Raw genomic sequence first — 144,179 nt, 5'->3', positions numbered from 1 at the left:
AGTAATTAATCTTTCCAACTGTTTATTTATTTTTCCTAGTTTTGCTGTTGGCCATTCCCTCTTTTCAAAGAGTGCTATTTTGCTGACAGATGCAAGTTGTTTGAAAGGTCATAATTATCTGAAATTTCTTCACATCATAGCATAGCAAAACCAAGGAAGAATGAGTGGTATTATGATGTATGTTGAAAACATATTTATTGTGCAATTTTATATACTTATCAAAAGACAAAAGTTATAATATCTTACACAAAACCTGTGTACAGAATACATTAATTCTCTTAATAACATGTACTGTTTAAATGTTTAAACACCCAACTTCCTGGCTTCCTAAGACACAGTACTGTAATAATCTGTGGCAACAATAAAATAATAATATTCATTAAAAGCTGAGATGATGTGATAATTCGGTAAATAAAGAAGAGAAGTTTGCCTTTAACAAGAATTAGACATTTTGCACACATTCTGTGATGGGCATAAAGATTAAGATGTGCAAAAACAGGAAGGCGACATTTAAAAAAAAATCTACCTGATGTAATGATTAGGCATCTTTTCATGCACCCATGCACTTTCAGCAGACACCAGCACAGTGCCTTCAGAAAGTATTCCTCTCCCTTTCTCACATTTTATCCCTATACACCTTAAAACTTAAATGAATGGAAATATATGTGTATCCCTTCAATAACAGATTTATAATGCCAAAATACTTTTTATTTAAGGACAAGCTTTTTAAAATGGAAGGCTAACATTTCTCAGTTATGAAAGTATTCACCCCGCAAAATCATCACCTTGCCTTCAGCAGCGATTATAGCTCTGAGTCTTCACGTGAATATAGTTCTATAAAGATTAGACAGAATGAAGTCAGAATTGAAACAGACCTCTTTACTCAATTGTGAGCACAAAAATCGCATGTTCACAGTGAGGAAGCGCAGGTATGATGAGTCTTACAGCCTCTACAGATGATACGTGGCACTTGCCCTCAGGAAGCTAATCTTTAGCCGAGCTCTCCGTTGGGCGCATCCTCCCGCTTGTTCGCTGCTGTGTCCTACTCCAAGAACTCTCAGCCTTTCTGTGTCGTCTTTTAGGACCTTGTTCCTTCACGCCATAAACACATCTCTATCATGACACCCTTAATTCGTCACGCTTGCATTTCTATCTGATTCATCATCCAAACCAATCACTTCCCATAGCTACTGATTTAGTTGTGACTCTCTTTAGATGCTGTGTTGTTTGTGTGAAACTGCCTTTTCAGCCCGTTTCTTTCCTTTTTCTCCTTTTATGGGTTTTGCATAGGCGTTTTCGGGACAAGCCTCTCACTGTCAGCACTCTTCTCCTTCATAGATATCTCAGATGGTGGCTGTTTATGTTGCTCTGCATCATCTCTTTCTCTCCAACCAGTTCTGCAATCTGTTACATTTCTATGGCCTCGGTTCAAAATCAGGCTTCGGCCTAACAATAGAAATAAATCTCATTTAAGTAACCTTACGCACTTCAAACTCATGTTTGTGGTTTTATTTCAAATCCAATGTGCTGAAATACAGAGCAAAAACTACAAAAATTCTCTCACAGTCCAAAAATGTTGCTTTTAACTGTGTATTTGTGCATGAGTAACAGTGGCACCACACACACACACACACACACACACACACACACACAATTTCATGCAGTATCCCAAGAGGTGTGATTCATAGCACAGGCACTGTGGCTGCATTATGTAACTTGAATGTAGATTTGGATATAATTTGAATGTAGTATTTAATTTGACCTTGCAACACATATCATAAGTATATATGCACCAACCCCCCCCCGCCCCCCCCATCCTCCATGACCTGTATTACTGTCAGTTTTTCTCACTTCCTTCTTTCTGACCCTGCTTTGCTGAAATTATTGAGGCAAGCTTTAGGAGCATAGTTGTTTCATCACTCCATTTCAACACACCAAAGGACCCACAGCTCTGGAGAAGACGCAGAGGTAAAATTTAATTTTTATTCTATTGATTATTATTCCTGCAGGATTACATTTTTACCAGCTATTATAAAGTGTTATCGAATAGCAAAAAAAACATTTGGTGTATGAGAAACAAAATGTATTATTATGTTTGTTCTTTGGTTAATTTTTTGGCTTTTGGATTGGTTTTGGTGATTGCCAGTTCATGTACGTGACACTGAATTGTATGTGTACACGCACATACACATATATAAAATAATAAATATCCAGTAATGACTTTAAATAACGGTGTAATGGGATTTTTGACAATGTATTACATTACAGGCCTGGTGCCCATTTTTGGTTAGATAATGTAATAAGATCAAACAATTAAAACAATAAAGATCAAAGCAATGTAATAGCTCACTGAAACGTCTCTGTACTCCACTTCTTTGAGTTCTGGGGTACTCTTTATTGCACTTTGTAGTACTGTGGTACCTTGTGCATGTTTGACCTGTAATTCTTTACATGCGTTATGGTGTGCTTTGTGACACTTGGTGGCCTTTTTATGGCACTGTGGTGTGCTTTGTGATACTTTGGGACACTTTGGTGTGAATTGTAATGATAATTTTGGTATGTTTGTGTATTCTGGGGTACTTTTTGGTACTTAGCAATACTTTTTAACATACTTTGTGGCACAGTGTGGTACTTTAATATACTTTGCAGAACTTTGGAGTACTTCTGCAGTACATCGTTGTTATGGGGCTTTACAAAGCATCATATATAATTAAAAAGGAGGTAATTAATTTACAAATTAATTCATTTTCACAGGATTTTATAATTTTACAATTAAACATGAAGGGGGAGAGGAGGAATAGTCAAAGGGGGGCAAATGCTTTTTATAGCTGCAGTAATATATTTTCCATCAGGTAACAACAATACCCAAGATAAGTAACAGCTGTGAATACTTTTCCCTGAAATGTTAGTCCAGAAGTAAATGTACTTCTGGACTGTCATAAATTTTTTGCAGGCTAGTAGGAGGGCACCTTAAATTTTGTACTATCCCTACTGGAACAAAATGCAATAATGTTTATCACATGTTTAAGGTCTTCTGTACAAGAAATGGGAACAGCATCCCCTTCTTCACACCCCTTCTTTACACCCTTTAGTATTCTTATACACCCCATCAACAACAATCAATCCAGGTTACATCTGCCTTTGACATGTTGTATTGTAAAACGTTATTACATTATGGACAAAATGCAATTACATTACAACTTCAAGATTTATTATGTTATTGGATTTGTATTACAGTATGGCTTTATTACATTTAATTTCTATTACATTATGGACAAATCTGATTAATTATAACATTTTGGGCCTTTACATGTGCTCTCTGTGTATAAAGACTAAGCTAAGGTCTCTCTAGGGTAGTACACTAATGATTGAAGCATGGATTTGAGGTGTCTTTGGCCAAAAAAAAACAAAAAAAAAACACAGTGGCTCTCCAGGACAAATGTGGCCAATCCTTTGTGAAACAATCTCAAATGGGAAATGATGAATTATAGCGAAACTCTGATCTCCTGAAACAGGCTGATGATCTCTTGAAACATCACAGAAAATTTAGCTCTCACCTTCCACGTGTTCAATCTAAACAGCCCCATGACCAACATATTGTTACATGTGAATAACAGGCTATTCATTTTCCAAATGGCTGCATTAATTGTATTTAACATATTTAATTACATTTTTATCATCTCCTACATGCCAGATACCATACATACCACACTATTTTCTAACCGTTTAGTCGAAGTCAGGATTGCAGTAGCAACAGGGCAAGCACAGCAGCCCAGACGTCCCTCTCCCCAGCGACTTCCTCCAACTCATCCTGGAGATCCCAAGGCGATCCCAGGCCAGCCAGGAGATATAATCTCTTCAGTGTGTCCTAGGTCTGCCCCTGGTTCTCCTCCCAGGTGTAGGTGCCTGTAATGACTCCAAAGGGACTTCGACTAGGGCAGTTGCTCCTCCCTCACTTGAAGGGGACAAGCCATCTTTCTCTGCGGGAGGACCATGACCACAGACTCGGAGGTGCTGATCCTCATTACAATAGAATCACACTCAGCTGCAAACCGTTGTAGCATGCATCAGAGGACACAGTAAGATGAGGCCAAAAGGACGACATCATACACAAACAGCAGAGATGCCACCCTTACGTCCCCAGACGGGACACACTCCAGACCTTGGCTTTGCCTTGAAATCCTATCCATGAATACCAAGAAAAGGAGGTGAGACAAAGCGCACCCTTGGAAGAGTCTGACACCCACATTGAAGGAGCCTGACTTAATGTCAAGAATGTGAACACAGCTCTCGTTTCGAGTGTACAAGGACCAAATGGCTTGCAGTAGTGTCCCAGGCACCCCATACTCCCACAGCACCTCCCTCAAGATACCCTGAGGAACGTGGTCATATATCTTATCCAAATTCACAAAACACATATAGACTGGATAAGCAAATTCCCATATCCCCCTTAAACATCTGCGTGGGGTTGAGAAGTTGGTCCGCTGTTCCATGACCTGGACAAAACCCGCATTGTTCCTCTTGAATCTGAGGTTGGACTACCGGTCATAATCTTTCCAGAACCTTTGCATAACCTTTCTCCTGGCATAAATGACTCCTTTCTTAACGATGGGAACCGCCACCCTGGTCTTCTATTCCAAATGCACTGTTCCTGACCTCCACGTGGCATTGAAAATTCATGTCAGTCGCAACACTCCAACAACACACAGAGCCTTCAACATTTCCCCCTGGTGCTCTGCCAGTGAGGAGCCCTCCAACCACTCCAGTGGTTCAGCTACAGAAATGGGCTCTGATCCCTCAGATTGTTCAAACTCTGCCACCTAAACAGAGGGCGTGTCTGTTAGATTTAGGAGTTCCTCAAAGTGTTCCTTTCACCTTTTGAAAATATCCCCAGTCAAGCTCTGAGTTTCATTGCCCTGGCTAAGAACAGGCTGGATGGTTCCCTCCTTTCCCCTCTCCTTTTTTGCCTGCTAGCACCTGTCTGCTAAATCATGAGTCCTCCAAACCAGCCAGACCCAGAACACCTCATCAGCTTGACAGCCTCCCTATCCGCTGGAGTCCACCAATGGGTCCTTGGGTTACTGCCAGGACATTGACTGACTAGCTTTTAACCACAGCCCCTAGCAGCTGGTTCCATAAGACAGGTTTCGAACAGGGTCCGTTCAGACTTCATGTCCCAAACCTCCTCTGGGATATGAGAGAAGAAAGATAAAGGATACATTTATTTTTTCCACCTGCTATAATCTCTTGATCCAGTTTTATGTGGTGTAATCTGATTGTTGGGTTGGAACATTCTGTTAATCTGTTTCACAGTTGTAAAATTGCACTACGTAGCTTCGGGGAGGGGGGGGGGTTGCTGAGGGACAAGAGGTGGAGGGAGGACAGTGAGAAACTGAAAGACAGAGGGCAAGAGATGACAGTGAGCAATGGAGAGAGAGAGGAGGAAAGAAGAGGATAGAACATCAGAAACCAAGAGGGCAGTGAGAGAGCACGGAAGAGAGAGGGTGGGGGGGAGAGAGAGGGAGGAAGGAAGTGACTTGGTACAAGCAAATGATTCTGAAAAACAGAAGTGATTGAGAGATGATAAGAGAAAGGGAGGTCAAGTCAAGTGAAAAGGAGAGGGAGGAAAGAATGAGAGTGCTCATGCATATTTGGGTTTTATCGGCAGTTGTAGCCACTTGCAGCGGCGATGAATCTTTAATGCATTGCACCACACCCAGTTAAGCATCATCAAATAGTATCTGGTTTGTGGTTTTATCTTAATGTGGTTTTTAACTTTTGTGGTTTTATCTTAATGGTATGCTTTACAATTTTTGACATATTGTGGCCTAAAGGGTAAAATAATCCCTCTAAACATGAAAAACCCATAATTAAGAAAAACTAACAGCTTGTTAAAATTCTGCGATTGCAATTGTGGTAGGAACCAAAACCAGCATCCCCAGGACCGAGTTTCAAAACCACTGTTCTTAAGGGTAACACTAAAGTTCTCTACAACTTTTTGTCACTCTGGAGAAGAGCCTCTGATAAATGACTATAATGTAATGCATCATTCCTGAGACTAACGCTGATGTTCTGGATAAAGTTGCTCTAGATAAAAGCTTCCACTAAGTCTACTCATGGAATGTAATATAATGAATTGCATTGACCTGAACTAAAATGAACCAAGAGGCAGTGGTGAAGACTGACACACAGGCATAAAAAAAAAGGCATTAAACGATATTTCTGTAATCTGAAAGAGCAGCCACAACGAGGAATAATTTCACAATAAAGGACGTAATCATGCATCTGTGCACTTGCAATCTCTTCTAGTGATTTTAGTTAACAACCAGTAAAAGGAAAGGCACATTTATGTTTGCCTTTGTAAGCAAGTAAGAACATGAAAGTTTGGGATTTTTGTCAAAGACTGTACAATTAAAAGTAAAGTCACGTATTTCTTTGCTCTCTCTCTGCTCCGCTCTTCTTCTCTGAATGTGACACTACGGCCCTTGTAGAAGATGTCATTCGACGACTTTTTCAACTCCAACTGCACAGATGACTTTGATGACGACTGCTCAACTGATCCCTGGTCAGACTTAGACGGCCCCACGCAGCTAGGACCCCCCCAGTTGGCCGCCCTGGTGTGTTATGGCCTGGTGTTCCTGCTGGGCGCCCCCGGTAATGCTGTGGTCGCATGGGTGACGGCGTTCCGAATGCCGCGCTCAGTGAACTCGCAGTGGTTCCGGCACCTGGCCCTGGCGGACCTGCTGTGCTGCCTGTCGCTGCCCCTGCTGATGGTTCCGCTGGCCCAGGACCAGCACTGGCCCTATGGCCAGGTGGGCTGCAAGCTTCTTCCTGCCGTGTTCAACCTGACCATGTACTGCAGCGTCCTGCTGCTGGTGGTCATCAGCCTGGACCGCTGGCTGCTGGTCACCCGGCCCGTGTGGTGCCAGAACCGACGGACCCCCAGGCACGCCAGGTGGGTGTGCCTGGGGGCGTGGGCCCTGGCGCTGGTCCTGAGCTTGCCCCACGTATTCTACATGCAGAAAGTAAGCATGGGAAGCGAAAAGGTAGTGTGCTCGCCCAGCCTCAGCAGACAGGCCTCCTTGGTGGTGAATATCGTGCAATTCTTGCTGGGGTTCCTCCTGCCCTTCCTGATCATCGTGGCGTGCCACTGGGTGGTGTACGCCCGAACGGCGCAGGGGCCGAGCCGGGGGCGGGGGGGCGGCGCCCGTTCCCGGCGCACGCGGCGGGTGATCGGCGCCGTGGTGGTCAGCTTCTTCCTGTGCTGGCTCCCACTGCACGTGACAGACTTCCTGCTCCGAGTCACGCCCCACGAAAAGCCGTGGATTTCATCCCTGCGGCTGGCCGGCGTCCTGACGCTCTGCCTGGCCTACTTCAACAGCTGCCTCAACCCGCTGCTCTACGTGTGCCTGGGCCGCAGCTTCAAGGACAGCATGAGGCAGTCCTTCCGCGGCATGCTCAGCTTCATGGCCGAGGAACCCAGCCGCAGCGGGCCCAGCTTCTCCGTCACCAAGAGCACCAGCGACAACATCCAGGAGAAAACTATGTAAGGGCTGGAGGTGTGGCTGTTGAAATTAAGGGGCGAGGCTGGGATGAGGAGGTGGCGAGGCCATATGACCTGTCAGTCATTTTCACAGCTACAACTAGACTACCAGTTTTTTTTAGAATGAAAATTAGAAAACAAACAACAGTAGCAGTATCCTGACGCTAGCTCCTTTCATCACATTCCCAGGCTGCGCTACATCCCACCATTATAAGTGACAAGTCATTTTTAGCAGATACCTTAGTTTGGCATATAACAGGTAATTATCATTATTATTAATCATTTCTATCCAAGAACAAATGTTAATGAACAAATTGAATTTTGTCTCATGTACAGTACAACCATTTAATGCTTATACTGCTTATATAGTAGAAAAGAACTTAAGGAGCTGGCAGGTTTTTGTTTGTAAAAAGCATTTCATTGATATGAATAAAGTTTTTTATAAACTTGACTGGCAAATGGGAAAGTGTAACTTTCTCTGCCTTGACTTCACAAGTACTTCTCTTTATTGCTGTAATCCTTTCGCAATAACGAAATAACCCTTTTCCAGGTACATTTGTTCACAGACAGACAGACAAATAAACTAACTACAGAATAGCTGCCGGGCCCACAGGGGCCATGACTTGCTGTAAACCTGGCTTTAGCACATGGAGACAGACTAAATGATTTGTGTTACTGATGTTTGTGCCATTTAAACGTATATTTAGGTACAATTTTCACTGCATTCTCTCCTGATTAAAAGGCAACTTAAGCAGAATTTGGTTAAATGCTTAGACAGAAAAGGCCAATACACAAATGTAACCGCATTATACATACAAACCATCTCATACAAACCATACTTTTGCACTCGCTAGAAGATATTGAATTTTCATATTCCATTCCTTGCACAAAACGGACATTTTGTTCTAATCAGTGTATCTGCTGTTTGTTGTCCTCGTGGTCTCTTAACTTTTGCTAAATGTCTGGAAAGGCCTTTCTGACCCTACAGCTACATCCAGCAGGTGGCAGTGTTTGTTCAATAAAGATGCGGTGGGAGCGGACTGTAAATTGAAAAAAAGGAAGCTGTTTGTAGGTCAACAACATAAAGAAAGTTTAAATACATGGTAGAATCTTGAGCGTGTTCCTATCAAGCAGAATACACCATTTTAACACCCCTAAACTACAAGAAAAATTAAGTTTTTAATTGAGAAATATTGGCTGGATTCAATTCACTTTTGTCCTAAACTCGCAAATTAAAAGTAATAATTATTATTTTTCTTTTCGAAGAAACACAATTTGTCCAGTTCATCACTTAAACTCGCTTGTCAAATTGTAAAGAAAAGGTTTAACATTTGTGTTTACTGCCCTGTGTCAATATAGGTTTTTTGTGATTGCAGGAGAATATGATTGACAGATTAGTGCTTTGGTGCCTTTATTTCAACCTGTTGTCTCTGAAAACATTTTAAAAGGGAGACCTCATCAAAGGTTATTTTAAGCAGTTTTAAGAGGCACAAAACAAACAAATGCAATGAGAGATACATTGGTTAGAGGGAATCCTGAGGTAAAAATCCTCTCTTGCCTCAGGAACTGACGTTCCCTTTGACATCACATTCTGGCACTTCCGCACTCTGTGATATTCTGAAATCTTTGACATTCCTGGACCACCATCACCACACCCTCTGGAATTTCAGAAATACCATGCTCTCTGACATTCGGGAGTCAGTAAGCATTCTGATATTTGAGAATGGCCACGCCTCTGACATCGCATTGGCTTTGACTGAACGGGGATTCTGGCACAGGTCTGCCCACAGCAGGGGATCTCCCCCCCACCCACCCAAACACCTCTGATTGCCTTCAGCACATACCATTTTGCACACCACAGGCACCGCTTTCACCACATGGCTGATCTGAAGCCTCCTGCTTTCAAACTGCCTTTTCTACATGACATTCATTCACATCTATATTATATCGTTTGTTCAGCAGTTCAGCAAAGCAATGCATATCCATTTAAAACCTGTCCCAGACACGCAAAACACATTATCTAGTGGGAGTGTACAAGGATATTATCAAACCACATTTTTTGGTAAAACTGTTTTTATCACAGTAAAAATGTGACACATGAACTCCACATAAAACCATGGCCACTGCAAATGGCATGCATTGTTTGTGATAGTCGGTGGGGGGTATGGGGGATAAGTTCTGCACCAGTCACATTCAAGTACTGGTAAAGTATATCGCTCAAACAAATGGTGCACTGAAATGGAAATTTCTGGCATGCATCCATTAGGAAAAAAGCACTAAGAATTCCTTTGCATCAGCATAAATGGAGTGTGAAGAGAGAGAGAGAGAGAGAGAGAGAGAGAGAGGGAGAGGGAGAGAAAAAGAGAGAGAAATTAATTTGCAAAACTCTTTGAAAGTCAATTCTCACATTTGTAACCTGCATCTGTAATATTGTACATTGAAAAGTCATTGCAATTTGAACACGAAATTTGTTCCTGAGTGAGGAAATGGAAATGAACAAAGATAAATTTTATTTCTTCAAAATTGGGACAGAGAGAGAGGGGAGGAGGAGAGGAGGGGGAGCAGGACAGAGAGAAGGACAGAGGGAGAGACAGGGAGAGCTTGTGTGCATGTTGGGGTAGGGGGCGGGGCATAGGGGGTGGTTGAAATATGAAGGTAACGACTCATCTCCCGAGACTGGCATTAGCTCCTCCAGACGAGAGTGAAGAACAGGGAAGACTGATACAGAAAGAGAATGCGCTCAGTCTGTACAGACAGGAGCTCAAACCAAACTCAACAACATCATTTCCTCCTTGCTCCGATTCCCTTCCCCCCTACATCTCTCAATCACCCCTCCCCACTTCCCCCTCTGCTCTAATCAAAGCCAGATGTCGGAGGGAAGGGCTATACAATCCTTTCTCTATTTTTCCCCTCATTCTGCTCTTTCTCCATTTGTCAGTCTGTTTCTCTGTTTCTCTGCGTTTCTGGATTTCTTGGTTTTAATTTACCCCCGTGCTCCCCCCTACCCCCCAATTTCTCAACAGGAAATACTCCAGGTTCCTGGTCTCTATAACTGTGTCCAGATGGAGTGGGTAGTGGGGGGGGGGGTGCTACAGAAAACTCTTTCTTCTGCCGGAGAACGGCCACCCTGCTGCTTTAGCTTTCGAACACCATCACCACAGTTCAGCCGTTCTGTGCAAACGTCTGTACAGAGCATATTTATGAGTGGCTCAAAGAGAAGTGAACATTCGGCGTTCTGTTTTGAAAAGTTGAAGAGAAAATGAAAACCTTCATCTTCTCTTCTCCCTTTTGCTCATGCGTGTTTGAATGCTTGTAAGCGTTGTGGGCATACGCGTTTCTTTGAATGCATGCAAGTGTGTACACTGTGCTTGAGCACATACGCATGTGTACAATGCCTGTGTGTGAAAGTGCACGCATGTGTATATTTATGTGCGTTTGTGGTTGTATGTACGAGTGCACATACACATGAGTGAATGGGTTTATGTGCGAGTGTGCCTGTGTGTATATGTGTGTGTGCACATGCATGTGTAAATCGAGGAGTGTGTGTATGTGTGTTTGTGTATGTGTGTGTGTGCATGTGTGTAGGACAGGGTTAGTGTGCTCTCACTCAGTGGCCTTTTCCAGGCTCAAAAAAGATGCACTTTATTTAAACTGCTGGTCCTGGATCAGTTCCAGCTTTGTTCACATTAACTCTTGGGGATCAGGATTGAGGCTGGCCTCCCTGGTCTGGGATCAGCTGTCAGTGGCACAGAGACTGCAGAGTGTCTGGGAGGGCCATGTGGGAGGTTGCTTGTGCCTCGTTAAGGCCCAGCTGGGGATAATTATCTCATTAGCTCTCTGGGGGGCACGGATTGTTTACACCAGAGAGATGCTTGGGGCCCTTCAGAGGCACGCCAGGCTGGTTCTGAGTGCCAACGCAGGGAGTTGCCACCCCCTGCCCTTATCTCCCAGCATGCCACAGTTCTGGGCATGACCCTGGGTGGGGCTGTCTGCCTACCTGTGCCTGTGCGTTGCTGGGCAGCAGGGGTTTAGGGGGTCAAATCCCACTTCAGGTCAGTCAATTCAGAAAACAATGTGAAATTCAATTAATTACTTGAAATGCCCTTGAAGAGCATGACAAGCATATTTCAGTTAATTAATTTAATTTCTAAGCGTTTCCTGAATAGAGTGAATGGAAATTCATTTGACCATCCACACCCCCCTCACGCCCCGCACCCCAGCCCCTTACTGGATTAGCCCTTCACATGGTTTCGGACACTGGACACACACCAGGTTTCTATTAAAGCTCAGCAGCTCAGTTTGGTGCTGATGGGCATACATTCCAAACATGGTATTGTCCAGGCAACAGTTGCTATCTCAAACCCCTCATCTTGTCACCCCCTTGGCAGGACAGTGCTGTTGTGGTGTTACCCACCCCCACCGCCAAGTTATCCCAAATTATAGCTCAGTCCAGCTGACTCACACAGGTTGAGGTAACATCTCTTTATTTACAGGCTACATTCATTCACAAATACAAGGCCACAGGCAGGTACGCACAGGGATCTACGGGTGTGGCGACACACCGGAACGCATGGGCCACTCGGCCCATTGCATGCTGGGAGGAGGTCAAACGCAGAACGTTCTCTCTGGAGTGCTGGCATTACGGCCACAGTCGTGACTGAGCTGGGGCCACAAACTCTCCACAGGTCTTCAGTGATATTAAAGCACAAATGTGCTGGGGGTTATTTTTTCAAATTAATGTGAATTCAGGGCTGGTCTATTGATGGTACTGTGGGGGTGAGCACCTTTAGGGAGCCTGATGCACAAGCCGACCAGCTAGCCAATCTGTGCAACAGTAGTACATGAACATTGCTAGACACGCTAGTAAATTGAAAGTCCAGCTTGAAAAACTAATGTTTCCCCTTGACTTATGTCCTCTGAATCTTAAACTTTTTAAATTACTGGGCAGTATCCTATGGGTTTTTCATGAGGTTCCATCACTAGAATTTGTCTTGCAAGGACAGGTTTGAGGACATTGGGAACCCCAGTACATTGGGAACCCCAAATAATGGCGTAAGTTTGACATTATGCGACTTCAGAAGAAGGGGTAGTTCAGATTAAATTTCTGGCCTGCTCCCCCATTAGAGGATTCAATCTGAAGTAAGGATGGGCAGAGGATGATGGGAGTTGTAGGCACAATGGCCTTCAGGATGTGGGAGTCAGAGCTTCAGACTGTAGTCATGACTTTGAGGGAACCGGTCCGGAACCTCAGAATCTTCTTCTTCAGGGCGTGGGAGGCTTTGATCTTCACAAAGGCCTTGGGCTGGGTGGGGCCGCCGGGCGGGGCCGGGGGCGTAGCGGTGGTGAGCTGTGGCGGTAGCTGCTGGGGCCAGACCAACCCGCCGCTCTCGTCGGAGTCGGTGGAGAGGGAGCTGGAGCCCGGAGAGTCGCCCTCACTGAGGCTGCTCTCTGACTCGCCTACGGGAGGAACGGCGTAGGCCTCCTCCGCCCTGCAGGGGGCCGCCAGCTCCGGGCCCTCGCCATGGCGGTAAGTGTGCGCATGCGGGGCATAGGGGTAGGGGTACGGCGGCGGGGGAGGGCGGGGCTTCCTCTGGCGTCGACAGGCTTGTTCTCCCGGCGGCTCCCCCTCGTCCTGGCTCAGCTCCTGGGTGGAGCGCCAGCGGCGGTATCCCAGACTCCCCGGCTGTGGCTTCCGGGGCCGAGCCTGGGAGCCCCGCCCCCCGTCCCGCTCCACTGTGTTGTACTTGCGCTCCCCGCCTCGCTGCCCCAGGAGGCTGTTCTCCGACTGCGAGCGGCCCGCCCGCCGGCCCGCCTTCCTGGGGGCGGGGCTCTCCGCTTCGCTGCCCCGGCACTTCCTGGGAGGTGCCCGGGACCTGCCAGCGAGAAGGGCTCGCTCTGGGGAGTAGGGAGTCCGGTGAGGCTTGGCAGGGCCCGGGGGCCGGTGGGCGGAGCGGAGGAGGTGGGCGGGAGGGGCGCGGCTGGGCTGGGCGGGGATGTAGTGGGCGCTCACCAGCTGTTCTCCAGGCGACGGGGTGCGAGGCGAGTCGTGGAGGCGCTGGGGTGAATCGGGCTCGCTGCTGCTGGGGTCCAGCCCCCTGCAGGGGTAGTCCGGAGCAGCAGGTCTGGGGAGGGGGAACCTAGGGGGCAGGCAGTCCTCCACCACGGGCCCCCCACCCCTCTCCTCCTCCAGGCCCTGGAAGGTCCAGGACTGGCCGTCCGTTGCGGGCAGGCTGGGTGATGCGTTGCGGTTTTCGGGGCCGTAGGGCCCCTCCTTGCGTCGCAGGCTGCTCTGCCGGGCCACGCCGCGGGTCTCGGGCCCCAGGGTGGTGCGGGGTTTGCTAGGCCGTGGGGGGAGGATGCGGCGCTGTATCAGGCCCAGGATGTAGCTCTCCACCCGCAGGGCCTCCTGGAAGTCCTCCGCTGTGGGGTCCTCGTCCAGCCCGGCGGAGGGGTACCCAGAGCCCCAGGGGCAGGGGCCCTCCTCCCCCGCCCCCTCCGCAATGCCCTCCAGAGATGGATACGGGGCGGAGAAGGAGCGGGGCACCATGGGGCGGGGGCAGGGATCCAGCAGCCCATCGCGCTTGGCCATGAAGATGTCGCCTGTGGAGTGTAAACATGGCTCAGATGAGCTGGGAAACGCCCTCAGAGCTAAGACAACACCACAGTCCCTCAGACATACAGCAACACGAGGATATAGCTCACACACACATGCACACAGACCCCCAGACACACAGAAACACACAGATATAACACACCCACACACACGGACCCACAGAAATACACAAAAACACACAGATATAACACACACACACACAGTCCCTCAGACATACAGCAACACGAGGATATAGCTCACACACACATGCACACAGACCCCCAGACATACAGAAACACACAGATATAACACACCCACACACACGGACCCACAGAAATTCACAAAAACACACAGATATAACACACACACACACACAGTCCCTCAGACATACAGCAACACGAGGATATAGCTCACACACACGCACAGACCCCAGACATCAGAAACACCAGATATAACACACCCACACACACAGACCCACAGAAATTCACAAAAACACACAGATATAACACACACACACACACAGACCCCCAGACATACAGAAACACACAGATATAACACACCCACACACACAGACCCACAGAAATTCACAAAAACACACAGATATAACACACACACACACAGACCCCCAGACATACAGTAACACACAGATATAACACACCCACACCGACCCCCAGACATACAGTAACACACAGATATAACGCACCCACACAGACCCTCAGACATAAGAGCACACTGAGAGACACACTGTAACAGCACACTGGTCGTGTTTATGTGTGTGTGTGTGTGTGTGTGTGTATGTGTGTGTGTGCGTGTGGTACAAAAAGCATTTCTGTCTTTTGGTGGATGTGCCACAGTATGTGTACAGTGTGGTCTTGTCTCTGTCCAGGTTAAAGAATTTTTATGACTAACCAGAGGGCTCAGGCCTATTCAGGTCAGGACCCATCGCTTTCACCGATTGGTCGGATAGGTCTCCTGTGTGTGGGGCCCTGAGAACCACGGTCTGACTGTGTCAAGAGGTGACTGACGTGTGAGAATCCCGATGATGGTGCTGAGATTTTTTTTTTGTGGGGGGGGGGGTTACTCACCAACAGACTTGGGTCTCTCTCCCACGCTGGCCACCCTCCCCTCCCCCAAGCAGCTGGAGGAGAGCTCCCCGTACATGGAGGGGTCGGACACACCTCCCAGAGACTGGCCCTCGCTCAGCTCGTAAAATCCTGGGGAGACCGCAACGACTCCAGCGTTACACTGCCATCATGTATACATACAGTGTCACAAAGATTTCATCTCCTTATTTCATGAAAAAAAATTACTGAAATTTTATGCTTTCAACATTTAACTATCCACTGCTGTGAAATTAATTCACTGAAACCCCTCTGAAACTATTTCAAAAACTGTTCATACAGTTCTGAAACGTACAGACTCCAGGTACAAAGCTATCTTGATTGTATCAAGTTTTAAAACATCTAATGTTTCCCAATTTTGGAAAAAATGTATTAAAAAAATTTAAAAACCATGGCAATTTTTAGGTTTTCTGACACATTTAAGTGCAACAGTTTAGCAGGCAACGTACTCAATTTTTATGCAAGAGACAGCGATCCTATGAAATAGCATATTTTAGTGTTGGTTTGCCATAACCCATAATTGTGCATGTGAATATGAGCATGTGTGTCCCGCAGTCACCCTGATGTCATATCCTAGTTCAGGTCTAAGGAGGCCGATTCAGTTTCGCTGCGGACCAAGGCCTACATCATCATCACCTTCTTTGCTGATCTTATATTCGTATGCCATCGATCAGTGAACATTTGAAACATGATCAGTGAAACTAGGATTCAGCTGAATGACTGGAGGACTGTATGAAAGAGACACCAAAGGTAGCAGTAACTGTCCAAAGGAGGAGCTGGTTTGGGTCAAGGGGCAAAGGTCATAGGCCAGGGTTCAGGGGGATTGAAGCTGGGGCAGATAGCCGGGACAGTACCTGAGCTCGACCGGCTGTCTCCCATGTCGCCCTGGGGCTCGGGACACCCCGTCTCCATGTCCACTCTCAGGTCCCCCACCAGCTGCGCCAGTGCTGCCATCAGCCCCCAGGGGGCGCACTGCAGGCTGTTCTGTAACACAGGCACAAGGACAGTCACAGGCAGGAAGACACACACAGTGACACACAGACACACACACACACACACACACACACATGGTGACACACATGCACAGTGACACACACACAGCCACACACACACATGGTTACACACACGCACAGTGACACACACACACAGAGCCATACACACACATAGTGACACACAAGCCCAGTGACACACACACCAACCTACGAGCACGCACAGCCATGTACACATATGATGACACACATGCACAGTGATACATGCACTGGAACACACACACAGACATACATGCACACAGTGAAACACACACGCACACACACACACAGGGACACATATGCAGTCACTCATTTTCACAGACTACCATTCATGCACTCAAACACTGCTGCAACTGGGAAGTCAATGAGTCCAAAAACCAGCCATTCAGTTTTCATTACTCTCTCTCTCTCTCTCACACACACACACACACACACTCACACAGAATCTAACCCTCTCAAACTACAGTGACTGAACACAGCTGATATGTCAATCATCTCATTTCTAATTGCAACCGCATGGATTCATGCAAATCCACCAGTGTAACTATTAGCAATTACTTTCTTATAGGAGTTCTCACAATGTTCCAGAATCACTAGGCTTCCTGTAAAACACCAAGCCTGACAAAAAGTGACTTACAGATCCTATATATTATTGTGATTTTCTGAATTTTCAGTTGTCTAAAACACATATTGCCAATGGTGGCATTAATGAAAAAAACAAGTTGTTTTAACTTAAGGCAAATGAAATTAAATTGGAAATATTGCATGATAAAGAAGCAGCTATAGAGGGAAATGTTCCTACTTCTAAACTTTAGAGTCCAGAAAGCACAAGGACTCCACAGACAGACAGCAAGAACAACCACACATGCAGAAATCGTTCCAAAGACTTGCTGCAAAAATGCACTTTGATGAATGCTCTAGGCAAGACAGGCGGTGAGCTATAAATACCTTATCACTGACACTGCTGATTTCTGAGCAGCTCATTGTTCATTCAATATAATAGCGCATATCTCGCGATGGTATTTGACCTCTTGTTGTTATTTCAGATCCTTCTGACTTGAAACTCAGCGGGTCGGAACGAGGAATCGAAGTACAGAACTGTAAAGATCTCTCCCAGAACGAAATACACACGGCCCACAGCCCGCGTGTGCTCAGATCGCAAATTCAGTCACGCGAAAACGGCCCGCACGCGCACCCAGCTGGGACCGCTAAGTCGGAAGTTAATGGCGACTGAATAATTCAGAGGGGGACCGATGCGCGGGATTGATGCTGCGATGTTCTTTCATGTTTACACGCGCGCTGTACGCTCACGGGTCACTGGCAAAGGCGCACACACGGGGCTCAATCACGCGGCCAAAGGCGGCCGATTTCCCAGCGCGGGGTTTCCGCTGAGCAACATGCAGATGAATGAGCCCCAGTGACCTTATAAATCAGGGGTGTATTCATAAACCATTAATGCCATTTTAGGTTTGCAACCAGTAAATCTCACAGTGCAAACTCAGGTGGCATCAGCCATGCAGAATAATATTCTCAGCAGTTAATTCATGAAGCACTATAACTGCGTTATGACGTATTCATAAAGCCCTGCCAAGAAAGGTCTAAAATTTTTACAGTACGTAATGAACAAACATTCAAAATTCCAAACCCATTTTCATTGGCTTGAGGAAAGCAAAGTTGATGTGTGTTTTGGAATGTCCTGTTGTTTTGACCATCTGTCTCGTAAGGGTCAGATAACACATGATAGAAGACAGCTTGCCTCCAGGGTAATGCTTGTATCTACCCTAAGCTGAACTCTCGGCCCAGAGTGAGTGACATGTGTGACAAGTGCTCTGGTACTGATATGGTGGAAAGGAGCCAGCATTTCCACTCCTCACCTATCCTCGTAAAAACCAACCCCCCACCCCACCCCACCTGGCCCGGGCCCTGCCCCTGCCTCAGCCCCACCCTCCGCGGCGAGCGGGCCCAGCTTCATGCACTCACCTTCATGCAGTCACTCCCTCTCCACCTGGAAAATCCATAAGCAGAGCTACAGAGAGCAAGCAGGCAGCGTGTGCAGTTAGAAGTGGTGAAAGTAGGCCGGTGCCATGGGGAGGGGAGGGGAGGGGAGGGGGGGCGGGGGTGAAAACACAGCAGGGGTCTGACAGCCTGCATAAAGAACAAGGGCCAACAAGCAGCCTGACAGCTCATAGTGCCCTAACCTAGTTTCCTCTCCAATCTCCCACTCCCATCTCCTAACTCTCTTCCCGCTCCCTAATGGTTAAAGGCCCAGGGTTATCTCTCCCATGCAGTTAAAACTTCCCTCTCCAGTAAAGGTTCCCTCTCCTAACTCACCGTTTCTTTTCCAATTAAAGGTTCCTTCCCTTATTTCCTAGGTCCCTCTTGAGTTAAAGGCTCCCATTCCCAGTTCAGACCCTATCTTTCTATTTTTCATGCTAGAAAAGGGGGAAGGGTAGGTGTGAAGAGAGGGCAGGGTTAAAGGTTAAAGGTTAAAGGTTAAGATAGGAGCATGCAGGATATGGGGCCTGTGTGCTGTCTGCCCTTGTCAGCTGATCCCTAAAACTAACTGTCATGGGGGGTTATGGAAACTGATCCTAGTTTAGTGCTGCCAGACAAACATTATATAGGCAAGGGTCTGGCACACGCTCCCCATAGACAAACTGAACTGATCTCAGACCACCCATCTGGATAGGAGGAACCGAGGTCACCACGGCTCATTTCCACATAGATGCCTGTTTTGCTGACTTTTCCACCCTACAGGTGGAAATGGTCATTGTGGTCACCTGTTCGCAGAGGGAGGCAGAGTGTTTTTTTCCCCCCACTAAGACCACAATCTGTTACATTCACGGCGTGAAAACACACATCCATATTATGCTGCAACAACCAGGTGTTTCACCATTTTGAGTCCAGATCAGGAAGAGGTTCAACTGGAGATGAGAACCCAAATACCTGGACATATATTGAAAATTGTGGAGAAAGAAAACAGCTTCACCAAAAACAGGCATTTTCCTGTTACTTTGTGTTGTACTTTACACTGGAGTCCTGAGACAGGACAGCATGCAGGTAAGAAAACAAACAAGAGCATCTTGCAAATATGGTCAACTCCATACAACCACTGCACAGACCTTCTTGACTATAATTGGTCATCCAGTCTGTTTTCACAGTGGGCATGGGTGGGTCTTTAACAGTACTTTCATTGCTGGAGGTAGATCAAGGCAGTGAGCCTGCGTTCTCATCATCCAAAGCCCAGGGCCATAGATCAGACCCTTCTGTTTCAAAATGAAATCAGCTGAAAAGCCGGTTAGCTAAGCCCTGTGATGTACCCTTGAATTGGCATGGCAACATGGCGGCTTGGGCGGAGGCAGCAAAAGACCATGAGAGAGAAAGGGAGAGAGAGAGAGAGAGAGAGAGAGCAACTGAAATTAATCAATCTGAGAAACAATTTGACAAAGTCAATTATTCAGTCTCCCTGTAAGACGGGTGCACAAACACACACACACACACACACACACACACACACACAGAGCTGATCCTTCAGAGAAACCCAACAGTCTTAACGATTTCACAGTTCCCAGATAGGATTACTGAACAATTAAACCTTTTGTTGTGAGAAATTACTGAATTGTGGACCCTGGCACACGTATCAGGAATGCTTTTATGAGCTAATACAAAAGCTGTGCTGTTATGCATAGTGCTCTTACCTCTTTTTTCCCAGAGGAGGCAGCTATGCCTGTACATACTGGCCTGGCAAACAGGCTGACTGCTCTAAATAGAGCTTTCGGCTTTGATCTAGTAGGGGTGAGGTCCTACCTCAGGCCCCTCTGGACCCTAACCTCAATGCACACACGCGACCGACAGTCCTCTGTGTTTACACAACACAGCCAGGCGCGAAACTCCAGGAGGCGGCAGTCTCCCACTCTCCCTCCTACAGGGTGCCCCCCCCCCCTAATATCCCCACCCCCTCCCCCAGTAAACTGACAGAGAGGTGACACACGGTCAGACAGCTGCTGGGGGTCTGGGAGAGAGAGAGAGAGAAAGAGAGAGAGAGAGAGAGAGAGAGAGAGAAAGGGAGGGTGACAGAGAGAGAGAGAGAGAGAGAGAGAGAGAGAGTTCAACTTTTGATTTTCCTTTGTTACCTCCACCATTACATACAAACCAGCACTTTCTAGAACACTGCCCTTGCTTCCTTCAGACCAACTTCTGCTAAAAAATAAACAAAAATAAATAGCAAAAGAGAGAAATCTGTTTCACATCTACAACCTGCTTTTGTAACAGGCTACTATACATTGTAAAGTCATTATAATTTGAATAAGAAATTAAGAAAAGTTCCTGAGTGAGCAAATTAATAAAAATAGATTTTATTTAATTAAAAATAGATACATTATTTGATTGAGAGTGAGGGGAAGTAGTTTAGAGCATCCTTTGTGAATAAATTAGATGCATATACACTAATTCTCTCTAACATACACACATAATCACATAAACACACATACATGTACACAAAGGTTCCAGCTTTCTCATGCATGTGCACACACAATGCACACACAGAATCACAAAAAAGCAAAAGAGAGAGTTCCACTTTTACACACTAATGCTAGAACAGTGGCAGACACAACAAGCACGTTGTCAAACTCGCATGCGTACGCCAACACCACAGACGAAAAGAACACAGTCGGACTTGAAAGATCAAAGATGAAATATTCTGCCCCATCACACTCACTCACTCCCTTACACTCTCACACACACACTTACACTGATAAACCCACATATACAAGCATGCACATACACACACACAAATGCATTCACACAGATAAACCCACACATCAATATAAGCACACAAATAGACACACTCAAACATACTTGTGTAGACATACAGCAATACCAAAAACATTGAAATGTGCGTGCAGATATACATGCAAACACACTCAAACACTCATACCCCCCCCCCCCCTCGCTCTCTTGCTCTCTCGCTCTCTTCCCCCCTCATGGTGTGGGGTCTGGGCCAGTGAACACGCGCAGCTCGCAGTGCTTTCTCAGCTGCTGGGCGTCCTCAGCCGTCAGTCAACACAACTGGGCTGTGTTGTGGACAGACTGATTGCCTGGTCACATGACGCAGGGGCAGAAGGACAGCCCCTCTTGGGGGGCCACGCAGGTTATGGGGGATGGGGGGGGGGGGGGGGGGGGCTGGGGTGGGAAGACTGTACTCTGAAGGAAAAGATCTTATTCCAGCCCCTTCATCCTCTCTATGCAACCCCCCAGCAATATGGCTTTCAATTGAAATTGTGGTGAAATGGGATTACTGGAGACTTAGTCCTGATCCATAGTATTTAGCTTTTAGCTCTCACACCCCGCAAGCCTGGCAATCAGTAAGCCTGCTTCTGCTGGAGGGGTTGCCAGATCTCATTCATAAGCACCACGCGCATCGCTGGAGAGGGCGTTCAGTATTACTTGGGCTGAAATCGAAGGCACGTGCACGGTTGAGTTGTGTGTGACAGAGAGAGATCGAAAAAGAAAGTGGATTTTTTTTCTTCTTTTAAATAGGTATTGATCCAATTCCCTAGTTCATTTCTTAATGAATCCCCCAAGAACGCAGCTGCATACTAAAATGAACTGGAGTAAACCCAGAGCGTTGCAAATATCCATCATTCAACTGACACATCTTTCAATGAACCCTTGGGACTACATCCTTTTCAGAAGTATCGCTTCAATGGCGATGTTGCTTTGCACGATGTTGTCATTTTTCTCACAGAAAATAAATAACAGAGAAATAGAAATGTTACGGCGACCATCGCATCGAAGTCAATTTATTCCGCCGCTGTCGACGGGTGACGTAGCTACTCGCTGGTGGTTTCAAACTGCCCAAGACACGCGCTGTGCCCCAAGGCAGTTGCCGGGGTGGACTCGAGCTCATTGGTATTCAGCTCCACCCGCGGCTATTGTGTACACCGCGGTGGAGAGAGACGCTGGGGGAGGAGGGGGAGGCGGAGGAGAAAGAGGTGCTCATTTAATTTCGCTCACCCCTTTAAACAGACCCTCCATTGAAACTGGGGACCGTGTGCAAGTCAAGCGTCCCGTCTCTTTACAGGCAGTGGAGTCTGGCAAAGAGAGAGGGTGCTTATTAAGCAACACAACGGCAGTTGTCGAAAGCTTAAGGGCATATGCACTAGTACAAAGCAAGTTAATGCAATATGGGTTAGTTTCTGGACAGAGCGTGGAGAATTATATAGTAATAACATGAAAAACTACTCTGTAGAATTCATTCATATCTACTCCTACATTTCGTTGATAGCCCATGGCCTTGAGCCGGATGGACAGCAGTATAGCTATAAATCTGCTGTCCCGTGCTCACGCCCCCTTGATCCCCGTGCGAAACAATTTTCTGAGATTTACGCCCATAGGCTACATCACCAAAAGAAGATAAACGCTAAATCTATTCAATGATCAAGGGCACCGAACACTTTGATATCAAATGAGCCCGTGTTATGAAACACTGGAACACAGAAAAGCATTGAGCAACTACCCACACCAGAACTTAGCTGCTGAATAAATCATTGTTTTTTTTTTCTTTTCTTTTCTTACTGAGTGCTCATACCAGATGCCATCAAACAGCCAAAAGGGACTGTTTATATTTGGTCATATAAAAGTTTACATTAGGCTGAGGGATCAAATTAACGTAGGCTACAGTTCAACCAAAACCCATCAAAAACGCCCAAAACTAACAAGCGATTACAATAATCATTATGAGAAAGATTTTGTTGGCAGAATATAGGCGAGTAAAAACTTTATCGGAAAAAGAATGCTCTTGTTTCAGAAAATACAACAAAACTAGAGAATGCAAACTAAAAAATAGATATGAGGAGAACAATGGAACATAACGGCGTTAAATGTTATGGAAACGATGAGTGTTCCTCCCCCTCTCTCTCTCCCGCAGCACATAAATCACAACCCGTGGAACGGACACGATCCCATCCTTGTGTAGACAAAAGGATCATTAATCAGATGAAGTTATTTCGGTTGAAGATAGGGGTAATCGTTCCGCTTCGGCGTCACTGGACAATAGGGATACCACCACCAAATCCCCAGTGTTTGCCTTAAATGGTCACGGTTCCACAAAGCAGTGCCCGCGGCACCTTTTCTCGTCTCGGTACGAGCATACACTCCGTTATTTTGAATTTATGGTTTGTACATGTTAATCATGTTGTAATGTTATTACTTCGGCACGTCGCCGACTTTAACTGGCTATAGTCTACAAACTGCAAGTCGATAAACGACTTTCCCACAGTCGTGCATTCCCCATACCCTTACACATGAACTAGCCTGTATGCTCAGTATCTGCACACTTAAGCGCCGTCAAACAAACATTTATGATATATGTTTTATTGCTGCCACCATTCAAACGCGTTCTTACCAGCTGGCGTCTCAAAGTCAAGTCGTCTTGCACGCGGCTAGGGCCCATGGGGGCGGAGAGGGGTGGCTGGAGGTCACCCCAGGCGGGGTGCCCCGGGACGGTGTCCCCAAGAGACAAAGCGCTAAGAACCAGACACTCCTGCCTCTGCTTGAGCAACTCCAGCTCGCAAAGTCCGGCGAGACTCGCCTCCAGGCGTTCCTTGTTCCGACTGCGCTCGGCAGTCATAGGAAAGGAGAACGCGCGGTGCATGGTTCCCTCTTTGCACCCTTCTTTTGAAATAGAATCCCACTCTGTCACACTTTCTCCACTTCAGCTTTCAACCCGGTTGCAAGTATGTTTTTTTATTTCCCCTTTACTTTTTCAACATAAGCTTGCTATTATTGTAGCATTCACTGAAGTGCGTGCATTCCTGTGAAGATAATTTTCAGAATAACGGTACAGTTGTTGGAGTCCGAACATCGCGGCTCCTCTCCCCATCCCTCTCTCTCTTTCACTGCTTAGTTTCCATATCGCAGCTGTCAACTACTCATTACTGTATTCCACAGTTCTCTTTGCCGATTGGCTCTCAATTTTCAGACGCTATTAATATTTATTATATCGCCCGCCTTCTGAAATCAACTCCTGCTTCTATTGGACACTAGCCATCGGGAGTCTTTGCACGGTTTATTCTCCCCGCATTCGAATTTGCTGCAAGTCTGGCTGCCCCACCCCTTCACAGCCATTCTGGCCTCTACACGGGTACGAGTCGGATTTAAATTTCGTTCGGAGATGACATCGCTTCATAAAACGCAGTTTTGAATGAACGTGAAATTAATGAATGAGACGACCGTGCATAAAAAGGATACAGCGTCGCAACACAATTACGCCGCGTGCCTGTCACCAGATCAACGTAATGGCATAAAGATGTCCAAAAGCCATTATGGCCGATAGAAGCCCAACAATGTCGGCAGTAGAATAGCTTACTGAAAAGATTACCAGACCTACTTCAATTGCAGTAATAGCCCTTTGTGAATGGCATAATTTCGTTAATTCCTCTGCTAGGCTGTCTCCACACTCAGTTCGTCCAGCAGCCGCAGCTCGTGCGCTTATCATGAATCCGTGAATTCAGAATTAGGGGAATCACAATATACAGTACATTTACTGTTTCGGTTCTACACTGGATTAATAACAAAGGAACGAGAGAATGTAAGATGAACTTTATAAATGCAATAACATAAAAATGTATGATATGCTAGTCTAATTTTACTTTATTCTCACACTGACCAGCCACCATGAGTAAATACACATTACTTTATACAATAGGTTTTAACCATATGTGATGTCATCATCAGAGTTCAATGCAGAGCTACAATTACAAGTGTAAAATAAATAATGTGACGAAAACGAAAATTTCCAACAGTGAATAACTAAACGAATTTATAAACACATAGATATACTTTCATAATTTCAACAAAAACGTCGGACGCATTTATTCGCTTTAATTTTTTTGCAGTTGTTTCACGGAACGATAGAAATAATAGAAAAAAAGAAAATTGAATAGAAAAAGTGTTTGTAAAAAAAAAGCAAAAAAAAAAAAAAAAAGCCATAGACTTTGGGGACTTGTAAATTGGTCGGTCAAGTGACAGGAGCTGAATATTTATGTTTAACTTCTGGTTAAATGTGTTTGTGACCCGCATGTACGAATTCCAGGTGTGTGCATCTTACCAAGGTATTGTTTGTGCCCCTTGAATATACTGAATACATGTATATATACAATAATGTGGATGAGGACGGCTATACATTGCGGAAGACTGCAGCCACTGTTTCACAGACCTATAAACATGGAAATGATTGTTAAATCTTAACATTTATACAAGAACTCCACGTTGAAAGCAAATGGTTCTCTGATCCCGAGGCAACTGGTCCTCTTGTGGGAGATTGTGCTACTTACCCCGGTTAGAACAACAGAATAACTCACCTCACACTGCACCTGTGGTGTAGCGACCGATAAAAATATCTGCCAGAATAAGGACAAACCCGAAGCATGGTCGTTTTCATCAGTACAGACAGGTACAGAATAAAAATCATGACCTCAGTGTTGGCTTTTCGGAAACAATATTCAATTGGATATGCTGCATTTATTGTCTAGGCTATTCGTAATTGACACTGAGCTTGGGAGGTAAGTATACCAAAAAAAAGAAAAACGTATTGCGTTTATCAGTGCATGCATTAATCTTTATTTGTATCAATTAATTTTGGAGAAACTGAAATACCCCAACGGTCCAATGTCTCCTTTGAAACGGCATAAGTAATAGCTATGCTACAAAATAACCACGTTCCTCTTGCTACTTTGATTCACCCACCGTTAAGCGAATGCTATTCTCCTTCAGACTACAACAGAGCATTTCAAATACCTACTGTTTATTCAAACAGGAAACATTTCAGCAATCACTTAAATATTTTAGAGGGCCGTGTACACACGGGTTGTCAAGATAACCTATGAAGGATAAATTAATGTTTCAGAAATAAATCATCATGGGACTGTTCAAATGTTTACCAGCAATTACGTGAATTAAATATATTATCGCAGTGGTGCAAGGGCGCCCTCTAGAGAAGAGTTGATGTCCAGACGACTTAGAAACCCTTGATTGGGTTTATCATAGCACACAAAGAGATCAATACGTGGGGGGCGTTAATAATAATAATAATAATGTGAAAATGTAGCCTAATACAGTGTTAAATTTGAAATAATGTTGAAACTTTTTGTATTCCAAACATCATTCTTACCTGCAGTCCAGTGCATCCCAGGTATTCCAGACGATTTAAGAAATTCTGTTCACCTGCACTTGCTCCAGACTGCTGCAAAACAGGACAGGTCTACAGCTTTCAGGTTTGGTCTGCAGGGGTGGAATGACTCCCACTTGACTCTGAGCATCAAGCCTTTATAAAGCCTTCACCAAATACAGTGAATATTTTATTGAATCATCTCAACAAATGCAAAGAGCAACTTGCTGGTACACATAATTGATTGGACGTAAAAATAACAGATGTCATGAGAAATTTTAATACTGAAGTGTTCTATTAACATGCTGTTAAAATACTCTGCATGTCAGAATAAATCAATGTGTCTCACCAGGACTAGGGTTGGGCTCAGCTATCCAAGAGGACAGAGGTCAGGACATTATAATTCAGTATATGAATAAAGAACAGCCTTTTCATATGCAGAATGTAAACGACCCAAAGTCACCCTTAGCATGAGCTTTGGGGAAAAAAGACCATCGCCACAAAGACAAAATGAGACTAAAAGACTTCACCAGGAATCCTGAGTTTGTTCAATCCATTTTATTCACACCTCTCTTTTTTACCGCACACAACCCTGAAAGCAGAATGTTTCTGTCTCTGGTTGATATTCAGTGGAGCAAAACCTGTGCACAGCACAGATTTATTCTCTTCTCGACATGATTCCATTTATGTTCTCAGCATATACATACAGTGTATGCATGTATCTGATTTATAACTATGTCTCTATAGATCAAGCTGGTACCAACAAAAAAAAAAAAGTTTTGTTCTGCACACAAACCAGTTAATGTTGCCATGTCAGAAATGTATGTATGTGCATATGTGTGTTTGTATGAGAGTATGCAAGTGCTTGTAGGTATAGGCGTTTGTGTATGTGTGTGCATGTGTCTAAAAGCAGATGAGGATGTGTGTGTTTGGGTATGCTGGGAAAGATGGAATGATGGTGTCAACAGAGTGTTTCATATAAGACAGCACCTGGAATCGTAGGTTACCATGGAAATGCATCTGAAACAGAGAAGCTCCGGAATATCTCCAATGTACACAATAATCAAACTGACCAGTCAGCTTTGTCTTTTCCAAAATGTTGTAAATTAGGATTTACACAATCTGAGTCGCAATTTATTTAACAATCAAATCAAAATGTCTGCAAATGTTCAGAAAATGGCTTGAAAATGTATTCTGAAAATAAACAATATTTAAAGTGAATAAATAGCCCTTCCAGAACATTTGCTCTCCTGTCCAGTCACCAGACTGATCACATTAGTTATTCTTTAGTGAAATTAAATTTGCCAATTTCGCGCTACCTTTTTCTAATTAAGTGGCCAACATTTAAACATTTGTTCGGCCAGGATTATAAGGTGGTTCATTTGACTTTTTGCTGCCACAAACACTCAATTACTCCTTGCAATACCGAATGCCTTACAGACAGTAGCAGAAATGAACAAAAAAGGTAAAATAAAATAAATTTGTTTTCATTATCTGAGTTCAGATGGTATATTATAGACAAGAACAATGAACTGGTTTTAAAGCATTTCATCAATCACACTTTCATATATATATATATATATATATAAATATATATGTAAATATATTTATAGTTTTATGTGTTGTATAGTCTTGGTGTATCATAAAGTGTACTGAACATAAACGTGATTGCAAAAGTGATAATTTCTATAAAACAGAAACATTTCCAACCAGTGCTATTCAGAACTTCAGATTCAAAGGATAATCAAGGGGATACAGATTTCATGTCCCACTGTCTCTTTTGAAAAGCAGAAAGGTCAACACAATTTCTCTTGCAAAGTCTGCACACCGCACACCGCAAACCCCATTCTGTTTCACGTCAAAGCAAGCGTAGAACTGATCCACTCCATGCCCCCCGCTACCGACACACCACTGCCCCCCCCCCAATCTCTGAGCGCCATGGTCTGAACTGCGGCCCTCTGCATGTCGCCTGGTACGCACTGATCGGCAGGCAGGCATCATGACGCAATAAGTTGCACTTACTCAGCAGGTACCCAGCACTCTCAGGCATTCGTCACACTCTTTCATTATTACAGTGTAATTACCTTGGGACCATAACATCAGATGCTCATTATGAATCATGTCAGTGCTTGAGAAAATTGAGTTATATTAATACAGAGGCATGGGCTGCTTTTAATACAGCACCCCTCTACATTTCATTTGTAACGGATTCACGGAATAACAGTTTCTGATTAGAGAGAGAACTCCCAATACCATCATGCCTACACATCCCTAAGGGTTCAACACTGGCCATTGTGACTACTGATTGCTACCATTATTATAAAAAAAAGCTTAATACTTATTTATGTTCCTGTGCTATTTTAAATAAAATTAATATTGTAATCGGAGATTCCTCAATACTATCTGGATACTCAAGGTAAATGCATTAAAATTAATATGAAATACACGTCTGAACGCACAGGTGTTTGAGGTGAGAGTCGTCATGGTCTTATCATTAATCATCAATACCAGGCCATTAATTAGGCATATTCACCGTATCGATTTGTTCTTTGTTCTATTCCGCGCGTCGGCTTCTAACTGCGGTTCTACCTCTAGGGTGCAATGTTACATTCTGTGGCGGATGCTCATGCGCCGACTCGTTTTTGAACTACGCAGCAACAGGATTTACAAATTCCCCGATGTCACCGTTTCCGCCGTTACTTAGTCATAAATCGCTAACAGCCAGCAGAGTGCACAGCCATTCGGTAAGGAGGGCAATACCGTACTCATTAAAACGCCCGCGGCCTCCTCGTTTAACGGCGCATACTGTACATCTCAGCGCTCCCTCTTTCTTCCTCCCGAAGGTGGATAAAGTGCACTCGTTTAATCTTTCTTCGTGCTCGTGGTTACATTCGTGGCCGCCGAGTTGCCTCTTTTACGGAGAAGCGTTGTTGACAGGAGATTGACGGGATGGCCAGATTAAAAGCGTCAGCAACCATGAAGTCAACTCGGTGAAAAATCTTTGGGGTGGGATGAGAGGGGGGCAGACAGAAAAGATTTGGCTTTCATTATGATATTGACTAAAGGAGAATGCTGCACAGATTTTAAAAAAAATCTACACAACTAGGCCTACTACTCTCGCTTCCAAACCCAAGATGAATTGCTGATTGCAGTAGTGACCTGGAATACGTAATGACGCATATAAATACATTTTCATTGTCCCAGTCACTCAACACGTCAAGAAAGGATCCCGTTTACATGATGCTGTTAAACAGACCCAGAAGCAAAAGTGTAAAAAGGCAGACTGAGAGCTGACACCAGAGAGGTTGCGTTCTGCATCAATTGTCCTCAACATCAAAAAACATCCAATTCACTGAACAAGAGGAAGCACTAATCACATCAGGCTATATTTCACCAATTTCTGCTCCATGTTTGATTCAGTCTTGCTTGTATTGACACTGTTTATGTCTATATTTAGTCATTTATTTATTGCATTTGGGACAAAGCACAATGAACCGACGTGCCTGCATTAGCATCAATCTTAAGGTGTCACATTTTTCCGAGGCGCTAATTTCCTGTCGGAGTCATTTTGAGAAGCTTCACGCTGCTATGGGACTGGATTTTACTTTTGGAACATATGCTCCTTTTAAAGGATATAGTACACATCATGATCTAGATGTCTCTACAACTGGAGCAAGACATTGAGTACAATATGAAAGCACAAATTGTGAAGGAGGCGAACACATCTCAGAGTGTACACCAACCACTCTGCTAACCCCTCCATTTATGGTTGGACACAGGATTCCTGATGCAAAGGAAACCCTCTCTGGTTGAACAAGCAGCCTTCCCTTCTACGGACATCAGAGATTGCATTTAACCCAAAACAGCAAGACTCCACTGGCTGTCCCAACAACCCCTTCTAGTGTCAAGTGGATCTGTTTACATGCAGTTTGTGGTCAAAACCAAATTCACCAGTGAAGAAAAAGCAATACGTTTTCTTAAAATAGTTTTGATTTCACATTCACAATAAAAACAACTGTTCACATTTCCTGGCATCATCACACAAAATTAATCAGTGGGGGTTTAAGGGGTGTTCTGTGGAGAGCACATATTTCCAATACTGCGACTAGCACAAAGTCTGCCTGGACTGATTTTGCAAAAAACAAATCGTATCTTGCCAAAATTCAAACAGACTGGTGAATAGGCCCTTCTCAAGCAACATTTGCAGGGTCTGAAACTATAAGCACAGTGGGGAATGGAACCAAGTAGAGAGAGGAAAAAAGAAAAAAAGGGCACAAGAGCATGTTGGAAAATGGCGGGATGAAGAGGCCATATTAATTCGGAACGTTCTCACTGTGATCAGAGACTCAATGATGAACCTCGGGTAGTTTTTAAGCGTTTTGAGACAGAGTGGGGGCGGTCCCCCTGATACTGGGCACGCTGTCCAATAGAAACTGAGCGGTTGCCAGCACGACATGCCCCCAACTGGTAATGGCTTTGATGGCAGGACTGTCCTAATGGCGCCAGCTGTAAACGGAAGGCTGGGAGGCTAAATGCAAGGCTATGTCCAGATGTGTGAGCACAAAAAAAGGCAGTTCGGCAATGCTAGTCTACATGCGTTACGAAATGAAGGAAGATGAACATGTGTAGGAAAGTGCACATTTCAGCCTTGACATGTCACAGACATGTCAAGGCAACACTCTCGAGGCCACAGGCTAAACACTTCTTTTCCCCTCAAATTTCTCCATGCTAGAGCTCTGTTAAGTTTTTCTATATACATAAATTAACAATAAATATCTGCATTATAATCATGTATTTGTGTATATACACACTATGCATATACATAAAATATAAGTCATATATTCTTTTTCATTCTTCAAGCATTTTCAAGAACAATATTCACAGTTTAGTCAAACACATAATTACACTGGTCACCCAAACAGTCTGGCTGCAGTATCCCCTTTTCAGCTAAGAATGATTGGATATTTCAGTCACTGTGGTTTCCTTCCAGCTGTAAACAGCTGTGAGGCTCATGATTTGGTATTGATAAGTTCGCTGCCCGATGCACTGTCTTCACTCTCTATAACTCAATAGCAGAACTTTTTCACATTTCTCTTGGCCAAATCTGATGAATGTGAATTTACTTTAATTTGCTTTTTCTTCCCATGTATGGAAAACTAATACAGATGCAGTATACAAATACGTATACAGATGAAGTACAGATGCAGTATGCAGCATACAGATGTAGTACAGATGCAGTACGTAGCATACAGATGTAGTACAGATGCACTTTTAACCTTTTCTCAATAAGAGCAGGGTACATGATCATCTTTTGGAAACAGGAAGGTTAAAGGGGACCTAAAACAGCGCCATGAGGAACCTCAAGCTAAGAGGACATTTGTTTTAGTTGGAAATACAGGACTCAACCTGAGCCCATTCATCAGTGCAAAAGTAGCAAGGCAAAACTTGGGGTATATTACTGTGATTCAATATTTTTGATGAATGCATTTCATTCAATAACTCTTGCACTCTTGCTTCTTCCAATAAATACTGTGCGTAACATCAATTTCCTCTCATTTACTTGCAGTAGATTCTCAGTTGTGCCTATGTTATATGTTATATGTGCAAATATTTCTTGTGATTTTCCATCTCATAATTTAAAATGTTCTAAAAGATATTAGTGAGGGCTCAAGACAACCTGGTTATAATAGTAGAACCACTGCAAATAAAACACCTAGGAGGATGCATCCTTTATACTGTCTCTCTCCACAGATCAGCTCTTGAGAATGAATCCCTGTGGCACTGTCCTTTAAAGAACATAGTGGAAAGCCCAGAAAAGAATATATCGCATTCTGAAGGTTTGGGTTATGCAAGATTCCCCGAAACTTTCAAAGTTATGATACAAAGTTCTGGCGGTGAGATGGGAGTGAGACCATTTCACTGAGAGGTTCCATTGACGCGAATGCTAGCGTGACACATGCTAATGCTAATGGAATGGCCAGTGGTTTTCATGGAGCCCTTGGGAATGTCCAATTCGTCACAGATGACCGAAAGGACACCCCAGTAACTTGAGTGGGGGCAGGAGGAGCAGAAAGAAGGGGAGAGTGGGGGGCAGTAAGGCCCCATGGTTTTTTTGTGTGAGGTGCATCTGCACTTGCGGCACATTTCCTGACAAATCCAACATAATACGATTGATTGAGGTCCAAACGAAAGAAATTGCTAATTATGCAGACATTTAAGAAGAATTCTTAGCTGTGTTTTTATAAATACCTATATACACAACACCCTGGTAAGCCACCGTCAGGGAAACCAGCCCCTGATGCTTCGTGGAAACCTGGTAAAAATTATTTTTATCCATTAAAAAATAAAAAGCTGATAGATACCATCTATATACTCACATTACATTGACAAATAATGTATATATACTATATATATATATATATATATATATATATATATATAATATGTATGTATATACCATATGTATCTGTATATTTATGATTTCTTTTGTGCATTGGTATCTTAATCGTACAGAGATTGTTCAGTTACCCCAATACCACTAAGGTAATTGACCTGGTCCCACATTTGGAAAATGTAAAAAAGGGATACTGCAGTATAAGCCTTGAGGGGGAAGGTCAGTTCGGAACAGTCAAGGGAGTCCTGAAAGTCAGGGGGTCGGGGGGGTCAGGGGGGATGGGGGTGTGGGCTAAAAGAAACCCTTTGCTTCATCTTGATTTCTCTTTTGTTCTGTTCATCTCTCAGACGACTGCACAAGAGGAGTGGAGCTAAAATTCCTCACGAGAAACAGGTTTAGGACAGAATTACAGCTACAGTGTGCATTTCCTTCCTCTATCTCTGAGTGTGCTAGCTAGCAGCTTTTACAGTACAACGCTAGAAAAGAGATCAAATAAAAAAACGAAAAGGAGGAGCAGCGACCCCGAAGCGAGCGCTGCTGCCCTCTTCCCGTGTTCCCGGGGGCGACCCGCTTCCTGTTGGCGGCGGGGGCGTTTCCTGTCAGAGGTCGGGAGCGAGAGCCGGTCACCGGAGCGGGCGGCAGCAGCAGCGGTGGGTTCCTCCGCCCCGCCGGGCCCACCTCCCCAGCTCTACGCAGATCTATACATGTACAGTTGTGTATTGCACAGCTTCCCCTTCGAGCCTGGGGACCGGTCGTCAGTGGTAACGGCTCCTCTTCTCCTCGGCCTCTGACCCGTAGTCCCTCAGGCCAATGCCCTTCTGCAAGTTCAACAGAGAGTCTTTCATCTGGAGGGAGAGAGGAGAGCAGTCAGATGACCTGGAGCTCCTAGGGGGTTTCCAATGCAGCACTGAAAGATCCACAAATAAGATGCTTCATGGCCGTCATTAGTTAATTACCTCACAGAGGTAACAGTGCTGACATTTACATTTAGTAATTTCGCAGAATCCAGAAATCCAGGAGGAGTTATAAAGTGCATGTATGTGCATGATGTTTAATGCAATTACTACTTAACAAGATGTTAAAACTTTTCCTGTGAAAATTGAACCCTGAAGCTATTTTCAGTCTGCGTGCTAATAAAAACACAACTCTGATGTAATTTAATTTGACAATAGGGAGTTCCATTACTGGTTTTCTTCAGTGTGTATAAGAATTAATAAAGATAATTTAAATTCACTTCAGCAACTGACATGTGGATTTTCCACATTCAGAACCAAGAACATTCAAGGTTCTGAAGGACCAGTAGGACCCCTGTAGACCCTGAGTAAATGCTGCCTATGTTTTACATAGTAAGATACAAAGTGGCTTACAGAAACTAAACATGATTTACTTCTAAATGAAGCTGATTTCATATAATGTTCATATATTAAAGAAGTGCACCCATTCTACATGTCAGAGATTCAAAAAGCAGAACATCCACATATTTTCTCAGTCGCAAATTTCACAAATGTTTATTACAGAGCTGAACTTTCAGTTTTTGACTGAAAGCTCAGCTCTTGAATAAACATTTGTGAAATGTTTTTATCTGCATGTCAGAGATAGCAGTTCATAAACTACACGAAGTGCCCAGCAAAACCAATCAGGTCGGACACTTAGGACTCTATTTTATGACACACAGAAGTGAAATGGGATATGCATGGATGTGGTGGTGTGCTGGTGGTCAGGTTTGAGTCGGGATGGCTTGGTAAGATTGCGGTCAGGTTTGGGATGTCAGAGGTAGTTTGCTATGATTGCAGTTAGGTTTGGGTCAGGGTGGTAGTTTGCTATGATTGTGGTCAGGTTTGGGTCGGGGGATGGTAGTTTGGTAAGATTGCGGTCAGGTTTGGGATGCCAGAGGTAGTTTGCTATGATTGCAGTTAGGTTTGGGTCAGGGTGGTAGTTTGCTATGATTGTGGTCAGGTTTGGGTCGGAAGATGGTAGTTTGGTATGACTGCGGTCAGATTTGGGTTGGCTCGTACCTGGTCCAGCAGCAGGACTGAGGATTTGATGATTTCCCGCCACTTCTGCAGCTCAGTGTCATGGTAACGCTGCTGCGACTCCAGAAGCTGGGCCCACTCCAGCTGTGTCTGCGGCAGTTTACTGTATACACACACACACACACACACACACACAGTATAAGGGGTGTGCAGTACTTTTGGGGGGAGAAGTGGTAGTAATGGTGTAGGGAATGGATACTCAAATCTTACTGCTGTTTGTTCTTTACCTGTTAATTTAATGATTACTGCCAGTGACCCCACTTAATCCCACCCACCTGGTGTCCCTGGTCTAAAACAGCCCCTGATCAGATGGTAAAGAAGAAAACCAGCAGTACCACTGGCCTTGAGAGCCAGATTTGAGTACCCCCTTGTGTAGTGGGTGAACAGAATATTTGCAGGATGGAGGCACACCTCTCGTGAAGTCGGAGGCCCTGCCAAGTGGTGAGGCTCTGGGCACTGTACTCCAACATCCACAGCTTATAGAACAGCATCATGTTCAGGAATACCAGCAACACCAAACTGGAGGAGGAGACAAAGCACATCAGAGCACTGCGCATTAACTACAATACCCAAGACCCTCAGCACATCACAGCACTGCTCATAATCTATATGACCCAAAATCCTCAGGGCATCACAACACTGCTCAAAAACTACACTACCCAAGACCCTCAGCGCATACCAGCACTGCTCATTAACTACACGACCCAAAACCCTCAGTACATCACAGCACTGCTCATTAACTACATTACCCAAATCCTCAGCACTACAGCCTTTAATGACCATGGAAAACTCATAGAAGAACAGAGTATCACCCCAGATATTTAGCATAAAAAGAACAACATACCTCACACAGATCCTAGGGCAAGCAATGGAGGAAAAGGAGAGCGCAGTTACACTCATAACAGATAGAGAAACGATGATGGGGTGTGTGCATAACCAGGATGATGGCTGTGTAATTTTACACACCAAGTCTGAAAATGTGCAGCTGGTCCGAATGACCCTGATCAAAGTGACAGGAAAGGGGCCCCATGGTCGTTCTGTCCCAGCTGTTTTGGCCCATCTCACACTAACTCCAACACTTGTGCTGCAATAATTCCAACACTAGCACCCCTCCCCTCCACCCCCCCTTTAAAAGAAGCACCCCTGGAGGTACTCACACAAAGCTGATGATTAACAGGAGCTTGGACACGCTGTAGAGGGCAAAGCCACCTGGGACGTGGTCTGGGACGTGCCGTGTTTGAGTGGAACCTTCCGGAGATAAATGAGGAGAGGGACAGTTTCAGAAATGAGCGGCCAAAAATGTACATTGAGTGCAGCTCTCTCCTCTTGCTGTCACATGCCTCTGACCTGCCACATGTTTGATGCGGTGGATGACCTCATCGTCGGTTGGCGTGGTGACAGGGCTGAGCACCTCCTCCAGGTGTTGGGCGCGGAGGTGCACCAACGGCCGCTTCCTACGCCGCAACGTCGACGTCTTCGTCGCCTTGGCTTTCGGTGACTGCCTGAGGGGCTCCATCAGCAGCCCCTCCTCCATCTTAGACAGTTCAATTTCTGGGAAACGTAGTCCAATCAAAAATAAACTTTAAGTCACAGCCTCCTCCACTTTGGACAGCTCCAGCTCTGAGAAATATAGCTCAAACAAAAATGAAGTTATTCATAGCCTTTTATACCTTAGCCAGCAGTAGCTCTGGGAAATGCAGTTTTGATTACTAAATGTAGTAATCACAATAAAGCTTAGTCACAGATCGTTACAGTAAGGGTACAACAAGCCCTTTGAATGCTAAATGAATTCTTATTATTATACTGATTTACAAACTGATTACATTTTTTGGCTCAGGTTCTTTGACAAATCAAGTGAAACTTTGTTAAGAGTAAATTTTACAGTCTGAATACATTTTGCCAAAAATATGCCAAACAATATCAAGAGTAGAAAAGAGAGACAAAAAAATAAAAAAGATAAGATTCTATTATGACTACTGACATAGCCAAAATGTTCTTACACATTTTGTGCAGTTTGTCTAGCCAGTTTGTTTGTCTAGACTAAAGACAAGCTGCACTCATACTAGGTGTTTAACATTTTGATGTTGCACATGATGCATCTCAGCCTGTCCAAAGGAAATGTGTGCATTTTAGTAGAAAGGCCTAGTGGGTCTAAGTTGGCGGGGCTCACCAAGATGGCGGAAGTTTTCGTCCAGGCCACTCCAGAAGTTCTTCTCGATGAAGCCCTTGACCAGCCCCCAGGGCTGCTTGCGATAGCGAAGCTCGGTGGAAACCCTGAGGCGCGGGAAAGGATAGAGCACACCGTCAGCATCACAGCGAGCGGACTCTTTACCGGGGGCGAGCGTGTGTTTGCGCGTGCACATGTAGACGGCATGCTTACCTCAGGCGACACTTGTTCTTGGCCACCCGTGTCAGCATGTAGCGGTTGAGCGTGTAGAAGTAGTCGTGGTACGGCACATCATGCGTGATGACCTCAGCGTCGATGATGTAGCACTCGCTCTCCTGGCTGGCTTTGTAGAGCGTCTGGAGAGAAAAGGAGAAAGAAGGGGGGAGAAAGAGGGGAATCAGCGAGAGAGAAAGAGGGGGGTGAGAGAGAGAGAGAGAGAAGGAGAAAAAGAGACTAAGTGTTGATAATAATGGCCAAATGGAAACATTTTTCAGTAGGAAGGTTGTTTCTCATTTTGAATCAATCTACAGCATAACCACAGTGTCCTGCATGCAAGATAAAACTGTTACATGATACTCAGTTTATCTTGGAAAATTCACATGCCAGATTGTACCTTTGGATGTATAAACCTTCATCACAGCATTCAGTTTGACTCTATTACAATCATGATAGCTGTAACACTAGCATCTTGTGTTACAGGGAGGTAGCCTCAGAGCAGGCAGGAAGGAGGGAGGGGAGCCAGCTCACCTGCATTTCCGTGACAGCGGCGGTCTTGGGGGCCAGCGGATTAGAGAGGGAGATGGTGTACATAATTTCCCTAGTCTGGTTGCCCTCATCCAGCTTCTTCCAAGGGTGATACACCACGTCTGGGCAGGAGTCATAGAGTCATTGCCAAGGAGAAATGATTAATTATCACATCACTCGTCTCCCCAACAGACACTTTCTTTAGAGGGAACTGGACATATGCCAGACAATACCATTTAGAATATATAAAGATATAAATGACGGTTGAAGACTTGGTCTTCAACACTGTTGTGTATAAGTGAGTCACCTGAGAACCTCCGCTGCTCCATGAAGTCATTCATGAACTGAGACTCTGTGAAGAGGATGCCGTATAGCTTGTCCACGCTGAACTTGTATATCTCGTTGATGTACTGTCGACCGTTCAGGTCTTCATGGAAAGCCTGGACCTCCCCTGCTGGAGAGATTCAAAGACACACGCATACACGCTGTAACTGCGAATGGATTGGTGGAGAATGGGGCAAGGCTGTAAAAGTGTACTTTGATTGGCGGAGATGGAGGCGAGCATGTAACTGTCTGAACTGGTGTAGAAGGCGGTGAGACCCGTACCTTCATCGTGCGTCTCAGAGGAGTCGCTGAGTTCGGTGGGGATGTCTTCGTTGTCGTTGAAGTCCAGCGAGGGCAGGGGCACGGGGACGCTGAGCTCGCTGCTCTGCTCCTCAGCCAGTGGGAGGGCTAGGAGGTCATCATCCGGAAGGCAGTCTATGTACTCCTCTGGGGGCAGGTCGAACTGCAGACAACAGCCAATCAGAACAAGGCATTAGCCAAGGCTATTCACTGGACTTGGACCTGGACCAATCAAAGGGCATCTAAACTTGCATCACTGAAAGGGTATGTGCTCATTTCACAATCATCCCTTCAGTTCATGACAAAGAGCGCAAAAATAATTTATTACTTTCTACAGAGTACCAGCATGTATTTATACATGAAAGGGTTCAGATTGGATATCAAGCATGGAAAACACTTTTTCTGAGTTAAATAAACCAAGATATATTGTTTTTGTTATGAAAATCACCAGGCTGATATAACGACTAAATCATCCACACCAAATCACTAGAGATCACACACTGTGGGGTCCCATCAGTGTCAAAACAAGTGATAATGCCGGTAAAAGAGGTTCATTGGAGTTAAGCTTTAAAAATATTTCATTTTGCAAACATGGTGGAACACTGAATGTTCAGAGCAGTGTGTTCCCCAGCTGGGTGCTCAGATACAGCGATGTGGTAAGCAGGAACCTTTTAAAAACTGCTTTGATGTGGAAGAGCAAATGAGGCAATTCCCTGTGTGACCCTTGACCCCTGACCCTCAGGTCACAATACTGCACCAGCACTTCCTCTCGAATGCCCTTCAAACACCCAGGGCATCTGGTGCTTGTTTTGATATATGGTGCAGCCATTATACACTTGTTTATATGGGAATTTGTGCTAAGGCATCCTCTTACAAGTTATTTCCTTGTAGCCATAGCGACTGGTTGCCTGGTTCGGCCTTGCCCTGCCCCACGTGGGTAGCTGTGGTGAGTGACATTATCATTCTCTGCGGACTGCTTAGAAAAAGGGCTGCTCAGTGCAGATCAGGGTAATATCAGTTCTCCTTAAGAGACAGATAGTCTCTGGCCTTGGAGCAGGGCTTCAGCCAATCTGAGGTGGGTCAATGTCCATTAATTATTGCATTTATCATTTACTCTAACATCCATATTGATTTATTATTCAGTAATATACATAAACTTATTTAATAAGTATAACAATAGCAACATTCAAAATAATTAGGGACCAAGTAGATTAAAATGACAAAAATCGAATATATGTATTATTCAATTATGAGTAATATTGTATTATCACATGAAACAATCAGTTCATTATTATATCTAAGGTGCTAATTGATAGACTGAAATGGCTGAAAGCTAGGGTGTTCTGGATAAAACCTGCAGCAACTGGAGCTGGTTCCCGCCCAGTTTAAAAACCAGACCCGAGACCTGCAGGGGGCGCTGTGGAGTGATGGGACTCACAGAGATGGCCGTCTCACTACTGCTGATGGAGGTGAGCGTGCTGGTGGTGAGAGACTTCTTGGGCAGCAGCGGGCTGGCGTCTGGCTTGGCCTCCGCGCTGCTCTTGGACGAGCTGTCATTCACCTCGATCTCCTCTGGCGGGATCTCCTCGCAATACCTGGACCGGGGGGTGGGGGTGGGGGGATGGCCGTGAAACAGGCAGGGGTTATCACCCTGGTAGGGCCGATCAGGTTTTGGGAGGGTGTGGTTTTGGATTTGGATTCAGGTGATCTGGGCACATAGAGATCACACCCTCACACCTTTGAGGGATGGGTCTGGGAATCGGATTGATCTAATGCAGCTTTTTCTAAGCTTTTAAATAGTTTTTTGTTAAATAGGACAGTAGTCCATTATACAAGTGCCAACTGCCACTTCCACAGCATTGCATATATAACCAGACCACTTCTATCACCCAGCCCCGTCTCTTTGAAATTCCTACCGCTACACATGGGTAAAGATCCATTAAGTACTCATGGACACACCCTGAACTTGCATCAGATGTGACACCAGGGAGAATACAATAGTGCACTGTTCATAGCAGTCATAAATGAGCAATAGTACATTGTGGGAAAAGCCTGTCTAAACACTAGATAAACAGCAGAGGAGGTTTGAACACTGCTTTGATGTTATCAGCGTAATGTTGGTGACTAAACCTGACCATGAAGTGAGAATGGAGAACAGCAACTGGCACAGCAACATCTTTTTTTTTGTCATGGGGAAGATTACACCCTAAATTGTATAACCCTTAGGCGGGGTGCGGCCAAATACCACAGCGATACCGAGAAAGATGGACAGGCTAATAAACAGATGAAACCTTTGAGGCATTATTTGTAATCTATTACCAACTCCCAATGCATTAGAATAATGACAAGTAACATACATAGGGGACAGTTCAGCAATTTTATAATGGAGGTGGAATGGAGCAGGGCAGGGGGGATGGGGTCGAAGGTTAAGAACTGGGATGGGAGAGCAGATGGGATTTGGTGTGGGGGGGTAACACTCACCCCATGGTGTTGAAATCGTCGTCCGGAGGCACGTAGTCCTCGTCGTCGCTGGTCAGCCCCAGCTCGCTCCCGTAGCACTGATGCACAAAGTGCCACAGCTCTTTGGGGCACAGCGGCTATGGAGGGGGGTTAAGGGGGGGGGTAAGTGAGAGAGAAGCTTTCAGAATCTACCACAGAAAAACAAACTCCTCTCGTCATATGGGCGGATTCACAAAGAAGGACCGCTGCCTCTCAAATCTCAGCTTTGGTTTTAAATGGGATCATTGAGCCTGACACTTCAGTTGACGGTTTGTTACAGGTGAGAAACGGGTGCCCACTGAGGTGAGTACTAAGTAAAACCTGGGGTCGGAGGCCAGGCCTGGGGTCCAGGGCTCACCTTTTCGAGCAGTGCGTTCTGCCAGAGCCTGAACATCATCATGTACGTCCTGTCCCGGGCCCCAAACGAGGTAAAAAAGTGCTGTGGGAGGGGCACAGAGGGGTGGGACAGAGATCACCAACTAGTTTCACTGGCGCACACGTACCATTATGCTCCAGACAACATTACTACACCAACGAGTCATTGTTTTAAAATTGCACTTTCGACTAGTTTTGTGCACAAATGCGTCATTACCAAACTAGTTCCACGATAAGGACAGCACAAATGTGTCTTTACAGTCACATTAAGCATACAGAAATATGCTATTATAGTTAAATTCGACTAGAGAGCCATCTGCATTCCAGTTGCCGTGGAGTCATTATGACATCCCAGGTGGGCGGCAGCAGTTAGGGCCCCGCCCTCACCTTCTCAGTGTCGGTGCAAACTTGAACAGCATTGGGGATGAGGCGCGCGGTCTTCTCTTTCGTCATCGAGCAGACATCCTTCAGCCTCACTGTCAGCTGGACATGGAACAGAGATTGCAAGAAAGGGAAAACCAATCACATCGCAAGAATTCACAAACTGTGTGTGATGTCACAAACACAGAATTGTGTTCATTTTACACTAATTTAAAAACAACACATGCATCTTCTGCTAGGTAAGTATACTGGATGTGTTACTACAGTTAAAGAGCTAGGCTACTAGGCTTCTAAACACAATAGAGGATTTAAAAGCAACACAAACATATGTAGCATGAGGCACAGTGAGGAAGAGAGAAAGTTCCGGAAATCTGTGTCAGTACCAGCGTTTCCCATCTGAAGATGTTGCTATAGAAACAGATCCAGTTTTCGGAGAGGTAGAGCCGCCCCTGTAGGAGGATGTCCCTTTGCAAGGCACAGGAGTAATCTGCCAGCAGAGGTTAAAGGTCATTATTAAGGAGGCCCCCCAAATACATCCCTGTGGCTCCCCCAGCCGAAACTGAATTACTTCCTCAGAGGGTCACCGGCAGTTCATTTTGAAGCAAATACCAGCTGTAACGGCGCATGCTCTATGTGTTTATGTGGGAGATCTGAGGGTTATGATGTCATTGCCACACCACAGAGCCCTTATACTTCATTACTGTTCAGTTTAGCTGGGAGAGAGACATGGTACAAGTAAGCTTCATGAAAATTCACCACACCAACAGCAGCTTTTATGCCATAAGATTAAATATGCTAAAAATTATTTTAAACTGCCCCCCCCCCCCCCCAAAAAAAAACATTCTAGAAACACAACACAACATCTGTATACCGATGTCCCCTGTTCCTTGTTGCTATTAACACCGTTTACTTAAGGAAGTGCAGTGGACTGAGTCTGAAGGTCTTCCTGTCTCTGGTGACCCTGCCCCACACCCCTCCTCACCCACGATGAGCCGCTCCGTGTCAGGGAGCTGTTTGAAGAGCTTCCTGAAGTCCTCATTGCGCTGCTTATATGTGGGACTCAACACCTGCAAGAGAGGGGGGATGACAAAAGCTGAGAGATTAGAAACACACCAACACACACACACACACACATGCATACACACACGCACACACCACGCACACATACAAGCACACATGCACACACCACACACACACACACACACACACAGTACGATGTGGTCCATGCTGGTAAAGACCTCCCGGTCAGCTGGCTCCTGTCCCTGCAGCAGAACTGTGGACATGCAGAGGACTGTGGGATACTTTAGCAGGAGTGGCTCGTGAGCGTGAGCCACGCTGAACGGGGGACAAGGCCACGCCCACGCACACGTAAGAGGCGGAGCTCCCTCACATCACTGTAAAAAGACCCCGGGGTCTCCGCTCTGGTCCCAGCATTCCTGAAGCGATGCGTTCGGAACATGCCACATGCTGACGCTGCAGTACTGAACACGGCACATCGGATCCCCTACTCAACTGACATGCAAATAAACCTCATGACCTCGGTGCAACAAATTCTCTGCTTAGACCAGACAAAATAACAACCGCTGTAGACACACATAGCGTAGACATCACCATGAAGCAAATTAACTGGCCCCCTGCTACTACCTGATACTGAAGTGAGCTCTTCTCTGATTACCCAGAATGCCCATGGAGGTTACAGGGTGGAAAGGCAACAGCTTGCACCAGTGTTCACACTGTTAGACCAGGAGAGCATAGCTCCCAGAGGGCCAGAGCATGTGCTGGGTTTTGTTCCACCCAGTTATTCTGGCTTAGTTTTCTAAACAGCTGTGCACACCAATCTCTCATATACCGCACCAGACCACCAAGGACGCAGTCTGCAGCTGTAGCCCATGACTTTATCAAAAATGTCAGATTAAATAAGTATTTAGGCTCATGAAATCCCACAATCGACCTTTGTTTTGCCTGCCTGGTTTACACTCCCGGCTCCCTCCTTATCGAGACATCCCATAATAATCAAAGGATTAGGTATGGTGATCTTACCGGCTGACTTGGCAAGTTCCTTTCTGCAGGGATATTTCACATCCTGGTTGAGACGTCATTTGATTTGAAAACATTAAAGGGAAAAGCTCTTATAGGTGCAGAATACATGTTCACCTAAAGGGTTTTGATAACTAGTCTGCTAATCCCCTTACATTAATAAATCTTGATTTAAACCTGGAAATTAGTATATTCAATTTTTTATTCAATGATATTGTCAATAAGTATATTCACCACCAAAACCTAGCGACGTACTGATATAGAGAAGGATCTTTTGATATCTATCAATAAAACCAACAAAAAAGTTTTGTGGTCATATTGTGTGTATGCTGGCCTAAGTTTGAAGAAAAGCACAAAGCAGTTTGCTTCCTTTTTTTTATCACCGAGACTTTTTTTCACAACAACATCAAAGGGCTGGTCTTACGCTGGGTAGCATGGGAGACCACCCTCTCTGAAGCATGAAACTGTACAATTCCTGTGGAAGGGGCTGCGCACCGTCGAGCTTATCGGCGTGACTAAACAGAAACCCTTCACTCCCCCTCGGACAACCGCACAGAGAGAAAAACACTGCATTCCTCCACCCGCATGATGCGAAAATATCTCTGTCCAGAAAGTCACAACTTATGTTCAGATGGAAACGAGGCCCCAAGGTCGTTTGCTAGTGCTCCAACATGCATCTCTGCCAGCTCCTCCCTTTGAAGAAAAAGCACTTCAGGAAATAATACTTGCCAAAGCAGAAACCAAAGAAATCCCTACCAAGGAAATCTTAAGCCGCGTTTCCACCGCAGGAACTATACCCCGGAACTAGGAACCTTTTGAGGAACTCAGTGCGTTTCCACCGCAGGAACTAGGGTCTAAATTTAGTTCTGGGGGCTTTGTTTTACCCCCCAAAACGTTCCTGCTCGGGGGGTAGTACTTTCCGAAAGTACAGGAACCTTTTGGGTGGAGCTTGCAGCGCTGAACATTTCTGATTGGTCGAGTACTCGCAGCACTTGTGTTGTATTTATTTTCCGCCATTACCCGCCATGTTTGAAAATATGCCGGCGCAACCCGATTTATTTTCATAATAACTTCAAATCAAACTTGTATGTTATGCGGCGCAGTAGCCTAGTTTTGGTTATAGCCTGCCAACGTCTTGGAATTATAACGTGTGCTCTTCTGTTCTTTTCTTGCTTTAGTATTCGTTTTATAAAATGCTAAGCATTCGTGCTGGGACAGCATATTACGTACTAAAACATTCAAACGGATTAATTCGGTTGCTGAATATTTTCTTCCGGATTTTCTTTGTTAGCCCATTGTAATTGAATCAAAACGTTTGATACAGTTATGTGAGGTATGCGGTAGTTCTGCGTAATTCACATTGGTGATACAGTAAAAGCAAACTGGAAATCACCTTCCGCACTTTTTGTCATGGTAAAATAACAGGTTAATTCTAGTAATAGTACCTTTAGCTTTTTCAGACTGCCGTAATTTTACTCTGCCATTCTTCAATTTCACAAAAGACCAGGAAGACTATGGACTAATTTATGGTGCATGGTTCGCATCTGGAGGGCACACTTCGCTGCTCGGCTAGCAGTAACTCCGAAGGAAAACAAACGGTGGCTGTACCACTACTAATTTAAAATTTCACGCAAGTCCGAGTTTTCGTTCTATTCTTGTCATTTTGCGATTAGCCTATATAGAATTGACGATGAGAAAGTAATCAAACAGCAAATTGTTTACAACGTGTGCATGTTTTCTGCTGTTGTTGCCAGTTATATTGGAAATGTGAATGCATTCTGTCGCTTCGGATGTCAAAACATGAAAGCGAATGTTCGCATGAAAACATAATGAATGTGTTTGAGAGGATATATAAAACAGTTACAATCTGACTATTGGTCTGTTATATCCTATTTGTTGCATAACGGTCCAAGTTCAACTACCAACGACAGTTTTGCTTGACAACGGTAAAATATGCCCAAACGGCTGCAGAAGAATATTTCAATTCCATGTGATTAAATCGATAAAAATCAATAAATACAAAAGTAACCATATATAGTCATTGTTGGCAACCCGTTGTATATAAGTGGAATAAACCCCTCCGGGCTGTCCCGGTTATTAGAAAATAATGTAGGCTACTTCGGTGGTAGTATGGGGTTACAGAAAAAATCATATGACAGATGGACCGACGACAACGTCGCTTTTCCATACGTCAGTGGGCTAATTTGCCTAATCTTCGCGGGACTTTAGACCCCGGTGGAAACGCAGACAGCCATTGGCTGAAGGAACCTTTTAGTTCCTGGTAAAGCAGTTCCTGGGACTGAAAGTTCCGGGTAATTTTGGTGGAAACGCGGCTTTAGTGTATTTGATCCACTCCAAAAAAAAGGTTGCTGTACCTAGAATTTGTTTCTACTATTTTGATTTGTTTAACACTGCGTAATTGCATTACAGATGACTTAGCATATCAGTCTACATAAAGTATGTACATTATGGACACAGCACAGTCTACATACACCATAGTGATAGTATCCCCTGGCAAAAACAAATAATACAAATTTTTTTAAATCAGGGAGAAAGGTTTCATTTGAAATCAAACTACAATATTCTACACTATTGGCCATGAGTTCAGAGTGGTAAACAATACCTAAAAATAAAATAGCTTGTTTGTCAAGGACCGTTTTGGCACCGCTCTGCAGTAAAAGGTATTCTGAGTGTCTTTCAATACAACAGAAGCACAGCAGAGAAGTTCATTCTCACATGAAAGAGGACAGCATAAACAGTAAGAGGGTTTGACTTGTCTGACAAGGGCCCCTCTCACTCTTTCCTACAACCGGACTACAGCCAGACTGGGCTGGTACTGCCATGAACTAATCGTGGAGACAGCTGAACGGTACAAAGCAGCCTGGTACATGGCACAGACCAGCCAGGTACATGGCACAGACCAGCCTGGTATATGGTACAGACCAGCCTGGTATATGGCACAGACCAGCCTGATACATGATACAGACCAGCCTGATACATGATACAGAAGAACAGCCTGATACATGGTACAGACTAGCCTGGTACAAGGCTGAACCCATCACCCCCCACCCTCACGTAACTCCCAAGCAGCAGCACTTACAGCAGGAATCTCCTCAGACTCCCAGTCCCAATCCCAGTCTTCCCAGTCAGGACAGGCCTGCTCATCTGCAGACGGGCCCAGCAGCAGCCAGCCTGTCAGGGCCTCATCCAGCTCCAAGATGGCCTCCCAGTCAGCCAGGGAGTCCGCCAAATCCTGCATGTTGCGTCCGTCAAAGAAACCAAAGACTGTTCTGGGATCTTTCTTTCGGTCAGCTGGGGCAAAGCCAGCTGAGGACGATGGCAGTATCTGACTCCGGGTTTCAGAGATAGGTTCCTTGTACCAGTAGCACTCAAGAATCTAGATGCTGCAGCTCCTCTGGGAAACTTTCTTCATGACTCCTGTTGCATGAGCCTAGTCCCTCTGCTAGATCTCTGTTTTTCTCCCCCCTCTCTACCTCTCTCTCTCCTAGATATCTTTTCTTCTCTTTCTAGACATCCAAGACACCGAAGATATATCTCTCTTTCAGATATCTCTCTCCAAGATATCTCCCTCTGCCTCTCCCTCTATCTCTCTCTCGTATTACCGATATTCTTTTTCTGGCAGGGCGTCTGCTGTCCAAACAAAGCCAGCACGGTCCCGCAGGTGTCCGGGCAGAAAATCTCAGGCTTCCTCTCCTGTGGAGACCTCCGCTTCAGCTTCCCTCCGGAACGATGAGTGTCGGGTGCGAGGCGAACGTCCTGTCTCACGCTCTGCCGCGAGGGCTGGCGGTTTCGAAGTTTATGGGCTCACACGCGACCTTTAGTTACCCTGTACGAGCGAGCCCCATTAATCTCCATTTGAAATGCACGGCACCACTGCAGGGCTTGCTCTCGTGATTAACACAGTCAGAGGCGTGTCTGTCTTTGGGTCGTTCTGTCCGCCGCGCTTTTACAACTAGAGAAAAACCAAACAGTCAGGATACAAAGTAAACATGGGTGGGGACGATACCGTGAGCACGCCCTCCACCCCCGCCTGCATGCCCCTTTGCCCCAGTGGGAAATCCCCCCACACGCCCAAGAGCCTGTTTTAGGAGTCCGCTCCCTCTGCTAAGGTCAGTACTGCACCTCAGAAACCTGATCCCCAGCTATCATAGGAGAAAGAAGCTGCGACATGATTCACACGCAGAGTAGGACCAAGACAGAAATGATTGATCTTCTTAAAATTGTCCACTTAAAAAAAGACCATCTTCTACAGGTGTAAAAATGAAAGCAACCAAACCGGGCTTCTCTCTGGGATCCGTTCCACAGAAGCCACATGGAGCAACAGCAGAATCACACGCCTTCCTCTACTCAGAGGAAATCAGCTTTCTGCGAAGCGTTTCATTTTAAGCCAAGCAAAATTCAGCAAAGAATCAGACAAACAATTTTTTCTTTTTTAGGAGGGAAAATAAAAAAAATCTTCAGCATTTTTAAGCTTCAACAAGCCTTAAAAATGATCATGTCCATCCATTTGTCTCAAATCAATTTTTCTGCATCATCAAAGGCATTCCAAAAAGAAAAAATGTTCAAAAGTGAAAAGAGTTGTGAGGGAGGAATCCCCTTTGGGTCGATCCTTTGGTTCCCATCCTCCAAGGGTCAGGTGTGACCCTGGATCAGTGTAGATCGGTCCCGGGTAATGGGTGACAGTAGCAGCTCCAGGGAGGGTTTGTAACACATTAACCAAGAAAGCAAACAGTGAGCGACAGGGAAGACAGGTACCGGAGAACAGCCAGATCTCGAGCGGGGGCTGTAACCACGGAGATGGCATCCGCAGCTCAGTCCCTACGGCAACTTCCTCTCCCTGCTGCGACACTGAATTCCTAGAAAACAACTCTCAAGGAGTGCAGGAGGAGGAGCGTGCGTGCGTGTGTGTGTGTGTGTGTGTGCAAGTGTCTGTGTATGAGCAAGTGCGAGGGTGGGGGGCCATGAGGCAGCCCCTGTTTCCTTCAGAATTACACCTCCTTCTGACCAACCAGCAGTGCGTGCCTGATCAGGAAAAGGGGGGGAGGGTTGTTTGGGAGGGCCCGTGCCATCGAAACCAGAAGCAGATGTGGGAGTTTCACACTCATGTCGGGATTAAAACCCCGACTGACCCTCAAGCTCCCCCCCCCAGGCTCACTGTTTACTCAAAGGAAGTGCACAAAAATACCATATGATCAGCCAATCGGCTTGGCTCCAGGGACTTCTGAAGAAAATGAGCAGGCTGGCCCTAACAGTGTAATTCTGTGCTGTTCAGATCCTTTCGGCTGCCTCATCTGAACGGGGCCGAAGGCACGTGACTCAGCTCAGACTGAAAAACAAGCCCTTTCTTACTCCCTGAAAACCCCAGAAAGCCCCCGAAACCCCTCTTGCTGACCGCACAAGCCTGCAGAACTTGCAGAGTGGGAATGGATAAGCAGTTTGTCCAGTTCATCCAGTGCGGGTGGAGTGTAAAAAGTACCCTCACTGAAATGAGTGAGGACACACCCCCTCAACCCCGGAGACACAGTCCACCTGGGGTGAATGAACTCTGGAGCTCCTCCCACTGACAGCCTGGGGGGAGGGGGGAGGAAACGCAGATTCCCTGCTCATGCCAAAGAGGTGAATCACAACCACTCACCCGCTCCCTAATACATCTGTATTCACCCTGAGGGACACAACCCTCCCCCCACCCCTCCCAAGGTAATCAGCACAGAGAGAGAGAGAGAGACACAGTCAGCCATAGCTGATACAAGTGCTGCTTTTTGGAGTCACTCCAGAAATCTGGAATTTTTTTTTGACCCAGCCCCCACGCCACCCTGGCCTTTGACTAGTAACTGAACAGAGGTACAGATAAAAATGACATGCTTGAAAGAGGAGGAGTCATGTTTATTGCTAGTGACAAGCTTTATTGCATTGCCTGGAGACTCATTGTGTTTGCTGGTTTTCACTCTAAACTTAACTTAACAATCTCTCAATCATAACCAGCTAGTACTTTGTAACAGGCTAAAAGACAAAGAGGTCAAAGACAAAGAAAAAGACAGCAACTCAAATTTGCACGGCATTAAATTAAGTTAAGAAAAAAAATGCAGTAGTTTAAACACACATTTTCAAAAAGCTTAATTGATCAAGACGCTGTCCACCCTTCGCTTGAAAGCCACCTCCCATCTAACAGACCTGACTTCTGACTGCGAATCCAGTAAACTGTAGCTTCCTCATGAGCCACCATTTTCTGCACTCGTTTGTTAGACAGAAAAACAGACGTTTAAGGAGGGCGTAGAGGAGCAAGCGCGTCACATCGCTGTCTCTCGCTGGGCTCAGAACTCACGTACGGTCTGCATCTTAATCACAGAGGGCTCAGGGCCATGGGAGATCATCACTGCCACAGAGAGACGTGCGGCAGAACTGCCAGCCTACATTACCCAAAACACACTTTGCCAAGAGTTGAAACAGGAAGTCAATGCCCCTACTGGTGCCATTAGACAGGGAATGATTATTCACCAGGCCTGGCTAAATACTGACATCTTATATCCAGCCGTCCTGGAATTGTAGTACAGGAGCTGCTAACCCTGTAAAACGGGAAGGTTGAGGGATGAGAAACCTGCAAATTACAGCACATACAGTGTGAACCCCAGTGGTTGATGAACAGATTGTGCTGAAGCCACACTTTTATCCTAGCGTGGGACAAAAGGCCAAAAAGACAGGCCTGGGAGGGCATATTCTCTCTGGGAGCCATATGGTCAAATGATGAACTGACCGGCCTCAAACGCTGCTGACCCGTGGCACAGAAGCTGGGCGTGGCCTGTGCCGGAGCCACACCCCAGATGGGGACATTTTGAGTGGATTTTCCCCCACACTGCCTCGCTCTCTGGGTGGGATTTGAGGCCCCCAACTGAAAAAAAACATAACCTCGAAATACAGAACTTTAAAAATTCTGAATGTTCCTGCCACTGAATGCCACTGTAAAATCTTTTGGCAGGTATTTCTCACACCACATCCTAAACTAGGCACAGACAGGAAAGCCATCATTTCCCACGGGACCCGTATACTGTACAAAGACCATGCATTTTTACAACCACACGCTACATGCAATCTGACTGGGCCTAAAGTAAGGCCCACCTTTAAGGCAGGGGAACAGTCTACCCACTACATGAAAGGGTCGAGTCCACATTATTAGCATGTTGGGTGATAAAGGCTCGGGGACTTGATGATGTTATCCAGAGAACACACGTGCGGTCGTATGAAGCACCTAAAGCTTCCAGCTGGGACTTGAGCAGCTTCAGCTGTGCTTAAGCCGTGCTTCAGTTGTTCTCGAGTTGTACTTCGAATGAAACGACACCCTATGGCAGTGTTTCCGCACCCTGGTCCTGGTAACTCACAATGTGCACAGATTTAGGTTCCGCTTTGACAGTTTCTCTGAGCTGTTGACTCTCAGTAAGGGCTAAAATGTTGAGGTGCACACTGTTAGTTTAATGTGAAGAGAAAAAAATGTGTTGCTTGGTCAGTGTATTGAAGGATTAAGGAATTCAAGCTACTTCTTGTCACTTTGTCCACTTATTACAACTGAGGAACGTACTCCATTTAATATTTTCAGATTCAGACAAGGAGCTACATTCAGTTCGTAAGGGCTAGATGACAAGAATGTGTTGACCTGTATCTTTTTGATGGGACAAACTCACCACTGACCACACATTTCACACTATTGGATGGAAACACTGCCCTAGGGTACAGCAAGCTAACAGCCTCCTGTTCTGAGGGTGATCAGTAGGTGGCCACAGGAAACACACCCACAGCTTCTGACCACCAGCGGAGAAGCACAATGTATGGATCACAGCTTCCTTGTTACCACCTGCAGTGGAATTGTGGGTATTTTTTTTAAATCTCTTTCCTGGAGATGGAGACACAGTTGGGTTTTAACTTTCGGAAATGGGGTGTCACAGGTCACCTCGGCCGGGATGAGTCTGATTTTTCAGGTGGCAGAAGTCCACCAGCTCGCAGCCAGGCAGTAACAAGGTGCGGTTCTACAAGAGTGTTAATGCCTCTGGGGTCACCCGAGAGGAAGCACCGTATGGTGGAAAATGAAATCTAACAAAATGTGGCTAAATAAATGAGGGATGAGTGAAAATTCAGAAACACAAGACATGCTTACTCTCAAGAGATGTTGTCTTTCATGCTGAGGAACACAGAGAAAGGTAGAACAGAAAAAAAAGAACAAAAAACCCAACAGGAAAAAAAGAAAAAGTCTGAGTCTGACAGGAGCAGAGAAAAAAGAAACAAACAGAATGTACCAGGAATTCACAACCTCCCTTTTCCTCACATAACACTACAGATGTGGCTTCAAGAAACATTCCTTCAACACAGCGACATTTAAGCTGTTTCAATGGTCTTATTTTCACACAATTTTAAACCAGTAATTTCCTTCTGAATGGCAGCAGGGTTATTCAACAGAACAGACATAAGAAAAGAGCACATATAGAAACCCATATAAAGATCGACCCCAGCCTCTGTCTCAGGTGCAAGCTTGTGTGCAATGACTCTGTGGCCATGGTGTTGGGAAGAGCGACAGATGGGAGTGTTTGGGAAGTTGGTTTGGGGGGTGGGGGGGGGTGAGGTGGGGTCCAGGACAGATATGATATGAGTTCCCGGGCACTAAAAAAGCTTTCAGCACATAGTTTAAGGTCACATGCTGTGCGTCCTGGCATCAGTGAAACACCCAGTGTTTTAGCCCTTTGTGCTCCAGGCTGATTTCAGCCAATTAGAACAGGGGGAGAGTAAAACTGACCAAGCAGGAAGCAAGCTAGCCCTAAAGTTTAAGCTACCTGGCAGGTGATGTGCATTTATCAATGTTATCAATTATCAATGCTGTAAGCAGGTGGAATTGCTGAGTTTGTTGAACTTGAGTTACTTAAACAATAATTCCATATCATTTCCTTAATCAAGCAACAGCATATAACAGCCAACTTGAATGAAGGCCTGGGAAATTGTGAAATGGAGATTTTACACATTCTGCAGGACCCAAAGCTAATAAAACATACCAACCCCCTCTTGTGGCTTAAAAGCAGATTTTTCATTTATGGGGTAACACGTTTTCCAACGTATGTTTTTCTTTGCAATTCTTTGTGCGGCATATTCAAATTAAATTATTTAGTAGTGTAACAAAATACGACTTCCACTCTGAAATGCTGGGAAATAATCACAGGGATATGTATATATCAATTGTATTCAAACCTTGGTGCTAGCCTAGCAGTCAGCTAAAGGGACAGGATCATTCAAACCTTGGTGTCAACCCCATCAGGCAGCTAAAGGGACAAGATAGTCACATCCTACAAACAAGTCAGACCTGTTTATCTCGTAATCTTGGGGGGCCTGGTCCCTCCCCCCAAACATGCCTGCATCTCCAGGTTAGTTACATTACAGGCAATTATCAGATGACTTACACAATTTTTTCTTTTTTACACAGCATTCACTGAAGCAAAGCAGGTTAATTACCTTGCTCAACGGTAGTGTCCAACCTGGGAATCAACCTTAGGACGGAGTGTAGCACAGTGGGTAAGGAACTAGACTTGTAACCGAAAGGTCGTAGGTTCGATTCCCGGGTAGGACACTGCCGTTGTACCCTTGAGCAAGGTACTTAACCTGCATTGCTTCAGTATATATCCAGCTGTATAAATGGATACAGTGTAAAAATGCTATGTAAAAAAGTTGTGTAAGTCGCTCTGGATAAGAGCGTCTGCTAAATGCCTGTACTGTAATGTAATGTTACAAGACCAGCTCCTTACCCATTATACTACACTGTTGCCCGATTATGTCTCTTCTGCCCCCTGGTGGTAGAATGAGCTTCCCACTGTGGCTAGGACAGCAGAAAACACTGCACATACATGAGCCTAATGACCCTCATTTAGGGGCTGCAACATGGCTTCCCTAACCCTCTTTATTTCTCCTCTTTCTTTGCTTTTGAACTTCCTTTTTGGGATAATAAGTTCAGATATAGTAGTGTAATGATAGGTTAGTTGTATAGAGGTATTTTCTCTTGTTAATTGTTGGTTTGCATGGTATACTTTACACATATTGACTATGAATGTGCCCTCTTAGTGATGTTGTACTTTTGTATTTGTGAGACAAACAGTGATGTTTCCACTGTTTTAAGAGTCTCTGAATGAAAGCATTTGCTAAGAAATTTTAACATGATATAATGACTGGATCTGGTCCAAATAAAAGTTTAGGATAAAATACAGTGCAGTTGGGTTGGATCTGGCACAAATGGAAATGAATCAAATGAATGATGATGCATAAAATTAAGGAGAATGAATGTGAATGTTTGAGTGACAGAACTCATAATCTCCCATACACCGTAACATCAAGGCCACTCTCGGCATTAATAACAGAACTGCACGCCACAACACCTGCTTGTCACCTTCACCTTGGAGGAACGAGGACCTGACAGGCAAAAAGGTGCTTATTATTCAATCCTGTGCGGAGCCCTCCGGGGTCCCATGTGGATTTGTCTGACAATAAGCAGGGAGTTACTGTGACATGCCACCAGAAAACTATGAGATCCAAACAGAGCTGAAATGCACTACTTGACGACACAGACTCATTTCAATCCATTAATTGAGACAAAGAGCTTACTGATCTACCTGCAGAAAGTGTGCTCCTATATCACTTACAAACACAGACTACAATCAGACAAACGCAGGAAGGAGAAAAAGGAGCGACTTACGTTGTACCAGCTCTGGCTTTTCTGTGGACCGGGAATCAATGGAGCAGGAGACAAGAGAGACAGAGAAAAAACAAAAGGTCAGTTATGGAGACAGCCTGCTCAGTAAACTACCTAGACTCCATAAAGTGGAGAGAGATTATCTGAGAAGATTTGAAGCAGGTGTAAAGGTTGCTCTCTTGGCACCTCCCTACTAGAAGGAGCGAGGGGTGGAATATGTGCTGCCCAATGACATGCGAACAGTTCTTTTATTAATAGTCCAAGAGAAATTCTATCCTTGACCAGGGTAAAAATAATGCGGGATGTGTTTACATTCAACATAATCACTCCACAGACGTATGTGGGACTTGTTGTTACTCTGTCTGTGCAAAACATGTATGTAGATATACAGTGAGAGCCATACTGTTTGGGACATATTTTTTTTAGTGATATTTGGCTCTGTACTCCAAAACTGTAGATTTGTAATCAAACAATTCACATGTGGTTGAAGTGCACATTTTCAGCTTTGGTTTAAGGGTATTTTAAACATTTTGGTTTCATCATGTAGAAATTACAGCACTTTTTAATAGATAGTCCCCTCACACCTGTTTAATCTGATAGTCCCCACGCATTGAACAGGTGTCTAAAATTGGTTCCTCAGGTATAAGACAGCTTCAGTGTTTCATGTTAACTGTTACCACTGCAGTGAAACGTGAAAATAATGTAATGCTAGTGTCTGGTGCTAGTATCTGGTTTCTGGACATAAAAATGTCAAAAGTCCTACCATTACTGCATACAATCTAATGTCCCATTTTGGTTTTAGTGTCATCTCAATTAATTCAACCTCATCTCTCATAGATAATGTTATGGAATCAAACTGTAAAGAGATTTAAGTGGTGTATTACACTGAAATACTGTGTTCACTAGAGTGTAATGTGAGAGACTATCTATCTGTCACAGATAACAGAGCGGGTTAAATATAAATCATTTCTGAAGTAGTACAGGATAACAGATCCATTTGTATTTAAAAGTGAATTATTTCTTCTTGGCCAGTGGAGGGCAGCATTGCTACTGCTGTAGGATCAACCAATGAGAAGATGGTGTTGGCATGCATCAGTGGTTTATTCTTAAAAAGAAAAAAGCTTAATGTGTGAAGACAGAGGAGTCAAAACAGATAGAATCTCACTCTCAATATTTGCTAGTCATTATTGGCAATAATCAGCGTTTCAAACACGGAAATTATTTCAACACAAAATAAGTACACGTTTCTTGTGCTCTGACACAAATAGCTGCAAATCTGACGTCTAAATGGGCTTGGCGCACAGCACTGAACAGCATTACAGCACAGCTGAAGAGAAACCACAAACACTACACAACTTTACACAAAATAAAAAAATAAGAAACCAGCATTTGGCTAAAGTGTAAGTGCTGTAGTGTATACTGCTTAATTTTTTTTCAACCTTAAAGCATGTCTTGGTCGTGTTTGAGTGGAATCTTGAGGGGACAGAGTTTGGGGGGGGGGGGGGGTGTTGGGGTTCACAGGTAGGCTGCAGATGCTAATCTGAACCATACTGCATTGACAGAGTGGAGTGCATTTGAGGGAGGTTAACTCCTCTGTATTATTTGTCCCTTTAACACAGAAAGGAGGCTTCAAACGCCTTGGGAACCAGGACAAGGCAGAACAGTCTCTCATGGTAAATGGTAAATGGACTGCATTTATATAGCGCTTTTATCCAAAGCGCTTTACAATTGATGCCTCTCATTCGCCAGAGCAGTTAGGGGTTAGGGGTTAGGTGTCTTGCTCAAGGACACTTCGACACGCCCAGGGTGGGGTTTGAACCTCCTGAGCTATGTCGCCCCATAAAAAAGCTCTTTAGAGAAAGACAACGGCAAAATACAGGGGAGCATTCTAACACCCTGCCTTTACAACAGTAGCAAGCGAAAGGCTAACACCCCGGTCCTGCTCATCACCTACAGCACAACTTGAAGAGATCACAAGGACACATGTAGGCAGAGAGAAACAGAGTTCACAGCAGCGATGAGAGAGAGAGAGAGAGAGAGAGAGAGAGAGAGAGAGAGAGGAGCACCTTGTAGGTGAGAACTCTCACCGAAGTAAAAGAACTGTCCATTACAGGGCTGCCAGTTAACACACTAGTGATGCCATTATATCAGATATTTAAATGAAGGATAATATGCAATATTTCAATAAATAATAGCATAACTTTGAATAAATAGTTTCTATGGATCTCTAATAGATTAACCAGACTGAGACATAAATTGCAATGACACTTATCAACGGGGGGCACAGTGAAGGTTTGTAATTGGGGGATGGGAGAGGGGGTTTGAGGTTGAGTGAGCAAAATTGGGCAACTGGGGTCCAAATAGGCTAGGGGCCTGGGTAGGAGCAGGGGCAGGGGCAAATAAAACTGAAAAAGGCTTACTTTTATGAGGTTTAGCCTGTCATACTGAAAGGGAAATGAAAAAAAGAAATTGAGCAAAAGAAACGACTAAACTACTAAAAGTACCCTTTTTACAGAAACCAACCTCCCCCAGTATGAACTGAACTAGCAAGCACAGATCCGTAAAATGTACGAGGTTGTACCAAACAAGACTTTGCGATGGGGAATGGTGATAGGGTGATAGGGTGATAGGGTGGTTCTCTACCATATCCATAAAAAATGAAACAGAAACCTAACTCCTTTTCTTGACAAGTTAGCAAAGGTTAAAGCTGAAGACTATTTAAAGGTTATTTGGGTTTTATTACAGACTAGTGCAGCGTTGTCATAACTACCAACGGGACATCAACACCTCCTCATAGAAGCAGCTCGATTTAGTGACCCGTAGCGGTCAGCGCTAAAGAGGGTATGGTGGCAAATTTCATAATGATTTTGCCTTTGGGCAAAGTCCCCTACGGTCACCCCTGGTCTCTTCTCGTTGCCACGGAGACCGCATGCCGCACACTCATGGGGGGCGCGAGAGTTTTGGCTCTCCTTCGCAGAAGTGCTGGCAGAACTCGATCAACGAATGCTCGTATATTAAACCGCCTATGCTATGGACATAAGTAGCAGTGGTAATGCACTTAAAATGGTGCCTTTGTTCTTTCCCAATCACCCAATAAAAAAAACCTGCAAAAAGAACAACATTACACCAGAGAAAGAAACCCTACAGCCAACAGTTTCAGCATCTTATACACAATACATAAGCAAGCAAAAAACATCAATCCCTGAGCTCAGTAATCTGCTGTGCCTGACTAAGCAAACGCAGCACAGAAATGGCTTTACTTTATTAATTGAACATTTCTAATTAATTAGCATGGGATGGAGTGCACTAAACAGAGCAAGGACGAGTCTTTCATTTAAAATATTGATGAAATTCAGTGAGAGAAAATAAACTGTAACATTAAGCCAGTGCACTGTTCATAAGGGGAAGAAATACAGATTCCAAACCAAGCAGCTGAGGATGCAATGCATTCTGGGAAGACAGGGATGAAGGAGGTACAGAAAATACACAGGTAACTGTGGGGGGGGGGGGGTCATGCACACAGAACAGTTGCACAGGAAGGACAAGGGGAGTGGAGGAGAAACAGAATAGAGAAATGCTTACTTTGGAAAGTCGCTTGTGAGACTAGCATGCACAAGAAAAAGAACAACAAAAAAATAAATCAGGAAACAAAAACAGCACGGGGGAACCAAAAAAGAAATAAAAATTCAACAAAATCAGTTCTCACATCACAGACATTTTATACAACCGCGCCGAAGCGAACGGGGGCACAGTACTGAGAGACGAGACGGGGGAGCATCTCTCCACAGAAGTAACGTCCGATATAACTGTGGCCCGACAGAGCCGCTAGCACAGCAGTGCTTACGGGAATACGCTAGAATCCAAACCCACTGCATGGCGCTGTAATTGGATCTTTTTTTGCCCATTTTCCTCCCAATTTGGAATCACCCTTGGGAATTTCAGGCCCATCCCATCAATGTAATATCCCTCACTAATTTAGAAGAGCCAGTCTCCGCTACTTCCCTCTGCAGTCCACCAGCTGAGCTGCGCAGTCACTGCAGCATGTGTGCAGTTTGTGCAGACAGACTGCACGCAATTGGCAGGCAGACAGCCATATAGAACCCAAGAGCCACTCAAGCACTAAGACAAGGACAGTCCTGCCGAATGAATCTCTCTCCCTGGGTGACGGTACTGACCATCAAAATCCAAAGAGGCCGCCCCCTGCTTTTGCCATGGGCAGGGTGAGTATTCAATGCCAGGCTCAGCATTAAACTGAGAAAGAGGGGTTTAGGCAGACTTGGCACCTGTCAGTAGGTTGCAGTTTCAAATCCAAGGTGGGCCACTGCTGTTAAATCTTATGGGGGTGGTGACAGTGTTGGAGGAGGGAGGGGGGTTATAACTTAAAATCTGTTCTGCAAAAATCAAACCGTATAAGAAAATAAATGTAGAAATATAATAAATTATGTACTAAGGGAGTTATACCAGTCAAAAACAGGAAAAAAGCAAAAAGACAAGGTCAAGTACATATTTGACAATAAGCACACAGAATGAACTCATACAAATGATTCTGCTGACCTACTCCACAGAGAAAGAGCAGAGGAAATCAGTCCCAAGACCTTTTACCAACATGCTCTAATTAAGGAGACCTCAGGCTACAGACAGGGTCAAGAGGAGAGTCTGCCAGATTTTTAACCCACATACTAAGGATTCTGGGAAATGAAGATACCTCCATCACTTCCTGTTGACCTGAAGTGTAGACTGTGCGTCGGCTGAGTGCCCTTATGTGAGTGACGGGGGTGTGCGCGTGGAGAGGGATTGTGTGTCGAGGGTATTAGGTTGCAGCTCAGTGCTTCTCTCCAAACTCTCTGTGAGTGCGTGCGAGCCCGTGGGGTCCTGTTTCTGACCAGTGCTGTGCCCAGTGACACTGCCCCTGCTTTTACACCAATCACAGAGGCTGCCCACTACATTAGGCTCTGATTGGCCTCACCCACTTCAGGCCTCTGAGCTCTGACTGGTCAGAAACACGGCCAAGCAGAGGGAACCGTGTAGTGGGTATTGATCACAGACACCAGCTCCAGTACTCAGCCTGGCTTTGAAGGGTCAGTGAATGCATCTTAAACTAGGCTGTGTTGTGCGTGTACACTTTCAAGCCCACCAAAGCAAAGGGGGGGGGTGATATGTGTGTGTGGAAAGGGTACCCACACTTATTTTACCAGTGGCGAACAGTGTCTTTTAAGTGGGACATTGTGCGGCATTCACAACCCCTCTCCTGGGGTCAAACGTCAGTTATGCCCCCTCCCCTGCTCTGGCCCAACAAATCAATAACTTCAAAGTCAATCGTGCGGTTTACGTTCAAAGGGCCAGGTCACATGTTCCAGAGGGATTAGCCTTCTCATGAAGAGAAGGACAGAGGAGGCCATCAGTTCAGTGGTTGACTGGTGGACCTGTCGATGGGCCTGCTGGTTTGCTTTGTTGAGTGGGCGTTGCTTTTTATTTTTGATCCCTGGGAAGTAGGCTGTGTGTCCACATCTAAAAATGAACAGCATGTGTCCAGAGTAAAAAAAAAAAAAAGTAATTCTGGGACACGTGGAAAGCGCTCAGTCATAATGAGCATGCTAGAGACCGGCTGATGCAAAGGAGGGATGGGCAGAGATAAAAAGGATCTGTACAGGACAGGGTCGGTGTCTGTCATAACCATTCATGTACTATTACCAGGGACTACATACTGGCTTCTGACATGTACAGTATGTATGCGTGTGTCTCTGTGTGTGTGTGTGTGTGTGTGTGTGTGTACGTGTGTGTCTGTGTGTGCATGTGTGCATGTACATATGAGTGTGTGTGTGCATGTGTGAATATATGTATGTATGTACTGCATGCGTGCATGCATGCATGTCCAATGCGAACACATGCATGTTCAGCGGGCCACTAAGATCTTGGGACTTGTTGATCATCCGATATCAGGGTGGTGGATGCAGTGACCCAAAAAGATTGCATATGCGTTGCATGTCAACGGCAAACTGTTAAAAGTCTTCAATGGACCAAAAAAGGTATGAATTACAGATATAAGTATGGAAGGTTCAATTTTCTCAAACTGCCTGTGATGCAAGGGGGAGCGCAAGGCTTCATAAATCCCAAAATCTGTGGAGCCGCCGCGTACGATCAGTGGCTCTGTGATTATTCCCATTATCATTTTGCTATGGAAATCAGAGCCTTTTTATTAGTCAATGTGAGTAGGTGATGGACAGTGCATGGTACGCTAGCTCCACCCATTTTGGGGTTAATGTAACTGCACAATGAGAAAGTCATGCAAATGGTCACCTCACAGGCAACACTGATTTTATCTGAAGATGAACATTTTTAGAAATATCTCACCTATCCTATAATTAGCATATAAATTAATAACAGGTTTCATTCCTCCTACACAATCACACATGCCTTCCTAAAAACTTGGTTTAAAATGTTTAGGTAAGGGAAAAATATCAACTTCGAGATGAGAAATTCTTTCTTTGCGTGGGTCTATCAGGTTTTTATTTTTATCCTTCTCGGGAATTTGGATAGCAGTATCTCACTTGATTTCTCTTCCTGGGGTTTTTTTGGGGAGGTTTTGTTTTTGGTTTAAAATGTTTAGGAGTGGAGAGGGTTGGGGTTTGAGTGTCCTGGATGTTATGGCTTGAGGGAACTGCTGTGCACTCAGAACGGCAGCAGGTTTGAGGACGTTTGTGTTTACAGCGAGCAGGGCAAGGTTATGGGTGCTGCATAGAGGGCAGGTCAGAAGTGCTGTAAGGTCTTTGTTGCACAGCAGATGTGCCAGAGGGGCGGGTCTTTTAGATATCAGAATCACAGTAGGTGTGTTAGAGGTGTGAGGTGAAGTGTTCTGTCTTTGGGTATGCCCCTACATAAACTGCAATATAACACTGGAAACTCCTCTATCACCAACTGGAACCTAACCTTGCAGATAGGATGTACTGAGGATGGAGAAAAGGCAGAAGTTGACTAGACCTGGGTCAAGAAATTATTTGAAAGGATTTTAGCCTTCAGACACCTTTAAAATTCCTGAATTACTGAGAGCATTTTAGCCATTTTACAGTATTCAGAACATTCTCCTATCATGCGACGGCATGTTTTGGTTGAGACTTTTTTTGTTGAATAGTTCATAGGCATCAACAGGATTGTTTTCAAATTTTACCAGAATTTTCTGTACCAGAAAGTACAGTATTCCAGAAGACCCAAGTCAAGTCAAGCAGCAGACTTGCACTTAGGAGGGGGCGGGGCTGAGAGCAGGAGGTCGGCCCACTAGGGGCGGGGCTGAGAGCAGGAGGTCGGCCCACTAGGGGCGGGGCTGAGAGCAGGAGGCCGGCCCACTAGGGGCGGGGCTGAGAGCAGGAGGCCGGCCCACTAGGGGCGGGGCTGGCTCACTGGGGGGGCGGTTCTCACCTTGGAGTTCTTGCTGCTGCCTCGGGCAGACTGCACGGAGTAGCTGCGCTGCACCACCTGCTCGGGGGTCGAGGGGGACTTGTCAGAGGAGTGGTCTGAGCCCTTCTCCACCATGGTCTCGCCCTCCAAGCTCTGGGGAGTCGGCGAGCGTGAGCGTTTGCGAAGGACGGGCGAGCAAGCGGGCGTGCTCCGGTTCGAGTTACTGGCAGTGCTAGAGAAACAGAGAGAGCGAGAGGGGAAGAGGAGGAGAGAGAGGGAGAGAGAGATGATCACCTATTAACACAACGTACAGCCTTTGATTACTTGGATCACATCTAGACTGATAAACTTACTGCAGCAGTCTCACTGCAGGTGGAACATAGACCCTAAAGCCTCTTTATACAGCACCACAACAAAACTACAGGGAGTAGCACACATACAGCAAACATCGTACCTACGTCAGTCAGCTGTCAACAAGCCCAGTGTGACAATATCCCACAATCCCCAGTACAGATATGCAATAGCTATTTAAAGACGTCTCTGTGGCCCACTTGCAGCGTCTGATTACCTTACTGTCAGGCCATCGCAACACAGAGCCAGAGTGGACAAGCAGGCTGGTCACATGACCCATCCCCAAATGAACAACAACAACAACAACTGCAGCATCGGTGACAAAAAAATAAAGAGGTTCCTGTTAACAGTATGACAAACAATTCAATGATGCAAAAAGGATTTCTTAGAAGTTTGTTGGCCCATTCAGGACCTGAGATATAGCTCAAGCAAACATTTTTGAATGTAGCATCCATTTAACATTATAGAAATAGAAATAATTGGCAGGTATATCTACAGGGTCTTACTGTGGCATGGACAGCCTGAAAACCATCATCCACGGCTGTACCACAACCCCCCCTCCCAAAAAAAAGAGTTTTGTTCCTTCCGTTTCATTGTAGGAATGCAGCTTTATAAAAGCCTGGGGATTAGCAAATACAACCTTATCACAGAAATCCCCTCTACATCAATACATGCAACCAGCTGTCTGGTCAGTCTGAGAATGATTTTTTAATGTCATTTATTAAGTATCATTACAATCAATGTAAAAGCATCATGTTTCATAATCAGTTTGTTTGCCAGAGTCCCTTTCCAGAGCCTGCTAATCTCACGTGCGCTGTCCACTGCTCAAACCCACTGCCTGTAAGACGAAAGGATCGCTCCAAGCCACAAAACACATGATTTTCCAGGTTAGTTTTACCCCCCACCCCTCCCCCACGGCCCATTTCTAAATGACAAGCAGGCAGCTGTACACAGAGCAGGAAGGGTTCATTTACAGGCACACTGCAGGGGTTCAACACACTGAAGGCAGGGAGCCAACTTGGATCCTGGGTCTGTCGTTAAAGAAACGCTGGGAAATGTGTAAAACCATTCGGGTCTCTTCTCTTCTCACCATATCAAAGGTGCTCTGAGTATGAGAGCACATGACTGGGGGGACTGCTCAATGCTCATGCTTTTCCTTGTGAGATATCTCTGCTAAGGCTGGGGATGAGGCGACGTGAATCTCCCCACCCACAGAGAATACGGGCAAAAGCAGAGAGAAAGAACGGAATGAGAGAGCGAGAGAAAAAGAGAGAGAGACGCAGGGCTGCTGGGTGGCTCATATAGTTAAGGCAACACACTGCGCAGCATGGATAAGCGCCGTGGACTCATCCAAGTCTGAGCTGTGCCTCTAGTGGTGAACAGATGTTACTACTGTAACTACAAAGTCTGTGAGTGAGATAATGAGCGAGTTACAGAATGAATGTGAGATACGCAGTGCGTGAGTGAGTGAATGAGTAATAGAGTGAGGCAGCTACTGAGTGAGTGTGTGAGCCCCAGAGTGAATGAGTAAATGAAGGAGGAACAACGGCTTAATTTTTCTTCCCTTGCAACCGGCTTGCTTCCAGGTGAACACATCGCACACCCCTCAGTTTCGGCCATTTCCCGCTGAAGCACCTGGGGGACATTCCGGAAGGTTCTTGGCATCGGGGTCCATTGCCCTGATGGCTCTAATTCTTAACACCACATGGTGAACGAAGGCCATAACCGATCTCTGTGGCTCAGAGACCTGCAGACCCCGTTACTGGAGAAGCATTTTGCAGAGGGCAAAATCACAGCCACGAGCCAATCACGTCCAAACAGAAGCAATTCCACTATTGGAGGATGTTCTCAATCACAGCAATTAGTCAGCGAACAACACACCCGAGGAATGACGACTTCGACAAGCAACAAATGCTGTCTGCTCTGTAATCCTAGGAGTATTGGGAGGGGGTTGCCCTGATAAATGAGCTGTAAAGTCACCACATTCATTCATTGTTCTGATTTTAAAAAACGGCAACAAAAAAAAAAAAACCAAAACACTGACAATTCCCATAGCAACAGAAGACAGATGAAGACCAATGATACACTGGGGTAGCTGAGACAGTGGCAGTGACAGCTGCAGAGAGCATGTACATTATGGCTGCTAACAACTACGGCTAAAAGGGTCTGCCACACTGTGAGTGTGTGCATGTGTGTGTGTATGTGTTGTGTGCTGAATACAGACCCAGACAGCATGGCCAGTCAGACAAGCAGCAGGCGGTACAGTGGCCATGTGCAGAATAGCAATGTGCTCCTGGCTCTCCAGTCCTCATGTACAGCAGAGTCAGGCCCCAGTGCGGCCGTATGTTCTACACACACACACACACACACACACACACACACACCATACACGCACACACACACACAAATACGCTATCACACACAAACCCACACACATTGTCTCGCACGCATGCAAGCACACACACATACATGCAGCACAAAAGCACGCACGCATACACACACAACAGACACAGACACAAAGACACACACAGACACAGACCTACACACACGCTATCACACACAAACCCACACACACTGTCTCTCACACACACACGCAAGCACACACACATACATGCAGCATGCACACACGCACACACACAAACAGACAGACACAAAGACACACACAGACCTACACACAAACACGCACACACAGGCACACAAATCCTGTTCCTACGACACGGCTGGATTTCACACACAGCTTCTGCCCGCTAACAGCCTTATCTGGGCTTCACAGAACCAGCACAGAGCAGCGTGTGCATCCACACAGAAGCAGCCTCAAAGAGAAGTGCACCTGAAGAGCACACATACGCACACGGATTCACAGCAGCACCATGGGATGGAACAGATAAATATAAGACCCCGGGATGATACTGTCATGATGCCATGGCGACGCTGGAAACAATAACCCATTAGAACATTGAGCTGCCACCCTGTTTGGTTTTACATCAGTTTACCTCTCGCGGCTCAAATCGAACAGGCCACCTACGAGACCATAGCAGCTACTTCATTCTGAAATGAAAATGAAAGCACTAAGAGGCTACCAATACATTACGAGGCAGCATCTGGATCAGAGAGCATTAGCCACCCATTTCAATATCAGTGATTACAGATTGCATAATAAAAAAGCGACTGGCATTTCTGGAGAATGAGGGAATTAATGTGACAGGCAGTTTTACCTGAACCTTACTGGCAATTTCCACCTCCATCCAGCTTCTCTGTTTGTTGTGTTCATTCACCACTGCTTTGCAGGGGAAGAACATGGAGTTGCTGCTGAACTTTGCAGCGGATTTGTACACACACACACGCATAAATACACACACACACACGCATGCACACAAACACACACAAACACAGACACACTCTGCCCTGAAGCTTTGAAACCAACAGTTACATAGACAATGAAAACACATTGCATAACCGTGGCATGTCAGGCAAATGCAAGGACAGGCCATGTTGATTTCTGGTGTAAAATTAGCAAAAGGAATTGAAGAAAATTAAAAAGAGAAAAAGGCATGACTGACTGTGGGTCTCCATGGTAACACCAAAAAAGGCACTGCTATCTCAGTACTTCAGTCGTGCTGGAACACCATCCTTCAGAGGAGAAGAATCACGTGTGCCGATGTGTATATGCTTTGCCTGGTACAGCTACTAATTCTAGCCTAAAGATATGCTTTTCTTCTCTCCTCAGGTTTTCTTATGAGTTTATCCAATGGGAACTCAGGGTTCTACCCAAACAGACAGAAATGAGGGCTTCTATCTGCAGTAAACCAGGATTCGCACCTAGTGTAAATCCATACTAAGGATAGGCCAGAAAAATCAGCATTTTGTATTTTAAACTCACTGCTGACCTGCACAGCTCACTATGGCTCTGGGTCAATTCCATTTCAATACAGCAAACTAAGGAAATTAAATCCAATCAATTACCTTAGTAAATATTCAAAAATGTTATTTTCATCATAAAATGGAACCCCCCCCCCTTTTTGACTCACGCACAACCTAGGTAGTCAGACCCACACGCATGCACCCCAATCTGCCCGAGCAGCGACAGCTGGGATAGCTTTAGTCATCCGGGTGAGGCGAGGCTGCGGTCACACATGTGCCGACCCATTTTACAAGCACACCCCTGTGAGGCCACCTGAGCCACGTTTTCCGGTTACGCAAGGCGGCACCTACGGGACGACCCCCAAAAAAAGACCTGATTTCTGGTGTAAAATGGCTGCCTTAAATCACCAAGGTGGGGGCTACAAATTGGTGGCTTTTCAGGTGAGATCATGAGATGAAAAGCCCTATATAAATTCACTCCATTATAATCATTTTTAAAAAATGATATCACTGGGTCTGGCCTCCATACAGTGCACCATCACAACAAACACACTGCCACACTGAATTATTAAAATGTAAACTGATGTTTAAATGATAATCTAGCCCTAGAATATTTATTCTGTTTCTCCATTACAATGTTTCAATGCAGGCCTTCAAGCATGTGTTCATAAGCCCAGCCACCATAAACTCATGGAATGATGTCCAAAGCTTTCACTGGAGTGCATAGAGAATTAGTGTATGTTAATTATGCAGCAGAATACACAATTAACTGTAAAGTAGTGCTCATTAAAACCCCATTATCGGTCCATCAATTTAAGACAACAGTGTATAAGGAGAGCGTTGTGTAATTTGGACACTGTAATCACAAGTCTAGCATGCAAAATTTATATAGTCTGTAACAAGACTATTATTCTCACTGAGGAGAAAAAACAATTACCGGCAGATTCACTGCTGTCACCTTAACTACATATAGTAAATAACATATTCAGTGATGCATCCGTTATTGAATCAAATAATAAGGGAATATCTGGTGCACATTTTAAAAAGCTGTTTGTCGGTGCAGCCAGTCAGCGTTCAGCAGGTGTGTAGACGGCCCTGCTGCAGAAACAGAGCTGCTGTAGGGAAAGTCAGGCGTCTGTAGAGCTGACTGGCTGCTGGACGTCAGGCGTCTGTAGAGCTGACTGGCTGCTGAAAGTCAGGCGTCTGTAGAGCTGACTGGCTGCTGAAAGTCAGGCGTCTGTAGAGCTGACTGGCTGCTGAAAGTCAGGCGTCTGTAGAGCCGGCTGGCTGCTGAAAGTCAGGCATCTGTAGAGCTGACTGGCTGCTGAAAGTCAGGCGTCTGTAGAGCTGACTGGCTGCTGAAAGTCAGGCGTCTGTAGAGCTGACTGGCTCGAATCGGCAGTCACTGTAGAGCTGACTGCTGCTGAAAGTCAGAGCATCTGTAGAGCTGAATGCTGCTGAAATCAGGCGCTGTAAGCTGTTGCTGAAAGTCAGGCGTCTTAGAGTGACTGTGCTGGAAAGCCGCTCGTAGAACTGACTGCTGCGGAAAGTCAGGCGTCTGTAGAGCTGACTGGCTGCTGAAAGTCAGGCGTCTGTAGAGCTGACTGGCTGCTGAAAGTCAGGCGTCTGTAGAGCTGACTGGCTGCTGAAAGTCAGGCGTCTGTAGAGCTGACTGGCTGCTGAAAGTCAGGCGTCTGTAGAGCTGACTGGCTGCTGAAAGTCAGGCGTCTGTAGAGCTGACTGGCTGCTGAAAGTCAGGCGTCTGTAGAGCTGACTGGCTGCTGAAAGTCAGGCGTCTGTAGAGCTGACTGGCTGCTGAAAGTCAGGCGTCTGCAGAGCTGACTGGCTGCTGGTTATTCCCTCTGCCGACGCTGTTTTATTCACCGTTAGCCCATCACAGACAGTAATACGATCAGTTACTGCACAACAGAGCCTTTTACACGTGCACACACACACACACAAGCATGTGCGCACACACGCACGCACGCACACATACAATCAGACACAAACACGAAGACACACAGACACAGACACACACACATACACAGCATTCACAAGAGGGGGGCTCTAATTCTGTCAACACAGCACACACACATGTATCTCAGCAGCTGGTGTGAGCCATCTGCTTCGCTCTAACGTGACGCGCAAACACACCCCTCTCGCGACGAAACGGCGTCAGAAACGGCGCTACCTCCCGCAGCTTTCCCTGCCGCGCTCGCCCGCCGTCTAGCGCTTCGGCGGGCGGGGTCCTTTCCCTTACCCCGCCGATGACCGATGGCGTACAGACGCCATTCTTCACCCAGCCACTCCCCCCCCCACGGCCGCCTTCTCCCCCGACACCAGACAGCTCTCCCCCGCGATTCTGCCGTCCCCCTCCCCTCAGAAACGGGGCCCCCCGCGGCTGGCGAGGCACGCTCGCACGGTAACGGACGGAGACTCGCGCGGCGAAACCCACGCCTTCGGCGCCGCCGGCGGCATCCAGATTCTGTTGCCCGGACAACACCTCAGACGGGCAAGAAATGGGCTCCATTGGGCGAGCGGAGCGCGGCGAAGACGGCGCACAGAGCCCAAACGCGCCGCCAGGAGCCAGGCGCGCGCCGGAGCCCGGCCCCCGGTGCGTCTGCGTGCGGGAGGCAGAGAGGCAGAGAGCCACTAACCTGGTCGCCATGGAGAACCGTGTGGACGCTAAGGGCCCCTCTGACACATCACTCATTCAGCCAGCGGTGAGGTGGTGGCGGTGAGGAGGAGGAGGAAGAGGAGGAGGAGGACGAAGGCGGAGGGAGGGAGGCTGCCTCCTGGAACATCACGGAGCGGAGCATGCCGACAGCCGAGTGGACCCCCCGACGGCAGCCCCGATCATGGCTTCCCCTCCAAACGCTTCCCCGTCCGCGCTTCTCTTCCCTCTCTCTCTCTCTCTCTCTCGCTCTTTCTGCTCTCTCCCTCTTTCTGCTCTCTCCCTGTCTCCGTTAAATCCAGCGCCTTTATCCAAGCCAGTGACTCGCCTTTCTTCTCCACTGTTCACGATCGCTCTCTCACTCTCTGCCTCCTCATGCACAGATACTCGGAGAAAGAGAGGGAGAGAGCGAGAGGGGGAGCGAGGCAGAGAACTGGCAGTCACTTTGCATAATAGCTCCTGCTCACTGCAGCTGCCTGCCAGCTTCTCAATTATTTATGCTTTTCATGAATGGAGTGGCTGACATCACCGTCTACCAGGTCACTCTACACTCCCCCACCCGTTTAAAATCAAACCAGCGATCCACATGTTTTTACACCCCCTCTCACACTCACATGTATGCACATGCACACACACTCATGCCCTTACTCACTCACCCACACTCACACACAGAAAACCGCACACAAAAACTCACGCCAGGAAACATGGCGCCACACGCCATTTAAGAGTCATTTCCCCTCTCGCACGTTGCGTTCACCCTGTTGGGTGATCTCAGATGAGGATAAAAGATCATATTTCTGTAGGAGCCATGTTCCAGGTGAGCCAGTAATGGTGAATAAAAGAGGATTGGCCCTTTAGACAGTTCATTTGAATAACGAATCTGCCAAAAAAGCTTGGGAACTGTAGTGTTACAAGCTCGTTTTCCAGCGGACTCGGCCACACAGTTGGAACAGCGATTAGGAACGAAAAACAAACAGCTAAATTCCTCCCGCTAAGCGGAAGGATACGTCGGCACATTCAGAGCTGCGCTCTGGCACGGCCGTCAGTCAAAGGCCCGGAGCCAGCAGTTCTATCACACTAACGGGGCCGCATGCAAACACCAACCACGCTTTAAATGACCAAGGCCCCAGCTCCGCACGGGCAACAGGTGCCGGTGATGGGACACGCTGAGTTCCTTATTTTCACCGGGATTTGCATTTAAAAGTACCTCCTGTTGCTCTTGCGCCGTCTCAATTTACAATGCAACCCAAGGGTAAAAGGACCATGGATAGCCACAAGGACTGTGGATGACAGCTTAGAAAATGCTAATAGCAGTACATTGCAATTAAATGATATTCTAAAGTGAAAAATGCACTACTTTTTACTTTGAAGTTTACTTTAAGGTTACTAACCAAAAACCTTAAATCAAGCTGAGAAAAGCCAAAGCAAAGGCGACAGTAAATGCATCATAACAAAAAAGAAAGAAAGAAGAAAAGAACCTACATTAGTACGCAAACTCGTCATACGTTGTTGGAATGCAGATGAAAACATAATTCCCGAAATTTACAGAGGGAGGTGAGGACAAAGGAGTCACTGCACCAGGAACTTGAAGAGCAAGCAGCTCTAATAGAGTAAATAACCTGTACTGCTGAAAAAATACTCCTCACCTCTTCTAAAATTAACCTGTGACAAAACTCAAATACATAAATAACCCGTGACGAGCCAATTATGGAGGTGTCCAAAGTCCAGAATGAACTAGTCCACAAAGCCTTTCAACTCAACCGGAACATCTCCCAGAGATATTAACCCAAAAAGGGCTTTTTTAGATGGCAAAACTGAACACCCAGTCCCTTGTGAGGTCAGAGTTCAGCTGTACACGTCTACCGAAGGCGATTTAAGCAAAACAAGATCAGGTCCAAAATTCATAAAGCATGACAGAGCAAGGGTGATTAATTTCTGATCTAGGATCAGGTCTTCCCTGGCTCTATGCTAAGCCTAAGCATCATGAGCTGTAAAGCAAAATGATCCAAGATCAGTTCTCCTATTCAATTAGGACTTTCTAGGACCCTTAAACCTAATATTTATTATTACTCAAAAGAGTAAATTATTTTTTACATATCTTTTTTCACAGAAAAACATATACATTACATGTACATTGTTTACTCAACTTTTCAGAATACTTATGCTTTTTCTAATTCTATGAATACTGTAATAGATTAAGCAATAAATTATGCCAGATACAACTGATTCTGATGTAAACTACAGCACTGAGATTTTTAACTCACACAATCCCCAAACTGCTTTTTATGAACATGAGGCTGAATTACCTAAAACACAAGGGACATATGGCATAAGATGGCAGGTTTGTCCTAACCCAACCCCTGAGTAACAGATTGGTTCTGTGTGAAAATGGACTACCTGAAGTAGTTTTAACCAGAGTGCCTTTCATCTGACAGAAGACTGAGGCTACTTGAAACTCAAAATGGCCAGATCAGCCACATTATCAGTGCCTGACTGGATTTTACTGTTGAAAGTCTTTTGATTGGTTTAGCATTGATATCATGTGATTGGCCCAAACGTTATGAGGGTCACAATGTCCATTCCACGTCCCAGAATCTGCGTAAGTATCAAACCAAACAGACCATGCAAGCAGTACACTTAGTTCAGACTGTCCTACGGATCACCATACTGCCCCTAGAGGGGTGTGGCAGGAATGGGAACAGCAGGTCATCAGTAACATAACATAACATAATGACGAGAACAGCCCAACAATGCCTGCCATTTTTCTACCACTAAAGTGTACGTAATGCTCGGGTTACCTACAAACCAGGTGGCATGTAGCATCATATCAATCTTGAAAACCCCCAGAGTTCCTCTACTACATGACCTGGCAGACTATTCCACACACTGACTACTCTGTGTGAAAAACTTCCTAATGTCTATGCGGAATTTACCCTCTGCCAATTTCCATTTATGTTCCCTTGTTCTACTAGCAGAACTCACCCTGAAGAATCTCTGGTAGTTCATTTTCTTAATCCCCTTTATGAATTTAAAAGCCTCAATCAAATTGCTCATACATCTCATTTTACTAAGATTGAAGAGATTAAGCATTTTAAGACATGCCTCATAACTTTTATCTTTCATTCCAATACTCTACTTTGAACCATTTCCAGAGCCTCTATATCTTTCTTGTAGTATGGTCCCCACAACTGCACACAATATGCTAAGTGTGGTCTGACAAAGGAATTGTATACGATAAGTACAACTTTCTTGCATTTATACTCAAACTAATCCAAACTAACACTTTTGGCTATAAATCCCAGAATCCTGTTGGCCTTATTTACTGCTACACCGCAGTGCCTAGAACCTGAAAGGCTTTGATCAAAAGGCTATTACTCCAAAGTCCTTTTCAAATTGAGCACATTACAATTTTGTTCCTCCAATAAAGTATTCCTGCCTTAAGTTTTTATTTGTAGAACATGTGGAACTTTACATTCAGCTGTATTGAATTTCATTTGCCAGGTTTCCGCCCACTGTGTGCAATTCCATATTTAATTTCAGTCGATGAGAAAGGAAAGGACATCAGGCGTGCGGATGTTGGAAGCGAGTCCTTCTCTACATCTATTCTCCTGCTAATTTGTGTCTCAAAAGTTGGGAAGTGTGTGATTTGCAGGGCTTTTTACGTGACATTGTCCTTCAAAACAGCTCACTATGGTACAGTGCGTGCAAAGTTTCCAGTTTCTATTTAAGCAGCTTTCTTTTTAGATTATCTAAAACTTATCATCTGAGCACCATGAGTCATTGAAACTTAAGTGGATTCTCAAATGCTGTTGAGATTAATCTTGCTGAAATAAATAAGCAAACACATACAAGTTATGGATTTAAGCTGAATAATGTAGGAGTTTGTGTTTAGAAAGAATTTGGCCATATTCAGGCAAAGCCATGCTCACATGCACAAGGACCTTGTGTAAACCGTTCCATCCCTCTCATTGGGTAACCACTGCCGGCTTTCAAAACACAAATGACCTACTTCCGGAACCTTTGGCCTGCCTGTTTTGTGCTCTGAGGAGAACGGACAGCAACCCTCGGGCCAACCAAAGAAAAGCCGCTCAGAATTCCGATTTGGGGGGGCTCTACCGGGTGGTGCATCCAGCCGGAGAGCTCTCTGGAACAAGAACTCTGAGAAGAGAAAGTAAAGTGTACACAGACCAGAAACAGTCCTGAGTGGTCAGAAGCACAAGGTGCGTCATATTGAACTGGACGGTTTCAACAGGCAGGGCAATCCCCTAAAGTCAACACCTGCAACAGCTACATACAAAGGGGACTCCACCAAGCCAGAATGGCGGCCTGTCGAGCAGCTGACAGCACCTCTCTTGGAGGACACACATACTAGCGCCCCCCCTAACCTATGGAGGGTGCTAGTGATGAATCGGCCCTATGATTGGGAGTGGTGGGTCTTAGACAATTGGTTTTGTGATGGATTCAACAGCGGTGTTGGTGTAGTCCGCTCCACCTGTTCCCAGTGATAAGTTGACTCTGTGTGGCTGCTTGGGTCATCCTCAGACTAACCGAGACTTTGCGCACTACATTCTGGTCCTTTTTATTACTGTTTTTTGGGGGTGGGGGCACAGTTGTTTCCAGTGTCGCCTGGCAACCACTTCAGAGCAGCCATGCGTGGCTGCGTCAGAAACGGCTGTCGCCCCGTGCTGGTTCTGTTCCGCGGTTTCCATGGTGATGTGCCGAACGATTCACCAGTGCCGGGAAGGGACGGAGAGCCAAAAGCAAGGAGGCATTGTGGTGTGCGCGCCCCTTCCCCCCCCCCCCCCCTTTAATCTCCCTCTGGACTGGACCAGCGGAACACTGAGACACTGCACTGGGCACAATCCTCCTTCATAACAGCACAGGGACCCACAGGCTGTTTACTGAATAAAGATCAACAGTGCAGCTTACCCTCGATCTTAACACATATCTCTGCTGACCTTGGACTGAATCACAAGTTTCACTGAGGAAAAATACCCCAGAGAGATTTCACTCATACATGATGAACACACACCTTTAATGTCCAACCAAATGCTTTTCCTGGGTTTCCTAAGCTGAAATATAGAAACATTCAGTTGTAAATTTGCACTAGTCCTCACACCCTGTGTGGTCAGATAACAGGACCAGTGCAAAGGTAATGAAGGCCAGAGAGTTACTGTGGTCGTATGATAGAGAAATAAAGGGCAACTTACCCTGCATTCCAGAGGATGGTATCTGCTCAGGTGCAGTAGGGTAAGGGAACTATGGGGATATTGTGAGTAGAGGTCTATGTGATCACCAGCTGGTTATTAGAGGGGTTGGGGGTTATTAAGTTAAGGGCATAAGGGCCGGGCAGGGGCAAAGACAGCAGGGCTGAGGCAGTGCTCCAGGGTAGGAAAACACAGCCTGCCAGACACACAATGCTCTCTTTGGGGCCTTTGAGCCAGAAGCGGAAGGGAAACATGGTGCCTTCTCCATACTCAGCAGAGAGGGGGTCAGACATTTTCAATCCACCCCCCTGCACACAGCACACACACTCAGTGGTTACAATGCAGTGGGCTGGCAGAGTGAGGCTGAGGCTCTTCAACATAATCAATCAAACAGAACAGGGATCTGGCACTTTATGGATCGGAGGAAAATGCATTAATCATCGAAGCGCCTGTGTGATTCCAGCTGGCATGGCACCACTGCTTTATCCAGTGCTCCCAGTAAACAGGGAACAACTTGAATAGACAGGGGTCCCGCCCCCACCCCCTCCCTTTTAATTCTCCATGCAACCGCTATCCCATAATAACCACCTGCAGAGCAACCGTGCTGCTGACTCAATACTGTATTCACTGGTCCCCGCCTATTTAGCCTGTTAAAATTCAGGCAGAACCGAGTCAGCAAGTGTGCCCTGGTCACTAACCCCTCTGCTCTGGTCCCTAGCCCCTCTGCCCTGGTCCCTAACCCCTTTGCTCTGGTCACGAACCCCCTCTGCCCTGGTCCCTAACCCCTTTGCTCTGGCCCCTAACCTTTCTGCCTGGTCCCTAGCCCCTCTACCCTGGTCCCTAACCCCTCTGCTCTGGTCACTAACCCCCTCTGCCCTGGTCCCTAGCCCCTCCGCTCTGGCCCCCTAACCTCTCTGCCCTGGTCACTAACCCCTCTGCCTTGATCACAAGCCCCTGTTCTAGTGTTCAGTTGAGACAGCTGAAACAGGAAATTGTTTCCCCAAAGTAAATGTTCATGAATTTGGCCAGCTTGTCAGCAATATGGTGACAGACTTCACTGTCACTGTGACTTTGGGGAAAATCTCCATGGTGTACATTTTATGTCAGAATATGACAGCAAAGTTTTTAAAAGAACAGTTGTTTCAGGAAAGGCAAATGTTAAAAGAAAAGCCCTTTTATTTTAAGCTGGAGAGAAAATGTAGCTAAATACAATCAAACCATGGAAACAATCTCATGGCATGACAACTGCGGTTCAACTGCCTGGTTATGCGCTATTTTTGAAACTTTACATTAATTATTCATTTAGAGTATGCTTAAGGTTTACAGTGAAGATTTTTTAAAGCCATTATGAATATTTGATGTGTGCTTTACCTTCCATCTGATATCTCTGTTAGAACAGAAAAATCAAAAGACAGCGGCAGACAAAGCAGGGTTCCAGTCAGCTGACTCACAAACGAGCCAATCGGCCCCTCAGCACCAAAGCAACGGCCTTGCAGGTGGCTTCCTTATCTTAATCACCTATCACCATCAAGCCAGATCAGCACTGCCTGATGCTTAATTACCATGGCAACCATTTTCTCACACTGCCCCTCTCTCACCTTCCCTCATGGGTAAACTGCGCAGGTGACGTGCTGTGGGATCGGGGCTCAGTGACATGACTCAGCAGTTGAGGGCGAAACGCACGCAAGCTTTCTGGCGTCCGCGCTTATCGAACCACGTGGGAGGCGAGACCCCAATCGCCGCGATTTTCCACCGTTTCTCATTAGTGGAATGGGAACGCAGAAAAGCCCCAGGATACGAAAGTGTGCGGGGCGTGGTTTCGGGGGCCAAAGGGAACAGAGGGGGAGGGCGGGGCCGGTAATTGACCGCTCCTGGAAATTCTGAGGGCCAACGTTTCGAAATAGCGCTCTGCCACCCCCGCTACAAAGCTTAATGGAACAGCGTCCATTGTTCCTGCCAGCATTATACAAAACAAACAAAAAAATAGCCAGTCAGAACACATGCATTAGAAAAGCAAAACTCTATTCACATATAATGGCCGGTCTAAAACAACCTTGATGAATATACCGAGAGATAAAGCTTCTACAGAAGATAAAGAAATGGGGGCATTAACATTACCAACCAATTTTACACGGCTTTAGCCAAAATCAACAGCTGGCACTTGCGTATTCATCATTCATATCCATAAAATGCATCTGTCCCTCATAAACTTGGTTCCCGTAACCTTGCTAAGCAAAAAATTATGTCTTTTGGTGCGGTAGAGCAAGGAGCCTGACGTAGTGCAATTGTTCATGAGATTTATAGAAAATACAGCGCCAGCTTAACTGTACTGTATAATTCATCACCAGTATACAGAGGCTGTGCAGCACAGCAGTAAACTGCACTACAATGTATGTCCCTGAGAATCCCCAGACACATTCAACACCGTCAAGGCCCCCCACAACGGCCAACCCCCCTGGGTTGGCAGTCAGCTGCCCTGTGGACAGTGCCATGCGGTCTCCTGACAGGCTGTATTTCTAATGATAAACACACAGTAAGCAACACGGTCTCCTTTTCCTTCCATTTTCTACAGGTCAACATAAATCAAATCAACTGGCACTGTAGAAAAACGAATAAATCGGTACAGTGTGCATTTATGGCCGTCTCCTTCTCCAATGACATTTCCACACCTGGCTCAGTCAGGTTCAAATATGACCCATAAATTTCATTACACACAAACAGGGCCCTGAAACCGCTTTCAAAAACGGTGTTAAAAACAGCTTTCACCTTTCCCAAGAGGTTAGCCAGGTTTCATCATGTTCCACAGCCTTTTTCATAACAGTATATACAGAATTATACCAATGAACATCATTCAGTCAGCTGCCATGGCAGTGTTTTATTGCATAATAGTGACTCGCACTGGTCAGGAGCTTGCAGTTCACCCGAGCCTCCAAGTTATTTCTGTCAAGCAGGGTGTGAAAAGAAGCGGCCTTCACTTCACCCATTTCGGGGTGGGGGGTGGGGCACGTTTGGCAGCTTTCTCCTGATTCGACAACACAAGTTGAGATGGGCGTCACAGTGTGAGCATGGCTGAGCATTCCCAATGAGGGAGAAAAGAGCGCAAAAAAAACTAACTTTCAAAGGGGAAGGACTGGAATACGTTTGGTTTTTACCAAGTTTGGCCCATTCTGCTTAGAGCTTCTGGATCTGAACGATCCAGAAACACGCGTTTGTGGAAATATACAGCGTTAATATCTGGTACATTCCACGCTGGCTTAGTAGCAGCACCTACCCAATGCCACTTACATCACATTGCCTACATTTAACGTATTGACTATACAATGCAACTAAATACTTACTGAAGAGATTCAGGTTAAGAACCTTTCACAAGGGTACAATGGTATCCATAAGTCCAGGGGCCACATGCATAAAACTGTCGTATGCACAGATTTGATGGTAAATAGGGCATACAGCAAAATCCACGACAGCACTGAGATTTATAAATCCTGAAACTGCCCCAATTGCATACTTGTGCATACTCCAGACCATGCGTATAATCTATTCCCTGTGGCTGTTCAGCTGTACTGCAGGCATGAGACACTTTTCCCAATCTCGTGACAGATGTGATATTTGAAGAGCATAAAGTGTGTACGAATGGGACAGTGCAAACGCATCACTACAGTGGTTTAAAAGCGACAGCAATATGTGAATATAGACAAAATTCCAACAGAAAATTACATTACCTACATACCATTAATGAGGGTTATATTTTACTGTATTTTATTAACATCCAGTACAATGTTAAAAAGGCAGCTCCTGAAACTATTCTACCATGCTACCATTCACATTAATAGTTCGACCGAGATGAAAGAAACCAGCAGAAGAGAATCAAAATGTGAATAGCTACACTGCAGAACAAAGTAGGAAATGTTTTTGAAATCAATGGCTGGTGATAGCACGAGCACCAAAAAGAAATAATATAAAACTGCTTTGCAGTTATGAAATATTACCTCATTATAGATATGACTACAGTATGAAAACTGACGTAGGAGCTATTCACACTAGGGACCTTGGCTGTACTAGCACTGTTGGAAGACCTCGCGAATGGAGCGATACACTGTTAGCATGTCCTTAGGGACTGGACAGAATTCCTCATGAGTCGATAACGTTTACCCAGAGCCATCCTACCACAGCTTACCAAGCAACACGTTTAGTTTTACTGGATACTGAACTGCTTATGGGACCAAACAATTTTCGCTCTCTTGCCTGCACCTCAGTCAACAACTCGATCTCACATTCAGACGATTTTTTTTTTTTTTTTCCATTATGTTTCCTTATTGTTCACTATAATTACAATTGTGTTCTTTTGTAACACTTTTTAATGCCACTTCCAAGTGATATAAATAGCAAAACATTACGGACTAACCCTTGTGTACGCAAAATTTAGTAAAAGTTAAAACAAGTGGTGCACCCAATTAAAACAGCGGCTCTCCCAAACCGGACAACCAGCAGTAATGGAATGGGCCCGGGAATATGACCAGGAATTCCAAACTGGGAAAAAGAAATCATGAGGAAAGAAAGCAGGTTAAAAATACAAAATAAAAAGAAACCCATTTTAAAACATTTGAATACTGTTCACAGCCTTTAAAAGCCCCTCAGATCCTGAGGTACGGTAGGGGACCAAAACATTAGCCTTGCCAAAGGTATGTGGGATCAGCTAGAGGGTCCGTGGAAATAGTCTGGATATAGTGATTCTGCCCATACTGGCCCAATAGCTGTTCATTTAATTGTTAAAAGAATGCTGGGGGGAGAGAGTGGACTGTATGTGGACTTTATGTTTTCTGCTTCAAAGAAGGCTTACACTAATTTAATAGTCAAATTAAAATACTCAAATTAAAATAGGGAATTAGGATCAAAGGCGACTCCAGAAAAGTCTGAGCTGTGCCCTTAGACATGTTTAAACTCATTAAAACTGAAACAAATGGGACAGCGGCAGTTATTCTTAATACCTTCATGGCCTTAATTAAGAAGAGAAATACTTACAGAAGTTGTAAAATGTCACACTTTTACATATCTTTCTCAGAAGAAATATCTTCCTCAGGGTTTGTAGCCTAATCATCTGTTCTTTGCTCCCAGTTGTGATTACAGCCTTTACACTGGTGATGGGAGAGAGGATCCACAAGCTTCAACCCAAAGGGGTTATTCACCCAACATATTAAGTATTAATGTATTATCTTTGACTGCCTGGCTTGAACAAATCAGTGTTTCAGCGTTGAGAGCTAAGTCTTTTGATTGGCTTGTTTAAATCAGAGACTGACAGCACTTGGAGGCTATTCCCATAATGTGGTTTTTATAGCCTCAACCAATATAGCACTACTCCTCAACCCTGATTTGTGAGGAAACACCCATTAGTTTAAATAAAAAATGAAAAAAATTTTTAAAAATGGAAATGCAACCGTGTTCTAACAACAAAGAGTTGGATTGAGGAGCATGACACCAATGGCAGCCACGTCCTTCTCAGTCATCAGATCTCAATCCAGTTGGACATCTCCAGATTATTCTAGATTATAACAGTGCATACAACAAGCCACTTCCATAAACTAGTTTTTATGAGTTTTAAGTTTCTCATGGAAGAGTGTTTGCTCCTGCACGATTCCAGAAGCTGGTAGACTCTGCTGGCCCAACACACCATTGAGTGACTTAATACTGCTGTTTCCATCTTTCATTTTCTAAATATCTGTACATTCTAACTTCCACTGATTTGACCAAACTCCCTCTAAACAAGAGGCAATGCAAGAGAATATCGGTAACTGACGGCGGCTGTAGTCATATTAATGATATGCATCTTACAAATGAAGTGTTTCTAAGCAGTCTTTTAGAGTCGGTGGCCGTGGATCAGACTAGTAGGCGCTTTGTCATCATCATACGGGGGCTGAGAACATCACCCACCTGCCTACATCACAGCACCCATCATCATTCCCATGATCACCATCATCACCATAATGACCTTCATCAACACCATCACCTTCCTCATCATCTCAGAAAAAAATGGGAGAAAGGGCTCTAAAACAGCTGCTGAAGAGACAGGGTGCACCTTGGGTAAATGGTCGTCCTGACGACCCACAGGTCAGTGACTGTAAAGTGTGTTATAGCACACACACACTTGGCCCACCTCAGTGTAGAAGGACCTCACTATGTAAACCTTGATGGTGTTATTCAGGCCGTGTGTAAATAATGCCCTATTAATTACAGCCGAGATGACGCCAACTTCAAACAATGAGCACTCCAATCATTCACTGATTAAAATGACTAGAACACGCTTCCCAAATAAGTTACTGTACTGCACTGACTAGTCACTCATTACTGTGCATTTCCACAAACTTAACGTAACGCGTAAAGTGGTTACATTAATATCACAGTATACTACACATGTGCCACCAGCTGCACAGCACTTCTGTGTGTGTTTTCAGGACAGTGTGTGTGTGAATAAGTGTGAATGTGCGTGTGTGACAGACGTGCGTGCGTACATGCGAGAGTGTGTGTGCTGAATGATTCTGCATGAGACACAGTGCAAGCATGTGTGTGTGTGTGTGTGTGTGTGTGGGGGGGGGGGGGGGGCAAGAAGACAGAGTTCTGGAGCTCTGTTTCAGAGTTTCTACTGTACCCACAGCCATATAGCCATAAACAGCAGTGATAAATGAAAAGAGCATCTTTTAATGGCGACTCTATCTCCACTGCTCGCACCCCAGCAGTAACAGCAGGAGTGCGTAATGGCTGGCTGAAGCCCTCTGGCAGTGAAGTGTGCTGTTCACAAAGGAAAAACAAAAGACTCAGGGGGCTGGCCTCACCGCCAGATTTAGTTTTCTAATCTGCATCCCATCCTGGGGGAGAACAATAAATGCTTCAGAATCCTTCCATTGTTTAGGGAAGAACAAAACCCCAAAAAACCCCAGCAAAATCCTTACATAACGGCTGGAGCTAAACTCTGCCAGCACCAGGCCTTCGGTCAGAGTTCATTGGGCGGTGATGGTTTGTGGACCCCTCGGTTTGAGAGCCCTCTTGGTCTCCCCCCCGTTCTGCACTGGGAACGGGGCGCCGTTTTGGCCAAAGGGCGCGAACGCAAACCCGCGCGAACCGGAGAGTTTGAACTTCCCTGCTCTGGTGGAGCCGCGGTACGGTCGGGGGGCGGCCCCGCGTCTGCACGCACGCTGAGGCTCTGATCCATTCTGCCTCTCAGCCTCTCTCTCCTTATCGCAGAACCGGGGGTAGGAGGAGCGAGGGCTCAGGAACAGGAGCATGAAAATTTGAGTTAAAAGCCTGAGATGAACCCACAGGTTGGCTCTGCATTCCAGTGCTGCTCCCCCATCCCCTCCCCCGCAGGCTGTAATTCAGCACGGAGAATATCTGCTGAATCGGGGAAAGACGCATAAACAAGCGCGGCCGCCGCTGCGGTCGGGCCGCCCTGAGGTGCCCGCTCGGCTCGGGACGGGCGCGCGCCACCCGGGTCCGATCGGGAGAACTACCGGGGACCCGACCCGTAGGGACGGAGCGCTGCCCGTCCCCTCGACCCTGCCCTCCCCCACCCACAGTTCCCACAAGCTAACTTTACGCCAGGTGGAAATACCGTCCCATCCAGCAGTACACAGTGCCACCCCACCCTCGCTGTCCGCGCTCTTACCAGGCGAGCTTGAAGCCTTTCATTGGTGCGGAGGGGAGAGTCCGGTGGACATGGCGTCTTCTCCGCGCGCGGCTGACCCGTCATTCCATGGCATGTCCGCAGAGAGCCGCTGGGGGCGATGTCCCGGCTGTGACCGTGGTCCCATACGAGGGGTCTCATGGAGCCTGGCCGGCTTCTGCAGCTCTCCCCCCCTCCCGTGCTCTCTGCTCTCTCGCTCGGCGCTAGCGGTCCGCTCTCGCGCAGTCTGCTCTCAGCTGAGTCTCAGGCTCGTTCGTGTGTGCGGCAGGGGATTATGACTGCGTGCGGCTCTAAAGTCAGCAGCTCGCTCGCTCTCTCTCGCGCTCCCTCTCAGTTCTGCTGCAGATATGAAGGCTGAGCTGCGTATGCCAGGCTCAGGACGCTACTGAGCATGCTCGGCTCTGCTCCTGCCCCCGTTCCTCCCTCCCTCTCCTCCCTCTCTCTCCTCCCTCCCTCTCTCTCTCTCTCTCTCATAAACGTGTCTCCTCCACACACAACATCCCTCTCTGCTTGCTGCTCCTGCAGGTTCGTGGACAGTGCAACCTTTGGGTTGCAAGAGCCCCTTGCCCGGCTCAGATGTGACCCCTCCCACCGCCAAATCCCCCAGCTCGCGGGAGGGGGCGGGATTAGACGGGACCTGTTGCAGCCTCGTTATGCTCGTGTCAGGCTCAATCGGTAATCAGTGTCAGCATTTGGGCCTCTTAATCTCTTAATGCAGGCCTGTGAGTGTACGCTGCATGACTGCGTGTGTGTGTGTGAGAGTGGGTGTGTGTGTGTGTGTGTGTGTGCGTGTGTGCGTGTGGGTGTGTGTGCGCACATATATGTGTGTGTGTATTGTGCACACACATTTGCACTCAGTTAAACATTAGGCTGCAGAGAGTAACACTCACACAGGCACACATGCTTTCTGTTATGGAAGCCAGACAAGAATCATGGACCACCTGTCTACCCATAAAAGGTCATAATAAGCTCCACCCTCCTCAAACACCCCTAAATGACACCATCTCCACAAACCATTTGGTCACCAGTACTGCGGTGAGGTCATGCTCCAATCCCAAAAGATATAAACATACCCCCCTCCCTCTAATCTCTCCAATTTCCACCTTCTAAGAAACACCTTGTTTTCCATTATTTATCAAATGATTTAAATGCATTTACGAGAAGAGAGACTTGCGATCCCCGAGTTTAACTCTATTTTGCTTTATGTTTGTGTGCTTATGCTATTGGAAGTGTGTGTGCTGTTTGAGTGGAACAGCGGGAGAGCACCCGAGCCTGCACGGCGCCCTCTGTGGGGGGAGAGAGGCGGTGCGGAACGCGTGAGGTCATGGTAACGCTCTGATAAGCGTTGGCTTGGCAGGGGATCAGCTGGCCATATGAGCTCAGCGCCTCCACTGACAGGTCTTTCTCCAAAACATCGGCTGAGTCATCATCGCCATTCTCAAAGACAACTGGGGACTGAGCACGCACGTACGCGCACACACAAGCATGAATGCGCATGTACACACACAAACACACACTCAAACACACACGCACACAGACAAAATACAGTGCACACACAGATACAAACATATGCATGCACCCAGACTTGCCAGCAAATGCTCACATATGCACACATACAGGGGAACAAATGGGACCGTATGCTATGAAGGCATCAACCTTCCTACAAAAAAAATTAAAATACTTCTGGGTGTCAGAGGTCATGAGAACAGAATCAGAATCAGATGGACTCTGTTGGGGAAAAAAAAAGAGTCCATCCCATTAATAATTGCATGCTGAGAGTAATCAACCACTGGCACACACCGTATAGTTCACCTGGAACACTATTTAGACAGTTCACATAGAGCCTTCACTTAACCTCACCCAGGAGGCCTGCTCCTCCCCAGAAACCCTGCACTGCGACCGTTTGCCTGCTCACGTAACGCAGCGTTACCAAGAAGAGAGCCGCTGCAGTGATGAGGCGGCTCTTCCAAAACAACACAATTACACAGCATGCGCATCGCGCAGCACGCCCACACATCCTGGAAGAGGAGGTGGAGGCTTTCCGACTGCTCATTGGCTCTCCACCCCCACACCAGCTGACTCTTCCAATGGAAGCAAGCAGTCTCCCCTTCTGACTTGATACCCAGTGTTGAGACCTAGTGGTCCCGCTACAAGACATGACATCACAGGATTTATCTGTCTCATTTATCTGTCTCACACCCAGTCATATCTATGCACTCACTAACTCACACACAAACGCAAACACACACACACAAACACATGCGCATGTGCATGCAAACACACAAACGCACACACATATAGGCACGCACGCACGCACATGCACACACACACACACACACACACACACTACTGTCAAACAGCAATCCCCATACCCCATTGTTCCAGTAAGAGCAGAAAAGTTGCCATCATCCCTGGCTGAATTAGTTGCCAGGGGCTGCTAACAGCAACAAAAAATACAGCTAGCTTTTAGAGTATCATATGAATTGCAAAGCATATTACGCATAGAAATATCCTATTTATATTACAAAAACATTTTCCACTTTCCAACAATTACACCTACACGATGTACGGGATCACATGACTTCCAAGGTCATATCAGTGAATAAAATTGAAAGAAACTATTTTTATACTGAATGAAAATTGCACATGACATTGTAATACAACTTCTTTTGTTTTTTCATCAGTGTTGTGTGGGTTCACTCATCCACACAGCAATTGAACTGGCCAATCTAGTGGGCTCCATGAAAGGGCAGAGCCATCCATGTCAAGTGCAGATCTGTGAGCCTGTGCAGCCCTGGAGCAGCATAAACCCAAAGGTTTGGGCTTCCCAGCAGCTCTGGGCTCAGTGAGGGAGCTCTGCAGAGGGGTGGTGCTGAACGGACAGCTCCCAGGAAGAGCTACAACAGAGCGAGCCTCGTAGAGGCTTCCAGATCAGAGCAATATAACTGCAGATCTCTATATCAACCGCCAGTACATCCACATGATCATATCTATCTTTCCACAGGCCCTTACGGTGGGCTATATATACAGTTCTGTGAAATTTGCCCCCTTCTTGATTTCCTCTATTATTGCTTATTTGTCACACCGAATGGCTTCAGATGTTTAGACAAAATGTAATATTGGGTCTCCTCAGGGAAACTGAGTAAACACAAAACATATTTTTAAAATTATTATTCCATTTTGTTAATGAAAAATACCCATTGCAAGCATTGGTTATGTACAACTGCTAAGTAGGTTACCAAACAATCTATAAATATAATACTGACTAGTTTTTTTATTGGAGAAAAATTAATATTTAATAATGAACTCAGTCTAAGCCATCTTCAATTACAAAAAATGTACAAAAACAATGAGGTGAGATTCCGTGCTTAAAATTCAGTTTCATGCTTTTCAAAACAAGGACAAATTAATCCGATTCATATCTGATCCGATCTGTCAGTGAACACATGGCCACCTCCACACAATCTCTGTACTGAGTGACATTCTATTGACCTTGGTTTAATCCACACTTAATGTATGTCTCTGGGGAGGACAGGAGGCATAAAGATCAATGGTACGCACCTCAGCACTATGGCTATCTGTTCTGCAGACTCACAGCGGTGACCTCTGACCTCCCACACTCATTTCCCTGTTTCATCTCCATTGAAGCGCAGAATAAAGGCGGAATGCTTCACCTTTAAGCCACATATCAGGACTCAGCTTTCCCCATGTAATAAACAGCCCTGCTCTCCACGGCAACCAGATGATTCCTTCACTCCCGTGCTTCCCATTCCTTTCCAAACAAACAAAACAGAAAACAAACTAAATGAAAATGGTCAACTTGACTGTGGTGTCTGTAGTTTCTGCTTTGCATGTGAAGCCTATCTTGGGAATGCTTCTCGTCTTGTCTTGGGCCATGGAACATTCTGTTAGCACACTCACAAGCCTGCTGGGAAATCCTCCACTGCCAGGATCTGTGCAGGCATGTCGGTTGACTGTGACTGGCCAATAGGAGACGAGCTTGGGGAGATCAGGTGGCCGCTGTCAGACTGATTTACTGTCAGATTGGGGAATACGTGGCTGTGTTCGTTAAAGCTCCTCCCCAAATGCCACTCCATCTGAATGACAGTCAGCTGCACCGAGAGAGAGCGCGAGAGAGAGCTAGCCGCTAATGTAATGGACGGTGAAGTCAGACCTTTGAACTGCCACTTAAAAACTCTGCTTCATCTCTGACCAGCGATTCCCACAAATGTACACATTTCCACTGGTGGCTTCGTGTTTCGAGACAATTTTGCACTGCAAACATTAGCCTAGCCTCCACGGGGCACAGAAAGGCATGTGTTTGAGTGTAGCATTAAACGAGGCCGGCTGCCGCGTCATGTTGGGGCGTGGTGCACAGCCTCCCTGAAGCTCTAACGGAAGGTGCCGGAGAGAACCTGTGAGCGGCTCTCTGACGCGCTCTCTCCGTGTAAATGTGCTAACGAGACTGCTGGGTGTGCCACCTGGCTAGACCCATCATGCCTAATTAAAACAAAAGGTGGCGTTTCCCTGTGAAGGGACCTGGGGACAGTATGTAATGATGCCCTGTGGATACAGCCATCTCCATTACGCGAGGACTCACCGCTACATGACCATTTATGTCACTTCCTGGATTAGCGTAGCAGGCCGCTGCTTCTAGGGCGCTTTTTGCTTCATGCATTCGTCCTCCCACATACGCAGTCAGCGTTTCTGCTCAGGATTCTGATAAGAAAGCCCCATTGGCGGGACTTCACCTCAGAACTGAATGTATGACTCATCCAGCGGTTTTACAGTATGCCTGTGTTTTTATCAGCCGTGTGATTGTCACCATGTCGTGACTGTCGCGATCCGACGCCATGCTTGATGTTCGTACGTGGAAGAGTGAAATTATTCGTATTCTTAATCCATTCTGTTGCACCCAAAGCAAGCTGCTGTCATCTACAGTTACTGGATGCTAGGCTACATATGAAGCACACCATTCACCATGGATAGAGGCTTTACATTTAAAATTGCAACAATTTCACATACATTACACAGGCTAAGCATATAAAGGACTGTTGGTTCATAGTAGAGAATACGAAACAGGTGAACGCACGCACACACGCACGCACGCACACACAAAGAACAACCCCAGACTCCGGCAATGCGCTCGATAAATAAAAGAACACGGCTGAGCTTGTGCATACATTAAAGTGCTCATTAAGGGCACTGGATGGCTTCCTGTTTGTGCTGCACAGGGAAGGACAGAAATAGCAGCGCATTTCTTTTCTTGCTTCGAGTCCCCAGAAAGAACAATAACAATGCAAAAAACATGGACGTACGAAGGACCACAAACACACACACACAGGGCCGGAACAAGAGAGGAGAGAGAACCGAACCCACTGGCCTCAGGGGAATATGGGCTTGTGAGGCACTGGGGTGGTAATTAACATACGTAGACAGCTCACTGTGTGATATATGTTAGGACTATAAGACACACAGGATTCCAGAGATGTTTCCTAAACCAGAGGTGGTTTAGGAAACATCCACCCTGGGCTGGTCCGCAGGCCATCAGTGTGACCTGGATTTGACTGCAGTGCCAGTTCCAAGAGTTTCCGCTGGGGTTCAAACCACCCCCCCCCACCCCCCCCACCCCCCCCACCCCGTAGAAAAACTGAAACTGCTCTCTGTGTTGATATGTTTGGCATGTTTGACATCTCACTACCCCTCTCCCCTTCCCTGCCTCCCTCCCTCTCTCTCCTCATCCCAGGACATTCTCTCTGCCTCAGTGGAGGAACGTTTCCCCCCCGTGGATTTTTCTCTCCCCACCAATATTTTGCATGACTTACCCCTCAGGCTTGAATGGGTCCAAACCACCTGAGTCCAACACACGGGGGGGGAAACAAATCAAAAAGGACACGCGCATAAACAAACACAAGTCCCTTGAGATCCCGGAACCCTGCAATCTGATTGGCCCACACCCAGCCTGGATTTCACGCCTCCGCAGAGTGAGATCACACCGTACCACGGCCTGAGCCCCACGGAAGAACATGCAGTGAGCGTGAGAGTCCGCCTTAGCTGCGGGGCGGCAGGCTGTTTAACCGTGGACAGAGAAACCGGGCGGAGGTCTCTGTTTCGGGCAGGACGTCCGGGCGGCGTGATGGCTGAGACAGCGGGACAGCGTTTGTTTGTCTGTTAGGTTCTATTCCTATCAGACGCTGGCGTGGACGTTAGCACAGCGCACAGCTCTGATCTCACAGCTCAGGGAAACTACTGCTCCCTGCATCAGAGAATGTGAGAAATCACACACATGCAGACACACACCCTCCACCTGATGATCTTTTTAATGGCCAGACCGGCCCCACTTACGCACACATTCACACACACACACACACACACACACACACACACATTGGACTTCTCATAAACAGCACTGTACCTGGAGCCCTGTCAGCCCCAGCATGGGCCCCCACCAGTCTCCATAGAAACAGTGCAGCCCCCGCCTCACCGCCGCCCCCCACCCCCCCCCATGTTTCCATGGAAAATAACAGGGGCCCATGGTCAGTAAATCCAGAGGTGTTCTGACTCTGGCTGGAAAGGTGATATAAAGGAACATGAGCACAATCAAGGGCACAAACACACGCACGTGCTCACGGACACACGAGCGCACGCCTCGCTGCTGTTGTTTACTTGTTTCCGGTGGGCGGTGCGGCGCGGCGCGGCGCGGCTCGGCGCTAAGCCGGACATGCCAGGACAGCCTGCGCTATTTTAAGCCGAGCAGATAACCCGACAGACTAACGAGTGGCCAGCACGCTTTCTGACGCTAGCTCTGCTTCCGAGCGGTAGCCACAGCTCAGGGAAATGCACACACGGTTCTTTGTTCACGTAGGAGCGCTCTTCGCTTCGGGCCGACTGAAGAGCATCCGTTCTCCAGGCAGGTCGCAGCAGCGTGAGGCAGCCCTGCTGAGTCATGCCTCGGGCTGCATGTTCCACAGAAGAATAAACAGGCAGGCCGACACAGGGGATTCTGGGAAGCAGGAACCCACCAAAGGATAATGGCGACAAGCTAACAGTTTCGCTTCCTTATATGCAGCCATGAGAGGGAACGTGAGGGATTATAAGCTGTTTGCTCTCTCTCGGTCTCTCTGGCCGTCTCTCCCGCACTAATAAATGAACCCAAGAAAGTCCGGAAGACATACTGTAGGCTGTGTATCCAGAGGGTCTATATCAGTGCAGCCTAAATGACGCCTTTGGGTCACAAACTGAACTCAGGCTGGGACTGAGCTTGTGATGCCGGGTGGTTGTGGGTGGCTTGCCACACTACCATTCTGCCATGTCCGACCCAAATCTGTGGGCTTACTGGGTGACAGGGCCGACCCTACGGGCCTGTACCAGGACAGGTGGCACTGGCCGGTCTGTGAGGGGTGACTCTGCTCAGATGAGGATGATGGTGCTCAGATGGGGTTTCCTATGCAGCCGGTTTACAGTGCAGTGCTGACACAGAAGGATGACTCACTGAGGCCAGTAATACAATACAGCACTGCAGCAGCCCTGTACCAGCAGCCCTGACCCAGCAGCCCCACACCCACCATCACCCCTGACCCAGCAGCCCTGCATCCACCAGCAGCCCTGACCCAGCAGCCCTGCACACACCAGCAGACCTGACCCAGCAGTCCCACACCCACACCCACCAGCAGCCCTGACCCAACAGCCCCACCCCCACCAGCAGCCCTGACCCAGCAGCCCTGCACACACCAGCAGCCCTGACCCAGCAGCATCACCCACCAGCAGCCCTGACCCAGCAGCCACACCCCCACCAGCACTCTGACCCAGCAGCCTCACACCCACCAGCAGCCCTGTACCAGCAACCTGAGGACTGCCCACTTTAACAGATGGGCACAGCAGCGTGCCCTCATGTGGCAGCCCCTGGTATCGCACCATACTGGAAGAGTACCGTTGGTAGTTGGCTCATTCCAGGCCAGAGAGCCGGCCCATGAGGCAGCCCTCCAATCACGGACAGAGCAGCTCATCTGCACAGGAGCCTGTGAACTTCACTACATGCTGTCAATGGCCATGGCATTTACTGAGAGTGCAGATCAAAATGCAGCACTTTACCAGACCTGGGTAAAATGTGTTACCGGAAATACTTTTAGACAACAGTACAATTTCTGGCTCTAGAAGAGACAGCTATTTCTACCAATTTTGGCAACTTTTTTTGTAAAAAATTCTCATGGATCCACAGAGATCATCTCAATTTTACCAGATTCTACAGTATTTCAAATATGTATCTGACAATGGTTTCTTGCTTACTCTATTCCACACCAGAGAATACCAGCAGTAAAAAAAAGAAAAAATCAAACCGTGTCTGCTGCCATGAAACCCTAACCTCCACGCACTTAGGATCTGACAAAGAAACATGATCTTTTAAGTCCCCCCCAAAAAAATGTCTGTAGGAACAACTTCTGGACTGATGGGAAATGACTCTGGGAGCAGGGAGATGGCATACAGCCCACAACGGCAACCTCAACCCCCCCACAAGGACACTGCATCAGCTGAATGACATCATTCCGTGCCTTTCCCAAAGAAACCCAATACGGCTGTCGTGCCAGCACCTGAGTCAGGTGAGCTGAAAGGCTAGAAGGCGCGGCCCTTCAGAAGGCTCCGGAACGTTCCAGGCTGTTCTGAAATGTTCTAGGGTGTCCGGGAACATTCCCGAGTGCGCTGAAAAGTTCCAAGAGCGGCTTTCTCATAATGGTTCCAAGACTAATGGAGATGTTGAAAAGGCGTTTGAACACATATTTCAAAGGAACTCCAGCAATTAATTAGTGCCGCATAACTAATGTGCCCAGCGCTGGTTATTGCATTACGTTTACACACAGGCACATTCAAGCAGGGGTGACAAAGCCCTGCCTTTAGCATGCTGTGTTCACGCTTTAATTCACATTCTCAATTTCACTACTGAGGGCTAAATAAAGATGCATTCTCTGCCCTCAAAATATTCCATAAACACATGCTATATATAGAATTACTCCACCTACACCAGCAGAACACACCTCATGGAATTATACTGTATATGCATTATCTGCATACAGTAATTACTCCTCTAGTCGTTTTGTAATTCACTCCCTGATTGTGGTACTGAACTAACTGTAATATCAAGCTGAAGCAGAACTTCACAGGGGTAATGCAATGCTCAAATGGGTCTGAATATAATGTTACCGGGGCGATACGCTTCAACCGTACTGGTTCTTCCTGTGCAAACAGGAAATGAGCGTTGTGTGCCTCTCAGGCAGAGTGCTCCTACCTGTGCGGTCTCCATATCAGTTTCTTCCACTTCCTTTGCTTGGCCTATTGATAGAGAAAAGTGTTAAGCGACACGTCACCCAGGCTGAACAGAAAGACGGTGTTCTAGGTGACGAAATGAGGAACTGGCAAACACCTCCTGAGAGAGCGTGTGAGGGGTCTCACTCCCAGCATGCAAAGGGGCTCAGTGGGATGACTGGAGCGGGGAGACCTGCACGGTCAATCAATCATTACAAAGCGCCACTGCTCGAGTAGTCTCTGTTTACATAGCTGTTCTTTTCGGTTCCAGCAACCAAAAAGCAAAAGTCAGTTAATATCACATTCTATGCAGAAAATAAAATTTGATTGACTGATTGATTGACCAACATAGAGCACCAGCAGCATCACCGCAAGGTAGAGGTTAATTCCATTCAAATTCAGCAAATTAACCAAAATTCAATTGCGGAACTGAAGAATCCCCATAGGACATGACGAAACTGAATTTCAATTTAATTTTCCCAACTGAAATTGAACTGACCCAGTACGTGTCATCAACCCTGTGTCAGTAATTACGTTTCCAGCTGAGGCAGCGTGTACACGTATGAGGGCTCTACAGAGGTGCGTGTTCTAGCGTCAGCTCCAATTACGCATTTACTGCGTGAGAAGCGTAGGGTTCAGCCCGCAGCAGCTGCAGCGTTGAGCCTTATGGGTTCATGATGACCGGCCTGTCCAGCTGCATTGCAGTTACACATTAAATGCTGCCATAGGCTGGCTGCAGTTCCATCTCTGTGCGTGGAGGGGGGAGTGGGGGTGCTCACTCTGTGGGTGGAGAGGAAATGCTGAAAGCTCCTCCCTCACAGCCAGTGGCCTCACCCCTACTCTGCTGGTGTGTGTGTGTGCGAGTGTGTGTGTGTGAGAGCCAGTACTGAATGTGTAGCTGTTTGTGGGAATGCGTTTGTGCATGTGCATGAGTGCACACGTGAATGAGTGTGTGTGTTTATGTATGTGCAGGTATATTTGTATGTGTATGAGTGTGTGTTCATACATGTTCATGTATGAGTGTGTACGTTTGTGTATATGTGATTAAGTGTGAGTGTTTGAGTTTGTGTATGTATACAGTATGTAAATTAGTATGTGTGTTTGCAATTGTGTATGTGCATGAGTGTGCATATGTGTGTGTCTGTGTTCGTGCATGTGTAAGTGTGAGTGCGTATGTGTGTGTATTGTATGTGTATGTGCATGCATGGTATGCCTTTCAGTCATCAACCTGATTGAACCACCAGGGGGCGCCCATATCTCCCCTCCACAGTCACTCCACAGACCACTGCACTGAGCGTGCTCCACCATAAATCAGGAGAGAGGAGCTGGCTTCATGCGTGCTGTGCAAGGCAGACACAAAGGCCTCCTCTGGTTCAGACACACACAATGGCTCTCAGAGCCTCCTCAGACTCCCATTAAAGAGGCTCTAATGGGGCTCGCCAACACCCCTCTGCCAGACCGCCGTGACTCATTCAGTCAGAGGTTCCCATGAATAAAACACTCTCCAGCCCTCAGCTGTGCTCCGGAGTCAGTCCTGCAGGCCTGATCGATGCCCCCCTCCCACTCCACAGGCAGGGGAGAGCCAGAGCCATTGTCCCGGTGGGGGGGGTGACCTCCAGCTCAAGCACTTCCTGTCCCCATGCATTATGCATCCCGCCGCCTGGCTGATGAGCAGGAATCGATAGAGAGGTTCCTGCAGACCTGAGGGGCGGGGCAGGGTAGCATTGTAGCGTGTAGCAGGACAGTGGGACAGGGTAGGGGGACACAATAGCGGGGCAGATTAGGGGGATAGGGTAGCTGGGCAGGGGAGCGAGGCAGGGTAGCTGGGCAGGGTAGGGGAGCAGTGTAGGGGGACAGGGTAGCAGGGTAGGGTAGTGGGTAGGATAGGAGTCCAGGGAGGGGGGCAGAGCAGCGAGGCAGGATAGGGGGACAGGGTAGCGGGGCAGGGTAGTTGGGCAGGTTAGGTCCAGCATGCAGGGAGTACAGACTGCAGTCCTGATTTGTGAGGCCAGGGCAAATCAGCCAATAAAAAATAACAGAAGAGACAGGGCAGGGGGAACCGTGGAGACGGTAACTTATAAACTCACTGCAGCGAAGCACAGGGGGTGAGAGACAGAACGGATCACAGCGCAGGAAGCGGCATGGCCAGGGATCAGACTGAGGGGGCGGGGATTCCTAGAGTCCGCCGCCCTACACCCTGCCCCGCATCTCACCAGCTGGTGGTTTAAAAGAGTCTCACTTGGCATTTCTTCCATCTGAAGACCGTATTCCTACATGGTATACTGAGCATACACTGTATGCTGTTGACTGAAGAAAAAACATGACATTTTTAAATGAAAACCTTGTAGTTATTTGGATGAGAAGGTGTCAATGTATCACGTAAATGCAGGCATGTGGAAACCTGAGATGAACTAATGTTGTTATTCAGCAGAGGAAGGTGCGCAAGCCGCCATTCGCTCATGTTGATCACATGGTTAAAATCACGGCGCAGGAGTTTATATTAAATTGGTTAATGGTAAGAGCAGACACGAGGGCTCTCTTATGACCGTAACACAGTTGTGCGGCTTTATTGGAGTGGTAATGACTCTTCCGGTTGCAGACAGGCAGGTAATGTTCCTGGAAAGGTCTGTGAGTCTAACTACGGTGGCCTGCAGGTGCCATGTCTCGATGAAACTCAGTGTGAGATTACAGCCAGCTTGGGACAACTGCTTGCCTGTGGCACTTCAACACACACTCAGTAGCAGTGGTATAGTTTACTTACATAATACACCGTCATTATGCAAATAGTGTGTTTATGCTATACAGCATCATTATACACGTGGCATAGTGTACTTACACTATACACTACAGTGCAGGGTGCCATGTACCCTACACAGCATTATTTTGCCGTGATGGTCCACGACACTGTTATCCACTGCTCCAGGCTCATTAAAGAAGGGGAGAATTTCTCCAATCTGCAACTCTTCAACTCTTTTTCCATTTCACTCTCTTGTTTGTCCCTCCCTCTCCCTTTTTCTTCCCCTCACCCGCTGATTTCCCTCCAGCGCTGCGCCACCCCACCCCCCCCACTTTCATATTATTTATGATCTCCACTCTCCTTTCCCCACAGTTGATTAATGGCTCTGACCTACTGCCTCAGCTCTACACTGTGCTTAAATTTACATAGAGTGAGGATGAGGAGTCCCTGGTCACATGACAGGGTGTGAACCAATGGGCACTGCCTGTTGGATGTTTGGCAGGGATGGGGCAGGGTTGGCACCTGTTCCACTCTTCTCCCCTAAGCGAGGGGCGGGGGGGGTGACACATACGGGGGAAAACGGATCGCCGAACGCTTCTGGCCCCCATCCCCTCCCCCGGACAGACGGACCCGGCGTGAGCCGATACTTCCATACCTCCTGAGGGGGCCTACGGCGCGCTATCGCTAATGATCCACCACACGCCCCACTCCACACTGTGCCCCGCCCGGACGGCCGGAGGTGACCACGGCGCTATATCCGAATGCAGAGAGAAGTGGGGTGAAAACAGGAAGTGCCGAACGAGGCTGGGGGCCGGGAGGGATTTGAGAAGGAAGCCTTTAACTGTGGTCCAGACTGCCAGCTGAAATAAAGGAAGAGTCCTAATTAGGCACCCACTGCCCAGCGCCATACTTCCCATTCCAGTTCCCCTGTGCCTGCGGTCCACTAGATCTGACCCCCTCACCATGCCCCCTTGCCCCCTGCATCTAATGTCCTACCCACTTTGACTCCCCAGGTGTTCACAGTGAAAGGGAATCCAGTTCTCAGTTGACCTTGAAGGTTAAATAAAGGCAAAATAAAAAAATAAAAAAATATATATACATATATATAATTCAGTACCAATTAAAAACAGGGAAGTGGCTCTAAACTTAAAGGAGGTGAGCGCCCAGCCTTGGTCCGGCACCTTGTGCCCGCTCCCCCACCTCATTGCAGTGCTCTTACTTACGCTGTGCAATGCAATGAGAACAGGTTGATTGGCTCACCGTATCACACCTGCATCAGTGAACAACAACTACAAATATTCACCAGCTTCATTCTCCATCTCCCTCTCTTACTCCACAGCCAACAGTTCTGCACCATGTCCCTCCATTTCCTGAGGGGTGAATTTAAGCTGTGGCTAGCCTCTGCTTAGGCCAATCTGAGTGACTGTAACTCACAATAATTAGAAAACACACAAAGGCTGAGTAGTTTACCGAGACTAATAGAACATGACCTGTCCTGGCATCAATCACGGGGTAGTGCCTGAAGTGCTTCGGGGTTCTGTGGTTATCAGAGGGCCGGGGCCATAGATCAGCCCGCAGAGAGCTGACATGGTGCCATGTGCCTGCAGCCAATCAAGGATCTCTGGCCCACAGGGAGGACCAATCATGGCACAGCAGGACCAATAGACTCCAGTTTGGTGAAGTGGCTTTTCAGCGATAGATTCCGGATAATTTTTTAATTATTTGCGTCTAGGCCAGGGCAGTGATACGCCAGTCCTGGAGGGCCTCGGTGTCTGCAGGTTGTCTTTCAATAAGCAGCCAGTCAACAAGGTGTGTGGTCTATTTGGCCAATCGATGACTTGCAGCAATCACTCGTGCAGAAACTCACAGAAAACCAGCAACAACTGCGGCCCTCCAGGACCGGAGATTAACACTCCCGCTCTAGGTGCTCTAGTGAGCGACGGCCATGGTGAGCTAAACAAGGTAGCCTGAAAGCTGATGACTCATCTTCAGCATCACTAGCCCTTCAAAAGCCCAGCGAGCAGCACTTCCTGAAATATTAAGCGCAGATGGGTTCGTCCGCACCTCGGTGAAAACAAAAGGCCAGGACCCGCCCACGGCTCCAGAGGGACATATGGGAACACACCTGATGCCAAAGACTAAAGTTTTAACGTGCTACCTTTCCCAGAGCAACGCCTATAAAACACTGCTCAATACAGAAAATTCATCCTAAAAGAATCAGATTGAGGAACTGACAGTGGTACCAGGCTAAATTCAAGTTCAGGGAACAGGCAGCAAGCAGGGGAGATATACAGAACAATGAAGAGAGACAGGAAAAAAAGATGGGAGAGAGAAACAGAGAGATAGGGACAGACAGACAGGGAGAGAGAGATAGACAGAGACAAAGAGAGAGATAGGGACAGACAGACAGGGAGAGAGAGATAGACAGAGACGGAGAGAGAGAAAGAGACTAAGAGAGAAGGAGAGAGAAACAGAGAGAGCCCGACCTTGTGTTTGTGCATGGTGAACAGTCGGACACCATCCTGCCCACCGTCCCGCCTCTCATGGCCAGCGCAGAAGCAGGGTCCAGCGGCTCACCGGGTTCATTCCCGCCCCTGCCCAAATTCCACCTGCTCCCGTCCCAAATCCCACCGAGTCCTGTCCCGAGTGCCTCCCGCTTCTGTCCTGCTAAGTCCCACAGCCGCCGTCCGTCCCACACCAGATCCAGGAAGCAGAGAGCAGCAAAGAACGAGCAAGGGGTGGGGGGGGGGGGGGGTGAGAGAGAGATTGAGGGAAAGAGAAACAGAAGGCGAGAGGAAAGTGAGAGGGAAAGCAAGAGGGAGAGAGGGAAAGGAGGAAGACAGAGGGAAAGAGAGAGTGCCTGGCAGGGGAAAAGCGCGATCCCTCTCCTCCTGAGTTTGGGTCTCGCTGTACGGGGCAGAGTGTCGCCGGACGACCCGCTTGCAGAACTCCTCAGTCTTACTCCGGTGTTGGCGGCTCAACGCGCGGCGGGGCCGAGCGATTGGCTCAGGGTGCGGCCGCGAGGCTCCGCCGCGCCTCCGCTGTGCTGGCGTCCCGGGCCGCACGCGCGCATCGCCTCCCCGCCGAGCCCGAGCAGCGATCGCGGCACTCAAACCCGTCAGCCTGTGACTCAGATCCAGGCACCCGTCCCACAGTTTCACCTGGAATGTCCGAGGACTGGACGCTTCACAGAGAGGTGCCCGCGAACACACGCAAACAAAATAGACGAATAAATAAATACATTTTGCAAATCACTGGCCGCTGCCAGAGCTCCGGTGATCCAAGCGGCACGCTGAGAATTAAGCAAACGCTCTGACGGACTCGAGAGTCTGCTGCCTCCGATGTAAACGTCGAGCACCGCAAAGAGCAGCAGGGCACAGCACCTCGCCCCCCCTGCTGAAGTCCGTGACCACGGGGAGTTTCACCTCCAAAGTGTCGCTGCTCTCGTTGCTCACGGGGAGAGGAAGGAGGCCTCGCTGGCGCTTCTGTCTCGGGAGTAAAGTTTGCAGATCGAGAGAGGTGTGGGCAGACTCCCGCCCCTCCGTACCCCTTGGCTCAGGTTGAGGAGGGGGGAAGCCGCGATGCTACGAGCCCTGTGATTGGCTGGTTTGGACGCGGTGGGTGGGGGCGGTGGCATCCTTCGGTGCTTAGCAGCTTCACTGTATCCTGCTTCTTCCCTTGCACTCTCCTTCCCCGCCTCACTCTAAACCTTTCTCTCTCTCGCTCTCCCTCACAGCCTCTCTCCCACTGTGTGTGTGTGTGTACGTCTGTATGAATGTATGCGTGTGTATTCACGTACGTATGAGTGTGTGTGCGTGTGTATGAATGTATGCGTGTGTGTGCATATTCATGTACGTGTGTGTTCGTGTACGTGTGTATGAATGTACGTGTGTGTGTGTGTGTGTGTGTGTGTGTGTTGGGAATAGCTGCCTGTATCTACTGTTCTTGTTTATCTCTGGAGCCAGCAGGACTTTGCCGTTAAGGAGAATCAGCATTTTCTTACCTGCACTCCAACCTCCCAGCAGCCCCCAATAATTTTACACACACGCACTCATACGCGCACACACACACACACACACACAGGGTACAGTAGGTCCCAAACTAAGCACAGGATTATCACTCAATGAAGTTCTCAAGACACGCAGTGCACAAGGGATGCGCGGTTAATTCAGTCAGTTCACCTGACTCTAATTCACATCACGCGAGAGATCAGGGCACTTTCACTGAATCCCCATTATGCAGAGCGCTCATTTCCCCCGGGTCCGAGCCGGGGGCGGGGGGCGGGGGCGGGGGCGGGGGCGGGGGCCGGACGGGATCAGGTTCTGCTGACTTTCAGAGCAAAGGAAACGCAGAGCTTTCCAGACACGGTGCCAGACCACAGATCAATGATCTCAGAATTCAGCCTCTGAGGATCCTTCCGGAAAGGATGGCGGGGAGAGACCGCAGATAAACCCCCTGTATCTGCTGCCAGGGTCCCATCCCCAAACAGCATTACCAATATTACATATTGCAGGAACGGTGAGATTACCCAAGATATGATGTCGAACCCCACATTAAGGCGCTACCAATACCTTGACACACCTCACAATCTTACCATCGAAGGCACCATTGTGCCAATTTCTGAAAGAGCAAATGCAACCACCCATATCTGAACTGATGAAGCGCTCCTCTCAGGTTTTGCCAATGGACAATTAAGCATGATGAACACACCCATATACCACCAACTACTTAGGTGGCAGACTGCCAACGAGGCTGACATATTGTGCTTATACTTTTCCCATAAGGTTATCAATAATGGACACGCCTAGATGCTGACTGCAAACTGCTCATGAGCCTAACATAAACAGACAAGCCTATAACCTGCCCGGTACCTACCCATAAGGCTTACACTGAGGCACGCCACAATGATTTATTCATTACAACACGGATATAACATTTAAACCAGGTCAGCATTATGGGAAATGGTGAGCTGCATGCTGGGACACTTTTCCCTGGCTTCAGATGACGTGATGTCATCAGGACCATATCATGTATCTGCTCTGGGTTTTCAGATGGCCAATAAGACTGCCCTGTCACAGACATAGCTTTCATGCATCCATCATATCATGGTTAGACACAAAATGTCTCCCCCCACCCCCCAAGTTCATATTATAAAATGCAAGTAGTACCAGATGAATTCCATCATTAAGTTAAATGTTTCCAACATAAATGTTTTTTCATGAATTCCCAGTAAGTATAATTTTAAAATAAGTTCTTTCCTCCAGCACATACAATAAACAAAATGCTTCTCAGAGCTGACAGGTCCATGCAAACAGACACAGGCTGGAAAGCAATAAAGGACACGGATGCTAAAACAGCACTTTGAAGCTGCAGCGCAGCGGCTTTGTGATTCTATTATGTACAGCGGTCTCTGCCGCACGCGCACCGCCAGGGCGGGGGCGGGTCGTCCGTCAGCACTGAGCGCTAAGAGGCCCCTGCGCACAGGCAGAGAAAATGGCAGCTACTTCACGGGGTCCCGAAGTTAATAATTCATGGAGATCAGCCCTCACTCTGTGTAAGAGAGGGAGAAGAGAGGGAGGAGAGTCACCCCCCAGTAACTCTCTGTTACACTGCAGTACAGCACAGTAAGAAGGTAGGCTACTTCATACAAACAAACTGGACTGTGTTCCATCAAAATTTGTCTTTAACTTTGACTCGCAAGTAAATGAGTGTTATTTTTCTTGCATACTTTTTCTCACAAGCTCAGTTCGTAAATTTATTTTCAGGGAAAAAAATATTCTTATGCAGACAAAGAGCCTGACATTGCAAGTAAAACCGTACAGACAAAATATTTATTTATCCACAAATGAATCTGGTTTTACTGCCCTGGTGGTTCATTATTTCACAACAGTTAGATAAAGCTCATAAAGCCACTCAGATGTTACATTTTGGCATTTTTCACGTACGTCATGCCAATAAAGCATACTGCATTTCATCAGTTGAGGGGGTGGGGGGCAGCGGTCCCACACAGCGGGGGGGGGTCCCGGGTTCCTGTGTGCAAGCCCTTTGGCCCAAACGTGGACGCCAGCAGCCTGCTGGCCGGAGGCTCCATCCCACGCATGAGGGTGAGTCACGCCACTGCCCTTTTCAGAGGTGACGCACGGCAGACGCGCTCCGACACCCAGAACCCGCTCACTTCCGTTAAAGCCCCTCGCCCACACACCCCCTGGCCCGTCCACCCCCCTCAACCTGTCCACAACCACCCCTGGCCCGTCCACCCCCCCTCAGCCTGTCCACAACCCCCTGGCCCGTCCACCCCCCTCAACCTGTCCACACACCCCCCCTGGCCCGTCCACCCTCCTCAGCCCATCCACACACCCCCCCGTCCATTCCACCAGGCTAACTCCACCAGGGGTTTCACAAAACCTGATTATGATGCAGCAGGACACCAGCCAATGCCGCGTCACAGCGCTAACAAAACGTAGCAGACAATAGGGTGACTCGACACTCAAACGTGACTGGCTGGTCACCCATGGCCTCACTGCTGGAGCAGCTAGAGTTTTACTGCTTTATATCAGAATGCAATTAATAAACAACAGAAGAAACAGTCAAATCAACATTTTAAATGAACCACACCCAATAGATAAAATTGAGAATGATCAATGCATGAGAGTAGGACTAGGTGAACAGCGTTGGATTCAGACATTTGCTTTTATTACATAGAAACACATTGTAAGCTAAACGCAGAGTGAAAATACTGTGGGTGACAAACCCAGCTGGAAGGCTGATTAAACACAAAAGCAGCGCTGTGATCAGTGTAGTCCCAACCAATCCGCCCCGAGTCAAAATACTACTACAAAGGAAGTCTGGTCTGTCAAGTACAAACAGTTTGGCACATGAGATCCAGATCAGACTTTCTTTTTAGTTAAATGCTGCTTTGTACTTCAGGAGTTGTATTTATATTTTTGCTCTCATAATTTTTTTTTTCTGAATGGGATCAGAAGTGAACTCACAGTTTAAATAATTTTTTTAAAAATGAAAAAGTTTTTAAACTTTTCAAAGTGAGGTTTGTTCTGACCTCATGCGCCAAAAATTTGACGACACCACAAATATGCAGAAACAGAATTGCTAATATTTGCTTCACAGCACTGAAAGAATCACTACAAGGTGTGCTCACAAAAAAACTCACCATGATAAGTATTTCAAAACACCTCAATGCACATAGCACATAGTGATAAAATCCTGGACCCATATCACACAGCCCACGGTTGCTAATGCACACAACGACTGTACAGCATGTACAGACCTACAAATACACATCTTACACAAGACACACAGCAACACAACATCTCACACCACACACAGTGACATAACTTCTTACGCAGGACCTGCAGCAACACAGCATGGTCCCCTAGTTAGACAACCAAGACCAGGAGGCCAAACCCTCAAATGCTCAATCTTTTCTTTCCCTCTGTCATGCAGGGCCCAAAACTTTAATGGCATCTCACTCACCTGTCGAGACTCGGAATCGAGGAGAGACTCAAGCAGCTGTACACACAGGGACTTCTGCGGTGGAAGGCAATCAGAGGAACGGCTCAGCCGAGCAGACGGAGAGCGCGGGGTTCACGAGGCGAACTGAACGGCAGGTCGGACAGCCGAAGCGCTACCCCCTCCCCGATCACAAAGCCGCGTTTTCAGCCTGGGGCAGCGGACCACGCTGTTTGCCCAATAAATGCAAACAATGACATTCCATGACTTGCAACTGTATTCAGCGGGCAAGTGTAAAACGCATTCAGACACCTCTGCCGGGACAAAGCACAGCGGCCGTCACATGCTCGGGGCGGGGGGGGGGGGGGGGGCGTGCTGCCAGGGCTCTCTATGATACCCAGCGGGCAAAGAGTCTTGTGGAAAATTAATCAGGCTTTCTTACCTGAACTTGTCCGCTCCACTGTCAGACCTGTTAACAGGACAGAAGAGACAGATGTTAGGGCACGGGACAGAAGAGACAGATGTTAGCGCACGGGACAGAAGAGACAGATGTCAGCGCACGGGACAGAAGAGACAGATGTTAGCGCACGGGACAGAAGAGACAGACGTTAGCGCACGGGACAGAAGAGACAGACGTTAGCGCACGGGACAGAAGAGACAGACGTTAGCGCACGGGACAGAAGAGACAGACGTTAGCGCACGGGACAGAAGAGACAGACGTTAGCGCACGGGACAGAGGAGACAGACGTTAGCGCACGGGACAGAGGAGACAGATGTTAGCACACGGGACAGAAGAGACAGATGTTAGCGCACGGGACAGAAGAGACAGACGTTAGCGCACGGGACAGAAGAGACAGACGTTAGCGCACGGGACAGAAGAGACAGATGTTAGCGCACGGGACAGAAGAGACAGATGTTAGCGCACGGGACAGAAGAGACAGATGTTAGCGCACGGGACAGAAGAGACAGATGTTAGCGCACGGGACAGAAGAGACAGATGTTAGCGCACGGGACAGAAGAGACAGATGTTAGCGCACGGGACAGAAGAGACAGATGTTAGCGCACGGGACAGAAGAGACAGATGTTAGCACACGGGACAGAAGAGACAGATGTTAGCGCACGGGACAGAAGAGACAGATGTTAGCACACGGGACAGAAGAGACAGATGTTAGCGCACGGGACAGATGTTCGGGTCACGTCATCGTGCCTCTTCCGCTCGACAGCGGCAGTGAAGGAACATAATATTTCCATTTAGGGGACGGGGGCAAGCCCTCGGGGTCAGGAACACAAAGACTCTGTCGCGGCAGGCGGGGGTGAATTTCCCATTCTGATTCACCCCCCAAACCCCCCCCCACCACCCCCGCCCCCCCCAGGCTTTGCCGTCATGGCTGCCACGGAAACCGCACAGCCAGCAAGGCTGCAGGGGTCCCACCCGGCAAAAACAGTCCAAACATTCCATCTACTACTGATGTAAAAAACTACTGATGAGAGAAAAGGACAGCTCAGATCTAACACCTGTTATTGCTTCTTTACTCCTGCAGGCAGAGTTTGACCTTTATGGGGTGACTGAAAAGGAGAACGAGGGAGGAGCAGATGGAGCTGGGGCATGAACTAGCCTGCTGTTGAGTTCAGCTTTTTCTCCTTACATTTTTTAATAAAAAAACATAAAATCTAAAAAATAAAAAACACCGCCTCTCAGGCATATGCATGCATAATCAATGCAACACTCAATTTTAAGAAAAATAGGCACCTCTGCTTTTATTGTGTCAGGGCCTTCAGAGGCACTGTATGTATGTCAGGGCACATTCAAATTTTACATTTTGCCTGCAAACTTGTCTGCCTTATCCAAAATTTACAACACAATACTATTTTCTACTTTCAATGACCAGAAATATATTGCAAAATATAAATATAGTAAGTCCCTCAAAGTTAAAGGAAAAGGGATTCGATTCAATCTACGCTCTGGTAAGGGTCTTAGTGACATGTGACCTCTAAATAAAATGCACATGAAAAAGAGGAGGAACAATCTACAAAAATACTGTTAGATTGTCACAAGTTGCAGAAAAAAATGTACAATTCACAATCCACCTTCAGTGGGTGGAAAGTGTGCACCGCTGCACCACCAGCGGAATAGCAATCCAGTCATTGTCTGGGTCATGCATATTTAATTATATACACAAATTTCAGTGTCAAAATGATGCATATTTATGCAAAATACAGCTTGCTTCTGCTTAACAAAGACGACCGCAAATGACAACTTTTTAAGACAATCTGAAGGTGGTGGTAACGTGCATCACTGAAAGGAGATCTCTCTCTCTGGGTTAATAGGGACAGAAATTATATTAATGCAATAATGGAACTGCTCGCTCCCGTCCACTGTAATTTGTTTTCTGCTATAATTTAAGGAGACTATTTCATTGTGCAGAGACAAATATCTCGACTCCAATAACCATATTCATTTTTAAAAATAATAAATTCAAAATGGTTCAATTCTGTGAAATGCGATAGTAAGCTATTCTTAAAAATATGGAAACGGTCCATTTGCAGTAGTCATTCTGCTCTAGTCTATGGCTGAACGTTTATTTTTTTTTAGTTATTATTTTTCCTGCACCATTACTTGGTGCATGAAATTAAAGTGGCTGGCAAATTTCCAGCTAATGTTACTGAATCAGCACATGCTCAGAAACAGGAGTGATCAAACCCCATTCACAAAATTCCTTGTTACAGTGTCTTTGTAGAAGTTTGTTGCAGGAATGTTTCCTGGTTTTTGCGAGGGGTTGAGCCCAATTTTCCAATGCTGTTCCAGTTTCAGGTACAGAACCAAAGTTCAATTAAAGTTACACAGGTTTAAAAAAAAAAAAAAAAAAAACCTTTTCTCAATGACCTTTCAGCAGTCACATCAGGTGTAAGGAGGCACGCCTGAATCTGCCTGTGACCCAGCGTAGGGACTCTGTAATGAAGCCCACGCTGCTCTGCGGGCCCAGGGGCCTCCAGCAGCAGCGCTCATTCCTCCCTGGGCCTCCGATTGGCTTTCATGACGATGGATGATTACCGGGCGCCAACGCACACCTGTGCCAAGAGGAACATCCCACTTTCGACACCGCCATCACCGCCTCAGCTCAGGAGGCGCCTGAGGTGAACTCAGGCCTGTAAAAACCACGCTATTCTGCATAAATACTACATACAGAAACTTCACATCCAGTCACATCCAAATTTCTCTAATCAAAAGAGGAACGATGGCAGACGAATAAAAGCAAATCATTCTACCAGCTAGTTATAAATTCGGTGCTTCCAAAGTAATATATATTTTTTATATTTAAAGTCCAATGGTTATTTAGGAGTCTGTTCGACTCTTTGATGAGCCTGTGCCGTCACTTTCACAGGAAAACGTCTGAGGAAAAAACATCATCATACAATGTAGGAATAACAGTCCATTCTGGGTTAATGTGAATAAACAAACACATTCCTGCCATGCTGTAACAAACCGCTCGTAAATCTCTTAGCACCTGTCAGGCTATCCGTTGTGACTGGTGACACTCCTGTGAAAACAGACCCACGCAGCTGGCTGGTGTGGTCACTCTGGATGGATCCGTACGTGTGGATAATTAAAGCAGGGCGATAAAGAGAGATGGCGCTCCTCGGCCGCCTGGTCACGAGCGCGGTGAGGCGCGCTTTGATGATGGCGGGGTGTAATCGCGAGCGCATCTCTGCGTAGCGCGGAGTAAAACGAGTGCTGGAGCTCGGGAAAGGTCAGGCAGACCGGAAATATAACGGCTGCCTTTTATCTGCAGCGGGAGCCTGACATTCTCCAGCCTCTACACTAGAGTCCAGATAGGTGTACAGGGAGGTCACATGATCAAGGCATTGTGGGTGCTGTGATGTAGAGAGAGAGAGAAACGGGATCAAGAGAATCTGATAGTCTATGAATCTGTTAGACCATCATTTATTGTTTGTCAGTTTGATCTTTTTACCAATATTAGTGTATACTTTGGCAATATGAAAAATAATTGTCATTCCAATAAAGGTCGAAATTGAGAGAAAGATGAGAATTTTAAGTTTTCCTTTCTCCTTCCTTCATGTTGCGATCACTTGTTAGTTTTAAAATTACACAAAAATATTGCTGCTACTAACCCAAATCAATAGATTATATTTAAAAGGAGATAAAGTGGATTTTTATTCCTGCAGGGACACTAGTATAGGCGCCTGCTTTATCAGGTCACCTCTTATTATTCTCAGTGCTGGACTTTTCCCTCACACTTCGGTACTGTTTTCTCATACTGCTCTGTGCCCCCACGACCCCCCCCCCCCCCCCCACCCCACAAGGGAATTCTCTGGGTCCTCAGCACTTCCCTGGAGGCAGCACCGCAGCTCATATGAATCTTCTTTATGTTCCGGAAAAAGATCTACGCGGGTTACCGAGGTGACCCCCCGCCTCCCATCACCGATGATCAGCGCGGAAATACGACTCCCCCCCAACACAGAGAGCCGTTCCTCCCGCCGATCCGGACGGCGAGTCCGCTCGGTCGCGGGCGGGATGGATGGCTGGCTGGACTGTCAGGGCACATCGCTCCTGCAGTATCTCTCTCTCTATCTCCCTCCCTCATTAAGCAGCGCTTCCTCTCCGCCTGCCAGGCACCGTCCGGTCTGATTTATTAGGAGAGGGCCATCCCGGACCCCGATGTGCGCTCTTCCGCACCACGGGGCGCGTCCCCCTCCAGGGGCCCGGGGGAGGAATTGTACAGCTTTGTCAGGGTCGACCTGTTCCAAAGATCATACAGTGCAGCTGAGTACAAAGATGTGTCACTGCATCAGCAATGGCGGACTGGTTAGTGTCATAAGCATCATCACCTGCTACAGAACTGCTGCAGGTTTATTGGTCAATTATAGGGACCTAGGGTTACCAATATACAAATAATTTTGAAGTAGCATTGTAGCCTCCTAGCCTTGTTTGCATTGCAGCATGTGTGTGCCTGAGGTAGTGTCAAGGCTATCGACCCGTTTGGGTCTCTGAACCATACAATGCACAGAGACATCATACCAACCAATCAGATGACTGCTCTGCGGAGCCAAACACTGTGATGGGTGCAAAATCTTAACTTGGTGTTAAACTTATTGTGGCTCCACCCATTCTGGGGTTCACAAAGCCTTGTTCTGCCATGGCGATCTCAGACTGCTCTCTCACTCATAGTTTTCATCCAAGTGCATTGAAAAGAAAGGAACAAATAAAAATACACCAACCGCACGTGTTCAGAACACATATAACACATTCAAATTGCGAAGCGCTTTTCTTAAATTATGCTCCAAACACTGTCAGCATTGGTAGCACAGCAAAACACAACCGCTAACAAACACTAAATATTCATAAAGCATTTTGGTTTCATGAACAGCGTGCGGTAGAATAAGCGGGGAGAGTACAGTGCGTGTGGGGGAGACAGCTCAATATTCTCCTCTGAGATGGATGGAAGCCGGCGAGCCCGCTGTGGGGTTTACGGCTCGGCATGTCGCGCGTTCGCATGAACTACGAGCCGCGCGCACAGCCGCACGCAGGCTCGGCTGACTCCCTATTTAAATGAGCTGCCATCGGGAGACTTACGGTCCAGCGCTCCCGTGCAGTTGTGCAGGTGGAGAAGCCACTGGGTGGTTTGCGGTTGTGTTTACACTATGAGCACAAATTCTAAAGAAGGAAGTAGACATATTTAGCTTCTGGTTTCACAAATGCTTTACAAGAGTGAAAGGTATTGCTCTGGGCCCAGCATGTAAAAAAAATACTTTCCATTAGAGTAATCATATACTGTAACATCAGGTCAAGGCTAATCAAACATTGCTATCCCATTAGGTTCATTTGGTTGCCATTTCCATGAATTTTAGATACACAATACGCAATACAGTATTAAACATGAAAAAACCACATCAACAGAATTAACTTCATTGTCATTGTAAAAGCATGTCCCTATGTGCCCTTGTGTGTATTTTGTGTTGCAAGAATCTGCCACTGCCTCCCGTCTATTTTCACAGCATATAAAACACAAAGAGAGGTATTTGTTTTTCAGTTTGAAAGGAAAAGCAAACTAGCATTTGTAAATGCACCTCATGGTAATTGTGTAGTTGAGTGTCGACACTGCTTCAGAAAATACTGCCTAATTAATTAAAATGCATCAGTTGATTAACTTGGGATCCAAAAGTTAAGGTAGCAACAAAGTGGAAAATTGTGGTGGTTCTTTTTAAGCAGTCCCAAGAAGCTATTAGTCGGACTTAATGAGGATTGTGTCTCCACTTGACTGTCAGTGTTTCCTTTTTAACAGGGATTGTGGTGAGCTGGGGAGTAAACAATGTGGACCATTTTGCCACAATCAGATTGTTATGAAACAGTGCCCTCAAGTGACCAAAATGCATAACTGCAGCACACTGATGCTGGTGAAGGTCAATTAGGGCTTGTTTTTTCCATCATCCACTGATATGCGATGTGCATTCCGCTTCTGAAACATACTAGTGAAAGCCTCGGTTTCTAACAATGGTCAACACAAACACCTCCTCAAAGTGCACATAGTCCTCTGCTCATGAAAATATTCCAACAACAAGGATCAAAGCACCTTGGACAAAGTAAATAATTACAGGGAGGATGGCATGCTGCAGTAAAAGTGAATTACTGGTATGCAACAACACTCACTGACTCACGCACTCTTGTACTCACAGATACAGACATGGACTCACTCACAGATATGGACATAGACTCACACACTCGGATACAGACACGGACTCACACACTCTCAGATACTGACACGGACTCACACACTCACGAATACGGACATGGATTCACACACTCTCGGATACGGACACAGACTCACACAGTCTTGGATACGGACACAGACTCACACACTCTCGGATACAGACATGGACTCACACACTCACTGCTCACCTCTCCTCGCGGATGAAAGGAGTCAGGAAGCGGGCAGGGTCATCGTCATGGCTACTCTGCTGGCTGCTCTGCTGGCTGCTGTAACACAGGATGGTGAGACACCTGTCAATAAATCACCACTGATACACCAATAATGATTCATTGCACACAATAAAACGTTATTTTAATGCATTTCTCAGCACACTGACAGACAGCTTTATTAATCACCAGTGCCAGAAGCAGTTTACATTGAGCTGGGCTGTCAGAAGCCACCCTCAGATCAGCACTTCCCATTCAACGTGCCCTCTCTATCGCTGTGTGTTTTACCACAGGGAGAGAAGTATCTCTGGCTGCTTCTGAACTTGCAGTTCAGGCCTCCAGCCTTTCCAGTTCATTTCTAAATGAGTAGTTTTCAGTGCCTCTGTAATCTACACACAGGGCACATTTTCTGAGAATTCAAGAAGGTCTGCTGTGGAAACACACACACGCACGCACGCACGCTCACACACACACACACACACACACGGATGCACACAACCAAAGCGAGAGGGATAAAATGCATAAATTTGTCACACTGATACATCTTTGACTATTTGACTGCTACCAAAACTAAAATCAGCTGGGATTATTAGTATCTCTAAATCAGTAGTGTTTTCCCGCACACTTATAGCCATTTTAATTTTTATCTTGAACCATCTCCATGCAACAAAAACATGCGGGAGGGAGGCTGGCACTAGCAAGGTCACCAATGCTGCGAGGTTTGTAAAGATCTGACAGAGCAGACTGATCCCACTGCACCTGTCTCTGGTGCAGCTGGAGCTAGCACTAGTGTTAGTCCTACAGACTATTATCAAACATAATTATATACAATGACTAATTGTTTAGACCGTCAAGGCTCGTGCTGTTGGAAAAACACAGCTTTAAAAAGAAATGACCATCGGGCATAGCTAATGATATGTCTGTCTTAAATCACAAGTTCGGTGCTTTGAAAGCACAATAATTGCAATGCCTACAAACATTGCAGAGTTTTGAACAATCCTCATTCTCAAAGGTCATATGTCTGTGGTTCTACTGAACTTTAATTTAGTTTATAACTGCAAACAAATCCTTCTAAGATGCTTAAGGCACCTTTTTGCATTTGTGCAGAACAGAGAGAGCACAGGGCCCCCGCCTCTTGCTTTAATGAAAATATAAACCAGAGGCCAAAGTCTGAAATTCTGAAAATAATCACCGAAATGTCAGCGCTACCACAGTGAGTGCACTTCACAGGAACTCCACTAGAGGGGGCCCACTATACATAAACTGACGCTTTTTCAACTACGCTAGAATTAATCTCTCAAAAGCAGTTTTCATGTAGTTTTTAATCTGCTTAAACCATTCACAGTAGGGTGGAAAAATCCCCACTCCTTGCTGAGCTTTATATACACGTATTCAATTCCAGCAGCATTCCACCCCCTCCATGTTAACAGAGCCTGGAAGGGCCCCCAGGGCTGTTCTCTGACCTCACAATTGGTGCTCAGCTCATGTCTCATTAAATCGAGTGTGCACGCTGTGTCCCTAACCAGGCAGAGTTTCATTTCTTTGGTTGCTCCAAATGGACAGAGCCCTTATTTTCTTGCGGAACCCCAAACCTGCCTTTAATCAATTATTTAAAAAAATAACTTCTTTATTATTATTATTATTATTATTATTATTATTATTATTATTATTAACAATTTGTTCATATAGGAGAAATCCCCCACTAAAATTCACACCTCCTTTTCAAGGGGGATTTGGCATAATAATGCAAACAGGCTTCATCTGCTGTTTCAGACCTGTCACAGAAAGGCTGCCCCACGACTGATCATACAGTAGCTCACATTTCTGCAGACGACCAGCCGAGAAGCCCAAACACCTGAGCCAAGTCAGGAGCAGGTGAGTAAACTCCAGAGACCAATCTTAATACCCTCTGTTACACCTTAAGCCCCCAACCCGCATTCACTGCGCGTGTCAATTTAATGCAACGCAGCCCATCCACGCTCGCCATTTACGCACAAACTACAGAGCACCCAGCACTGCGTGAAGCCCACACTCAAACGGCCTTGGGTCTCTGCCTCTACTACCGGACCTGCCAAGCTGTTCATCGACACCCTTCTGTGTAAAGAAACACTGCCTGATATTCATGCCAGATTTACCTTATGCTAATTTCCCACGCTGCCCACTTGTTCTACTGACAGAACTCAACACGGAAAACCTATTTTAACCACTTGAAAATGTCAGTCAATTACCCCGCAGCCTCCTCTTGCTAAGCCTGAAGAGATTGAGTAGGCTTTTATCTTCAATCTTTCCATATAACTTTTACATTTCAAATTTAGTTGCTCAAACTTTTTCCAGAGCATCTATTCTTGGTAGTGTGGAGCTCAAAACGGCATATAGCATCAATATGACTTAATTTGATTAGGGTAAACGTCCCTATTAAGCCCACGTACCATATAAGCCCACTTGCAACTTCTGAGTCAAATTAAAAAAAACTACATCATCATTTTTTGCTGTGTGATGTTTTTTCGAATTAAGCTGCTTGTTACGTAAATGACACTTTTTATTGTAAGTCAATCACATTTGTCGATATTGAGTTATCGAAGCATATGTGTGGCATGTGCCTGCTGATCCCAGAAGAAGTTGCAAAAAAACTTAGGTGATTTTGGTACCCTCAGAAAATAACATTTTTTGTATATTTCTACTCCTGTTTTTGGAAAGTACTCACTTGTTATCAAAATTTAATTGATTAGTGTTTTGAATGAGACATATGCTAGAATATTACCTGAATTAGAAATATTGTGTCTTTTGAAATCTAAATATGAGTTTTAGCACGCTAGCAAACAGACCACATGCTGCATCAATACAGTAGCTACATAGTATGGTTCATTGCAATGACATAAAGCATGATAGCCATGTATAGTTTATATTTTTGTATGCAGTTTATATTATTATACTGTTAAATAGACAATAAATGTGTATGTTTATCTTTATTTATTTTTTAATTAACATTTTTACCTGGTGGGCTTAAAGGGGACTCTAGCAAAAAAATCACACTGTCTGAGGTGGATGTAAATGAGTATAGCTAATTACTTCTCTACATGATCAATTTATACTTTTCATATTATGTTAGTGCACCATATATAGATTTATTTCATATAGTTGTTTTTTAATGTCATGTGAGTAGAATCAAATATTCTGTCTTTTAACCATAAATTCACTGATGTTCCCTTTAAGCCCACCTGTTCCCATTAAGCCCACTTTACTGTGTTTCAATGAGGATTTTCTCCCTTTTGACCTTTGAACCATTTTCCTCCCTAATTTTGATCGCACCTGATGAATCAGCTCCATAATTCAGATAATTAATACCCATATTTAAATATCAGGGATATTGCAGCGGTCAATTGATTCTGGATAGGCCTGTGTTCTATCTTAACATTAGCAATAATTTTTTAATCTTTACTTTTCAGATGAGTTTTAGTTTAAGATGACTAAAACACGAAAGAACTACAGTTCATGCCCATGCATGATAGAAGCGCAAGTTCATCCTCTGCAAAGCAGGGCTGTAGGGACCTGGACGATTCTATTTGCGCAATCATGAGGTCATTGAAAATCTACAAAAATAAGATGAAAGCCATGAACGACTTGCTAGCGTAAGACAAAGACAACCACAACGTGGGCTAAAGATTGAAGCAAACAAATAGAATAAAGCTTAGACCACCCTATAACCTGTTATGTTACACTACTAAGATGGAGCATGGAGCAAATGATAGCCTTACTAAAACGATACAATCACCTCAAAGAGCACAGGCCTACGTTTAGTCTAGGAGAAAGTAGAAATTGCAGAAATATTGACATCTTTCTTGTTTATTTTGTTTAAGTTATAGGCTAATGATACATGAGCTTCAATATGTTATGACTGATGTCTCCTCATAATGAACTGTATGTTTTAATGTTACTCCACAATGAACTGAATGGTTTTAAAATGTGTTTTTACAGTGTTTTCAAACTACTATCCTAAATGTGATTAACATTTGAAAAGTTATTGTTTAATTGTAAATCCTGAAATTGACTCATTTACTATCCTTAGAACATTAGTATTGAACTTGAAATTGTTTTTCATTCAGTCAGTCGGTCTTCAGAAATCTTCATAAAAACACCTGCACTTTCAACCAGCTGACTGGACCAGAAATTTTGGCCAATTTCAAATGCCAACAGCACACCATAGGATAGATACAGACAAAATGACAACACATATTGAAACATGAAGTATTGAAGATAATTTCCACTATAGTTTTGATTTTGTTGTAAATAGTTTTTGGCTACATTCCAAAGAATACATGTTGTAAGTTTAACTTTTTCTGTGTTGACAACACAGCAAAAGGCTGGTCATGCCTATTTCAAATGCCATTTACAGGCCATAGGATAGGAGTGGAGACGAAATGAAAATAGCTATTGAGAGCTAAGAGATTACAGATTTGAATAGAACAAGTTTGTATTGTTAAGATTTTTTAAATATATATTTATTAATCAACAAATCATGAAGTGGGCTTATTTGGAACACCCATGGGCTTAAAGGGTACGTTAGGTACCCATTAAGACCATGCCAGACTTTTGACATATTTTGACAAATTAAACAATAAAAACATTAGAAATTGATATAAATGAATTATTGACACTTCAAATGAGAGATTAGACTTTCATTATAACTAAAATGTTCTCACTTAAATTGGGGCAGTATACATGAAAAATGTCTGAAAAGCGGATTTGGTCGGCTTAATAGGGACGTTTACCCTAATACTCATTAGTTTATCCTAAATAGTTTATGCGCAGCATCCTGTTGGGCTTTTCTTACTCCTACAGCACACTGTCTAGACCCCGATAGGCTTCGATCAACTACAAACCCCAAAACACTCTTATACTAAAGTAATAAGAACGCATCAACGTTCACACGTCCTCATTCAGGCAGTAAAGGAAGTGGTAAGACTGGTGCCATCGCTACAACTTGTGGTTCATGCAGCCAGTGTGCAGAAGGTACAAGCGGTGACAGTGTTGGGAAAAAACCCCACAATAACCAGAATGCATGTGGTTTATCCCCATTCTTCTATAGCCAACGGTCACACTTTCCCAGAACACACATCATGTGTAACTATGTTCCTCTTCATCAAAATACGGGCCATTCCAAACCAAGTAAAATCAGAAACGGAACACACTGTTGCCTGGCCCTGTCAGATTTAGTGATATAAATATTCTTATCAATATTCCACGTGCAAGTTGACAAGCCCTATGTCGCTAGCGAGATTAGAGCTACATCCTTTTACATTAACAAATGTACGTATCTAAGCCAATATAAAGTACGAAATCAGTATGAAATGTGTGGCATGTTAAACTTACCAAGAGACAACAGGCAGTACTGGGATCAATGTAATTTATTCTGGAATCAAAAATGAATCGCTAATTTTTTCAGAACTCCATTCAACACCACCATACTTAGGCCAAAAATGTAACATAAAAACACAAACATAAACTACAGAACGTTTTACCTCTCAGAAGGATAAACAACCCAAAAACAGCTGCTTCTGTAAAATGGTAAAACATAATATGCATGTAAATATCATGAAATTAAAACTGATTTTCTGTACTTTTGTCTGATATTCATATTTTGATCTCAAATCCGAATGCCTCAAGTGTATAGCAAAAATAACTAATGTCACTCAACCATTCCCATACTTTTGGAGGGCACTGTATCATGCTTTACTTGTAACTTGGCAGAAATGTTTCAGGGATTCCTGGTATTTATGAAACTCATTTCAAGTAATAAGATGACAGTTTTTTTTTGGTTAAGCGATATCTGTAAGTTCATCTCAAGGTGGCCTCTGCCATGTCGAAGGTTAAGGGAACAACAAAAAAAATATTTTTGAACTTCAAAACCAGGTTTATTCTTCAAACAAAATCTGAAAGGGCTGGACAACAGTTAAAATACAGGTACAGTACAGCTAGGCTACGTGCGATAAGACCACCTTTCTTAACTCTGCCTAAGACTGTTCAAAAAGCAGATGTGCACAGTTCCAGCTGAAAGAATTCCAGATCTGAGTTCACTACATAAAAATAAGTAAGTGTGATGTACACTATGAAAAGCAGCACTTTGCATAGCCTACATTCCGGCATGCGGTTACACTAAACCAGTTAGACATTTGTTCTTGGGCATTGATCTGTAACACCTCGGCAAACAGGAACTGGAGGCTGCGTTTTATGACGGCTGTAATTGAGTCGGCCCCAGAAATAACTCTGCTTCATGCTTTTGAGAGGCATTAAGAGATGATTATGCTGTGATACAAACGGCTTGTCAAGGCGGCCGCTTAAATCAGTCTCGTTGGCGATGATAACGTAGTTAGGGAGTACGGGAGGGGGGTCAGACAGGGCAGGGGGGGGTGGGGGGCAGGGGTGCGTGTCCTTGAGTGGACCCCGGGGGATGGCAGGGGTGTGTGTCCTTATGTGGACCCCGGGGGATGGCAGGGGTGCGTGTCCTTATGTGGACCCCGGCTGCATAAGGAAGACTCGTTTACAGCCGACAGGGCAACACGGGCCTTATCGCAGAACAGCAGAAACGGGCCCAGCTGTGAGCTCACTAGATCTACCATTTCCTCCAACTGTGAGCTAACACTGGGGGGGGCTGGTTTTTACGGGCCGGGCGCTTATTTTTAGCCTTTGAGAACATGGACATGAATATTTCACTGCGTTCAGAACACAGTACAACAGCAACCCTGCAAGCCGCACATCTTGAACAGCTCAGAGCAAACATCAGGGCCATGCAAGGACATCAGCCGGAAACCACAAATGAGCGATTGACCCAGAATAAACCGCTACGACCAAGGCAGAAAAAGACCCGTTTCGGCCTCTGCTTGTGCAGCGCGGGGCGGAGTCCGGCAGCGCGCCGGCACGTGCTAATCCACCGCGTCACACCAAACTCGCACGGAGCTTCGCCGGGATTAAGCTCGCTCGCCCGTAACTGGCGAGGATTTCGGAAAACCCCCGGAATAAAAGGCAGCACTCGGTGAAAACCCGTCCCGGGCGTCTCCGGCGCCTGCTTCCCCGCTTTCAAAATGACCTCTGATTGTACTGCGATTCCACACCTTTAACAAGCCTGGAAAAGGGACTCCAGCATATTACAGAGGCTTCCTGCGCTTAGCAGAGATTAGCCGCTCGCCGATTCTCCCCGGAGCGACAGGCAGACGGCACGCCGGTGATGCGTTTATAATCGGCAGGGCCGGCATCGCCAACCTGAAGTTGCCAGCGTACCGCAGACTCCATGTGGTCTGGAAGAGGCCCCAAAAACAAAGCCACCCAGTCCTCCCATCCAAAGCCACCCAGGCCTCCCGCCCTCTCGTCCAAAGCCACCCAGTCCTCCTGTCCCATAGATGCGGCATTCCCCAAACTGAGGTCCTGAGACTCTCTGGGGACATTGAAGTTGTCCCAAAAGGTCTAAGCAGCAAAGAATATAGATTTTCCCTTTTTAAAAATTTGGTTATATTTTCACATATTATGAACGGCATGTTATTGACTTTAAGACAGAACTTAGCTGGTGTACATAGCATTGACTATATGGTGATCTTACCTTATGGTACAGTATCATGTCATCTGGGTTTAGACATGACACAGATGTTAAGGTCCAAAACAGCCTGGATTCAATCAACATTTTTCCTTCCAAGTGAATACAAGCATTGCACTTTCTCTTCACAAGTTCGTTTTAATGCTTGCTGAGCTCTCCAAACTGTTCATGAAGAAAAGTAATTCTTGCCTTTAACTGTTAGTCATACTGTAGTAAAAGACAAATGTTGACTGAATCTGAGCAAATGTACTGCAAATGCATTAGCCGCTATACCCATTCCCTCAGATAGGATATTGCAACTCTCATATGGAACTTTGACTGACCCCAGTCAGTCTCAGCTACTTTACATAAACTTATTCTCAGAAATTTTGTTCTGAGTGTCTGAGTGTCTGAGTCTTCTAGAAAAAAGGGCAGTGCTGCCAGACCTACAGACCTGTATGAAGAACACCATTTTCAGCTTGCAGGGCACAGTCTGTGCCAACTGCTAAGCAGGAATAGAGCTCTCAGCTGTGTGCGGACTCAGGCTTGTGAATACGAAGTTTAAGAGTCAAATCTTAGGTGGCGCACTGCTGTTGTACCAGAAGAAAAGAATTTTCAGCTAGAGAAATAAAAGTAGTAAAAAAAAAAAAGTGAAAGTAAAAAATAATGATGCTGCAAAGTAAAAAATAATTACAATATGCAAAGCTTGCAATGCTGAAAGACCGAGGGCTCGGGCCTGAATACTTACATTAAAAAGTGTCTTGCGTTTGCAGAGGTCTTGCTGGAATTAACATACGCCAGGTCAAAATAAGTAGGGTAGGTTAGAGTACTTACGGCAAGGCAGACAGATTTCATCTGATTTTCAGGGCCAACAGAGGGGCCACTTTCAGCTACAAACACAGGGCAGAGGTCCACCTCCCCTTCAAATCTTCCACCTCCGGTCAGATCTGACCTTTGACAGTGGGTTAAACTGTGACCACACTGACTCAGAGACACACACACAGCCAGCCTCGCACACAAAGCAAATATGCACTGCCAGCCTTTAGGCCCTGTTTAAAAAATGCCCCTCTGATAAACCTGCCCAAAACAAACACATTTTACAAAAATCAGCAATCCGCAGTCGGACAGAAGGTTGATGAGAGACTCAAAAGACACATTATCTTTATTTCCTTTGGATCAGATTACATCAGCAGCACTTCATTATGACATCACTGATGTGGGGCACCCTGAGAAAGTGAATACCCATTAATCTAGTGGATAATATCCATGGTACAGAAGCCTTCAGCAGCACTGGTATCTAATATCCGTGGTGCTGGAGGTTTCAGTTCTCAGCACAGCAGTATCCTGACTGTGGGAAGCTGTGCCATTCCGTGCATCATAACTTTGAAAATACTCTGTCCAATAAAAGTATACCAGCTTCAGACAATCAACTCAGTAAGAATACCTTACAATGCATACACATAAACATGATGTCCATCAAACAGACCTTGACAACAATTGAGAAATGGTTTAAAACTGACATTCTTAAAGGCACGGTAAGGACTTCCCTGGAAAAAAACGCCATTTTTAAAAACAAGAATCATTGCAATGCTGGCTATACCGCAGCTGTTCTCGCTACAAACCAGATGGTCAGTTCCACTGCTGTTCCAGTGGTCCTGTAAGTTCCGGTCAGTAAAAAAGGTCCCAGTGCTGTCTGCACGGTTAGTAACAGCACTTTCGTGAATACTCACAAAGCCAGGCACACACAGAGCTTCCATGACGGCAGAGACTCAGCCGTTGGTGTTACAATACAGAGCTGAACATCTGGTTAGCATGGACAATCTGTGACTGCAACAAACTTAAAATTTACATTTACAGGCACTCACGTCATCCTGGAAGCGACTCACTCACAGAGACCCGGTCCGCTCTGAGAGAGTCCTCAAAATCTGCAGACGGACAGAGACGCTGGCGCTCTTGCAGTCCCCTCGTTTACCCATTACCCCAGGAGTGTGCTTATCCATTAACTCTTAAATTAGCAGCTAACGCCACGGCTAAACTGTCAGTAAACCTCCAGTTCCATGAATGCAGGGAAGTAATAGGGTGCGGTACATACAAAATGACTCCCGGGACACATGTTTCAGGATATGAAACTCAATGAACACTGGAAAAAATGCAAGTCCAGTTTTTGTTTTGTTTTCTTTTTGATTTACTTTCTTTCTTCCTCTTACAATGTGCTATGAGCTACGGAAAAATGCTATATCCTGCGACCAGAGCATGCCGCTTTTAAACCCCTGGGCCATCATATAAATGTTTTAGTTGAGCATTAATTAATTAATATTAATTTAAGTGCAAGTATCAGTTTCTTTGCCTCTGGGTAAAATCAATATTTTTATAGGAGGCATATCTGTTCTCATTACAGCAACGTAGTGATTGTGTGTGTGTGTGTGTGTGTGTGGTCCTGTGTGTATGTGTCTGTGTGTACATGTGTGCGTGCATGTGGAAACATAGTGAGACATAAGACAAAGAGAGTGAGGCCAAGCTTAAAAACTGGGTTCCAGTGCCAAGATGGGTAGCATAGCAACAGTATGGATCATAGCAGTGCTCTCCCCGCCCCTACCCCCCTGACGGGACGTTTGATTGACAGTGCATCACAGAGCAGACAGTCGCAGCTGGAGACAGTGACAGTGGGGCCCGGAGCAGAGAGGAGACTCTGATCTTCTGTCTCCTACATGGTCCACACCCCCTCGCTCCCTCTCTGATTAATAGCTCTTGTCCTGCCTAATTAATAATTGACAGAACAATTAATATCAAGCGCTGGTTTACCTAACACGACTGCTGTTAGCAGGGTGCTCCTCGTCTGTGCTTACTTTGGAATAGTTGGCAGAGCAGAGGATTGTGGGTAAATGGTATGGCTACACATTGACTAAAAAATGTGGCCTTCTCAGCAGAACATTGTTTTTTTTTCTCTCCCCATTTTCTCAAATAGTAATAAAAAACCAATGTTATACTCTACTGTACTATGCTGGGGGCATTGGTGGCCCAGTGGTGGAGCTCCCGCCTGCCACGCCAAACCAAACATGCGGATCAGGATGATCCGCTGTGGCGACCCCGAATGGGAACAGCCAGAAGAACTGCTATCCTTCACTTTAAAGGCGCTCAGTCCCTTAAACCTCTGGCCAATGCTAACCAATTATCTCCTTTACTCAAAAATGAACATCTCAGTGTTTGGGTGATGCACATCACATAGAGAGGAAGCTTTCAGTGTGTAGGATATTATCCAGCTCCTCAATCCATAAAGTCTCATCTTGTCTGGCTGGTGCCTGTAGCCAAATAAAAAATGACAAGTACAGGCCCTTCAATCCAAGCAGGCTTTCTGTTCGCACAGAGAATGATGAATTAAGAAAACCAGGAACAGGGACATCAACATCACCGGTATAAATTCAGTGCCCCGAAATGAAGCGATGTTTGGCTACTTTAAAAAAGACTTTCTCCCACCTCCCAAACAGCAAAAGCTGGACCCATGACAAATTGGATTTGCAGCAAAGTCAAAATGAGGACACACCAATGAGCCAAAGTAAGGTCATAAATGACAGCCAAATGTCAATAAGCGCAAGCTCTCCGTCAACAACACCAGTTAGCTCTATGCAGCTAAGTATGAGGTCACATGACTCCCCCTTGGCAACAGTCTCACACACATGGCAGAGGGAGGAAGTCATTCCTCCAGTAGAGCTTCTACATTCATTATAAAGACATTAACATGACTGGGTCGATCATGGGTGTTTAGAATAGATCACTTCATTAAACCCAGAAAGGGAACAGCTCTGATAGGCTCACTAGTGGAAAGCAATGGCTACGTGCTGCTTTGAAAAGAAAACTATTCTTATTGGTTAAAGTAAATCTGTGATTGAAAGCTCATTGTAGGTCTACCTATTCATTTTTTTTTGTAACTAGTAAAAAATTATTCTTTTAGTAACTACATAACTAGTGTAACCTGCTTGGTATGAACTTTTCAAACATACATTATTTTTTCAGTTAAGCAAGATAACAATTCTGGGTTTTTCCCTCACACCTTTCCGCCCCAATAATATCAAGCAATTGGGTAAGGCGGTTCTCGATATAATTAAGCCTAAAGCAACCTGACAGACATAGCCTATATCTCAGCCCGTTTTACTTGACATTCATTAGATGTGACAGAATATGACAGGTTATGAAAACAGGCATTAATATATTCAGTGAATTTTACATAAATCAGATTCAAGAGTACCACTGCATACATTATGGTGGCATTCTGTCATTTTTAATGTATGATTATATGCTGTCAGACAGCAGATGTTAAGTCATGATTATGACTCTGTTATGCAGACTTTTCATTGGACAGCTGAAGTAAGGCGTTACTCAATTATCTCTTTCATACACACACACACACACACACACATCTTTATCAGAGACCATTTTGAATGTGAGGGATGTCTTTGACCTAGTAACAGCGCAAGGTCACGTTTCACAGTTTTCACACAGGTTGTAAGACCAATTTAGTCAGTCGGTTTAAACAAGAACTTCATAGCTGTCATTTGTCCAAACGGAGACGCTGCACTAGCTTCCTGTCCACACCACCCTGACAAACAGAAGCGGCCTGCGCAGCATCACGCTCTGGCTGGGAAGGCTTTTCACAGACTATAAACTTCCCGAACTGAATCCTGTTATTACTACAGCTGGTTGCCATACCGACCTGCTCTCGCTGGCGGGCTCCTTCTTCTCGCGCACCTTCAGCCACTTCCTGAGCAGGAAGCGCTTGCGGCGGGGGGAGGCGCTGGGGGTGGAGCAGTTGGACCAGGCCGCGTCCTCGTCGCTGGAGGGCGTGATTTCGATGGAGGGCAGCTGCAGGTACTCCTTGGAGGCGGAGCCGTGGCCAGACCCCGCCCGCCGCAGCGGCCCGTTGCCCGCCGCGTCCTTCTCGCTCGGCGCGTTCTTCGAGCGCCGCATCTTGGAGCGTTTCCGCCGCAGGGTCGGGGTGGAGGAGGTGGACCAGGCCGGGGCCCCTCCCCCGCCGCGGTCCCGCGCCACCTGCACGTGAAGTGCCGGGAGACGCAAGGTTTCGGTCATGGTCCGGCCGCGCGCGCTGGCTTCCATACGCGCGGTTCCTCCCCTGGGAGAAGTGCGTGGACCGCAGGGCGAACGCAAGCCCGCTCGGGTGGTGGAGGAGGGAGGCCTCAGCTGTAAAGAGTTCTGAGTATTACACTCCCAGGCGGCTGGACAACAGGGAATCTCTGGTCCGGTCTTTTGTGTCTTGTCAGGACTCTGGCTGTTAGTCGGAGCTGAGCTGTTTGAACCTGTGTTAGAGACAGAGCTTCCTCAGTTTGACAGGATCCTGTACTGTCTGAGCCTGTATTGAAGGAACAGCTTCTTCCAAGCGCCTGGATCCCGTGCTGTTTGAGTCCCCCTCCTGAAGTACAGACTCCTGCCAAGTGACGCCTGGACAACTGGCGCTGGCGGTTCCGGCTGGATGGCGAGAGTCCGGGGGGGTTGGGTGCGGGGAGGAGGCTGTAACCGATAACAAAGGGGGGGATTCTGTTCTCCCTGGAGCTGATGAAACATGCATAAGGGCTGGCAGGGAGTGTAACAAGACTCCAGTCTGCCCAAGGACTGGGTCTCTCACACACTCACACACGTGACTGATCCCTATCCTGCCGCTCTAAGCTCTGATACAGGTGTCCGCCAGTGTCCAGTGGTGCCCAGATGTGTGCTGTGGTGTCCAGTTGTATCCAGCTGTGTCCAGTTGTGTTCAGTGGTGTCCACTCTCCTGGTGCCTCTCCAGACTGTGCATCTCCTGACCAATCAGAAGCTCCTTTCACCAGCGCCGTCTCACCCACGCCACCTCTGCAGCCTACAGGTCAGAGCAAGGTGATGATACTGCCGCAGGCAAGATGTGGACGCATATATACACAAACACCACACACACACACACGCTCATACACAACACACACACACCACACACAGAGGAAACAAAAACACACAGGAAATGTGACACCCACCCACACACAAACACATTTGACATTCAGCTCTATATCTATAATCTATCTATAATTGTGTGAAATTGAACTGTGAACTCATCCACCCTCATTCTTCCTGTCCTGTACTTTCTGTGAGAAACGTAACCGCTTCATACTAGGGCTGTAAAATCTCATTGTGTTTCACACTCATCAGTGAAAGCTTAGATGAGATTATATTTTTAAATCTTTAAACCATTTGTTACTTTTAAACTCACGGCAGAGTTTTCCACCGAATCCAAGTCCTGTTCTGTCTGAAGCGGTCGTCCGTGCTGCACTGTTCACCTCCACACCCGCGCCGCTGACCCTAACCCGCCTTCGCCAGGCTGGAACACGGTGACCCCCGGGCCTCGCTTGGCCTCACCAACCCGGGCTGGTTCTGTTTACTCCCACACACTTACTGGAGCAAAACTACACCGTCCACAACCCTCAGACGATCACTGATAAATATCTCTCACAGTGAAATGGAGAAAGACCAACTAAGTCACAAGGTTGTGGTGCAATAGCTACTGAGTCACAATGAAGTGGAGAAATTTCCCTTAACGGCTGAAAGTGAATTTTTGGGCTGAGGGCCGCAGTGCACTTCTTTGTTGAATGCTATGAAGGACCACTAGCTGAATGCACTTGAGCACTCGAGTGCTCCTCGAGGGTTTCGTACAGTGCTCCAGATAAACGGAGATAAGATACATCAGGTATGACAGCAATCAGGCATCACCTGTGGAGTGAGCTTTATCAGCTCCAGCACATGGCAGAGTGACTGATACATCCCTTTCAGTTCTCGTAATCAAATCATTTCACAATCCCGGACACAACAAGCAAAAAAGTACTGCTCACTAGCACGCCTTGTACTTTAACATTTAAAATCACTTGCGCACAACTGTTGCAAGCGTCAAGCCGCCTTTCACAAAAGAGACTGGCTCTAGTTCAACACAAGAACTAGGCTGCTCCACTGCTGTCTGTGCCGGCTTGCAATGCCATGACCCAGCCGTCGCTAGTAGATGACCTAGTTTTGTGGCATTCAGAAGGCCTGTGGTGGTTGGAATGTCAGACGGTTGGGGGAGTGGGCCGTGGGTCAGGTCCTGTGGTCAGCCTAACCCCCCCCCTCCCTCCCCCCCACCTCCTACACCAAAACTCAATCAGAGGTGTGAAACTTGCTGGAAGATTTGCTTGTTTTGGTATTTCTTCACCAGAAGCTGTGAAAACCCACAGCTTCAACACAACACTGGTAACAGATGGCAGCGGAATTAAAGTGAAAACGGTGACAGCAGGACTGAGGTCCTGCAGCACACCACAAGGGGGCGATAGTGGCTGTGATGGGAGGGTAGAGCAAAGCTTCGTTAACACCGTAAAGTGGCAGAGTCACAGCCTATTCAGAGACTCATTACTCTGAACCAATCAAAGCGTGTTTTGGTGGAGACCAAAAGTTTAGGAAAAGTTTAAGTATATTTTGCTCCTACTCAGCCCCAACTTCTATGTTAGCCAGAATGCTGTGCACGGTATTATAGTCACAAAACAGAGGTCTTACTGGAGGCTAGAGAAAGATCAAGGCCTGGAGTCTCACTTGCGTGATTCTGCAGTGCGTACAGCACAATACATGCAGCTGATGAGCCACTGGTCAATCACTACTTTTAAATTAACTAGGCTCATTTCTAATATTACCTCAGGAGATCCTCTGTCTTCTGCTTTATAACAAATGCTCAAAGTGTGATTGGGACATTGAGGGCTTTATAAACATTGAACATACAAATGGCAAACGGCATTAGCATGATACCAGTAACCACACAGGAGCCTACTAGGCCAAACTGAACAGGGATTATTAGAGAAGATAATGCTTTTTTCATAGGAATAATAATAATCTTATTCAACAGGAAAAAAACATAGGGATGAATTCCTTACAGAGGGAAAAAAAATAAGCTGGGAGAAAATAACTTCCCCTCTCCAAGTCACAAATAGTCAGGGGAATAAAACTAATCTGTAATGGACGGTAATCAAACGAGCTGCAGGTTGTGAAACTGAAAACACACACGCGGTGTGCACACCGCGGGTGAAAACCACGGGAAGACAGGGAGCAAACACAAAGCCAGCAGATCAAACAGCGGTATCGGGATGGCTCAGGAAAAGCAGGCACCTCTGCCCTTAGCGACGATAAGAGTGTTTGCAGCTCAAATATTTGCCTTGGTAATGCTGGCCATGAATGAGGAGCAGCGGTTTGCTTTTCCAGGGACGCGTATTTGGAAACTTCAGAAGAGCACACCGAGGGAATCACCTGTAGGGTGGGTCGAGTTTACACCTGGCAAGACTGAACCAGGCCAGGACCAGGTTAAGACTGGGTAGTTGCCAGAGTAAGGCCAGCACCAGGCCAAGATTGGATCAGAACAAAGGCAGGGCCAGTCTATGAATGGACCATCACCAGCCCACAACCAGGTTAGGATTGACCCATTACTAGGCCAGAACCTCTGGACCAGGGTAAGACTAGACAAGAATCAAGTGGGCTGACTATAGCCTAATCTCGGCACAATGGAAGTACTTTGCAATAGGACATCCTTTACATTGGAAAAAAGGGGGGGCATAGCAATGAATAAGTTTTGCTTGGATTTCCAACACCCCCTGTGGTGCTCTCAGCCAATGGCAAGGTCTTTTTGATTCAAATGGCAGGAAAAGGACCCTTGGCCCCAGAATTCTTTGTCAGGTTATTCTGCAGATCTGCACAAAGTTACAGACAATATTAATCCCACATTCAGGACAGAAGTGCCACCCGTATAGCCCGTATAAGGGTTGCTGTTTCAGGCAAGCTACTACATGAGATATCTCACCAAGTTACCATTTAATGTAGTTTAAAGGCATACTATACAGGATTTTTAGCCTTGGCATGGTCCTGGGTTTACAATCAAAGAAGTCACCTCCTCTGTCCTCAGCCCTGCTCATGCACCTCTGTTGAGGGCAAGAAACACCCTTTGTAGCATAGCTAGCTGGATAGTCAGAGGTAACCAATAGGTCTAACAGAAAACACACAAACTCCTCATCACTTTTTATCCCCATGGTGAACTTCAGCTGTCACCATTGCGGAAAAGCAATTCCAAGGTTGACTCTAGTATTCGAATGTGCCTTGAAGGCTTGTCGTTACTTCTGCCTGCCTCTTTACCTCCGCCATTACAGAAGCTAGTTAGCTACAAACACTCTGCTGAAACCTGATCCCACCCCACAGGTTCTGTAGCCATACCCACCCCTCCCCAAACAGGAAAGAGCATTGTGCCAAGAAATGTTCTGAACACATCTTAGAAGCAGAAATACAAGCAGAGGAGAATGGATTTGGTAAATGTGCACAAAGACAGAGATTGCCAGTGTATCATAAATATGACTGAGCATGGTTATATTAGAATATTTTCAAGGTAAAAAATCATAGTGTAGTATGACTTAAAATGCTTAATCTCTTCAAGCTCAGTAAAAGGAGACTTAGGGGTGATTACATTGAGGCTTTTAAATTCATAAAGGGGACCTACAAGAGATTCTTCAGGTTGAGTTCTGTTAGTAGAACGAGGGGACGTAAATGGAAATTAGCAAAATGGAAATTCCGTACAGACATTAGGAAGAATTTTTTCATGCAGAGAGTAGTCAATGTGTGAGATAGCCAGCCAGGTCACGTAGTAGAGGCAGAAACACTGGGGATTTTAAAGCCTAGGCTTGATATGGTGTTAGATACCATGTAGTCTGTAGGTAATAAGAGCACTAATACAGTCAGGAAAATGGCAAGCATTGTTGAGCTGAATGGCCTGTTCTCGTCATTATGTCATGTCATGTCATGTTATGTTATTAATGCTCATTTGGCTAGCTTTGTTCTTGTTTGCACAACTTGTCAATCAGGTCTGCACTTCTTGCACTTGCTGTCTCTCTTAGACAGCAAATTCCCCCTCTGGGTAATTACCGCACTTCCATCCCTAATGTCTGCCCTTTCATTGTAAATCACACTGGATAAGAGCGTGTGCCAAATGCCAGTCAAGAAGAAGTGCCCATGTTTGCAGCAGGGACCCATGGGAGCACTCAAGACCAGGCTAGACTGCTTTCCCTCTAGGTCATAGGCCCCCCTGGTCACCGTGACCAGGACAAGGGCTGGCGCGTCCCGTGTGTTTAAGCGAACGAGACGACCGCACTGGGGGAAATCACAGATTCCCAAGCTCACACACCGAGTCTGTGTAGAGCTTGCTTCTGTGAGCTCAGAAAATCTCTCTCGCATTCTCTCGCTCTCTCTCTCACTCAGAAACTCTAGGTCTCTCACTCTCTCTCTCTCTGAGGTAATACGTTTGCTTTTAGAATTTCCTTTTAAATAAACAGTGGGAATTAGTTTGTTTTAACTTCGCTGCTGTTGTTCCCAAACAGGAGACGCCGAACCCTGATCCGAGACTCGGAGGGTAAACATCTCGTGTCTCTCGGCCCACAGATAAGCATCTGCAGGATGTGGGGGGTGAATTGAAACGCGCTTTGACCGCCGTTCTGCCACCTCATGCGGCAGGAAAAGAAGGGACCGGCAGTGAAACACCAGCCTGCGGGTCTCCGTGAGGGACGGGGGCGGAAGCCATCTTTCGCAGCGCTTAAATTAGCACCCCCGCTAATTTAGCACTCGGCCGGCCGGGCGGCGCCTCGTTCACACGCCACTCCTGAATTCCGCGGGTCGCCCGAGAACGCCGCGCCACCCTCTCTCCCCCGTCCCGCTCCACCCCGCTCTCTCCACCGGTGACGGCGCGTCTGTGTTTCCCCAACAGAGCGGTCCTGTTACGCTCCATTATTCATCCGCTCGGCGCACGCCATTATCCAGGGTGACTTTTACAAAGCATACGTTTTTTTTACAGGCATTATCCATTTACGGAGATTTACAGAGGCAACTCAGGTTAAGTAGCCCGCTCAGGGGTTCAAGGACAGAGCCTCGCCCGGGAATCTAACCTGAAATCTTCAAGTTACGAGCGCCAGCTCCCTGACCAGTGCACAGTATAATGTGCTGCAGTCAGTAGAGTCTATGAGTAGTAGGCTATTTCAACTGTGTCCTGTGAACACCTTGCACCTCAGAAAATGTATTTTCAGAATCAGAGTCAGAAGAAATTTAAAGTACATAGCTGAATGAGAGCATTCATCGTACAGCAAATAGAGAAATGGGCAGGTGAGCTTTATGCTTGACTCTGGCGATATAGGCAACACCCCTTTTCAGCTCCTCCAATTTGATTGGCCCATGACGTGATCAGGGAACAGTGGGCACGTCCCAGGATAAAGAGCACCTCGGAGTAAGGGGAGAGGGCTGAGAGAAGGTCGTCACTAGACAGCCACCCTAGAAGGCCGAAAGTCACATCTTTAAATTCATTGGTCGCATCTCCCAAGCAGCCCATTTTTACGTTTCATTAGACTAGGGACATGTAGTGGTTGCACAAGATTAATTATTAATAATGATGGGTGGGACTTTGTCCTTTCAAGGGTGGCCTTCTGGTGGTGACCCTGAGAGAAGGGGACTCCCCCATTTTCTACTGCCAAACCGCCACAGGGTGCTTTAAAATCACTACCACACCCCGCTCCCTCAGGAGGGCGAACACTGAGAGCCTGCACTCAACAACGCGGCCTGGACTCTACACACCTCACATAACGTACAAGCACAGACTTCAAAGGCCTCTGCAGCACATTCCAACAGTCATCCACCCTCCCACCCCCATTCACCTACATGGTGCTACAGTTTTTCCACTTGGGGTTCAATACAGAGGTGGACCAATATAATTTTTTCCTGGTGTCTGCAAAGCCAGGCCTGACACTGTACTCGGTCTGACACACTGCCGGCTGCAGGCAAAACCGTGGCCTTGCCTGGCCGAACGTCCTGCTTTCCTCTCCTCACCAAAACCTTCTCCTGACCTTAAACAATCCGTGACACAGCTTCACTGTCAAAAGACTTGGAAAACTCCTGCTTTCCCTCCCCCCCCCCGCCTGCCTAAGTATGACGCGGGGGTGCACGAGGCCTGCACCAGTTCCATACGCTGACCCATACGCCTCATTACCCCCCCCCCCTCCCCCCACACACCCCCCTCCACCCCCACCCCAGTGCACTCCTTGCTCCTAATTTTAGACCAGGGCCATGTCAATGACGCTGCATGTTGGCGAGAATCGCGGAAAAAAAAGCCTGTAAATCTGAATGCAGTGGGACGGGAGGAGAGTTTATGCACTCAGGGATGGACCGACAGCGAGCTTCGCCCAGAGCCCAGCGTTCTGATGCCCGGTCGTGTGATGGCTGACGTCAGTGACAGGACCCCTCTGCTGCCACAGCAGAAATCAAGCTGGGTTAATTGACATTTGCAAGCGTACTTCACAGCTGTGTACGAAATTTTACGCCAATTTGACCTGCAGTGGATACATTTAGTCTCGATATTGGGACAATGCGGACAGATTACTCATTGAGCTTTTAAATCCTTCCTACTGTATGATCTAACAAAAGGCCCCCAACTCCTAGTTCAATCCACTGACACACACATACACACCATGACATTCTCTCACACACACACATAATATGAATACTATTTATCCATAGTGGATACATACAACACACAAATACACACATAAACACACAAACACACACAGCACGACCCATTTGACATGCACACACTCGACATCTGACCCAGGCTTATCTCACAGTCACTTTAGAGGCCCTGAAATCTCACCCTCAGTAAAACGGCAGTTTGATGTTTCATTCTCCCATTTCAGCTTCAAACCAACAACCTGCTGGTTAAGGGGGGAGCCCATTACACTAACTGCAAATTGCAGAGTAATTCATCAAGCATGAATATACAAATATAGGATTAAAAACTTTGAAAGAAAATCCTACATGTTCAAGATTAAACGCATAATATTTTAAGGAGCCTCTTAAAGAGCAAACGTCCCCAAATCACTAAAGTGTCCCACTGTATGACCAGTATGAAGCTGTGAATCAGGAGTGGGGGGAGTTACAGTCCTTTGCAGTCTGGATCCTCCAAAGAAAGCTGATCCCTTCAAAGGCTGTGTTCCAATGAGGAGGCAAATGAGTCACAGAGATTCACAGATTCAAGAGAAGGTCATTGGCTACAGAGAACTGGACACGTCCATGGCATCTATGTAAACACAACAATGGGGTAAAAATGGCCATTCAGCTTTAGGAGCTTTTCTTAGTTAAAGGGTTGACTCAGTCCCAAACTGAGCCCAAAGCAAGACTGAGTACAGTAAACATACACCTGCAGCCATCTAGTGTCCCAATACCTCCTTAAAATGCACAAAGGACACAAATACGCACACACTTCACAGCACTTTCACTTTACTGTAATGTGTGAAGGCATTAACAATGTTAACTAGCGATGGCCAACAAAAAAATGTTGGCCAATAATGTTAAGCGGGTATGAAATAAAGCTGTGCTCAAACAGGATCTGGAATATTGCGCAGGAAACACAAGGAGCTGAAAGGAAGCATTACAAGGTCAGGGTGACACAGAAATATCAAGAGAGCTGTTAAGCTGCAGCCCCATAGGCCCCTCCCACTGAACTTAAGCCTGTCACACCGCCCCCCCTCCCCCCCCACCACCACCACCCAGAAATGCTGATTCCATTTTAGCTCCACATAGGTCTATACATAAGTCATTATATCAGTAACTTCCCCATTCACATGAGAAGCAAACAGTATTGTTAGCATAATGAACAGAACAGCTACAATTCCGATGCCAAATATGAAGAACCATACTTCTCTACAAATAGTTCAGCAGCTCATTTCTCATATGACCAGCATTAAACCACCTGCACGCCGATTATATTTCTGTCTCATCACTGCTTTGGTGCTCCTGAGGAATCTGAAGGTGTTTCTTTAATAATAAATTTAATTTGGTGTGGTGCCGTAAGCAAGGCTCTTGCATAGTCAGAGAAAGAACAAGGCAATGACAGTAAATGCCTCTCACACAAATAAACAATTCTAATTAAATTAAATTAATTAAAACAAAAAATTAATTCTAATAAAAACTTTGAATAAAAAAAATTCTTCAAATCAAGTTGTGCAGGATGAGGTAAAAGGTCAGATTTGGATCCTGGATGACGCTGCGGATGTTGCTTGAGATTTCCATCTTTTGTGATTCCTCTCCACAAAGGCCTGAAATGGCTTAATATCAACAAGCAGCATCGTGCTCCTATGCCCTAATGCCCCGAGACTAAGAGCAGACGCACAATGCCTGAAAACAAATTAACATTTTCTCTGAGTGGCTATAAAAACATTGTTCAGATGAAACTATCAGGGAACAAACTGGCGCTGAGTGACTTTCAGTGACTGGCAGTCATGCCTTATGCCTTTCAGCCAACTCAACGCTCTCCCTGCAATGAAGTGACAGGTTTCATCTACATCACGTCCGTGTGCTCACAGACCTAAGCCAACACAGAGACTATCAGGGAGGCATGGAGCGTGTGGATGTGTGTTTTCGTGTGTGTGTGTGTGTGTGTGTGTGTGTGTATGTGAGCATTTGTGTGCATGTGTGCGCGTGTGGGCTGGTCAGACGACCTTGTTGCTGCACTTCCTGGCAAACTCATCAATGGGCCAGTGTCTGGGGTTCAGAAGAACAGCTTTTCTGCCTCTCTGTAAATCGGCACAGCAGCGATGCTACCTCACCAGCACTACAGTAACTCCCACAGTTCAGTGGGAGCATATTAGGCCACAGTGATGTGCCTTCACAAACCATCTGATGCCACTGCATACAAGGGCAACATATTCACAAGAGGAGTCACAGTAGCTCCAGCGTCTGTAAATGTTCTGTGAAAAACAGCAGCCAAAGAAAAGTGCTGGATTGGACCAACAGAACATTTGGAAACCATATTTCTCTGCATCCACCAGCAGACTTTCATCATGAGAGTTCATTTTCAAACACTTGCCGACCAACTGAAACAATTCAATTCATTTCGAGCTTAAACTGTGTGGACATGCAACATGCGGAAGGGAAACCACAGAGAGCTCTGGGAGCCCTCAAAGCTGAGCAAACTACTCTTTGCAGGCAGACCCCCCTGCATCTTCAGGGTTTTCAGTCACACAAACACATCTGGTCTAAACAGGAGGCTATGAAGCAAGTGAGTGTTCCCCTATGAGTGTGTGTTCCCCTGGATCTGGGGGCTCAGTTCCGTCAGGCTGTGCATATGTTCACACATAAGGGGCAAATTGGTTCCTTTAACATAAAAAAGTAATTTTGACACAGACATAATGCCAACTGAGCCTATAAGAGGATAGTATGTGACAATCCAGCAAAGGGAAGAAAATAATAAAACAGAATACTGAATAGATTACAGCACAACAGAAAAAATGATGCATGAGCGAGCTAGGTTCACTAATTCAGGGTCCCACTACCAAAGGCTGCTGGGCGGCTTGTTTAGCCCAGCGCAGACATCTGATTCTACTAATTAACTAATCATGGTCCCCAATCAAGACCTCACTAAGTAGAGTCAGGTGTCTTCGAGCTGACTAAGAGAAATACCTGCACCTGCACCCACACCTGGCCTTTTCAGATACGACTGGTCACCCCAGTTCTAATTCAAGCCACAGTCAAATGGCCTAGACTTCAACCACAGGTCCACTGGCCCACACCAGGTCCTACCCGTTTCCTGATCAAAGGAAAGTGTGTTCACACTGTTCAGCTGTAGCTCATTCAGGCAAAAACCACAGGTTCCCAGAGCATGTTCCTCACAAAGTAGGGGGATTTTGGCATAGCGGGGCACTGTGGCGCCACTCTCCTCTCATTCACTCCATTCCGTCCTCTCTCCATCATCCCTCCATCCATCCACCCATCCAGGCAGAGCTTATTGAGCCATGATCTGTTGCGTAACTCCGCAGTCCTGCAGCGATTCTGCCCCTGACGTGCTTCCCAACGACGACCACTGCGCAAACTCATGCCAACGCCACGGCATTCTCTCCTCTCATAAGAAGGTGCTCAGACCCATTCTTTTTCTCAAGGAAACAGTCTTCATTCTGCAGCGGTTTTTCTATCAAATGATACTTACATAAAAAAACTGAATGCATGTTCCAGTGCACAACATCTTGTGTAGACCTAACAGCAGCTGGGAAAATAAATCACAGATGCTTTATAACCCCGTTAAACTCAAGGCCCTCAAAGCAGCAGCAGCGAGACATGAAAAGTGCAAGTAGTCCTAATGACTAAAGCAGCAGGTGGTGCACCACGCAAGCCCACTGGCTTTCCGTGAGCGGAAGCAAAATTGCTGAAAGACTGCCAGAATAGGCAAACCTGGAGGAGTACAGACAGGAAGTATGCTCTGAGCATCGGGAGGCCTAGAGGTCCGACTTCCTGTGTGCTGAAGAACCCCCGATGAGATAAGCTGCCAGTGACATTTAGAGGAGGGTGCGTAGGAAAGTGGTTTAGTGTTGAAAAACTGAAAGGGGAATTTCAGGGTGGTGGGCTGCTGTCATTGCTTTTGGGCACCATGAAACAGTACGTCTGCTACTGTGACACAGCAATAACATCAATTAACCGAAAATAACCTTGATGGTGTGTGGCATCCAGAGGTGGGAGGTGTGTGTGTGTGGGTGTGTGAGAGTACCTGTACATTGGTGTGTGTGATCAGAATCAGGACTCCTATAATAGAACTGTTTTTCAGATTGACGCTGTGCGCATTCACCAATTATATCAGGGATATTATAGTGCAGGGAGGAGCTGACATCATAAGTAGGCTCTGGGAATAGGAAGAGACACCCAGATGACCTGAGGACCAGAGCATCACAGCACCGATTAAGCAGAACAGAAAAAACAGGCCTCAGCAGCTCTGTGCATGTGCTGCCTGGCCCGGCACTCCAAGGGCCACGTGTCCCCTCAACAGCTGAGCAGAGGATTCCCTTTCAAATCTGTCTCCTGATCCACCCCGAGCATTAGATAGCCTATGTGGCTCCAGTCACCCCACTGCAAAACACTTTCACTCTTCAATTTAGAACAGCACCTTTACCAGACGTTTGTGTCCTTTTCACATATACGAGCAATTTAATTTACATTCATTGGCACATCTTCACGTCTGGAGTAAAACTCCATGTTATGGTAAAAGTTTGCTAGAGATTTGTGTTTTTTTTTGTTTGTTTTTTGTTTAATACTAAGGCCCGTGCCAGAACTGCACACTTAAAGCCATGCCCTGAGTTTTGCATGGGCTTAGGCCAAGTCTTTGTATAAAAACAAACAAAAATAAATAAATAAAATACAACAACAACAATAATAATAATAATAATAATAATAATAATAATAATAATGTATATGAATACAATATAATTTAATCGGATTTGACTTCTCAAACTCTTGTACAGCCCACATTTTAGTGAAACAGTAGAACTTCAGTAGAACTACGCTTTGTGCAAGGCAGGCGCAATGGCACTGTGGAAAAACGCACCACCAAACCCAAATGTCAAACCTAAGCTTTGACAGACGCATAGAAAAGGAACGCTCCTATTTACCAAACACAAGCCGGCATGCCCGGTAAATCGACCCGAGTAAAACAGCCAGGACTCCCATTCATTTCAAGAGATCAGATGCGCTACGACAATCAATCAATTCGCAACGGTGTGGAAAACGGTTTTCCACCGACAAAATCCGTGGCGTTGGTATAATCAGATGATAACACTCGACACTGTCTTCTCTTCTACAAATTGCGATCTTTGATGTCAAACCACTGATTCTCATCACCAGTGGCAAGTATCATCACCACAGATGAAAACAAATGCGATTTTACACAAAAAGTTCCTACCTTTGCAGGCGACTTATTCTCACCGTGGCCAGAACTGCGCAGTATGTTAAGTCCAACATAATATCTACTTTATAGGTACGCGTTAAGTTTTGTTAAATTCTTATACAGTTTTCCGATTTCTGTCTACCAAAGACAAAACCACGAGCCGGCTCGGGGTAGACGCATTGATTTGAGAACTGCACTCTTGCTATTTGTTTTCGAAATAGATTGTTTTGATATGCTATGAGCTTTCAATGTTTGTTTACTATAATAAAATATGTACATACTACAGTATTATGCTTATGTATTTAAACGTGTGTTGTGCAACACTCTAAGCTTCAAAATTCTCCCCAAAGTTTCTAAACATCGAACATTCCGACAAGCCAAGTATTCATTATACATTAGAAGTTAGATTGACGCAGGCATTATCCAATCATAAAAGCTCATCTGCTCAAGGAAAATGAACTTTTTCTTCAACAAGCCAATGGGTGCCTATCAAGGGAGGAGTCAAGAAGTCCCGTTACATAGCGTCTACGCATTCGCTTCCCCGTGCAGGAGAAAGCAGACCACTTCTAAACGACCTATCGCCAGAGAGCGCATGCCAACCAAAACAGAGACCTCTGCCTTTAACCTGTTCATTGCTGTGCAGTTGAAATGTTGACATGATGTACTTCAATAGTTAATGGCAATAGCTTTTTACCGAGCTAATATATGTAGAATACAAAACAACAACAGACATTGTTGTTGCTGTTATTATTATGACATAAAATTTAAAACAACTGATTCCCCGATTTCAAAGACATCTGTTTTTCAAAATAAATGTAACAAATTACTCCCTGTCCATATCATAGTCCACACAGTTTGTCTTCCCTTAAAAGTTATTAGGAGTCAGATGCATTACACATTTAATCTGAGGTGAACTGCGTGGCACATCTCACTGCTCCTAACACCTTTCATACTCCAAACTTTGCAATGATTCATTTTCTGACTCTGACACTGCATTTTGATTTTACATATGTAAATGGCAATTTCTCTCACTTTGTCATCCCAGTTTATCACCTCATAGTTTCCAGTAATAAAAAAAAAATAGTGAGAACAAATCAGCACAGACAAGAAACTGCTTTAGGAATTTGTGATATGGCAATTTGTGAGTGATCTAATCAATCAAAAATAATTTCATGTTTTATCCCTTGGTCTTGGGATTTCGTGTTTTACTCCGGCAAATGAATGTACGTTAGCTCACTTGAAATTATTTACGTATCAGGAGTGCATCAATTCACTAATTGCCATGAAGGGTTAAATTATGCACCGGTCTCAAACCATACCAACATAAAAAATCCTGCTATCTGCAACCAAATGGTGACAGGTTGCAAAGTGCCCCTTACTAATGGCAACAATTTTCTGTTTTTTTTTTCCAGAATGTTTCTTCAAGGTAACAGCAGATATATTCAGATGTTTACCATTGACATTCTTATAAGATAACTGCAGAAAGCAACAGTTTTTCACCAAGGTAACAACAGAACTATTTTGGTGTTTTTTTTTTTTTTTTTGATGTTATTGTTTTGGGAGGGTTTGCTGTTCCATTTTTTGTAGGGAAAGGGCAGAGACATTCTGGTGCTTGCCAGAGTTTCTCTCCTCGGTAACGGGTATAACATTTTTTTGGTGTCTGCCAGAGCTTTTCTACACCAGGGACAGTTATTGCAACAGTAAACCAGAGGTTGTGTCACTACCTACAAAGTGGCAGCCTGGCCAACGGACTAGTGGCGCACAGAAATTTTACACAACTGCAGTCAAATCAGATCCCAAAATAACATGATTCACAAACCTGAAGGGAAATTTCCCCCTACAAAAATCTTAACATTTCTCCTGTAAAATCATATACCTGTGGCATACCGTACCTGTCAAATCTATCTATCTACATCTTTTTCCAGAGATCTGCAGGCTCTTTTACGTACTTCTTAGCAAACTGTAACCTGTCCAACCTGTTCTGTGGCTAACTAGTAGTTTGCATCTTGCTGTATAGCCTCTGTAGTTTTGTTTGAGAAGTCTTCTACAGACAGTAGTCACTGACACATCCACACTTGCCTCTCAGTGTGTTTTTGATCAACCAGACAAGTGTTTGGGGTTTTTTCTTCATTATAGTGAGAATTCTTCAGTCATCAACTGTAGATCTTCTTTGGCCTACCAGACCACGGGCGATTACTTAGCTCACCAGTGCTGTCTTTCTTCTTAATAATGTTCTAAACAGTATCCTCATAACGGCTTCCTTGGTTCTCATTGGTACATCTCTGATCCTCACATTGAAAAATGTCAATAACAGACTCCAAAGGCAATCAAAAGCCTAGAATTAAGAAGTTGCAAGCTCTTTTACACCTGCACCAAAAAAGCAAATGAACACACCTCATAATCAAACACCTGAGGAAGCCATTTGTCCCAAATGTTATGGCGTGCTGAAATGGGGAGGCTATGTATAAAACGTGCTGTAATTTCTACATGGTGAAGCCAAAATGTATAATAATACCCTTTAATAAAAGCTGAGGATACACTTTACATGTAAATTGTTTATTTAAAAATCTAAAATTGCAGAGTAGAAAGCAGTTGACACTGACACAAATATATATGTTCAGGTGTCCAGTTACACTTCTAGTGGTGGGATCCACAACTTAGGCTACATGACCACCCCCAGGAGTGCATACATGTTGTGATTTTGTGTGGGTTATGATCGGTTATTCCTTAAAATTCCTTACACATGCACGCACACTAAGGTCCCATTTATTTCATGTTCTGTCTTATTTACATCCCCTTTGCTTCCAAACCAAGGGCAATGTACAATGTGGTGTGTAATGCAGTTTAGAACCATAGTTCAGTGCCCACATTAGCAATTAAATGTAAAAGGAGTTTGTGTGGTTGGGCATTGGGAACCAACATCTTGGCAGGCTGTCACTTAGCAACAAGGAAAGATTCTGATAATTGTATTTAATTGTTCATTTATTTTCTGTACTTTGCAATCTCATACAACAACCCATAAGTACGTATTGTAATTTTACAAAAATAGACAGTGCTGTCAGATTTACATTCAGATTCTTACTATAAAATGTATTATTTTAGTAATTTATATCTGCATTTGCAATGCTGACATGTTCAAAAGCTGATATTGAATTTGTAGTACAGTAAAATAAATGGCATATTACTGTTAATATTAGTACCTTCCAGTAACTAAGTAACTAAGATTTCAGTAGTTCTCCTTGAAAAGAGTTGGTTCACAAAATCGAGACTACAGCATGACATAAACATTGCACTTAGAACTAGATATTTAATAGTCATAATGTATCAAATTTTAGAAGCACCCTTACTTTTTAATTGTTTTCATGCCAAAGTCCTGTCAATAGACAATAGTGAATCTCATAAACCTAACCAGTCAATGTGGCTTTATTTTAACCCCGGCGCAAATTACACGCATACCTCATTAGTTGAAGTCAAATCTTTGCTAATTCACAGGCTTCATCTTTTTGTGGATGACTTATTGTGCAGCAGGATCAATGGTCCAGAAACACACATGTGCTGGGAACCCAAAAGACTGAATCTTCTTTTCTGAACAAATTAATTGTGACGCATGGAGTCACTTGACTGACATCAACATTTTGGTTTTCAAAACACTGGACGTTTTATTTTGTTTTTTGTTTGTTTTCCTGGACCACTTTCTTTCCGGGTGCTGAATTTCACCCTGCCGGAAGGATATTATGCAAAGATAATAACAGTATATCGTAAACATATGCTGTATAGGCCCCTAGTACTTAAAAACAACGCTTTCAATCTCAGAAAGATCTCCACACATAATCATGCACAGCTGAATAACAAGCTGTGAGTGGAACAATAACGGTTGTGAAAATGGGCAGCGTTATTACTGGTAATTATGGCATGCGCCCTGATGCTAATTCTGACCCTTCCGCCTACCTGGGTACAGCATGTCAGAGAGTATAGCATGGGCACTGTGTCTATGTGCCACCACCCACCCCCAACACACATGCATGCATGCATGCATGCATGCTCTCTCTCTCTCTCACTCACACACACACACACACACACAGATGCACAGATCTGCATTTTTTTCTCCACATATTTCTCCAAATATTTGGTGAAAACCTCTGAACACACACACACACACACACACAGATGCACAGATCTGCATTTTTTTCTCCACATATTTCTCCAAATATTTGGTGAAAACCTCTGAACACACACACACACACACACACACACACACACACACACACACACACACGCATGTGGGTGGATTAATATTACCACATTTCTAGATGCAAACGTTTTTACACATATTTTGTGACACTAACTCCCCCATAAAACACAGAAAAACACGCAATAACACAGACAGGATTCATATTTGTTTTGTGAAATACAGTACTGTGAATGAAGCTGAGAATGCTAAAAATATAAACCATTTGATTGAAAGCCTCAATTAAAAAACAAGAACACATCAGACGTGCTGAAATGCTCATTATTATAAGGGTTTTTCTAAAGGGATTTTACATTGATTTGTGGCTCCATTTTTCAGAGAGGATTCTCCCAAGGGTGCCTCAACTCCACGGCTGACAACTGCTGTGCCGCACAATGTTATTCACTGATCACCAAATTACGAGTGTCCATTTCCACTGCATGCACTTTCAAACAAATTACATTCCATTAACGGCAATACATTTACATTGGCGTCTCAGCCTTCAGCATCAATGACCTGTCAGGTGAGCCTGGGGCAGTATCTCATTGGTAGAGGTGGACCAATCACTGGGCTGCCAACCCCCGCCCCCAGCATCTCATTGATTGAGGTGGACCGATCACTGTGCGACCCCGCTCCCCCCCTTCATCCCATAAACGGACCCTTTCCCTGTCAGTCTCAGCGGACCTCTCAATGCCATATGAGTAGTTCTATCACATCAATAACTGATCTGAAATCAGCAGCGCGCTATTCAATTCACATAGTACTATACAACTTCAGAACTTTTCAGACAGCTAAGTTGACCAGTACACCTCTGATGTGCTACAATAGGAATGTACACTAGATTCTGAATTCTGGAGGCACAATATGTACAGAAATACACAACAAGTCCATCTGTAGTCAACCTAAAGTTAAATAACATGGTTGGACAAATATACACAGTAAACAAAGATTCTCCCAGATTGTTTCTACGTCTCCTGAAATGTCAGAGTGGATGATAGTTATAGGTCGCTTGGGGTTATTTTTTGTGGCCACAGTTTAGGTTAATTAAACAGGGGACAGAGGGAGCATTTTCAGCTTGGTGAAGAAATGAAAACAGCAGTGACATTTGCCAAAGGGAGAGAAATTAAGGTCAGGAAGAGAAACAGGTATACTTCCCAATATTCCCTGCAATGCCATTCTGCCTTTAACGCTTATTTGAAATGGTTCATATGGCTTGCAAATACACTCAAGTATTTAAATAAAGGTACAGTTCCTGTATAACTGCACGTGCCGCAGGTGCGTTTAACCTCCTGCAATCTGTTGGCGTAGTTCTCAGGCCCAATAACTGTGCAGCTCGGCTGGTGGACTGCAGAGTGACAGGAAGTGGCAGCTGAATGGACACCATTCGGAGGAAACGCATGCTAGCTTGCATTCTAGCGCAAAGTGGAGGACACTGTGGCAACTGAACACTGTAATTGAACACTTAGCGCTATGTGACCTTGAAGTAATACAATTTTATATACACTATACAATAATTGACTTTATTGCCTAAACTCAGGAGGGTCACAACAACCAAGTTACGTTGACATGTCAATATTACCGTGCAGCATCTGGATACACTTCCTCAAACATTACATTACATTACAGGCATTTGGCAGACGCTCTTATCCAGAGCGACGTACAACAAAGTGTATAACCATAACCAGGAACAAGTATGACGAAACCCCTAGAGAGAAGTACCGGTCCAAGTACAGGGAACAACCGCATAGTTCAACTTGGACCCTGATGGTTAAACTGATTAACACTAACAACGAGAACGGCAACAATGCAATCTATGGAAAAATAAAAATAAATAAAAATACAAGTAGTCGTTAAGACAGGCGCATCAACTAAGTCACCTATGAAACAGCTGCCTAGTTACAACCCTAAGTTTTAGTCATTTACAGGGGGGAAGGGAGGGATGGGGAGAGGTGCAGCCTGAAGAGGTGGGTCTTCAGTCGTCGTTTGAAAACAGCATTTCATATATTCTTCAGCAAGAAGTTTTACTCAAGGCATTATGCGATCTCTAGTATTAAATGTATTAAAAATAATTATACCACATTATTAAAAATAAAATACTGAATATTTAGCAATATGATGCCACCACATTTACAGATATTAAGTTATTAGGCTATGCTAGGTCTATGTCATTACTTTGTGTGTATTTGTGTAGGATCCGACACCACACTGTTCCATGTATCTACCACACTATTCTGGGCACGTATGGCTGTCTCATTATCAGAAGCTTGATGGGTTGAGCGCTGAAAATATCTGCCTCCTCTACTTTAAATCTTGAAATCATACAAATTACGGTCACGTAATTAGCATTTTAATCACCACCGCAAATGCAGAGCAGTAACAGCAACGGAGCAGGTAAAAATGCAGATGAGAGAAGGCTGGCTGATTAGGGCCCTACATATTTGGACTGGGCTCAGTGCAGGACACAAAGAGCCTGCTGTTACTCTGATTCTGAGGGCAACTGTGCTTGGCCTGCTGTGACTGTCAATCTGTCTACAGATTTTTAAATTGCAATGAGTGTGTGAGTGTGCGTGAGCTGAGGAAATGGTGGGCAAGCTCACTGGTCGTCTCCTACAGCAAAACGAATAATGCTTCGCCCCCCTTGGTTATGCCCGTAAGCTAAAGTAATGGAGATTGTAGTCCCCTTTTGCTGTTGTATTTTGGGGTGCACCTGTGCTCCAGCAAACATGGTGCTTAAAAATCACCCCTTTTTTCATCATCTCAGTCATCTCTCTGATCAGTACCAACAGAGAAAGAATGAGAGCGAGACTTCACAGAAACTGCAGCTTCTCAGTGCATCATCAGACGTCTATGGTCCATGCTAATACACTTGGACATAGGAATTGTTCCGTGTATCTCTGGCAAGGTTTACAAAGCTGACAGTCTGGACAGTGACTGGCATCACCCATTATGGCCACCTGCCATCTGAGCAAAATCACCCAGACCTGGCAACAGCGTAGAGTGGGAGACAGCTGGTGCCAAACCCCTAATTGGAGGCATGATAACTGAACTAGCACAGTGGCTAAAGAGGTCCCTGGGTAACATTTAAGCCGGCATCACAGAGTGAGCCCTTAGCAGGCTAATACAAGGTGATCTAAGAGAGCTTTCTGCAATGCAGTACACAGACGTGAAAACACATGGTTTTCTGCATGTAACATTTCTACAAGATGTCAGTAAGGGTCAAACTGGAGTCTCCAAACAGCCTGTGCCTGTGCAGCAGGGACTGAATTACTATGCGTGTGGATTCAGCCAATAAGGTCAAGCACTGGCACTTAATATGATGCGGTGTGACTAATGGATATTGATGGCACAGGGAAAAGGTAGGACAGCTGTGCGTATGAAGCACTAACTCCAGCCCAAAGGTCGGGCGCTTTAGATAGGTGAGGCATTCTCTTTGAATGCTTTGACCCCCACCCTGTCCCTCTGCCCCCCACCAATCACATCGGCCCGTCTCAACGTTCTGTTTCAGTACTTCCGGCCCTGGAGATAATTTCAGATCAGAAGCACTTTGGACGATGGGGGCTGCCTGCACATCCGTGAGAATCTGGAAATAGAACACGGCCTACAGGAATAAACCTCCCGTTATGGCACCGCTGGGTGCACCGTGGCGACGTTGCGTAACCCCGGTGATCTGATCTGCTGACTCACTGTGGGCATAAAGAGCAGGACAGTGGGGCGGGGGCCAGTGTCAGTGATGTGTGTGGCATGTTCATTAGGCGCTGAGCTTTTATACGGACGGTGAGTGACAGGAGGATTCTCCCATTGTACACCCCGCGCACTCTCCCTCTTTTTTCCTTTCTCTCCTACTCTTTATGCATCTCCCTCTCTTTTCTCTCACTCCCATTTGCCTCATTGTCTCCTCTCTTTTATCTCTCATACCTTTCCTTCCTCTTCCCCATCTGTCTGTCTCTACTTCAACAAATTTTTCCCTTTCCCTTTCTCTACTTTAGTACCTCCATCATCTTCTCCCCCACAGACTCCATCTCATAACACAGCCTTTTTAGGTGTACACTGAGTGTCACCCACCTCAGCACGCCTCCTGCTGGCATGGCTATGCAGCAGCGCTGCTTCAACCTCACTCAGGACCATAGCTGATTCCCAGCGTCTGCCTCACGTCACTGGCCTCTGGGCTTTTCCCAGCAAAACTGTTTTTTAGGGACGACTTTCTGTTTGGGGACGACTTTCCAAAAGGTTTTTCCATCACCCAGACACACATTTTAAGTTTTTTAATGCCTGCCATCTTCCACATCAGCTTCATTTTTTTGGGAGCTGAATGTAACAACAGTTGTAAGGTTCCAGACCTAACACCCAACCCCTAACACCACAAGCACTGCACCTGAGGCATGTGCTCATATATGCTCCAATACGCACCGTTGTGAGGGTGTATATTATTATTATTATTACAATGCTCAAATAGAGTGCTAGCATTGACTGGCATGCATCTCACCGCTACCCTTGCTATCCTGGAGAGATAAGGCAAGCTATGCTCCACTGCTGCAGACTCCCGGTCACAGTCAGCTAATGAGGGGCGGTGTAAAAGTTTTTCTGGAGATATGAAACAGAGGAAAGAACAGTTTTGAAATTCAGAGACTGAGGACTGTGGAGGAACTCCTTTGACTGAGGCTTGTTTGGCTGTCCAGTCAGCCACTCGTTACAACTGTCCCAAATAAAGCAGCTCCTTGGGACATGGAAAATCTGGAGACAAACAGGACCATTTCCAAAACTGCAGCAGGACAGGCAGGGGGGAAATCTCCTGTCAGCATGGCAACAAAACGCGAGCCGCATGGAACTGCAGCCCCTCGCTCGGCGACACAATGAACAAGGCGGCATGACCAGGCAGCGCTTTCCTGAAAAGAGGCTTTGTGACGGGGCGGCGCCGGACACGTGAACGTGTGAGCGCGAGCCGCCGGTTTTCGGGAGCGAGGGGAAGCGGGCGGCCGCGTGGGGTTTCTGTGAAGGTAATTCCAGCCTGCGGCATTCCAGCCGTTCCCCGATGCTCTGCGGTGGCAGGTGTCACAGGGCTCTGAATAGACCCATTCACACCCTGCACTCTGCTTTGAGTTCCAGCAGGCGAGCCAGCCAATGACTATGGGGGGGGGTGCTACATTACAGTTGCCAAGGGAACAAATGGTAGAGCCTTTTGAATCTCAGTGGCCTACTCAATTTCTTTGTATATTTTATTTTTGTCACTTCTTTTGTCATACACCACATAGTTCCTTTACTACCGTGTGCGTTAACCGAGAGAACTCACAATTCCAAAACAGTAGTTTCGGTTTAAGTCAGGCAAGGCTTCCATCCCTGCATCACTGCCCAGAAAATGGATTAAAAAAACGGGAATGTCTGAAGATGCTTCAACACAACATTGGGGTAGAACGAGCACAAGCAGCCACAAACTCTACATGATATTACCAACAACTTCACACAAACTCAAAATAAACATGCCCTTTGTAGATTTAATTGACCATCAATAGTAGAAATAAAATGCTAAATTAATAAATTAAAATACTAAATATACAAAAAAGTCTCTCAGGTGGTTGACCACAGGAACCAAACAAAATATATTTGTTAAGATATTATTCAAAACTAATTTTAATTCAAAATGAAACACACAGGCAGAACACCCATATTCAGAAAGCGATAATACAGTACTTCAAAGCTGAGCAGTGCTACAAGGGCCTTCACCTTCAGACGAAACCTTAAATCTCTGTAATATTCATGGTGGAGCAGCGTTGTGACATCTGATTTGTGTTGGAAATCCCCTTTTAATGGACAGTCACTACTACACACTCACAATCATTAATTAACCAATGACCACCTTTCTCCTTATCTTTAAACTTCACATTGAAAATGTAAAATACTGAAAGTTGTTCAGTTTCTCTACTGCGCATATTAGTACATTCTGTAATTGTCTCTACTTATTAAGACCATCTGTACACCGTGAGTTTTCTTGTATCTTGCACACCATAGGGGAGAGCCCTTTACCTACACATTACACACCCACAGGAGACTAGGTTGATCCCGATGACGCCCCCCGCATGGTGCCAGGGGTGTGGAACGAGCCCCAGCCAGCAGCGCGAGATCGGTCACCCCATCTGTACTTCTGAGAGCCCTCGTCTCACCTGCAGCACACAGCAGGCCAAATGAGGGCCAAACGAGGGCCAAACGCTAACATCTGCGGCTAACGCCACTTGACAGTGACGAGACCACTGTTTGTGCGCGGTCCTCTTGCCCCGCCCGGCCCTTCTCCTCGCACTTCCTGTTTGACCTTGCATGCTCCAGTTCAGATTCATTATCAAAAGGCAACTCTACACGCCTAAGTAAAGCTTTTAAGCACGCAAGGTACATTCAAGTAAATGTATGCATTGTCTGTCACACGAGGGGTCTCACTCCTTTAGAATTTCTCATGATTCCACTCCAGATATGATTCCAGGATGATGAGGACATCTTAAAAGGAAACTGGGAAAAGCAAACTTACTAAATCTCAGGCCTGGCAGGTACTCAAACAACAGAATCACAGCCCAGAAAAAATAAAAATCACTGTAAATCAGGAATCA

General features: G+C 45.9%; 4 protein-coding genes across 11 annotated transcripts in view; 2 read left to right on the top strand and 2 right to left on the bottom strand.

Moving 5' to 3' along the window:
* The window catches only part of lbhl (LBH regulator of WNT signaling pathway, like), an 8,956-nt gene extending 8,571 nt beyond the window's left edge, over positions 1 to 385 (top strand). The window contains exon 6 of the mRNA XM_064301488.1: positions 1 to 385. This exon is cut by the window's left edge and continues 948 nt beyond it. The gene's annotated coding sequence lies outside the window, so the exon portion shown is untranslated.
* Positions 386 to 1,842: 1,457 nt separating this feature from the next.
* Positions 1,843 to 7,994, top strand: c5ar1 (complement C5a receptor 1). Its single transcript, XM_064302477.1, has 2 exons — positions 1,843 to 1,968; positions 6,492 to 7,994. The coding sequence occupies exon 2, from the start codon at positions 6,495 to 6,497 to the stop codon at positions 7,548 to 7,550; it is 1,056 nt and encodes a 351-aa protein (XP_064158547.1). The 5' UTR covers positions 1,843 to 1,968; positions 6,492 to 6,494; the 3' UTR covers positions 7,551 to 7,994.
* A 4,016-nt stretch (positions 7,995 to 12,010) lies between these two features.
* On the bottom strand, positions 12,011 to 24,190 carry LOC135236341 (dapper 1-B-like). Its single transcript, XM_064302646.1, has 4 exons — positions 23,690 to 24,190; positions 16,111 to 16,240; positions 15,221 to 15,349; positions 12,011 to 14,143 (listed from the first exon to the last, which is right to left on the bottom strand). Exons 1-4 carry the CDS (start codon positions 23,936 to 23,938, stop codon positions 12,750 to 12,752), a joined length of 1,902 nt encoding a protein of 633 aa, XP_064158716.1. The 5' UTR covers positions 23,939 to 24,190; the 3' UTR covers positions 12,011 to 12,749.
* A 2,805-nt stretch (positions 24,191 to 26,995) lies between these two features.
* On the bottom strand, positions 26,996 to 133,656 carry gramd1bb (GRAM domain containing 1Bb). 8 transcript variants are annotated; one of them, XM_064303378.1, is made up of 25 exons: positions 121,842 to 122,260; positions 120,306 to 121,460; positions 108,016 to 108,093; positions 101,542 to 101,568; positions 61,852 to 62,062; positions 58,021 to 58,041; positions 56,859 to 56,882; positions 54,442 to 54,462; positions 51,871 to 51,894; positions 42,652 to 42,736; positions 42,053 to 42,156; positions 41,676 to 41,771; positions 41,272 to 41,352; positions 40,896 to 41,011; positions 39,853 to 40,009; positions 38,397 to 38,577; positions 38,098 to 38,241; positions 37,794 to 37,912; positions 37,260 to 37,402; positions 37,050 to 37,153; positions 36,227 to 36,430; positions 36,037 to 36,127; positions 35,291 to 35,398; positions 34,862 to 34,982; positions 26,996 to 33,691 (listed from the first exon to the last, which is right to left on the bottom strand). In XM_064303378.1, exons 2-25 carry the CDS (start codon positions 120,704 to 120,706, stop codon positions 33,602 to 33,604), a joined length of 2,751 nt encoding a protein of 916 aa, XP_064159448.1. In that variant the 5' UTR covers positions 120,707 to 121,460; positions 121,842 to 122,260; the 3' UTR covers positions 26,996 to 33,601. The 8 variants fall into 8 exon arrangements, with proteins under 8 accessions (XP_064159448.1, XP_064159453.1, XP_064159450.1 ...); XM_064303383.1 differs by lacking the exons at positions 120,306 to 121,460; positions 121,842 to 122,260 and adding an exon at positions 133,377 to 133,656 and having other exon boundaries at positions 38,098 to 38,244; XM_064303380.1 differs by lacking the exons at positions 51,871 to 51,894; positions 56,859 to 56,882; positions 58,021 to 58,041 and having other exon boundaries at positions 121,842 to 122,250.
* Positions 133,657 to 144,179: the final 10,523 nt, after the last annotated feature.

The sequence above is a fragment of the Anguilla rostrata genome, chromosome 12 (assembly GCF_018555375.3).
Source record: "Anguilla rostrata isolate EN2019 chromosome 12, ASM1855537v3, whole genome shotgun sequence".
Lineage (NCBI taxonomy): Eukaryota > Metazoa > Chordata > Actinopteri > Anguilliformes > Anguillidae > Anguilla > Anguilla rostrata.
This window is presented reverse-complemented; position numbering and strand designations above follow the sequence as displayed.

Bases quoted from the DNA above. Each gene is read 5' to 3' on its own strand.
- c5ar1 (XM_064302477.1), top strand. From the start codon at position 6,495: ATGTCATTCGACGACTTTTTCAACTCCAACTGCACAGATGACTTTGAT.
- LOC135236341 (XM_064302646.1), bottom strand. From the start codon at position 23,938: ATGCACCGCGCGTTCTCCTTTCCTATGACTGCCGAGCGCAGTCGGAAC. The intron at 16,241-23,689 runs GTAAGAACGCGT...CCTGTGTTACAG, and splicing joins TGACTTTGAGACGCCAGCTG to AACAGCCTGCAGTGCGCCCC. The intron at 15,350-16,110 runs GTACTGTCCCGG...CGGTCTCCCCAG, and splicing joins AGACAGCCGGTCGAGCTCAG to GATTTTACGAGCTGAGCGAG.
- gramd1bb (XM_064303378.1), bottom strand. From the start codon at position 120,706: ATGGAAGCCAGCGCGCGCGGCCGGACCATGACCGAAACCTTGCGTCTC. The intron at 108,094-120,305 runs GTCGGTATGGCA...CCTGTGTTACAG, and splicing joins GAGCCCGCCAGCGAGAGCAG to CAGCCAGCAGAGCAGCCAGC. The intron at 38,578-39,852 runs GTGAGTCCCATC...TGTTGTCTGCAG, and splicing joins GTAGTGAGACGGCCATCTCT to TTCGACCTGCCCCCAGAGGA.